Below are 102,605 nucleotides of genomic sequence, written 5' to 3' on the forward strand. Positions count from 1 at the left end.
TTCCCAGCCTCTTTGGTACTTTCATCCCATGAGGACATGTAGGGAGACTCAGTGGAGGAGTGGGCCGGCACCAACATCCAGGAGATAGCTCACAGGAATCCATCCCAATCGACCATCTTCTGGGGATACTAATACATAGTGTGGGCCCAGGATCTGGTGGGAACAGTATGGTGGTAGCTTCTCTCAGGCAGTTGGGCCTGGAAGGAGGCTGGCAGAAGAAGGTCCTTGACTCATCTGAGTTGGCCATGACACCCACAAGAGCTTCCCGGGATCAAGGGAAGAGTAGAGGTGAGGTATTGTTGGTTCAGTTAGGACCTAGCTTGCAGCAGATCCAGGAGAATGGGGACACAGGCGCAAGTGGTTCACCCATGCTGCAGATCTCACTGGAGGAGCTGTGAGAAATACTTGACTACATTAAGGGGGAAGCTGCGAGTTGCAGGTGGGGGGTCAGATGGAAGAGAGCACTGGGAGGGGAGGGGAGCAATGTGTTCTTTCCACAGCTCTGGCAGCAGCGCAGTGAGGGAGCAGCACAGGCTTGCAGGGCTAGGAGAAGACCTTCAGCAGACACCAGGCTTCCATGGCTTGGGTGAGTGTGTTCATCCAACCAGAGAGAGGTCAGACGGGGAGTTGGCGAGGTAAAAAGGAAAAGAAGGATGGAAGTTGTAGGAAGATTGGGAATAAGTCAAAGAGGAAGCAAGCTCACTGGGGTGGGCCATGTGAGGTGTGGAGATCTGAGGGTACCAGTAGGGAGGAGGCATCTTGCTCAGATAGTTCAATCAACTCTTTGTTAAGCTCCAGTACGGACTCGTCAAGCTCAGACGGGAGGATGGCAGCCACCCCTCAACGTGGCTCTACCAAAGGCGTAGCCAGACTCGGTATTTTGGATGGGCACAGAGGTAAATTGGATGGACCCTTCCATGTGGACGTGCTGCCTCTCACCACATCCCACCACACAACAAATATCTTCCCGGCGATATTTTCTAAGAACGTTGATTTTTTTTTCCCGCCTACCCCACATCTCCTCCCTTTCCTCCACGGCATCCCAGCATCTGCACTCCTGTCTCTGAACCCCCGTCCCTTCCTGGTGTACAGTACAGGCGTCCTCGGTGCCTGCAATGATTCATTTTTGCTGCTTGCGCTGGCCCCGCAGGTTACACTGTTTCCTGTCTGGTGGAACGCGGCAGATGGAAGCCTGCGGGGCCAGCGCAAGCAGCGAGAATGAATCACTTCAGGCGCCGAGGGCGCCTGTCCTGACACCAGAGAGGGACGGGGTTCAGAGATGGGAGCACAGATGCCGGGACGCCGTGAAGGAGAGGGGGGAAAGAGAGCAGTGTGGCACTGCCGCTGGGTGGACCCGTGCCCACCCGGGCCCACCCAGAGTGATGCTACTGGGCTTTACGTCACTGAGATCATTCTGTTGTGGCACTATGGTCCCTCTAGTGGTGAAGAAGACAATATGGAAACACAGACATACCGATATTTCTTGTACCTGGAAGGGTTTACAAAGGGCACAGAGAAAAGAAAGACACACACACACAGAAACAAGCAGGAGAAGGTTAAAGGGTCCATCTACAATACCCCAGGTGCCCAGTTCCAGGGAAGCGAGAGACAATTAAAAAATATATTATAAATGCAGACTTTTCCATATTAATTCTCAGAAATTAATAGAGGAGGACAGGAATTGGGTGGAGGTTCACTGTGGGGAGATCCAAAGTGGGAGGGGCAGGCAGGGTGCACTGTGGTTGGGGGGGGGGGTGACATGGCTGGCTCTGCTCTACGCTAACCTTCAGCTATGCGCCTCCTCCCCCCATCAAGTGGTGGCTCCAGGCTTTTCCCTGCCAGGTCTAGCATCTCCCCTTCTCTTCCCAACCTGCCCCCTTCAAGGTATCTAGCATCTCTTTCCTTTCTTACCTCCCCTCCCTGAGGTTGCCCGCATCACTATCCCCTCTCTTCCCCCCCCCCCCCCCCCATCCTCCCTCATCCCATCGAGGTATTCAGCAGCTGCCTTTCCCTAACCTCTCTGGGGCAGCATGTGTAAAATGATTTGCCAGTGCGGGACCTGGAATATCTGCACATGTTCGAGACCTGCTGTGTCCTCCCCACACACACCTCAAAAAAGGAAGGTTACAGAGAGCAGGACCCAGCAGGCAAGGCCCTGTGCCAACAGGAATTAGTTTTTTATAGACTGATTGACTGCCACCCCCCCCCCCCCTCCCCAAATTGTGCCATGTCCTGAATGCCACCTGCCCCTCTCAGGACACATGCAAGTTGAAGCACCTGTGTGCTGTCTGTAGGACAGATGATGCCAGGATGAAATGCAACAAGAAGGCAAGGGACAAAACCTTCACAGCAGTCCAAATGAGGCAGCCCATATGGGGAGACTTCGGGGCTAATCCTGGTTTTGAATTTACACCCCAAAGTAGGGTGGGATTTGAAGTGCCTGATCCTGTCCCAAAATCTCCAGCCTGAAACTGGGTAGCTTGGCATCTCTGTACATTTTTTTTTTTAAACTTAATGTTTAGCGTTGACATTTGTCGGTTTCCATTTACAGCTCAGGGACTTAGAGTTCTCCCCGTGTCCCTTCTTTTATGACTGCTCAGTGAGGGATGTAAAAATGAATCCAGGCGAACATGAGACTTGGATTCTGTTAGTGTCTCTAAGTGAAGTAACGTGGTTACCGAATCTGTTGAAATAAAGGTCAGCAGACAAGTGGTAGGTGAGACCTTTTTATTGAACTAAATACACTCCTGACGTGACGGCTTTACAGGGCTTTGCTCCCTTCATACCCATTAAATTGTAAAACCAGGCACATGGCAGGGAGTCAGGGACAGAGCTGGGGGGGGGGGGGGGGAGGAGGGTTAAAGTGATTCATCCCAAGGTCACACATAAGTACATAAGTAGTGCCATACTGGGAAAGACCAAAGGTCCATCTAGCCCAGCATCCTGTCACCGACAGTGGCCAATCCAGGTCAAGGGCACCTGGCACGCTCCCCAAACGTAAAAACATTCCAGACAAGTTATACCTAAAAATGCGGAATTTTTCCAAGTCCATTTAATAGCGGTCTATGGACTTGTCCTTTAGGAATCTATCTAACCCCTTTTTAAACTCCGTCAAGCTAACCGCCCGTACCACGTTCTCCGGCAACGAATTCCAGAGTCTAATTACACGTTGGGTGAAGAAAAATTTTCTCCGATTCGTTTTAAATTTACCACACTGTAGCTTCAACTCATGCCCTCTAGTCCTAGTATTTTTGGATAGCGTGAACAGTCGCTTCACATCCACCTGATCCATTCCACTCATTATTTTATACACTTCTATCATATCTCCCCTCAGCCGTCTGTGATGGCACCAGGAGATAAAGTGACTCCCCTGAGGACACAGAGAGAGGACCGATGACAGATCCTTTGCTACAATCAATCTCGCGGAGTCAGTGCTGAGAGCACAGAGTCCACACCCGCAGACCTAGTTTCCGAATCCACTACTGCCACCAGTCTCACTCACCATGTGATCCAGAGCTGAGGGCACAGAGCTGGGTCACTTGCGGTCTCCGGTTCCAGTCTTGTGGTTACTTGTGACCTCATTGTGCATCGTGACCTTGGGAAGGTTGTGTCGTTTTCTTCGGCTGGACTTTAAACTGCCTGATCTTTGGAGCTTGGGCACTCTGAGTGTAACTAGCTCGCAAGCAAAGTTGCTCTTTTTGGTGGGGGGGACGGGACGGGACAGGACCATAACGAGCTATAGTTGTGTCTTGTGTAATTCGCCCACTGGTGCCCTCTACCCCATCTGTTTTGCTATTGCCAATGAGAGAAGATAGTGGGCTGGGAGCAATTTTTCTGCACCTCCATTTTCACCTTCTGTGGCCGCACTGCTCACTCAGCCCTTGGTACAGTGCTGGTGGGGGGCAGTGGTGTTCCTTGGTCAGCTGGTAGCTGGGGGGATCGTAGCTGTGCACTCCCCTGATGCAGTGTCATCCCCCCCCCCCCCCGGTGCAGTGTGGTTCCCCCCCGGTGCATCATCTCAAGATACCCCCTGGGTGCATTGCCTCTTACCTCCTGGGGAGCTGTGGGCTCCAGCAGTTCCCTGCTCCCTCTGCTCCGGAACAGGACGTAACATCAGAGGGAACAGGGGACCGACAAAGCCGACTTCCGCACAACTGCTCCCTGCACCCTCCTGCAGCGTGCATCCGAGGCAGACCGCCCCCACCGTCCTGCCCTCGGTACACTGCTGGTGGGGGGGGGGGGGAGCAAGCTAGGCCTTTTCAGGGAGGAAATTATCAACATGGGCTACTGTTAAGATGTGCGAAGAAGTGGGGTGCAGAAATTCAAAGGAGGCGTACCAGATAGGTGGCGAGAGATTGGTAAGCACGGCTCAGGAGAGGAACCTTGGGGTGATAACGTCTGAGGAGCTTATGGTGACAGACCAATGTGACGAGGCAGTAGCCATGGTCAGAAGGATTCTGGGCTGCATAGAGAGGGGTATAACCAGCAGAAGAAAGGAGGTGTTGATGCCCCTGTACAAGTCATTGGTGAGGCCCCACTTGGAGTATTGTGTTCAGCTTTGGAGGCCTCATCTTTCTAAGGAGCACATGAATTTAGATTGCAGAGGGGGGGGGGGGGACTCAGAAATAATGTCAGGAAGTACTTTTTCACGGAGAGTATTGTGTTCAATTCTGGTCGCCGCACCTCAAAAAAGACATAGTGGAATTGGAAAAGGTGCAGAGAAGGGCGACAAAGATGATAGAGGGGATGGGATGACTTCCCTATCAGGATAGGCTGAAGAGGCTGGGGCTCTTCAGCTTGGAGAAAAGGCGGCTGAGGGGAGATAAGATAGAGGTCTATAAAATAATGAGTGGAGTTGAATGGGTAGATGTGAAGCGTCTGTTCACGCTTTCCAAAAATACTAGGACTAGGGGGCATGCGATGAAGCTACAATGTAGTAAATTTAAAATGAATCGGAGGAAATGTTTCTTCACTCAACGCGTAGTTAAACTCTGGAATTCACTGCCGGAAAAGGTGGTTAAGGCGGTTAATTTAGCATTTTAAAAAGGGTTGGACGGCTTCCTGGAGGAAAAAGCCATAGAATCTAGCAATTTACTTACTATTTCAGGAGCCTCTAATGCCTGGTTAAATCATTTTCAACCTCAAGTCCTATATCACTGGTACACACAAACACCATCAGTCATTACCAACACCCCATACCCGTTATCCCCGCCGACCTACACAATCAGCCACACGTACAGATGTGCCTGACTGCAAATGGAGAACAGGGAAAGCATGCCGATTCATGCACTTTTCAACTTTTATTGCATTAAAAGGACGGGATTCAACTAACCAAATGGATCATTGCTCACATCGTGCAATTCTCATTATCATATCTGAGATTCACATTCAAATTAAGTCCATAAAGAGACTGGAAGCAGACATTAGGGCAAGCGACTGTCAAGCCGGAGTTAATAGCCTTATGTTCTCGAACCTAAATCTCGCCCCATTCCTTCGTATATTAGAAGCCTCAGCAAGCTACATAAACGTTGGGGCTCTTTGGACAGCAAAAGCTGTTTCATAAGTTGACAAGAAGATTAACGTCAACGTTGAGGCTGATCAGACACTTGTTGGCCTTACATGGTAAGGAATGAGCGTGAAGAGATCAGGTCTGGAGAAACTGCCTTTACAGTTTATTTCATTTGCTGTCCCGTTTAACAAACTTTTCTTAGTTAAATTATACATTACAATTACATATAACTGAAATATTGGAGATCCCAGTGGAGGGCTTTCCGCCCATAACGAGGACCCAATATTTATCAGGGATAAAGTGTTCCAAAGGTCAAACTCAAGATAAGCCTAATCTTAAGTTAACAGAATTCCCGGAGAACTCTCTCGAGCTCATAACTGAAAGAACAACGTTGATAGTTACCTTTGCTCTAGAACCAGGTAAAAAATAATATATTTCGATCTTATTTTCGTCACTTGAATGATTTTTTTCTAGGGGGTAAGATTCATCTTCTATTGTCCTTTTCTGCTCTGTGTTTCTTTTTTTTTCTTCCTTTTTTTTTTATAAATCTTAGTATCTTGATCCAGATTTTGATATTGAGGACAAAATGAATAGAATATTTCAATAACATATTTACAATATGTAAAATATTTTATTTGTATATTTCTTCATACTTTTTCTGGATTTCCAATGCATTTATGTTTTGTATATATAAATGTAAAATTAATAAATATTAAATTAAAAAACAACAACAATTACATATAACAAACAAGAACATGACAATCATTTCGTTTTTTCATTCTTATATCCCACATTTTCCAAAACTTGTTTGGTTCAACGAGACTTACATCATAACAAAATTATTTACTTTGGATTTTGCTCACACCTTTTTCAGTAGTAGCTCAAGGTGAGTTACATTCAGGTACTCTGGATATTTCTCTGTCCCAGGAGGGCAATGGAGGGTTAAGTGACTTGCCCAAGATCACAAGGAGCAGCAGTGGGATTTGAACCGGCCACCTCTGGATTGCAAGACTGGTGCTCTAACCACTAGGCCACTCCTCCACTCCAGAATCTTGCTATTCTTTGGGGTTCTACATGGAATGTCGCTACTCTTTGAGATTCTGCATGGAATCTTGTCACTCTTTAGGATTCCAGAATCTTGCTGTTCTTTATGGAATATTGCTACTCTTTGAGATTCTGCCTGGAATCTTGTCACTCTTTAAGATTCCAGAATCTTATTTATTTAGATTTTGCTCACACCTTCTTCAGTAGTAGCTCAAGGTGAGTTACATTCAGGTACTCTGGATATTTCTCTGTCCCAGGAGGGCTCACAATCTAAGTTTGTACCTGAGGCAATGGAGGGTTAAGTGACTTCACAAGGAGCAGCAGTGGGATTTGAACTGGCCACCTCTGGATTGCAAGACCGGTGCTATAACCACTAGGCCATTCCACTCCAGAATCTTGCTACTCTTTGAGATTCTGCCTGGAATCTTGTCACTCTCTAAGATTCCAGAATCTTATTTATTTAGATTTTGCTCACACCTTTTTCAGTAGTAGCTCAAGGTGAGTTACATTCAGGTACTCTGGATATTTCTCTGTCCCAGGAGGGCTCACAATCTAAGTTTGTACCTGAGGCAATGACTTCCCCAAGATCGCAAGGAGCAGCAGTTCTGGATATCAAGGCAGTCACTCTAACCACTAGGTGTTACAATGTATCTTACATTGTAACAATAAATTTAGAGTAAACAATAAACAACAGTGACTAGAACGTGTGTATCTCACATTGTAACAATATGCTTACAGTTAACAATACAACAGCAGTAGCCAGTGGTACAACAGTGAACAGCAGTTGTATGTGTGATATACGTTGAGATAAATGAACAAGTCAAGAGATGCTAAACTACTACTACTACTACTATTTAACATTTCTAGAGCGCTACAAAGTGTACGCAGCGCTGTACAAACACAGAAGAAAGACAGTCCCTGCTCAAAGAGCTTACAATCTAATAGACAAAAAGTAAAGCATTTAAATTTAAAATATTTAAGCAGTCAAGCACAAGAGAACAGTCACAGAAGGACAGAAGATGTTGAAGGGTGGTCAGTGTGATTAGGTGTAACTCTGGTTGGAGTAGTGGGAGAAGGTGATAGAAGAATAGAAATGGGTGAGGTAAAGTAATGAGTGGGTTGATAGGGAGGTTATATAAGACATGTCACTCTAGGGGTGGGTGGGTAGAGGGGTAGGGTGGGTAGGATTAAGTCTAAAGCAGGAGAAGGTATTCTCTGCAGCCTATCTGTGAGATGGAAAATGCTCTCTGAAGCTGCTGCTATAAGTTGTTAGTTTTCTCTCCCTGAAAGAGATCCAAGCCACACCCACGAAGTTCAAACTGTCAGTGGGGAGGGTGAGGGGAGGAAATGGCAGTGCTTGATGAAAAAGAGAGCTCAGTTTGATAGGAGATATACTATAGGATGTCATTCTGAGGCCAGGCTAAGTCTAAAGCAGGAGAAGGTATTCTCTGCAGCCTATCTGTGAGATGGAAAATGCTCTCTGAAGCTGCTGCTATAAGTTGTTAGTTTTCTCTCCCTGAAAGAGATCCAAGCCACACCCACATATGCCAACCACCAGCCCCGCCTCCCCCCACCGGCTCTGCCACCCAATCTCGGCTAAGCTCCTTAGGATCCATTCCTTCTGAACAGGATTCCTTTATGTTTATCCCACGCATGTTTTAATTCCGTTACCGTTTTCATCTCCACCACCTCCCACGGGAGAGCATTCCAAGTATCTACCACCCTCTCTGTGAAAAAATACTTCCTGACATCTTTCCTGAGTCTGCCCCCCTTCAATCTCATTTCATGCCCTCTAGTTCTGCCGCCTTCCCATCTTCGGAAAAGGTTTGTTTGCGGATTAATACCTTTCAAATATTTGAACATCTGTATCATATCACCCCTGTTTCTCCTTTCCTCCAGGGTATACATGTTCAGGTCAGCAAGGTCCTCATACATCTTGTAACTCAAATCCCATCCCATTCTCGTAGCTTTTCTTTGCACCGCTTCAATTCTTTTTTACATCCTTAGCAAGATACGACCTCCAAAACTGAACACAATACTCCAGGTGGGGCCTCACCAACGACTTATACATAAAATGTTGTTTCTGTTACTTGCTCTTCAGTGAGAACTGAGCCACTTTTCCTACTTGTGCTTCCCATCGCCACAGCACTACTACTACTACTACTTGACATTTCTAAAGCGCTACTAGGGTTACGCAGCGCTGATGGGCCCAGATGGGCTCAGAGAGCAGAGTCCTAGGCAGAATTCCTAGGCTCGGCTTGTCTTGGGTTCCCGACACAGATGACAGTCCCTTACTGAACACAAGAGAGATCTACTGGGGATAGTTTTTACTCCATTTGATGGTCATAAGCTTTCCGCAAAGCCCCACTGGTACAGATTGCACAGCTGCGATGTCCAAATGTAGAGAGACTCTGTCTGCACTTTTTTCCTCGTGCAGTGCTGTGTGAAGGCACCTGCTGTCTGTAAACTCTGAACATAGTGTTCACGGACAATACAGTGTCTGGTTTGAAGCCTCTGCGCTGTGAAACTGCACATCCCCCATTGGCCACAAGATGGTGATATTACTCCAGAGACAGCTGCTGGGCTGGGATGCCTTGCATGGAGGAGCAGAGGGGACAGTCTTGGGCCTCAGCTCCTCTCCGGGACTTGGAAGATTCCCATGTAACACTACCACTAGGCAAACCAGGCATCTACCTAGGGTAGCAGGCTTCAGGGATGGCTGTGCAGAGCCATCATAGCCAGGAGAGTCCTTTAAAAACAGCTGTCACCAATGGGCCTTTCAGGGCATGCATAATGGGATAGTAACATAGTAGATGACGGCAGAAAAAGACCTGCACGGTCCATCCAGTCTGCCCAAGAAGATAAATACATATGTGCTACTTTTTAATTTGTACTGTCCTCTTCAGGGCACAGACCGTATAAGTCTGGCCAGCCCTATCCCCGCCTCCCAACCACCAACCCTGCCTCCCACCACCGGCTCTGGCACAGACCGTATAAGTCTGCCCAGCACTATCTCCGCCGCCCAACCACCAGCCCCGGCACAGACCGTATAAGTCTGCCCAGCACTAGCCCCACCTCCCAACCACCAGCTCTGCTAATGGGATGCATAATGGGCATGCTTCCCTGCTGCTGTCTTAGGGGACTGTGTGGGTACTATGCTTCTGTCCCCTCCCTCTGAAGCCTGCATCTTGTTTGAGTTCCTGTAGTGGGGGTAAAGGCATTGGTAGAAGCTTCCAATGCCAGAGCCGGTGGTGGGAGGCGGGGCTGGTGGTTGGGAGGCGGGGATAGTGCTGGGCAGACTTCTACGGTCTATGCCCTGAGAATGACAGATACAAATCAAGGTCAGGTATACACAAAAAGTAGCACATATGAGTTTATCTTGTTGGGGAGACTGGATGGACTGTGCAGGTCTTATTCTGCCGTCATCTACTATGTTACTATGTTATGTAACTATGTTACTATGTAGAAGAAGTGAAGGGGAGAGATGCTGGACATGTGGGGGGACATGTCAGGGTATGATCAGGCAGGACAGCTGCTACACTAGCAAGAGAAATGGGAAGGAGAAGAGGGGAGAGCAATAAGCTTGAGGTGCTTCAGGTCTAATCCCAGGCTCTGTCACTGACTGTCTGTGTCTGGCTTTCTGCAAGTCACTTCATCTCTCAGAGCTTCAGTTCAGAACCCTTATTTTATCATCCTCACTTTAATATTCCCTTATCTCTTGTTTGTCCTGTTTGTCTGTCCTAATTAGATTGTAAGCTCTGTCGAGCAGGGACTGTCACTTCATGTTCCAAGTGTTCAGCGCTGCGTACGTCTAGTAGCACTATAGAAATGATAAGTAGTAGTAGTAGTCTTTGGGATTCCAGAATCTTGCTTCTCTTTGGGATTCTGCACAGAATCTTGCTACTCTGGGATTCCGGAATCTTGCTACTCTTTGGGATTCCGCACAGAATCTTGCTACTCTGGGATTCCGGAATCTTGCTACTCTTTGGGATTCCGCACAGAATCTTGCTACTCTTTGTCCTTATCCCTTATTTGTCCTGTTTGTCTGTCCTAATTAGATTGTAAGCTCTGTCGAGCATGGACTGTCTCTTCATGTTCAAGTGTACAGCGCTACGTATGTCTAGTAGCACTATAGAAATGATAAGTAGTAGTAGTAGTCTTGGGATTCCGGAATCTTCCTACTCTTTGGGATTCCGCACAGAATCTTGCTAGTGGGATTCCGGAATCTTCGTACTCTTAGGGATTCTGCACAGAATCTTGCTAGTCTGGGATTCCGGAATCTTGCTACTCTTTGGGATTCCGCACAGAATCTTGCTACTCTTTGTCCTTATCCCTTATTTGTCCTGTTTGTCTGTCCTAATTAGATTGTAAGCTCTGTCAAGCAGGGACTGTCTCTTCATGTCCAGTGTACTGCGCTGCGTACGTCTAGTAGCGCTTTAGAAATGATAAGTAGTAGTAGTAGTTCTCATCCCAATTCTGCTACGTTTTGTGTGTGACCTTAAGGGAATTACTGTTTTCCAGTGCTTCAGTTTCTAACCCCAGTTCTGCAAATGATTTTAGGCAAATCGCTTCATCTCTGTACGTCTCAGTTCATTTTCTCCCCTGCTCACCAACAGCGACAGTGACAGCACGGAGACTAGAACCCAGGAATTCTCAGGCCCTGCAGCACAGACCATCGGCTTCTCAGCCCCCTCAAGGGGGACTGCAGGACTGCCAGAGGTGCGAAGCCTTGCCCATCCCTATTTCGGCCCATTGGTCCTTTAAAGCTTTTTTTGACGCTCCCTCCATGCAACTCCCTGGTGGGCAGATCACGAAGACACATAAATCCCTTTTCCCCTTAGCCCCTGCATGTGACAGCTCTGGAATTCTGCACTAAAAATAGCCAGTGTAGCGTTCTCACACCTCTCTCCACGCAGCTGCCCCATCGCCCTGCCGAAATGTCTCTTTAGAGCCCTGTCTTAAAACGATCTGCTTTCCCCGGGTCCTGGAAGAAAGCTGGGGGTGCTTTGAAATTTGAGGGACCCTTGTAACCAAAGATGCTTATGTAGGGCAGAGTCTGCACAGATCCCCTTTGGCACAATGAGGGAGGGGTACAGTAGCGTAGCCAGAGTTCAATTTTTAGATGGGCCTGGAGGTGGACTGGGTGGGCACGGGCCTCGCATTTCCTCTCCCCCCTCCCCCCACTGAACTGTTTCAAACCCAGGGCATTTGGCAGTGTTCTTCCAGTTGCCGACAGCCCCCTGCACATGGTCAGTTCTGGTCATTTTTACTGCCCTGAAGCGCCGTTCTCCCTCCAGCACCGGCAATTCCCACAATCAGCCTTCTGCCAGCGTGCGTCGTGGGGGCCTCTCCTCAGGCGCACGTCCCACCTTTGCGGAAAACAGGAAGTTGCAGAGTAGGCGGGACGCGCCTGAGTAGAGTCCCCGACGATGCACCCTGGCAGAAGGCTGGCTATGGGAATCGCCGGTGCTGGAGGGAGAACGGCGCTTCAGGGCAGTAAAAGTGAGCAGACCGTGCGGACGGGGAGAGCGGGCAGAAGCAGCAAAAGATTGGAGCCTTGCTTGGGAGAGCTACACCACTGGTTGGGTTGGGGCTAGTTAGGGTGGGCGGGCCTGGAGCAAAAGTGGCTGGGCCTGGGCCCGTCCAGGCCCGCCCGTGGCTACGCCCCTGGAGGGGTATTAAGAAGGGCACTGGCAGCAAGTCTGGAGATGGAGATCCTGTCCGTACTGCGCTTTAAGAGCGAGGGTCATTTGTCATCGTGTGCGCAACACAAACCCACGAAAACACCGATGCCCCCAAGACAGTCCCTTCTCTATTCAGAAACACTTTTCTTAGGTTTCATCCCCAGTTGTGACAGCAATCACAGCTGTAGCTGTGGCCAGAATTTCGCTGACCTCGTGGAATACAAGCCACACCCCTGCTAAGAGATGCCCCCTGCCTGCCTCCCCTTCCTGTAACACGGTAGGGGAAGGGGTAGAAATTGGTCCATTTTTTGAGGGGGGGGCACTCTTTGTTTTCTCAGTGGCCTCCTCACCCTCCAAACGTAGTATTCTCAGTCCGTAGCCCATCTGTGGCTTTAAGTGGCCCCACTGCATTCGCAGTCTATAAGCCGGTCGTACTGTCATCTGTGGAGGATCAGGGAGGTGAGGAAAAAGTGCAGAGGAAAATTTCTTCCTGGCCCCTGTCCCAGAATGAAATACTAAAGCGGAGGCTGAGTGTCCCCCCCCCCAGCCCTCACGCGTGGCACATGAGGTCAGTCTAGGAGCTCCTGATGCTTAGAATAAGAGTCACATGTGCCACCTGAAGGGCACTGGACAGGGGCTGTCTACGCTAAATCTCAGACATGTGTGACAGGCAGTGAGAACTGCGTCACTCCTGCCCCCTCCCTTGGGTGACAGCTGCAGCTCGCTGCCCGGTCAGACTATGAGTCAGCAGCACTCCAACAGCAAGGGGGGGGGGGGCCTGTCGACAGCTTGCTTGAGCTTCCCCTGCCTACAATCTATCTTTATCACCAGTGGAATGAGTTTTGGGGTTCTCAGCTCAGTGCTCTGCATGGGACTGGATGTGGGAAGGGGAATTACTGTATTAGATTAGATTCTTGATATAGTGCCTTTCTGTGTATAACCAAAGGACTTTGCATATTATATACAGGTACTTTCTGTGTCCCTAGTGGGCTCACTGTATGTTTCTGTAGTTGGGGCGAAGGAGGGTTAAGTGACTTTGCTCAGGGTCCCAAGGAGCTGCAGTGGGAATCAAACTCAAAGCCCACTGCGCTAACCATTAAGCTACTCTTCCACTCAACCAAGTCGGAGGCTGGGTGTAGGGTAATCTGCTTGTGCACATAGTAGACTAGCTCTGTACAGCCAGACCGAGCGTGAAAAAGAATATCCAGGGAAATTCAGACACAATTAATTGCAGAGACCCTTCCATTTTTTTTAAATGCTGGGGGAAGTACATAAGTATATAAGCATCGCCATGCCGGGACGAACCAAGGGTCCATCGAGCCCAGCACCCTGTCACCGACAGCGGCCAAAAGAACAAGCAGTTTGTCCCGCCCATCCTAGAAATACTGTATTCCCTTTTTCCTCCAGGAAGCCGTCCAACCCTTTTTTGAAGTCCGCTAAGCTAACCGCCTTTACCACCTTTTCCGGCAGCAAATTCCAGAGTTTAACTATGCGTTGAGTGAAGAAAACTTTCCTCCGATTCGTTTTAAATTTACCACACTGCAGCTTCATCGCATGCCCCCTTGTCCTAGTATTTTTGGAAAGCGTAAACAGACGCTCCACATTGACCCGTTCCATTCCACTCATTATCTTATAAACCTCTATCATATCTCCCCTCAGCCGCCTTTTCTCCAAGCTGAAGAGCCCCAGCCTCTTCAGCCTATTCCGATAGGGAAGCCGTCCCATCCCCTGTATCATCCTTTTCGCCCTTCTCTGCACCTTTCCCAATTCCACTATGTCTTTTTTGAGGTGCGGCGACCAGAATTGAACACAATACTCGAGGTGCGGTCGCACCATGGAGCGATACAATGGCAAAAAAATATCCTTATTTTTGTTTTCAATCCCTTTCCTAATGATACCCAACGTTCTATTTGCTTTCCTAGCCGCAGCAGCACATTGAGCTGAAGTTTTCAACATATCATCAACAACGACACCTAGATCCCTTTCTCGGTCCGTGACTCCCAATGCTGAACCCTGCATGACATAGTTATAGTTTGGGTTCCTCTTTCCCACATGCATCATTTTGCACTTGTTCACATTAAACGTCATCACAAGGAGCAGCAGTGGGATTTGAACCGGCCACCTCTGAATTGCAAGACTAGTGCTCTAACCACTAGGCCACTCCTCTACTCTTTGGCTTTGTAAGCATGGAGGTAAATGTGCATTAAGGGCCCAACGCGATTTAGGAGAAGGGCCCTTCGCCTTGCAAAAGATTCCACAGCTTAATTTTCCAGTGCATGAAAATGAAAACCTTTCTACAAGTTGTTTTCAGTCCGCTGGTCGTTAGTTTTATGGAGTGTCCTTTTGTTTTATTCTTATGCTTACTTCATCAGTGAGAATTCAATATTGAGTTGAATTGGTGATAAATTCACATTAAACTGTCAGCATTAAGAGTTTTTATTTTATTTTTTACGTATTCTGCAGTCTGTACAGAGCAGAACTAGGATGGTTCCTTTAGAGCTGCCGTACAATATCGTTGTCAAAGGATGTGGTAATGGTGGATAGCATATCTGGGTTTTAAAAAGGTTTGGACAAGTTCCTGGAGGAAAAATCCATAGTTTGCTATTGAAATAGACATGGGGAAGCCACCACTTGCCCTGGGATCAGTAGCATGGAATGTTGCTACTGATTGGGATATTGGAGTCTTGCTACTCTTTGGGATTCTGCCAGGTACTTGTTGGAAGCAGGATACTGGGCTTGATGGACCATCAGTCTGACTCAGTATGGCTATTCTTGTGTTCTTATGTTCTTAAATCCCCCCCGTGCCAAATATTTTGTGATGTAACACAAAACCTTCGTTTCAGTAACTATAAGTACATACAGTGGGGGAAATAAGTATTTGATCCCTTGCTGATTTTGTAAGTTTGCCCACTGACAAAGACATGAGCAGCCCATAATTGAAGGGTAGGTTATTGGTAACAGTGAGAGATAGCACATCACAAATTAAATCCGGAAAATCACATTGTGGAAAGTATATGAATTTATTTGCATTCTGCAGAGGGAAATAAGTATTTGATCCCCCACCAACCAGTAAGAGATCTGGCCCCTACAGACCAGGTAGATGCTCCAAATCAACTCGTTACCTGCATGACAGACAGCTGTCGGCAATGGTCACCTGTATGAAAGACACCTGTCCACAGACTCAGTGAATCAGTCAGACTCTAACCTCTACAAAATGGCCAAGAGCAAGGAGCTGTCTAAGGATGTCAGGGACAAGATCATACACCTGCACAAGGCTGGAATGGGCTACAAAACCATCAGTAAGACGCTGGGCGAGAAGGAGACAACTGTTGGTGCCATAGTAAGAAAATGGAAGAAGTACAAAATGACTGTCAATCGACAAAGATCTGGGGCTCCATGCAAAATCTCACCTCGTGGGGTATCCTTGATCATGAGGAAGGTTAGAAATCAGCCTACAACTACAAGGGGGGAACTTGTCAATGATCTCAAGGCAGCTGGGACCACTGTCACCACGAAAACCATTGGTAACACATTACGACATAACGAATTGCAATCCTGCAGTGCCCGCAAGGTCCCCCTGCTCCGGAAGGCACCTGTGACGGCCCGTCTGAAGTTTGCCAGTGAACACCTGGATGATGCCGAGAGTGATTGGGAGAAGGTGCTGTGGTCAGATGAGACAAAAATTGAGCTCTTTGGCATGAACTCAACTCGCCGTGTTTGGAGGAAGAGAAATGCTGCCTATGACCCAAAGAACACCGTCCCCACTGTCAAGCATGGAGGTGGAAATGTTATGTTTTGGGGGTGTTTCTCTGCTAAGGGCACAGGACTACTTCACCGCATCAATGGGAGAATGGATGGGGCCATGTACCGTACAATTCTGAGTGACAACCTCCTTCCCTCCGCCAGGGCCTTAAAAATGGGTCGTGGCTGGGTCTTCCAGCACGACAATGACCCAAAACATACAGCCAAGGCAACAAAGGAGTGGCTCAGGAAGAAGCACATTAGGGTCATGGAGTGGCCTAGCCAGTCACCAGACCTTAATCCCATTGAAAACTTATGGAGGGAGCTGAAGCTGCGAGTTGCCAAGCGACAGCCCAGAACTCTTAATGATTTAGAGATGATCTGCAAAGAGGAGTGGACCAAAATTCCTCCTGACATGTGTGCAAACCTCATCATCAACTACAGAAGACGTCTGACCGCTGTGCTTGCCAACAAGGGTTTTGCCACCAAGTATTAGGTCTTGTTTGCCAGAGGGATTAAATACTTATTTCCCTCTGCAGAATGCAAATAAATTCATATACTTTCCACAATGTGATTTTCCGGATTTAATTTGTGATGTGCTATCTCTCACTGTTACCAATAACCTACCCTTCAATTATGGGCTGCTCATGTCTTTGTCAGTGGGCAAACTTACAAAATCAGCAAGGGATCAAATACTTATTTCCCCCACTGTAAGTATTGCCATACTGGGACAGACCAAAGGTCCATCAAGCCCAACATCCTGTTTCCAACAGTGGCCAATCCAGGTCACAAATACCTGGCAAGATCCCAAAGAGTAGCAACATTCCATGTAGAACTGCAAACAATAGCAAGATTCTAGAATCCTAAAGAGTAACAAGATTCCATGTAGAACCCCAAAGAGTAGTAACATTCCATTCAGAATCCCAAGTACATAAGTAGAAAAGTATTGCCATACTGGAACAGACCAAAGGTCCATCAAGCCCAGCATCCTGTTTCCAACAGTGGCCAATCCAGGTCACAAATACCCGGCAAGATCCCAAAAATGTACAAAACATTTTATACTGCTTATCCCAGAAATAGTGGATTTTCCCCAAGTCCAATTTAATAATGGTCTATGGACTTTTCCTTTAGGAAGCTGTCCAAACCTTTTTTAAAACTCTGCTAAGCTAACCACCTTTACCACATTCTCTGGCAATGAATTACAGAGTTTAATTACACGTTGAGTGAAGAAAACATTTCTCCGATTCGTTTTAAATTTACTACATTGTAGCTTCATCGCATGCCCCCTAGTCCTAGTATTTTTGGAAAGCGTAAACAGACGCATCACATCTACCCAGTCAACTCCACTCATTATTTTATAGATCTCTATCATATCTCCCCTCAGCTGGCTTTTCTCCAAGCTGAAGAGCCCTAGCCGCTTTAGCCTTTCCTCATAGGGAAGTCGTCCCATCCCCTTTATCATTTTCGTCGCCCTTCTCTGCACCTTTTCCAATTCCACTATATCTTTTTGAGGTCCTGCGACCAGAATTGAACACAGTACTCTAGGTGCGGTCGCACCATGGACCGATACAGTGGCATTATAATATCCTCATTTCTGTTTTCCATCCCTTTCCTAATAATACCTAACATTCTATTTGCTTTCTTAGCCGCAGCAGCACACTGAGCAGAAGGTTTCAACGTATCATCAACGACGACACCTAGATCCCTTTCTTGGTCCGTGACTCCTAACGTGGAACCTTGCATGATGTAGCTCTAATTTGGGTTCCTCTTTCCCACATGCTACTCAGGTGCTATGTCGCCAGCCTTCCGTCTCATAATAGCATTAACTTTCAGGATGCAAATGGCATGAAGCGTCTGTTTAAAAAGGCAGCTCCGAAACGCCGAACAAGCCACAAAAAAATAGATCCCCACACAGAAACCACATACGAGAAGAATCCCTCACCTCAGTCACACACACACAGAGAACACAGAGAATCATCACCAATTACAGAAAAAAAAAGACCAAAAATTAGAAATGAGAATGCAGAAAAATTGCTGGCTCCCTGGCCAGTACAACACAGGAGAAAGAAAAATAAAACACATTTCCTCTTATACTGAGCAAACCACAATGACGTAGGACATGCACATTCCCCAAACAGATTTTTTTCCAAATACTAAAAACAGAAAATAGATGTTTTTTTTTTTTTTTTTTTTTACTGTTGTTTTGATATTTTTCTAATTGCTGAGATCCCTGGTCTTTTTCCCGCTCTCCTTTTCTTCTAAATCCGTGTCCAAAGTTTCCTTTATTATTTCTTCTCTGCCTCCCGCCTTCCTTCCCTACATCTGTCTCGGACATTGATTTTTTCCCTTTCATCTCTTTTCTTCTGTGCTGCTCTAGATTTCACCTCTCCTTTCACTCCTCAATCGCTCTTTTTCACTTCATACCTGGCTACTAACTTTTCATCTTCTGCTCTCACCCCTCCCCAGTCAATCCATTTCTTCCTCTGACTCACTTATTCCCAAGCCTTCTGTTCCCTCCCTTCCTTCAGTCCCTGGAACATTTCTAACCTGCTGTACTCAACCACCTCGCCAGCCCTGGCATACCTTCCTCTGCCTCTTGTTCTCTCAACAGCCCTTGCTGCTTTCCTGTCCCCCAACCCTCCTCCCTGGCTTCTTGTCTTTCCTTCAGTCTCTTAGTTTCTGATACCCCCCTTTCACGTCCTCTCCCTCCTCTATTTCTATTATCCCTTCACCAGTGCGTGTTTTCTAGCAAAAAAGGTGCCGGTACTCAAATGCCAGACCACCCTCTTCAGGCCCCCTGCAACCAGTCACAGAATCTATGACAAGGCAGAATTGGTGTGTAGAACCTGAGCTCTTTCATTAAAACTTGGGGACCATGGGTCAATTTTAGCAGAAAATGGAAAAGGTGCCGGTACTCAGTACCCCCAAGTACCCCCTCAAAAAAAGCCCTGCCCTTCACAGATCCATCCCTTTCCTCTCTCTTATCCTTTCCAAAGTGCCTCCACATCCTTCACAGTCTCATATCATCTCTCAGCCCCATCCTACCTTTTTATACTCTGTCTCAAATACCCCAGTCTGATTAACACACCCACATTCCCCTGCTCAATTCTGTTGCCCTCACTGGGGCACAGTTTCTGCTCAGTCTCTCAGTCCCCACTCCTATCATCCCCAAATCCCCATTCGATCGTAAAGGGGTAAGGGTCAAAGGTCATGGATTTGATAATACCGCCTTTCTGTGGTACCACCAAAGCAGTTTGCATATTACATGCCGGTACGTTCTCTGTCCCTAGACGTCCACCCAGTCCCCTGAGCAGTCGCTTAGCAAGGGCAGAGTGGTGGGGGGCGGTCTGCCCCGGGTGCACGCCACTGGGGGGGATGTCGGCTCCACTGGTTCCCTGCTCCCTCTGCCCCAGAACAGGTTGGAACTGACACCCCCCAGCGGCGTGCACACAGCAGGCAAGAATGCACTCGGCGGGGGGCTTGGGTGATGTGTCGGGGGGGGGGGTTGATGCACCAAGGGGGGGTTGATGCACTGAGGGGGGGGTGTCATGCTGCACCCGGGGGGGGGTGCGCAGTGGCGAACCGCCCTGGGTGGCAGCCGCCCTCGCTATGCCACTGCCCCTGAGTCCCTGTTGTCCCCGATCCCCAAGTTCCCTCCTAATTTCTATCCTGAAAGACAAATTTTTTTTGGAGAAGGAAGGAGCCACCTCTGGGTTCTCTTCCTGTAGGAATACTATTTCACCAGGTTGATCTATCTCACTCATGCACCTCAGGCTTATCGCCAGTGGCGTAGCTATGTGGGGCCACGGGGGCCTGGGACCCCCCCAAATTTCCTCTGGACCCTTGGGTTTGCTGGCAGGGGTCCCTTTCAACATCCCTTACCCTACCTTTCAACTCAGCATCGCCACCCAATAATCAGAGTTACTACTACTACTACTACTACTTATCATTTCTATAGCGCTACAAGGCATAAGCAGCGCTGTACACCAATCACAAAAAAGACAGTCCCTGCTCAAAGAGCTCACAATCTAAATATGGAATGTTGCTAGTGGAATAGCAACATTCCATGTAGAATCTCCAATAGTAGCAACATTCCATGTAGAATCTCAAGTAATAGCAACATTCCAGAATCTCAAATAGTAACAACATCCCACCTTCCACTGCACTAACCACTAGGCTACTCCTCCACTAGCAACATTCCATCTAGAAGCCTGCCCTTGCAGATCAGCAACGCGGCCGCGCAGGCTTCTGTTTCTGTGAGTCTGACGTCCTGCACGTACGTGCAGGACGTCAGACTCACAAAAACAGAAGCCTGCGCGGCCGCGTTGCTGATCTGCAAGGGCAGGCTTCTATATTATTACTACTACTACTACTACTTATCACTTCTATAGAGCTACAAGGCATACGCAGTGCTGTACACCATACACAAAATGACAGTCCCTGCTGAAAGAGTTAGTAGGAGAAAGTGAGCGAAAAGAGCAGGAGGCCAGGATGACAGCAACAATCGTGGCCACAGGGAAGGGAGCAGGGGATGCAGCATTTTCCTGGGCTGATGGCAACAGCAATTCAGAGGAAGCACAGGTAGGTTCAGGGTACAGTGATGCTCCTGCTTGCCAGTGGGGAGGGGGAGGGAGGGGGCAGATCCACAATGTTTCCAGCTTGAGACGGTTGCAACAGTGATCCCTGAGGTGGAGAGAAGCAGAATTAGAGAGTGGTTATTATGGGGATTTCAAGGATCTGGTTCTCTGTTTTGTGCCCTCCCCAGCCCACAGGCACACACACACACAGTTGTAAAAAGAAAGCATGGGCTTGTTGTCTGTGTCATAGTTTTGGTGACACACCTCCAAGCTCCTGGTGACACACTGGTTAAGAAGCTCCGAACACTCATGCATGAATACCCCCTTGTTCTGAGAAGGGCAGTGCCCAAAATATAACCCTCCTTCACCTCTTGCTCCCCTGCCTGCTACCAATGGGAGGCCTGCCGGGGAGGGGACTAACAGGATTCTCAGACTCTGCTTGCAGGATCTCTCAAAGGGGCTGAAATCCAGACCTTCTGAGTTCTGACAGCTTTCCTAAGGGCAGCCCCTGTCTGGGACCCACCCCTGCCCTGCCCTGGACACACACACACACACACCCACAGAGCCAGCTCTCTCTCTCTCTCCTTCTTTGGACCCCTCCAAAGTGTGTGCAGGACTCCGACTTAGAGATTTTTCTTCCAGATCTCCAGCCTTTGACTCTTCCTTCGCAGCTCCTAAATTTCACTTTTCCTTTCCCCCGGAGGGGTAGGAGGAGAGCAGCTCCTGGGATTTCCCACCTCCACCTTCTGTTCTTTCTGTCTGTGCCTGGACCGGATTACCAGAGTGCCAGCTTGCCTTGGGTGGCCGGGGAAAGGATGCCAGCCGGATTCCAGCAGATAGGAGGGCAGGTAAGGAGCCGGGCTGCGGGGCTGGGGAGCAGGTCCTCAGGTTTCTGGGGATCCGGGTGGGACAACAAGATTAAGAAGGAGTTTACTAAGGGCTAAAAAAGTGAGAGTGTGGCAGAGAGCCAGACTGAGAGAGAGAGAGGGAGAAAGAGAAAAGCAGAAAACCAGAATGTGAAGGAAAGAGACAAGAGGGAACAGAAGAACAAGGGACTGGAGGAGGAGAGGAGTGGCACCGAGACCTTTTGGTGACATTGGAAGTTTGAGGAAGGTCAGAGACAGGGAGAGAAATGCATTATGCTGGACCTACCTACCTCCTCCCTCTCACCCCACCCCGGTTCTTCATCACACTCACTCTCTCTCACCTCTCCACACTTCCTCCTCTTTCCTCTTCTCCCTCTCCACCACACTCCTTCCACCACACTTCTCCTTATCTCCCTCCCTACACCCCTCAACCCCATCATCACACGCACCCACAGTCCTTCCTCTGCGCTTTCTCTCCCTCCCTCCTCTTCGCTTCCTCCTTCCTCTCTGTCTTTCTCCTATACACGTTCCTGTAGTATTTGGTTCTGTGAAATAAGGACATTTTTTTTTCTGTCTTGCACTTCTGGAAACAATTCGCGTTGACTTGAGTTAAAACCCCATTGATCTTTCTTCTCTGTCTGTCTGTCTCCCTCCCTTCCTCTCTCTCCACCTCCCAAACTCCCAAACTTAGGAAACTTCACTAACCGGTGTTTCCAAAGTGAAGGGATTAAAATGATAATAAGAAACATAATAATAAGAAAATACAAAGTAGAGGAAGAAGAAGAAGGACTCTTCCTGGATTTGGGTGATGTTCTCGCTCCTCATTTCTTCACTCACCTCTCCTCTCTCTCTCTGTTTGTCTCTCCATCCTTTTCTGTCCTTCTCTCGTTCTCTCCCCTTCTATTTCCTTTCTCCTCTCTCCATCCTGTTCTCACCCTCCCTCCCTCCCTCCCTCTCTATCCATCCATTCTTCTCTCTGTCTTCTTATCCTGTTTTCTGTCCCTCTCTCTTTCATCCTACCCTCCGCTTTCTCTTCACCTCCCTCTCTCCCCCTTATGCTCTTTCTTCCCCCTCCCCCTTCATTTCTCTCTCCCGTGAAGAGGTACAACCACAGTATTTAATAAACTACCAGTCCCGAAAAGTTTTAAGGTGCTGTACAGGCCAGGTTACAACATAAAACTGCTTTCAGTCACTTTATTTTGTGTTGATCTGTTGTTAGGGTGACCTTGCCGTGGCATGTGGCAGAACTCATAATGTCTGATGACACGTAATGATAAAGCCGCCTAGAGCTGCCCCTGCATAGTTGAAAGGTAGTTTGTACAGGTGTTTGGGAGTTCCCGTAGACTTCACAGCGCAAGCGAGAGGGACCTTTGATTTTCCTAGGCGTTAGGATGGTAGCACGGAGCGATGCTGATGGAGGTCAATCAATAAAGAGAGCTCAGGGGTAGCAAATCAGTGAAATAAATTAGGAGCCCTTTTACAAAGGTGCGTAAAGTCCTACGCACATGCAGGGTGCGTCAAATCGGCATTACCGCCCAGCTAGCATGCGCCCCTGGCGGTAATTCGGAGTTTGGCACACGCTGAAAACACGCGGTAGAAAATCATTGTCTATTTTCTACCATGGGGGGGGGACGTTCCCAGCGGTAATCAACCGTTGGCACGCGCTGGACAATTACTGCGCGGGTAACGTGTGAGCCCTTACCGCTAAGCCAGTGGGTGGTGTTAAGGGCTCAGGCCGTAAACAGAGGCACGCTGGTTTTCATTTTGCCGCATGTCCATTTCCCAGCCCCAAGAAAACCCCTTTTTTTCCCTGACATGCTGGTCCAGCGCGTGTCCAATACACGTGCCCACACTACCGCAGGCCACTGAGTGACTGGAGTCAGAGGGATGCTGGGGTGCATAGAGAGATACACAACATAAAACAGGATTCAGTCAGAGTCATGAAAATACAGTTTGAAAAAGATGTGCCTTTTAACTCCGGTCCACATACTTTCAGTCTCTGTGCTTCAAACAAAATGGCAGTCACACGTCACACACCGCACCTCGAGTATTGTGTCCAATTCTGGTCGCTGCATCTCAAAAAAGATATAAAGGAATTGGAAAAGGTGCAGAGAAGGGCGACAAAAATGATAAAAGGGAATGGAACGACTTCCCTATGAGGAAAGGCTGAGAAGGTTAGGGCTCTTCAGCTTGGAGAAAAGGCGGCTGAGGGGTGATATGATAGAAGTCTACAAGATAATGAGCGGAGTAGAGTGGACAGATGTGAAGCGTTTGTTTACACTTTCAAATAATAATAGAACCAGGGGACACAAGATGAAACTAGAATATGGTAGATTTAAAACAAATAGGAGAAAGTTTTTCTTTACTCAGCGTGTAGTTGGACTCTGGAACTCGTTACCGGAGAATTTAGTGACAGCAGCTGACCTTATGGAATTTAAAGGGGGTTTGGACAGATTCCTGAGGGAAAAGTCCATTGAACATTATTAATATTTTGGGTGGGGGGGGGGGGGGTTGCCGGGTTCTTGAAGCCTGGATTGGCCACTGTCGGAGACAGGATGCTGGGCTTGACGGACCCTTGGTCTTTTCCCAGTATGGCGGTGCTTATGTACTTATGTACACCGTGTGACCCATATAAATAGATCGCCTAGATCAGCTGACTTACAAAGGCTACGATTAAAGAATCTAAGTGTTTGAACTTACAAACTGTTTAATAGACCATGTGCCAGTCAATTTTGTTATTTAAACCTAGGGGTTCAAGTGTTTTTAATTTGGGAATGTCCTTTTAGCTTCTTTCCTTTGAAGCATTCATTTTCTGTATTTCTTATGTGCTCAATGCTTAGCTTCTGGACATAAGCAAAGCGTTTCTTTCTACCTTATTGGCGCTTTCCTTTAAACCTGTTTGTTTGGATTTAAGTCAAACTTCAATGTTTTGAAGTTTAGCATTGAGCAGATAAAAAAATACAGAAAATGAATGCTTCAAAGTTAAGAAGCTAAATGGACGTTCCCAAATTAAAAACACTTGAACCCCTAGGTTTAAATAACAAAATTGACTGGCACATGGTCTATTAAACAGTTTGTAAGTTCAAACACTTAAGATTCTTTGTCGTAACCGTTTTAAGTCAGCTGATCTAGGCGGCCTATTTATAGGGCTCACACGGCGTGTGACGTGTGACCGCCGTTTCGTTCGGAGCACAGAGACTGAAAGTATGTGGACCGGAGTTAAAAGGCACATCTTTTTCAAACTGTGTTTTCATGATTCGGACCGAATCCTGGTTTTCTAGACAATGGAAAGCTGAACCAGCAACACTAGTCCCCAGTGCCGTAGTGAGGGCAGCTCGCACCCGGGGCGGGTTGCCGCTGCAGTACGGCGCACCCTCCCCACTCCGAAGCGCACCCCCCCCCACACGGAGCGCGTACTTACATAGGAAAGCGGCGAGGGACGGGCGGGAGGGCCGAACCGCCCCGAGTGCATGTCGCTGGGAGCTGCGTCGGCTCCGCTGGTTCCCTGCTCTCTATGCCCCGGAACAGGAAGTAACCTGTTCCGGGGCAGAGAAAGCAGGGAACCAGCGGAGCCGACACCCCCCCAGCGGCATGCACCCGGGGCGGACCGCCCCACCGCCCCCCCTTCCTACGCCACGGCTAGTCCCTGAAGAAGCCACACAGAGGTGAAACGGTGAAAAAAAATAAGGAGAGCATATACGAATCCCTACGATAGAAACTCATCCACGGTTTTTTATACTTTCCGTGCTAAACCTAGGACTAAATGTCCGATTGGTTTCTGAGGGATTTTCTCCTTCTAAAATACATTAGTTTGATAAGCTATATTTTCTAGGGTCAATTATTGGTTTTGTGTAGATTTACCGTATTTGAGGCACTAGACTTACTGCGTTTTCTGTTCAGTGTTGAAGATACTCGACATAACCTACGCGAGAGCGGAGGTGATAACACTCCAATGCAGGTCATTGGTGAGAATTCTGCCTAGCTCTGGAGACGCTGCCTCCAAAAGCGAAGTTCTAGAATACAAGACCAAAACGGCACGCATTTCGTAATGCACGAGGGTCACTGTATGCGTGGTGCTCCAAAAATCACATTTGCCTTCTGTTTGGGGGGGCATCTAGCTATCCAGACCCAAATTGTCCCTTAGTAATATATATTAAAAGAGGAAACCACTTACGACTAATGTGTGCTCCCTTTTATCAAGCCGCCGCGTGGCAATGCCGATAGAGCCCGTTCAAAGTGAATGGGTTTGTCGGCATTATCCCGCTTGGCAGCCACAACTGCAGCTTGATAAAAAGGAGCCTTGGCAATTTTGTTTTGTTGGCTACGGTTCTGTGGGTAAAAGTGCTTATGCAGAAAAATAATTGAAAAGATGGAGAAACACAGAAGCATGGAAAACTGAAGGCAGATGAAGACTATGGGGGGGTCAATATTCAGCCCTCGGTGGCGAGTGTCTTGCTCACCGCCAACAGCGTTATTCCCGGATATTCAAATCTGGGACCCGTGTAGGCTTGAACTTTGAATATCCGGTTATTTTTAAGATGGCTAACACATAGCCGCTTAAGTCAATATCCAGCACTTAAATGGCCACGGGTTACAGCATAAAAATAGAACAGACTTTTATGTGCTAAACCTGGCCTCTTAAGGGTTGAACGTCAACACTTAAGCGTCCAAGTGCTGACTCCGCATTCAGCGGCACTTAGCCGGTTAAGTGCTGCTGGATATTTAGCCCTGACCAAGCGATTTAACCCATCAGTGGCCAGGTAAGTCGCTTTGCGTATCGGGCCCTATGTAGCCCATCCCTTCCTCTCCATTAAAGATCTTATGTGCTTTCTCGGATTCAGATATAGACTTTGTCTCCACCACCTCCAGTGGGAATTTATTCCATGATTTCACCATCCTTTCCTTGAAGAAGTATTTCCTTAGATTGCTCCCGAGTCTGTCCCCTCATTCCAGAGATTCCTTTCAGTTGAAAGAGACTCACCTCCTGTGCATTTATTCCACGGAGATATTTAAATGTCTCTATCATATCTCCCCTCTCCTGTCTTTCTTCCAAAGTATACATTTTGAGATCTTTAAGTCTGTCCCCATACACTTAATGACGAAGACCACTGCCCATTTTAGTAGCCGCCCTCTGGACCGACTCCATCCTGTTTATATCTTTTTGAAGATGTGGTCCAGAGATATTTTAGTTGAACATAAATTTTTAATTCTAGCTTTTAATTCAGTCCTCTTTCAAGAACTGTAGTTCTTATTCCAGTCACAAAGTCGTGACGAACCATTTCAGTTCATGCAAAACGGACTCAATAATTTTAGTTTTTATTCCGTCCTAGCCTAAAAATTCTAGGTCTTATTCGGTTCTTCAGTTCCTGTGTAAAAATTTTCATTTCTCTTAAGCCATTTTTATTAAGGAAGATTATATATAGTTCTTATTCTGTTCAGACCAGCACATTTTCTATTGCATTACGTTGGGATTTGAATTCTGCCATTTCCTATACAGTTCACGGTGGATCATATATCAGTCAAAGGTTATGGAGCCCCATACTCAGTTAAACGAGAATAAAAACTCATCATCGTAACAAATAATCAGTTAAAACCAACTGAACACTGTCATAACTGTAATCCCGGTAGCAAACCCTCAGGGGGTGGTAGGCTCCCTTCAGCAGTCCACAAACAAAGTCCTTCCAGACAACACAGCTTTTAGTTCCAAACAGTTTATTTCCCCTCCTCCACAAATCTCAGTTCAAGGGGGTTTAGGTCCCCTTCAGTTTCAAAACAAAGCAACAAGAAAAAAAACCCTTCCATTTAAATCCAAGTTCTCCCAGTTCAACCGCCTGGGTTTCAGTTTTAAAAGTCTTTCCGCTTGGGTGGTTGCAGAATGGCAGTACACCGCCCACAACACAGCTAATTGACTCCTGTGACCACCCCACTGCCGTCAATCCCCCGCAACCCTGCCCCAAAGTACAATTACAGTCCATGGCAACCGGTTCCTCCAAACCTGGTGTGCTGGGCCCTCCAGACTCTCCTTCCTCCAAGCACTCCATTAACTCTGCTTCTCTGCTAGGCTGTTGGTTGGAGACCTCCTCCCCCTCCCAGGTGGAAGGAATCTTGTACTGATTTCTGACCCAAGGGAATTGAGCTCTGTCATCACGGCTCCCCCTTCTGGCCCTCGTCTGCCATAGCAGCTGCTCTTTCCAGTCCTTTTTCCCCTCCCTTCCCCTTGGTGTTCCTACCGGGTTTTGGGACCTACCCCCCCCCCCCCCCCCCGATTCCTTCTCTCGGGCCTTGTGGGGAATGTAGTCTGGCCCCATACCTCCTCCTGACCTGCTTAGACCCTCCAACCTCCTTACACCACCTAAACTTCCGGAAATCACTAAAAACCAACCTGTTCAAAAAGGCATATCCTATCAACCCAACCTAAACCTTGCAACACAGTGAAACCAAAGCTTGTAACAGACTCTGCATAACTCTTCCTCTTCACGATTCCCCATTCTTGTTTACAAAACATGAACCTTATTCGCCCACAACAATTTTTTGTATTTGTTTCTCTACCGGAGTTGGCGAACGCCTCTACGGTACAATGTACGCCACATTGAGTCTGCAAATAGGTGGGAAAATGTGGGATACAAATGTAACAAATAAATAAATAAAATGTTAACAACAACTGGGATAATATTTATTTGTAGCATTTGTATCCCACATTTTCCCACCTGTTGGCAGGCTCAGTGTGGCTTACATTGTTCCGTAATGGCGATCACCAATTCCGGAAGAAAGAACTACATAGTTAAAAAGGAGATGACAGAGTGGGTTAGGTATTCAGATAAAGAAACATAATATAATTTAGTTGTTGATTTTTTAATTTAATTTAATTTTATATTATATAAATTAAAATATATTAAGTTTTGTTCACACAATGTTTTTATCATTTTGAGATCTAATCCTTTTTAATTGTATTTATGAGACAAATATAAGTGTTTTTGATTATTATATTTATGTTTACTCATAGACCCCTGACACAGGCCTCTACGGCCGAAACATGATATCGTGTCGGGTTGTTTTTATTGATTTGAATAAAAGACCTTGTTTAGGAAACACCATTTGTGAGAGGACTGTTTTGGATCCTACACTAGCGTAGGCCATTTTTCAGCACACCTAAGTAAAAGGACCCCTTCAAATTTTATACGGCTTTGCCTCATTTTGGCCGATTGTTTTCGAACGGATTAGCGACGAAAGCCGAGGTATCACTGTACAATATTGCAGTAATCCACCTGCATTTCAAAATACTTACAGACAGCCTTTAGCTTCCTCAAAAGACGAAAGGAATTTTGAATTACTTTATTAATCTGGAGTTCCAGTGTGAGTTGATTATCTATCTGGACTCGAGGTTGTCGGGGGGGGGGGGGGGGGGGGGGGGGGGGGGAACGGGAGGGCAAGGTTCTCCAGGCCCGGCTTCCGAGGGAGGTCTGGCTCCATAAGTTTCTGCTTCCTCAGTCTGTCTGTTTCCTGCTCCTGTGTTTCGAGACCCGGAGGATTTTGTTAATGCGATAACCCGGGTCCTGGCACACAGGAGCAGGAAAGTGAAAGACCGAGGGAGGAGCAAACGCAGGAAGCTAAGGGAGCAGGTGGTGGCCTGAGTGTGTGTGTGTGTGTGGGGGGGGGGGGGGGCTGTGGTGGTGGCAGCCTGAGTTGAGGGGGGAGCGGCGATAGCGATGACCCTGCCCCGGGCCCGGCTCTGTCTCTCATACACATATATGTCCACAGTGTTCATTCGCTCTTGAGACAGCCATTTTGGCTAAACATGGCCATTTTGGGCATGTTTGTATAAACCTAGGAACTAAAGTAGTGAATAAAAACTGGATCTGCTACACGGTTGGCTCTTTTTGATTACATAGTAATATAGTAACATAGTAGATGACGGCAGAAAAAGACCTGCATGGTCCATCCAGTCTGCCCTACAAGATAAACTCATATGTGCTACTTTTTGTGTGTACCTTACCTTGATTTGTACCTGTCCTTTTCAGGGCACAGACCGTAGAAGTCTGCCCAGCGCTATCCCCGCCTCCCAACCACCAGCCCCGCCTCCCACTACCGGCTCTGGCACAGACCGTATAAGTCTGCCCAGCACTATCCCCGCCTCCCAACCACCAGCCCCGCCTCCCGATCTTGACTAAGCTCCTGAGGATCCATTCCTTCGGCACAGGATTCCTTTATGCTTATCCCACGCATGTTTGGGATAAGCATTTAAGTAAGGTCTGAAAACACATCTCTTTACAGATATCTTAGGTAGAGACTGACTATTCCCTTTGTTTTTGGACTGGGAAGAACGGGTAGCCGAACTGTGTCAGGACTGGAAACAAACAGCCACTTTTTCTTTCTCTCTCTTATATTAAGATTCTTTTTCTTATATTCATCTATGATGTGATTCGTAAACGACCATGATGGTATATCAAGTTCTAAATAAATTGCAATCTGTAAATAGAGTGAAAGTTTGTGCAATGTGATAGAAACATGGAGGAGTGAAACTATCTGAGCTTTGAAAGAGAAATGGAGTAAAAGTATTTGCACTGTGAGACAATCGGCTGGCAGACAGAGAAACGGGGTGAAAGTACTTGTGCTGAGATTGAGAAACGTGGTGAAATCGTGCAATGCCATGACAGAGAAGTGGGATAAAAGCATGCGTGCTGCGATAGAGAAACAAAGTGAAACGTAGTAGATGATGGCAGATAAAGAGCTGAAGGGTCCATCCAGTCCGCCCAATAGTCACACTCACGATCCATTCTTGATTAGACCAACAGTGAACGTGGTATCTTGTGGGACACGGACCGTAGGAGTCTGCCAGGCACTGTCCTTACATTCCAACTGGTAGAGTTGCCCTCGAAGCCCTCTCCAGCCCATCTTGTCATCTACGGGATACAGATTGTAGAAGTTAGTTCTTCATAGTCAGAGTTGCCATTCTAAGCATCACATGGGGGTCACTTAAGTTTTGCACCATCCTCTTTTTAGTTTAGGGATCCTTTATGTTCATCCCACACCTTTTTGAATTCTGTCACCATTCTTTTTCTCGCTCCACTTCCCTTGTGAGGTCATTATAGACATCCACCACCCTTTCTGTGAAAGGAAGGAAGGGGATGGGGATGAGACCATTTTTGTCATCGTCCTCTGAACTGCTTCAGATCTTTTTATGTCCTTAACAAGATCCGGCCTCCAAAACTGAACACAATAATCCAAGCGGTGCCTCACCAGTGACTTGTACAGGGGCATCAACACCTCCTTTCTTCTGCTGGTTATGCCTTTCTCAATGCAGCCTAGCATCCTTCTGGCTATGACCACCATCTTGTCACACTGTGTCGTCGCCTTCAGATCCTCAGACACTATCACCCCAAATAGGAGGAAATATTTTTGTACTCAACGACTAGTTAAGCTCTGGAACTCTTTGCCAGAGGAGGTGGTAACAGCGGTTAGCGTATCTGGGTTTAAAAAAAAGTTTGGACAAATTCCTGGAGGAAAAGTCCATAGTCTGCTATTGAGACAGACCTGGGAAGCAACTGCTTGCCCTGGGATTTGTAGTATGGAACGTTGCTACTATTTGGGGTTCCAGAATGTTGCTACTCATTCAGATTCTGCATGGAATCTTGTCACTCTTTTAGGATTCCAGAATCTTGCTATTCTTTGGGGTTCTACATGGAATGTTGCTACTCTGAGATTCTGCATGGAATCTTGTCATTCTTTAGGATTCCAGAATCTTGATATTCTTTGGGGTTCTACATGGAATTTTGCTAGAGATTCTGCAAGGAATCTTGTCACTCTTTAAGATTCCAGAATCTTTATATTCTTTGGGGTTCCACATGGAATGTTGCTACTCTTTCAGATTCTGCATGGAATCTTCACTCTTTAGGATTCCAGAATCTTGCTATTCTTTGGGGTTCTACATGGAATGTTGCTACTCTTTGAGATTCTGCATGGAATCTTGTCACGCTTTAGGATTTCAGAATCTTGCTATTCTTTGGGGGTTCTACATGGAATGTTGCTACTCTTTCAGATTCTGCATGGGATCTTGTCACTCTTTAGGATTCCAGAATCTTGGTATTCTTTGGGATTCCACATGGAATGTTGCTACTCTTTCAGATTCTGCATGGAATCTTGTCACTCTTTAGGATTCCAGAATCTTGCTGTTCTTTGGGGTTCTACATGGAATGTTGCCACAATTTGGGTTTCTGCCAGGTACTTGTGACCTGGCTTGGCCACTGTTTGGAAAACAGGATACTGGGCTAGATAGAACATTGGTCTGACCCACCAGTATGGCTACTCTTATGTTCCTGACTGTGTATATCACCTCCTAGCACTGTGATAGGGAAATGAGTTGAAAGTAGATATGTTACACTGGGCCCAACAATTAGGCAAGACTAGGCAGTGACCTAGCACAGCTTCTGGGGTCAGCAAAGAGCAGCTGCAGTCATAGCAAAATAATAGATCCTGACAGCCTCACAAACTCAAAGAAGCATCGATGCATATTTTTTCCTGCAGGAAGACTGAACAGTTATCAAATAGCATGTTATTGTTATTATTTTTATTACATTGTTTATATACAGCTTTTCTGTGATACAACCAAACCAGTTTACATATTGCATACAGGTACTTTCTTTGTCCCTAGAGGGCTCAGCCTCATAATCTAGGTTTTTGTACCTGGAGCAATGAAGGGGGAGAGGCAGTTTAGGGGCCTGAAAGTTAATTGACGGAATGTAAGACTACCCAAATGCCCCAACCTAATCTCGCCAACTTCCACCCCAATTCTGTTCTGACTTAAATACCAATCTCCCATCCTTCTCTTTCCATCTCTCCTTAATTTTATCCCTCCTTACCCTTTCTCCCAAATTACACTATCCTATCCTGTCTACCCTCTTTTATCCTATTCATATATTATCTAGCTCAACTTATCATACACTACTAAGCCCAACTTTACATTGTTTTACTACTGTTTTATTAAAATTCTATTAACTTTGTATTTCAAATTACTATGTAATTGAGCCTGCATTATGTGGGAAAGCGCGGGGTACAAATGTAGTAATAATAATAATACAGGTTCGCCTAGGGTGCCCACTACTCTTGCATCGGCCCTGATGCATGCTATAATGGAGAAATGGAGGAAGTGTGTGCACGCTGGATAGAGAAATGGGGTGAATATATGCGCCCTGTGATAGAGGAATGAGTGAATGGATGTCCGCAAGGGATGTGAGTTCTTTCGAAATGACAGGGAAACCTCCATGTTGTTGCAAGTCATTTTGAAATGGACACGAAAAATATAAAATTGTATAGTTCTTTCCTGTCCTGTTTCGTTAATAGCGTACACCGTTTTGAAAGAGCGCAGCCTATTCGTGAAGCGTGCGTGTGCGGTTTTCAAAGAGGGCACATTATTTTGGAGACAGTGTGCAGCGTGTCACAAAAAAAGCGCACCCTCTTTGCAAAGAGAGCGCCATTGCATAGCCTTCTGGAAGAGTGAAACAGCACACGCTCAATGACCTTGCTCCCCTAACCAAAAAAAAAAAAAATGCCAAAAAGACCCGCATAAGGTGGTCACCACTGAAAACAACACAACATAAACATTTTTGAGCGGGAGCACACTATGATAATAATAATAATATAACTTTATTTATAACCTGCTATATCCGCAAGAGTCTAAGCGGAGAACAAGCCACATACAAAGTATAAAAGGACAAAACAATAAAAATTATTTCTTTACTCAACAAACTATAAAAAATTACTATATTACTCTAACAATAAAACATACAACAGTTTAGACTTGAGTAGTATAAAATAATAATCATACGTCAAGTGAACCAAAGGCCTGAAAAAATAAATGAGTTTTTAAAGCTTTTTGAAACTGGTCCATATTCTGTATTGAATGAAGTTCAATGGGCAGCGCATTCCATAATTTCGGACCTTTGATGTTCAAAAAATAGATGATCTCCATTCTTCCAAATAAACCTGATGAAATGAAGGCACATCAAGTAGCTGTTTCTGAGATGATCTTAGAGAACGAGCAGGTTGATAGCATCTTAAAGTGGCACTAAGAGTTGGTGGTAGAGGAATGGGGTAATTGTACACACACTGAGAGGCAGGAACAGGGTAAAACATATGCTTTTGTACCTGCGCTTTTTGGATTTGGTTGGGAAAAAGGGTAAAAGTCTGTTCACTGTTGGCATCGGAAGTTCTATCATTTTTGGAACAGCCTTAGAATCCTTAGCGGAAGAGGCATGATGAGGGGTAAAGTTTTGGCTAGGTACCAAAGATCCTTGTTAGAAAGGGAGTGAGCGGCAAAGCCTGGGACTGGTACAGAGGATCCTCAGCAGTGGGGGAGTGAGGCAGGGGTGGACTGAGGGTGGTCTGGGGCCCTGCTGGGCCACGTCCAACAACCCCTCCCCCTGCTGCCTCTGCCACCGCCCCCAGTGACCCAGGCCTACCTATGAGGGTCCTGCTAGTCTGGTGGCCTCTGGGGAGGCATATTCTTTCTTGCCCACTGCGTTGCTGCTATTCCCCCGCCTGCCAGCGCTGCCGTGTTTTCAAAATGGCGGCCGAGACTTCCTGCAGTAGTCTCGCGGGTCTCGACAGTCATTTTTAATGACAGTCTCGTCTGCCATTTTTAAAATACGGTGGTGCCGGGCCGGGCAGAAAAGAACATGTTTCCCCCCACTGAGACCACTAGATCACCAGCGGCACGCTGGGCATCCGGGCAGAGCCTCTGAGCCCCCTAGAGCCTCTGGGCCCTCGGGCACTGCCCGGTTGCCCCAATGGCCAGTCCGCCCCTGGAGTGAGGGGTATGTTTATGGTTATGGTTTATTTAAATTTACAAACACTACAGGGAGGGCAGTTTACAAACTCGAATTAAAAACAACTAAGAAAAGAAAGGCACACCAGTGAAAACAGGAAAGATAATATTCATACAGGATAGAAAGTAAGCCAAGGAAATATGAGAGGTAATTAAATGGAGGAGATGGGTCAGGTAAAGCCTGGGAAGAAGCACAGAGGATGTTCAGCAGCGGGAGACTGAGGTAAAGCATGGGATGTGCACAGAGGATCCTCAGCGGTGAAAGACTGAGGGCGAAAGCAAAAGATGAGGTGGGTCCTGCAGTATTAGAAAGGAAGAACAGGGCAGAGAATGGAGGGGGGGGGGGGGGGGGGGGGGTCTGACATTTTGTAACCGGTCTGCCTGCGTTCCTTGTAATATAATGCAGCAGAGAGAGAGCTGGGTCTGTAATTAAAACAAACATTGACACTACAGGATCGGGCCAGTTGTGACAGGGTGAATCATGCAAGAGAGCTGGGGTGTAGCTAAGTGCAAGAATGCACCTGGACTCTGCTAGGAGGGGAAAGGGAGGGGAGGACAGTCCTAGGGTCTCTTTTTTTTTTACTCCTGATTCTGCCACTGGCTTGTGGATAGAGCTCTACCATGTCCTTAGTTCTAGTGGGGATTCCCTTCTAATGATTCTCCTAACTCATCAGTAACTGTCATTAATGCTGCCTCCCCTGCAAACTGCAGCTCAGTTCTGAGCACTGCCCCCAGCCTCAATTAACCACTGAGAGGCGTAGCTGTGATAGCTGCAGACTCAGGTTCCAAACCCACCTCTGCCACCAACTTCCCCCCCTCATGTGACCCACTGCTGAAAGCACAGAGCTGTGACACCTGCAGACCCAGGTTCCAATCCCACCGCTGCCACCAACACCCCACCATGTGAGCCAGTGCTGAAAGCACAGAGCTGTGACACCTCCAGACCCAGGTTCCAATCCCACCGCTGCCACCAACACCCCACCATGTGAGCCAGTGCTGAAAGCACAGAGCTGTGACACCTGCAGACCCAGGTTCCAATCCCACCTCTGCCACAAACCCCCTCGCCTGTGTAACCCAGTGCTGAAAGCACAGAGCTGTGACACCTGCAGACCCAGGTTCCAATCCCACCGCTGCCACCAACTCCCCCCTCTCCTCATGTGACTCAGTGCTGAAAACACCTCTGGCACCAACCCCCCTATGTTATCCAGTGCTGAAAACACAGAGCTATGACACCTACAGACCCAGGTTCCAATCCCACCGCTGCCACCAACACCCCATCACATGAGCCAATGCTGAAAACACAGAGCTGTGACACCTGCAGACCCAGGTTCCAATCCCACCATTGTCACAAGTCATTGACTGATATGAACCCCCCCCCCCCCCCCCAGATTCTGCTCTGTGTGACTTTCCCAGCTCGGTGCAGTCACACAGTTGGATTATGCTGCGCTGGCTTTGTTTTAGCTCAGAGAGGAGAATGTCTGTGCCAAGCTCTCAGCCCGCATGATTTGGTTTTATTTTGCAGCAGGAGGCAGGGAACAGGCTTACTGGCTCCCTGGTATTGGCGGTGTTCACAGCGGTATTGGGGTCCTTCGAATTTGGTTATAATATTGGTGTCATCAATGCACCCCAAGAGGTAAGGAGCACTTCTCGTCATTCTTCATGGAGGGTGGATGGGTGCATGGGAGGGAATCAGGGGATACATGGTGGCTCTGGGTGCATGAGGATGGGCAGGGCCAGTTCTGCGTTTAATCCCATTGCATGCTGGCACTTGTAGTTCCTGCATTTCGAAGCTACACTGGGTTGCGGGTTAAAGCAGGTCTGGCTCAGCCCATCCCTATTGACCTGGAGCCCCAAGATACAAATAACTGAGGGGAGGGATGGGGACAACACTGGCACGGGGGCTCATCTGCATCATGATGCACCATGGGTGGGGGCATGTCACAGTTAGGGGGAGTTGTGCATATGCTATTTGTCTCCCTCTGGGGGGAGAGAGGTCCTACATTTTACCCATGCGTTTGTTTTTCTCTGCCCCTACCCAGATCATAGAACAGAGTTACAATGCCACCTGGATGCGGCGGCAGGGGACAGAGACCCCCACCCCCATTGCACCAGGGACCCTCACAATGCTCTGGTCTCTGTCTGTCTCCATCTTCTCCATCGGGGGGATGATCGCAGCCTTTCTGGTGGGGCATATCTCCGAGTGGCTGGGCAGGTATAAACTCATCTCTTACCTTTCAGTAGAGCGTTAAGCAAAAGGCCAGTTACTAAAACCTCCTCCTCCTCTCCCCATCCTTTGTCATTGCCCTTCCCTTCAATCTTTTCTTCTCCTCCTCTCATTTCCATCTCTCTCTTTCTTTACGTTTTTCCTGCCGTTCTGTTTCTCACTCGCTGTTCATCCTGTTCTGTACCGCCTTGTCTCTTTCCCTCTCTTCTGTCTCCCCCTCTAGTCCTTCTATCTTTCTCCTCTTTTTCATGGTTTCTCTTTTCATCTTCTTTTCCTTATCTCTCCTCTCTCTGTCTTTTAAAGTCACCTTCCTCCTGCATCTTCCTCTTTATCTATCCTCTGTCTTTCTTTATGTCACATTCCTCCTCTCTTCTCCATCTGCCTCTCTTTCTCACCCCTTTCCCTGTCTTTCTTTATGTCACATTCCTCCTCTCTTCTCCATCTGCCTCTCTTTCTCACCCCTTTCCCTGTCTTTCTTTATGTCACATTCCTCCTCTCTTCTCCATCTGCTTCTCTTTCTCACCCCTTTCCCTGTCTTTCTTTATGTCACATTCCTCCTCTCTTCTCCATCTGCTTCTCTTTCTCACCCCTTTCCCTGTCTTTTTATGTCACATTCCTCCTCTATTCATATCTCCTTCTCTTTGTATCCCCTCTCTCTGTCTCTTTATGTGACATTTGTTCTCTCTTCTTCATCTGCCTCTCTGTATCAGTGGCGTAGCCAAGGGTGGGCCCAGGCCCACCCAGTAGCAGCACACCTATGATGTGGCTGGCAGGGATTCCCAAGCCCCACCAGCCAAAAACTTCCAACAACTGCCCCTCCTGCATACTACTACTACTACTACTTAACATTTCTAGAGCGCTACTAGGGTTACGCAGCGCTGTACAATTTAACAAAGAGAGACAGTCCCTGCTCAAAGAGCTTACAATCTAATAGACAAGTGAACGGTCGGTCCGATCGGGGCAGTCAAATTGGGGCAGTCTGGATTCACTGAACTTTACCTTGTAAATAGCAGATCTTCACCTGCAGAGAGCAGCGACTGATACATACGGCTCGCACTGGCCCCACAGCCTTCTCTTTGATGTATTCCCGCCTATGCGGAAACAGGAAGTTGCATCAGAGGGAAGGCTTAAAAGGAATGTGGGGGAGGGGAGATGTTTGAGAGACCATATGGCATGCAGACGAGAGAGGAAGAAACCAAATCACTTGTGGGACAGGGTGGAGTTCTGCCCACCCATCTTGAGCCCAGGCCCACCCAAAATTGGGTGTCTGGCTACGCCCCTGCCTGTATCTTCCGTCACTCTCTTTACGTTTCACTCCTCTCTCTCATACAGTAACATAGTAAATGCCAGCACAGTCCACCCAGTCTGCCCAACGAGATAAACTCATTTTACAAGGCATCTCCTTTTCCATGAGTATCTTTTTCTTCCCTCCCTCCCTCCCTCCCTTTTGCCCTCACCCCACTTCTCTGTCTGTTTCCCCATTCCCTCTCTCTTCTCCACCCCCTCCGGTGCCTTTGTCTCCTTCCCTTATGTGTCTCTAGGAAGAAGGCCATGCTTCTGAATAACGGGCTGGCTTTTATCGGCGGAGGTATGATGGCCCTGTCCAAAGTTGGCCAGTCCTACGAAATGATGATTCTGGGTAGATTTATCATTGGTGCTTACTCAGGTAATAGCAGTAGCAGCATGCCATTAAATCTCCTTGCCAGCCATTCAGCAGTCAGGAGGCCTGCCCTTATCTGTGCTGGCCTCCTACTCCCAGATCAAAATCATACTAACCTTTGGCCTTCTTTGGGTGTTTCTCATTTTCTTTTTTTTTTTTGCTATTGAGAAAGACACAGCGAAGCAACTGCTTGCCCTGGAATTGGTAACATGGAATGTTGCCACAATTTGGGTTTCTGCCAGGCAGGGGCGTAGCCAGACTTCGGCGGAAGGGGGGTCCAGAGCCTGAGGTGAGGGGGCACACTTTAGCCCCCCTCCCCGGCGCCGCTGACCCCCCCCCCCGCCACTGCTACCAACAACTTTGACCCCTCCCTGAGGACGACCCTCTCGACCCCCCTTCCCGCCACCAACCCTCCCCCGCCATCGCCTACCTTTGATGGCGGGGGACCTCAACCCTCGCCAGCCGAGGTCCTCTTCTTCCGGCACAAGGCTTTGTTCTGTTTCTGTGAGTCTGACGTCCTGCACGTTGTATTCCCACTGCAGCTCCTTGTGACTCTGGGCAAGTCACTTAACCCTCCATTGCCCCTGGTACAAAATAAGTACCTGAATATATGTAAACCGCTTTGAATGTAGTTGCAAAATCCTCAGAAAGGCGGTATATCAAGTCCCCTTTCACTTTCAAAGCATATATATTGCCCATAGCTTCCTTGAGGCCACTTTACGGCTTCTGCTTTTCCCAGGATGCCAGAACGGTAAAAATCCATTACTAAGTGCTATCATTCAGAATAGTGTCAATAAATCCATGAACCCAGGACATTCTGTACTAGAGAGAGTAAATTTCCAATATAGAAGCTCTCTGAGATTGTAATAAAGTATATGTTCAAATTAATAACAGACTAGTCTCTTTCATAAGAAAATAATTGTGTATTCAAACCTGGGCAATTAAAATTCCATTAGTAATTCAGTGTTTACTGACCTGTGTAGGAAAGTCACAGAGAGGGCTTAATCTCAAAGGTACAGTTGCTGAAGACCAGTGACATATCCATTCAAGGTGTGTATGTCAGTCCCTCCCATCTCCCTTCTGCTGCATCTCGAGATCTTGCAATTCCATCCCTCCCCCACCCCCACTTCCCCTCCCCTGTGCCTTAAATCACTTTGCCCAGGCAGTGGCACTCATAGGCTGCCTGCGGCCCACACCGGGGTTTTCTCTCTGAATTGTCCCAGCCCTTCTGATGCAACTTAATGTTTTCCGATGGGCGGGATGGTTCCAAGGGAAAGCCCCAGTGCAGGCCGCAGGTAGCCCATAAGTTCCGCTGGCACTGCCCAGGCGAAGACTGGCGGTGATTTTAAGGTACTGGGAGGGAGTGGCTGGAGGGAGATGCAGTGTGAGCAGGGCTGGCCCAAGGCAATTCACTGCCTGAGGCAAAGCTGACATGCCACCCCCCCTGTGCCGAGATACTGTCCCCCCCTTTGTGGTGTTTTACCTCACGGTGATGTTCCTAACCCGGCAGTTTCAGCGATTCGCATATGCTGCCCTGCTGCCGGCAGCACCCGCCTCTTCCCTTTACTGTGGCTGCCTGAGCCGCTGATGAAACAGGAAGTTACATCAGAGAGGAGGCCGCAGTAAAGGGAAGAGGCGGGTGCCAACAGCAGCAGGGCAGTGTATGGGAATCACTGCTGCTGGGTTTGAAACGTCACCGTGAGGTAAAATGCCGTGAAGGATGAATTGCTGCCCCTCCAAGATGCAGCGCCTGATGACTGCCGCCTGAGGCCCCCGCCTCAGGTGGCCTAATGGTCATAGTAACATAGTAGGTGACGGCAGAAAAAGACCTGCACGGTCCATCCAGTCTGCCCAACAAGATAATCTCCCTGTTTGGGCCGTGCCTGAGCATGAGAGGCACCCCCTGTTGAAAATTCCTGGCTACGCCACTGCTGAAGGCACCTTGACTTGTTCAGAAACAGAGTGGGGGATTAGAATTGATGAACAGGGAGATTAAGTGGTGCCAACCCAATCTGTGACAGAGCTGGGAGATTAGAAAAGAGTCCTAGGTAGGTAAAATCACTCTGCTAAAGTCACACAGAGACTGAGAGTCATTGACAGAGCTGGGGAATAGAACTGAAGCTCAAGGAGACAAAGTGACCTTTTGAGGTGATATAGTCAGTGACAGAATTAGGCATTAGAACTAAGACACAGAGAGATTAAATTCACACACACAGAGTAAGTGACAGCGCTGAGGCACAGGCAGATAAAATGACTCCCCTGAGGTCACACAGAGAGTTGGTGTTTACATACAGAAAGCCAGAGACAGAACTGGGGATTAGAACTCAAGATATCATGTTAATCAGGGTTCTATCGCTGGCAGGTCTGGCCTCAGGACTGGTTCCCATGTACGTTGGAGAGATTTCCCCTACCAACCTGCGGGGGGCGCTGGGGACACTGCATCAGCTTGGCATCGTCATTGGTATCCTGGTGGCACAGGTATGGACAGCACTCCCTTCACTCACTTTCCCACTCAAGCCAAGGCGCAGCTTTACATTGAGCTGGGCAACGAGGGAGCTATTTCTCCAAAACTGTCACTTGCAATTCCCAAAAGTCCTTTTTGTACAGAGCGATTGCTGTTAATATTTCATCTGTGCTCTTGATAATCTCCACTGTGTGGGGCAGTTACTGGACAGTTAATGCTCCATCTGAGTGTGTAATAATCTTCCCTGCACAGGGTAGTTACTGGTAATTAATGCTGTCTGTATAAACTCCTTATAATTTGCTCTGCATATTACTGGCAGTAAATAGCCCATCTAAACTCATTATAACTACTACTACTACTTATAATTTCTATAGTGCTACAAGGCGTACGCAGCGCTGCACAAACATGAAGAGACAGTCCCTGCTCGACAGAGCTTACAATCTAATTAGGACAGACAAACAGGACAAGTAAGGGATAAGGACAAAGAGTAGCAAGATTCCAAGCAGAATCCCAAAGAGTAGCAAGATTCCGGAATCCCACAGTAGCAAGATTCTGTGTGAAATCCCAAACAGTATGAAGATTCCGGAATCCCACAATAGCAAGATTCTGTGCAGAATCCCAAAGACTACTACTACTACTTATAATTTCTATAGTGCTACTAGACGTATGCAGCGCTGTACACTTGAACATGAAGAGACAGTCCCTGCTCGACAGAGCTTACAATCTAATTAGGACAGACAAACAGGACAAACACGCGATAAGGGAATTACTAAGGTGGGGATGATAAAATAAGGGTACTGAACAAGTGAGTAAGGGTTAGAAACTTCCGTGCAGGCCCCCCGTAGATTTGGCCCTGGACCCCCCTGCCGCCGACCCACCCGACCCCCCCTCCCGCTGCCAACCCGCCGTCACCGTCGCCTGCCTTTGCTGGTGGGGGACCCCAACCCCTGCCAGCCGAGGTCCTCTTCTGCTCGCAAAAAGTTTCCTTCTGTTTCTGACGTCTTGCACGTACAATGTGTAGGACGTCAGAAACAGAAGGAAGCCTTTTGCGAGCAGAAGAGGACCTCGGCTGGCGGGGGTTGGGGTCCCCCGCCAGTAAAGGTAGGCGACGGTGGGTGGGCGGCAGGGGGGGGGTCGAGAGGGTTGTCGGCAGTGGGGGGCACAGTTGGTGGTGGAAGCAGTGGCGGGGTTGGCGGCACCGGGGGGGGGGGGCTAAAATGTGCCCCCTCACCTCGGGCTCTCGACCCCCCTCCCGCTGAAGTCTGGCTATGCCCCTGGCATGGAGGTGTATTTTCAAAGCACTGAGGTTGCTATGGAACTTTGTATATCCAAGTGCTTTGAAAATGAGCCCCTATGCCGGTCAGAATTTCAGGATATCCACAATGAATCTGCATGAGATAAATTTGCACTCATTGTAGATATCCTGAAAACCTGACTGGCTGGAGGTGTCTCAAGGTCTGGGTCGAGAACTTGGGGAACTGGGTTCAATTCCCGCTGAAGCTCCTTCCGACTCTGAGCAAGTCACTTAACTCTCCATTGACCCACGGGGCTTGATAAAAGGGGGCCTAAGATCGTGAGCCACTAGAGACAGAGAAAGTACCTGAGTATAATATGTAAACTCTTTGGTTGTACCACTAGAAGGTGGTATATCAAATCCAAGAAGTTTCACTTGTTTTTTTTTTTTTTTATCTCCCTGTAACACTGATAATCAATACCTGCCCTATTTAAATGGAGAATACATCTGATTTGATCCACATCTGGATTCTAACAGGAATCAAAAATAGAATTTATAAGTACATAAGTACATAAGTAGTGCCATACTGGGAAAGACCAAAGGTCCTTCTAGCCCAGCATCCTGTCACCGACAGTGGCCAATCCAGGTCAAGGGCACCTGGCACGCTCCCCAAACGTAAAAACATTCCAGACAAGTTATACCTAAAAATGCGGAATTTTTCCAAGTCCATTTAATAGCGGTCTATGGACTTGTCCTTTAGGAATCTATCTAACCCCTTTTTAAACTCCGTCAAGCTAACCGCCCGTACCACGTTCTCCGGCAACGAATTCCAGAGTCTAATTACACGTTGGGTGAAGAAAAATTTTCTCCGATTCGTTTTAAATTTACCACACTGTAGCTTCAACTCATGCCCTCTAGTCCTAGTATTTTTGGATAGCGTGAACAGTCGCTTCACATCCACCCGATCCATTCCACTCATTATTTTATACACTTCTATCATATCTCCCCTCAGCCGTCTCTTCTCCAAGCTGAAAAGCCCTAGCCTTCTCAGCCTCTCTTCATAGGAAAGTCGTCCCATCCCCACTATCATTTTCGTCGCCCTTCGCTGTACCTTTTCCAATTCTACTATATCTTTTTTGAGATACGGAGACCAGTACTGAACACAATACTCCAGGTGCGGTCGCACCATGGAGCGATACAACGGCATTATAACATCCGCACACCTGGACTCCATACCCTTCCTAATAACACCCAACATTCTATTCGCTTTCCTAGCCGCAGCAGCACACTGAGCAGAAGGTTTCAGCGTATCATCGACGACGATCATTGAAAAACTTCAGGCACAACAGAGTTGCAAAAGACTACAACAATTTCCAAAAAGAATCTAAACTTTAGCAAATAATAGTTTTAAAAAAATGTAGAAAATTGCTCCAGAGGAAAAGGGTTCAAACCCTGAGTCGTGTATTCTGCTCCTTGAGCTGGTTGGGGCCGGGGATACCGGGGAGGCTGCATTTCCAGTCCTTGACAGGAAGGGATTCCCAGTCATTGTGAATAGTGACACCTAGTGGCCAGACACAGACTCCATGTTTATTGGACCCTAGCCAATAATTGGATTATAAAAAAAAAAACTGGGGGAAAAACCCCGGGAAATGATGGATGAAGGCTCATGGCACCATCATCCAACAAAAAAAGCTAGTTCCAACTGAGCTGGAGGCCCAAAGCAAGAGGAAGCTACCAGGCCAAAATAGTAACAAAAATAATCATAGTAGGAACATTTCAAAATGTATTTAAAAGTTCCTAATAACGCAGATAAGAGGGGAAGAATCCCTCTGCTTCGATTGATTGTTGATCTCCTGCCGCTTTCCCACCATCACCTAGTCCTTCCCTTTCTTTATCTGCAGGTTTTCGGTCTGGACGTGATCCTGGGGACTGCAGAGCACTGGCCGGTGCTCCTGGGGCTGACAGTGATTCCATCCATTCTGCAGATTATCCTACTGCCACTGTGTCCAGAAAGCCCGCGTTACCTGTACATAATCTGCAATGAGGAGGGCCAAGCCAAAAAAAGTAATTCCTGCTCTCTTCCCCCCTCAATCCCCAGAGTACATGTGTCCATTGGTATTGTTTTGGCTAGACTCTCAACTGAAATGTCTCTGCTGATGATGGACTCGAAGAAGGTCTCAATTTAGGGCTAAGGGAGGGAAGGTATTTTTTTGGGGGTGTGGGGTAGAAGTTGCACTGGTAAAGCAGCAGAGAAAAGAGGAAGTGTACGTGGGAGGGGTTGACAACAGGCTCTCAGTAGGTAGTCTCCAAACTTCAAACTCAAAAAAGATATAGTGGAATTAGAAAAGGTGCAGAGAAGGGCAACGAAAATGATAAAGGGGATGGGACGGCATCGCTATGAGGAAAGATTGAAGCGGCTGGGGCTCTTCAGCTTGGAGAAAAGATGGCTGAGGGGAGATATGATAGAGGTCTATAAAATAATGAGTGGAGTTGAACGGGTAGATGTGAATTGCTTGTTTACTCTTTCCAAAAATACTAGGACCAGGGGGCACACAATGAAGCTGCAAAGTAGTAAATTTAAAACGAATTGGAGGAAATGTTTCTTCACTCAACGTTGAATTAAACTCTGGAATTTGTTGCCAGAGAATGTAGTAAAGGCAGTTAGCAGGGTTTAAAAAAGGTTTGGACGACTTCCTAAAGGACTTGGGGAAAATTCACTGCTTATTTCTGGGATAAGCAGCATAAAATTTATTGAACTTTTTTGAGATCTAGCCAGTTATTTGTGACCTGGATTGGCCACTGTTGGAAACAGGACGCTGGGCTTGATGGACCTTTGGTCTGTCCCAGTGTGGCAATACTTATGTAAGGTTTAGATCATCTGCATGAATCAGCAGAGAATCAGAAATTACTTGGTCCTCTGTTGATGAATTCGATAATCCCCTGAAGGTCAGAGACTGGATAGAGCCCTGTGAGCCACAATCCCATACAGTTAAGACGTTGGATGGTCCCTTCAATGTCAGGGGTTAGTCAGTCCCCTGAAGGTCACAGATTAGTGGGCTGGTCCTCTGAAAGTCAGAGGTTAGGCAATCACTCAGAATCATTCTTTGGCTTCTGGAAACTTTGTTGTTTCTTGATAGAAGACAGACACTGACCTTGCTTTTCTCTTTGCACATACATTCAGGTCTGAAGTATTTCACGGGAAAGCAGGATGTGACCGAAGAGCTGACCGAGATGAAGGAGGAAAAGAGGCGCATGGACATGGAGAGAAAAGTCTCCATTCTGCAGCTCTTCCGTTCCAAAGTGTATCGGCAACCCATCCTCATGGCCATTGTCCTACAGCTCTCCCAACAGCTTTCTGGCATAAACGCTGTACGTAAGAAGCATAGAGTGGTTGGGGAGACAAAGGGGAGAGAGAGAAAATGAAAGGAAAAGGGAAGGAAAGGAAAGGAAAAGAGGCAGTGAGGAAAGAGAAGCAGTGCTGAATTTAGAATTATGATGCTCTTCATTAAGACTGGAGAGAGGGTGAGAGGCCTCTCAGACATCAGAGAGAGGCAGGGCGTGGAACCAGAGTGCCACACTGGTACCGCTTGGACTTAATCTTGCTTTTAGACCAAGTGGACATAGGTTCCTCTTTGGCCTGGTTATTTGGCACTTTCAAAATGTGATACTCTAGTCAAGTGGCCTATGTTACTATCCCTAAGCAGGGCCGCCGAGAGACTGGGCCGGGCCCGGGGCCCCCTGAATTCAAATCATAGCGCCTCACCTCGACCTCGCTCCGTGTGAAAGAAACGCAGCGGCGGCAGCCTGCAGATCGCCTCCCTTCGGGCCTTCCCTCCCTGTGTCCCGCCCTCACGCAAGTTACGTCAGACGAGGGCGGGACACAGGGAGGGAAGGCCCGAAGGGAGGCGATCTGCAGACTGCCGCCGCTGCGTTTCTTTCACACGGAGCGAGGTCGAGGTGAGGCGCTATGATTTGAATTCAGGGGAGCCCGGTGGTGGACGGGTGAAGGGGACTGCCGTGCCGGGCCCCCCTTGGAGGCCCGGGCCTGGGGAATTTTGTCCCCCCTGCCCCCCCCCCCTCTCAGTGGCCCTGTCCCTAAGTCTAGGCCTGGAGAGAAGGGAGACAAAAGTATGATCCCCTCCTTCCCTTTCTCCCCCTGCCGCTGAGATCCTTCAAGCATTCTTTAACTGTGTCACCTCCACTGGAAATTGCATGAATCCACAGTGCAGAAAGTACATTCTCACATTCCTTTTGAGTCTCTCCCCTTTCCCCACCGTCAAAAGATAGAAAGAGGAGAGAGAGAGAGGTAAGAAGGTTGTTCCAGGGGAGGAGACATCGACAGATACTTCTCTGCATTATCAGCCATAATTTCACCTGTGTTATTCCTGTTTCCTTCCAGATCTTCTATTACTCGACCAGTATCTTCCAGAACGCTGGGGTGGAGAAGCCAGTGTATGCCACCATTGGAGCTGGGGTTGTTAACATGGTCTTCACCATCATTTCGGTAGGTCATTGGAGGTTATGAGTAATGGGAAAGGGGAGTCTACCAGTGCAGTATCAGAACTGGGAATTATGTTACAGGCAGGGCCGCTGAGAGCCGGGGCCGGGACAAGACCGCCCCCGGGCCTCCCCACCCGAGGTCGCGTCGCACCCCGCCCCCCCCCCACCCGAAGTCGCCGGGCCCCCCCTCCACCCGCTGGCGGGCCCTCCGAACTAACCTGAAGTGCCTTTACGTTCGCATCGCAGCAAGCAGCAGCAGCATCAGCAGCAGGGCAGACCTCTCCTTCCTTCCGTGCCCCGCCCTCGCGGACGTTACATCAGGCGAGGGCAGGACACGGAAGGAAGGAGTGGCCTGCCCTGCTGTTGCTGCTTGCTGCGATGCAAACGTGAAGGCGCTTCAGGTTAGTTCCGGGAGCTACGGAGGGCGGGCCGGACTGCAGCGGCGCCGCCCCCCCCCCCCCAGAGGCCCAGGCCCGGGGACTTTTGTCCCCCCTGTCCCCCCCCTCTCTGCGGCCCTGGTTACAGGAAACAATGATAGTAGCAAGTGAGAAAACTAGCACACAATTCTCTTTCCTTTTTCTTTTCCTCACCCTTCTGTCCACTTGTTATTTCCCCTGTATGGTTCCCAGATGTGTCACCTAGAACTGGCTGATGAGAACCTGGTTCTCTCCTCCACCTATTACCTACAGGGTTCTGATTTTTCATGAAAACAATTCCCATACCATGCAATAGGGGTAAAAGCAGAACTGATTAGTACATAAGTATTGCCATACTGGGACACACCAAAGGTCCATCAAGCCCAGCATACTGTTTCCAACAGTGGCCAGTCCAGGTCACAAATACCTGGCAAGATCCCAAAGAGTAGCAACATTCCATGTAGATCTGCAAACAATAGCAAGATTCTGGAATCCTAAAGAGTAACAAGATTCCATGTAGAACCCCAAAGAGTAGTAACATTCCATTCAGAATCCCAAGTACATAAGTACAAAAGTATTGCCATACTGGGACAGACCAAAGCTCCATCAAGCCCAGCATCCTGTTTCCAACAGTGGCCAATCCAGGTCACAAATACCCAGCAAGATCCCCAAAATGTACAAAACATTTTATACTGCTTATCCCAGAAATAGTGGATTTTCCCCAAGTCCATTTAATAATGGTCTATGGACTTTTCCTTTAGGAAGCCATCCAAACTTTTTTAAAACTCCGCTAAGCTAACCACCTTTACTACATTCTTTGGCAACGAATTCCAGAGTTTAATTACACGTTGAGTGAAGAAACATTTTCTCAGATTTGCCCCCCTAGTCCTAGTATTTAGTGTTTCCTTCTTAGATGGTAATGAAATGTATTTAAAACTCTGTAAGAGCACTCCTTGCTTGTTACCCTAATTACAATAACTGATTATAAATGAAGAGTTGTCCTAGGGGTGGGCATGAAGACTAAACGAGATCCTGCAGTGCCTGCTAGATTCTATCTGTTAATGCTGCGGTACAAAGTTTTTAAAACTAAGTGGAAAAGACTATGGAGATTAGTTGATAAAATTTGCTTTTTATATTTTTACTAGCCGTTAAGCCCGTTAAAACGGGCGCGTATTGGAATGTTTTTTTTCCCAAGGCCCCCCTCCCGTTGCAGCTGCAAGGCCCCCTGCCATCCTCCTTCCCTGCCAGCTCCAAGGCCCCCTCTGTCCCTCCCTCCCAGCTCCAAGGCTCCAGTCCTCCCCCCTTCCCAGCTGCAAGGTCCCCTGCCCTCCCTCCCTCCCTCCCAGTTCCAAGGCCCTCCCCCCAGCTCCCAAGGCCCCCTTCCCTCCCTCCCGCCCAGTTCCAAGGCCCCCTGCTCTCCCTCACAACTGTAAGGGGCCCCATTCCCTCACAACTGTAAGGGCCCCCCTGCCCTCCCTCCCAGCTCCAAGGCTCCAGTCCTCCCCACTTCCCAGCTGCAAGGCCCCCCGCCCTCCCAGTTCCAAGGCCCCAGGCCCTCCCCCCCAGCTCCCAAGGCCCCCTTCCCTCCCTCCCTCCCAGTTCCAAGGCCCCAGGCCCTCCCCCCAGCTCCCAAGGCCCCCTTCCCTCCCTCCCTCCAAGGCCCCAGGCCCTCCCCCCCAGCTCCCAAGGCCCCCTTCCCTCCCTCCCGCCCAGTTCCAAGGCCCCCTGCTCTCCCTCACAACTGTAAGGGCCCCCCTGCCCTCCCTCCCAGCTCCAAGGCTCCAGTCCTCCCCCCTTCCCAGCTGCAAGGCCCCCTGCCCTCCCTCCCAGTTCCAAGGCCCCAGGCCCTCCCCAGCTCCCAAGGCCCCCCTCCCTCCCTCCCTCCCTCCCAGTTCCAAGGCCCCCTGCTCTCCCTCACAACTGTAAGGGCCCCCCTGCCCTCCCTCCCAGCTCCAAGGCTCCAGTCCTCCCCCTTCCCAGCTGCAAGGCCCCCTGCCCGCCCTATCTCCCTCCCAGTTCCAAGGCCCCAGGCCCTCCCCCCAGCTCCCAAGGCCCCCTTCCCTCCCTCCCTCCCTCCCAGTTCCAAGGCCCCAGGCCCTCCCCCCCAGCTCCCAAGGCCCCCGGCCCTCCCTCCCTCCAAGGCCCCCTGCTCTCCCTCACAACTGTAAGGGCCCCCCTGCTCTCCCTCACAACTGTAAGGGCCCCCTGCCCTCCCTCCCAGCTCCAAGGCTCCAGTCCTCCCCCCTTCCCAGCTGCAAGGCCCCCACCCTCCCTCCCAGTTCCAAGGCCCCAGGCCCCCCCCCAACTCCCAAGGCCCCCAGGCCCCCCAGCTCCCAAGGCCCCCTTCCCTCCCAGTTCCAAGGCCCCCCCCGTGCCTTCTTCCCAGCCAGCTGGAAGGCCCCCTTCAGTCCAGCCCTCCCAGCTCCAAGGCCCCCCTCCTTCTGAGACCTCCCATGTCCCCCCCCCCCCCCAAGGTAGCCGCTACCGCCCCCCCCCCACCCCGGAGTCGCCACCACCCCCCCCCCTTCACCCGGCCCGGGCCCTCTCTTCATTATTCAACTCACAGCAGCGCCAAAACAGCAGCAAGCAGCAGCTCCCGTTGGCCTTCCTTCACTGCCTATGCCTCGCCCTCGTGTGACGTCACGTCGGCGAGGGCGGGGCACAGGCAGGGAAGGAAGGCCGACGGGAGCTGAAGCTGAGCTGCTTGCTGCTGTTTCGGCGCTGCTGTAAGTTGAATAACGAAGAGAGGGCCCGGGCCGGGTGAAGGGGGGGTGGTGGCGACTCCGGGGGGGGGGGGGGGCGGTAGCGGCTACCTTGGGGGGGAGCGGTAGCGACGTCAGCGGTTCCCTCCCTCCCCTTCCGCGCAGTTTCCCTCTCTGTCCCGCCCCCCTCCCCCCATCATCACGTCTTGACGCGGGGGCGGGACAGAGAGGGAAGTCTCTACTGCGCATTTGCAGGTGAGTCGGTCACTTGCCATTTATAGGTTTGATTTTGCCTGTCACTAACCTAAATTCCTCCTTTAAACCCCAATCTTTAAATTCCCAAAGCAAAATAGTGTTCACTTACCAGAGACATGTCCTCTTCTCTTGGAACTTCTGATCTTTCTTGAAAACAATCCCCATACCATGCAACAGGGGTAAAAGCAGAACTGATTCAGGGTGTATAACTAATACAGGTGTCATCTTAAGACCCTTTCCTCTGATCTTAATGTCTAAACCACTCCTCTGTCATTCCTCTCATTCACCTCCCCCTTAGCACAGGATTGGAGAATTGCAGTGCCCAGGTCAGGACTCCCTTCACGCTCTCTCTCATCCTCCCATGCACTCTTCTCATTCCTTTTCCCTTGTATTTCCCTGGCAGCTCTTCCTGGTAGAGCGGGCAGGACGTCGGACACTACATTTGCTAGGATTGGCCGGAATGAGTAGCTGTGCTATACTGATGACCATTGCCCTGGTGTTACTGGTGAGTGGCTTGTACTGTAATTGCCCTAGCTAGCCCTGATACAAATGAGCAACAGCACGCACCAAACGATGGCGCGTGAACCATGATATGTGTGATATACAACGGTATGTGTACTCTCTACACCCTGGATGTGATTAACATTGAGAAACCTGTGTCACATAGTGAAGGCAGGGGCGTATCTGCGTGGGGCCACAGGGGCCTGGGCCCCCGCAGATTTCGCCCTGGACCCCCCTACCATTGACCCTCTCCACCTCCCCCTCCCTCCCTCCCGCACGCCCACCACCAACCCGTCGCCGATCTTTGCTGGCGGGGGACCCCAAGCCCCCGCCAACCGAAGTCCTCTCTTCCGTGCAGGATGCAAGTTGCAACGCTTCCTGTTCTTCTGAGTCTGATGTCCTGCACGTACAACGTGCAGGACGTCAGACTCAGAATTTGGAACTCAGTCTGACGTCCTGCGCGTTGTACGTGCAGGACGTCAGACTCAGAAGAACAGGAAGCATTGCAACTTGCAGCCTGCATGGAAGAGAGGACCTCGGCTGGCGGGGGGTTGGGGTCCCCCGCCAGCAAAGGTAAGTGACAGCAGCGGGGGAGGGTTGGCGGCGGCGGGAGGGGGTGGAGAGTGTCATTGGTGGCGAGGGGGGGTCCGGAAATGGCGGGGGGGGGGATCGGTGGCGCCGGGGGGGGGGGGGGGCTAAAATGTGTCCCCTCCCTCTGGCTCTGGCCCCCCCTACCGCCAGAGTCCAGATATGCCCCTGAGTGAATGATTATTCCACTTTAAAGATAGGCTAAGGGCTGGTGGCTCAGCTCACATTTTTTGAAAATTATTTCTAAAAATGAACAATTGTCTCAAGGTAATTAGAATCTAATTGGCGCTGCCTCATATCCTGTTTTTATTGATTCCAAGGGATGTCTTTTTATTGCGTTTTATTTAGGAAAAGGGCAAGAGGCAGTCTGGAGCCAGAGAAGGGAATAAAAGAGACCTCAAGGGGTCATTTACAAGGAATCATAGAATGACAAGGCTAGAAAGGGTCTCAGAAAGTCAATGTAGAATTATGAGACAATGGGACTGGAAGGGACCGCAAAAAGTCATATAGAAAATAGGGATACACGTTTGGTTTGTTTTCAGAAAATATGGCTTCTCTCCCTATTTTCATTGATTATTTTGGTTCATTTAATACATTTGTTTTATTAAATGTTGCATTCTCGGGGTAATTTGCTCCTGCATTTTCCATCTGATAAGAAGATTAGATTTAAGAGGATTTTCAAGGGCTCTATTGACTATTTGGCCGCAGAAGAATAGAACCATTTACCTGTATCACTGGAGTCGTTATTAAATGATGGTGTTTTTCCAAAAGAGATGAAAACTTACCTCTTTAGGAAATAGTATAGTCTATTGAAGACTTTCTATTTATCAACAGCTTGAAAGATATACTGGTTTTGTTATTTTATTTTTGTTGATTTTTGATCCTAGCTGTCATCCACTTTGATCTCACAAGAGGGTATGGCGGAATATAAAACTCAGATATAACATAATATGCAAATTTATTGCTCATGCTTTAGTTCAGTGCTTCTCAACCTAGTCCTTGGTCCATCAGGTTTTCGGGATATCCACAGTGATTATGCTTGAGATAGATTTCTCATGCATATTCACTGTGGATATCCTGAAAACCCGATGGGGATTAGGTGTGCCTCGAGGACTGGGTTGAGAAGCACTGCTTTAGTTCATAGGCTAACAAGTGTTAAATTGATTTTGCATGGTAACGAATTAAATGTGTTCTAAGAAATGCACATCCCTACTAGAAAGACAAGGCTGGAAAGGAAATCAAAACGTCTTCTAGAGTCATAGAAAAATAAAGAGGTGGAAGAGACCTCCCAGTCCTTCCCCTGCCTCCAATCAGAGTCCCCTCTAACTAAACCAGAGCAGACAGGTGAGCCTCTTACCTACTTTTAAAATCCTCCAGAGATGGGTACCACTACTTCCTTGGGGAACTCATTCTAGTGCTCAATTCTCCTTAGTTACTTGGCAACCCGAATTTTTCAAAGCTTAGATCCTAACAACTAGTTATCTGATTGAATCAGTTATTCTCCTTTGAATGAGTCCCGACTTCTTGACATCTAAGGTTCAAAACATAATAACAGTATTTCAATAAAGACCTTACCACTGTTGACGAGTAGAGTCATGTTTTGTTTTATCTGGTTTCTCCCATTATTGGCATCTCTTGGAGCCAATGAGTGGTCCCAGTTCTTCCTCCCTGTCACATTTACTCTTGATCTGATACCGTGGACCCTGGTTAAGTTCTGCTATTTCAGCTCACTCTTCCTTCTCCTTCCAGGACAGAGTCCCTGCCATGAGCTACATCAGTATGATTGCCATTTTTGGCTTTGTGGCATTCTTTGAGATTGGGCCAGGACCCATCCCATGGTTCATTGTGGCTGAGCTGTTCAGCCAGGGTCCACGGCCTGCAGCTATGGCAGTGGCTGGATTCTCCAACTGGACGTGCAATTTCATCATCGGGATGGGCTTCCAGTCAGTGGAGGTAAGTGGGGAAGAGAAGAAAAGATTCCTAAATACCTGATTCACCGCTGGAGGGACAAAACACAGAGTTTCATCCAGTGGAGGAAACCACAGGGCCATAGCGCTCATTGTAGCTTTCCATGGGAACATATTGGGACAGATCATTAACCGATTACAGGTCCATCTGATATACAAAAGCAAGGAGTCCTAGAGATAGTGTGACCTTGCAGAATGTTTCAGCAACTGAGAATGCTGGGGATAGTGTGAGCTCACATAATCAGCGAGCTGCAGAAAGCATGACATAAAAAAACTTGTGAGCAGCAAGGAATCTTGGGGATGGTGTGATCTTATGCAACTTCTGAAGAACAGGGAAGCTTGGGGATGGTGTGGACTCAGATGACCTATGAGCAGCTGGAAATCTTGGATATATTGTGATCTCAAAGAGCCTCTTCATGGTAGAAATAATGTCACCGCAGGCAACCTGTGAGCAGTAGGGAATCCTGGGGATAGTATGACCTCATATAGCCCATAAGCAGCAGGGACTATGAGGAATAGTATGACCTCGGCAAGGAAATCTAACTTTCTTCATTTCTCGTTCTCCACCCAGAGACTCTGTGGCCCCTACGTCTTCATCATTTTTGCCATCCTCCTACTGGTCTTCTTCCTTTTCACCTACTTCAAGGTGCCTGAAACCAAGGGCAAGACTTTCGATGAGATTTCAGCCACATTCCGCCAACGGACCCTCTCATTGCTGGACCAGGAGATGAAGCCCAGCACTGAGCTGGAATACTTGGGCTCAGAACCGGATGCCTGACCTCTTGGAGAGAGCAGATGGTGCCCAGCAGGGAAGCAGATGTTCACCAGCACTTTAACTCCAAAGCAGGGTCACGACACACTGCATCCATGCATAAGGCTACGGATAGTGTGCATGGGGGTAGGGTGGTTTTAAAATGTATTTTCTTGATAGGGAGAGAGGAAGGAGTACAGTAGTAGTATGAAGTTTCATTCTCCTCTCCTCTAAACAGGACATATTCACAAACAATGGGAACTACAGTAGAGGGTGGGGGTGGGGTGGGGTGGAAGGTCTTTTCAAGACAGAGATAGTGCTGGGGGGGAGGGGGAAGACATCGGGCCCAGGTATACTGTATTTATCAGCCTAACTCAGCCAGTCCTTGGCCTCCTGTGTTCTTCACTTCCTCTCCGCTTTTCTCACAAGGGGCAAAATGCAAAAATGCCCTAACATGCTGTCCACGACATGGAGTTAGGTTGTGAACACCAACTAAAAGCTTTTCTGTAATTCTAGGTAAGGGTTTCCCTCTCCAAAGCCTAGGCCCCATTATGTTCCATAGATACCAACGTCCTTAATTTATTGACACGATGGTCAGTTTATTGTATACAGAGTTCCATAGACAATCACTGTGTTTTTGCTTGGACTTTGTTACTCTGTTAGAACAGCACTATGCTAAGTGTGTTAAGTGTAGAGTTACCGCATTAATGAAATGATTACTATATGCATGAGCTAGCCCAACAACAGGTGAGAGAAATGGGCATTTTGGGGTGGCAGTGGGGCCTTTTATCAGCTATTAGTGACAAGAGTCAAGCAAGGGAGAAGGTTAAGGTCTCTAAGTCTTGGAAGACAATGCTTTTTAAAAGCTAGACTCTAAGAAGTTCTGATGTGGGCCAGTGGTTATAACATTAAATGGGGAGAAGAAGACGGAGTGCTCCAGGCTACAGTTTTGACCAATATACAACAGTGACACCTAGTGGGGAGACTCATGGCACACATGATACCAGATTCCCAAAGGAGCTAGCATTTGTGGCCCTGGCCCAGGACTGTACGGTGGGGGAAGAATCACAGTTAGATGCATGTGAGAGCTCATGGCCCTATACTGGCTTGGTCTGACTGAACTAGAAGCTCAAAAGGAGAAAAGGGAAATTGCTAGGACAAATCAAACAGAACTACTCCCTTCTGCAATACAAATTCGAATCCTCAGCTCTGTCACTGACCCTGTGCGTGGCTTCAGATGAACCCCTCACTAACTCCAAGTGTGACCTTGGGAGGAGGAAGCGATAACTCAGTCGCACTGTTCCTTCTCCCTCTAGTCCACAACTAGTCAACAATTTTATAATGCAGTTTTTTTTTAAACTGTAAACACTGCTAGAGAGATTAGAGGCAGGACTCATATCCCAGTGAAGGAGGGCCCAGAGCATGAACAGTAAAAGTTGGAAATGCAAAGTATGAGTGGAAAGTGTCAAGCCATCTAAAGGCATCTTGTCAGGGATATACCATCTCCCTTACACCAGCAGAACGATGGGAATAAGGAAGAAAGGACATGCATGAGCACACAAGACAGGTAAGGCCACATGAGAGGTTACCAGCAACCATTAGAATGTAACTCACCTTGAGTTTAGATTTAGAAAAGCTGAGTAATAAAATCTAAAACCCCAATTTAAATGGGCAGGTAGTACCCAGTACAAAAAGGTTCTGAAAGAAGATCTGGGCACATAGACCATTAGTTCTGGAAGATGAATCTAAAATAGTAATGCTTTGCAAAGGTGTGAACAGGTATCTATGTAGTGACTTTGCAGAAGTCCAACAAGGGCAAGGGATATTGGGTTTGGTGATAATCTATTTTCCAAGTTGAACAATGCATGCTTGCTGACTGAGGAGTCAAGGTGGACTGCATCAAAGATGAAGAGCTGAGAGTATTTTTGGTAGCGCTTGATACAATGAAGGTACTAAAGCATAGCTCTTCTATAGCCCACCCCATGGTGCCTCTCCCAGATATGAATGCGGTTTCGTAAGTACATAAGTATTGCCACACTGGGACAGACTAAAGGTCCATCAAGCCTAGTATCCTGTTTCCAACAGTGGCCAATCCAGGTCACAAATACCTGGCAAGATCCAAAAAAAGTTCAGTACATTTTATGCTGCTTATCCCAGAAATAAGCAGTGGCTTTTCCCCAAGTCATTTTAATAATGGTCTATGGACTTTTCCTTTAGGAAGCCATCCAAATCTTTTTTTTAAATACTGTAAAGCTAACCGCCTTTACCACATTCTGTGGCAACAAATTCCAGAGTTTAATTACACGTTGAAGAAAAATTTTCTCCGATTCATTTCCTACTTCATAAAGAAGGTGGGTAAAACGATGTCCCAAGTGAGATGAAAGGCCAACATCATCACCTTTGAGAGAAATTTGAGAGAAGTGTAAAAGGGCAATGGGCTGTGTAAAACTGTGTTTGAGGAATAGAATACAATTGTCTGCAGCTCACTGACTCTTCTGGTGGAAGTGATTGCAGTTAGAAACAAACTCTTCCATATGAAGAATTTTAGAGGTGTTTGACCCATAGGCTGAAAGGGTCCATACTGCTTCTTGGCCTAGCTTTTAGGAACCAGACCCACCTTGCTTAGTGATGTAAAACATACATAACCATCTGGTTGTCAATTTGGATGAGAAAGCTGTTCCCTGTGATTCATTCTTTGAATGGTTGTAGCGTGAATAAATGGCCCTTAGCGCCAAGAGATTTATATGGAGTTGGCATTCCAAGTGTCGTAAACCTTGAGTGCATAAATGAAGAAGATAATCTCCTCAGCCTGGAGTGGACGCATCAGTCTCTGTATGAAACCATCCTGACTACTGATGCGTCCACTCCAGGCTGAGGAGATTATCTTCTTCATTTAGGTTTGACGGTACTGACCAACAAACTGGGGCATTTAAATTTTTTTTTTTTTTTTTTGGGGGGGGGGGGGGGGGCTGTTATTTGGACTATCTTCAAGAGTGGCTGCTGGTGCTAATTCCAATGAAAATTAAAGTGGTTTCATGCAGAGCTTTGCTGGACAAACCACCAGCGTCACGGTGGCCATGTTTCCCAGTACCCTGAAGATGATCCTTGCCGAGATGGACTGGGCCAAAGTGAGGCGGTTGCTTAATATGATGATTGCCTTCGCTTGGAGGGTCAGAACAGAAGCTTCAATCCCAATGAATTCCAAAGATTAAAGTGAAACTTCTTCTTGTTGATGAGGAAGCCTAATTTCTGCAAGTCCTGAATTGGGCTTCTGATAGAGAGACTCATTTATGGTTGGGATCCACCCAAGATGCCCAGTCATCCCTAATCAATGGTGATGAACACAACTGAGTGAAGACCCAAGCTGCCAATGACAAGCCAAAGGGAAGAGCATGATACCAATAATGAGGCATAGGAGCCAACTTTTCAGAATTATTCAGGGTGCTAAGGGGAATAGAGATAACCCCTCCCTGGACACATACAAGGAATTCTCTCACTATTGGGGTTGCTCAAACACCCACATAGCCAGCTCCTATGTAACGAGGACCATGAAAGGCAAACTGAAGAAACTGCTAATGGGAAAAATGTATAGGAATGAATGTGTCGGCATCTTTGAGGTCCAAGAAACCCAGCCAATTGTTTTGGCAAAGAATGGATATAAATGTTTCTTTCTTTATGCACTCATTTAGATCTCACAAATCTAGAATGGGATCTGAGGCCTCCAGCCCTTTTGGAGATTAGGGAAATATCTGGAGTAAAACTTCTGCCCCTCATCATGCACTGTTTCTGTTTTATAGCAAATAATCTTAGAAGGTTTTGTATCTCCACTGCAAGTACAAACAATTGACTTAGGGGATGGTATTAAGTAATAAGCTTGGATGGTGATAGGCATAGGTGAAGACTGAAGCAAAGAAGTCATTTAGTTTCTCCACTAGAGGGACCATCGGTCTGACCCAGTATGGCTATTCTTATATACCTTAGTGAGGGGTATAAGACCAAGTCTTCCACACAATTCTCAAACTTAAAATAGATTACACAATGGAGAAAGCACAAGCTAGGCCATTACTATTATTGCCACTATTCCCAGTTTACAGCAACAAAACTGACCTTTTGGAAGGGTAGAAGAACAGGCAAAGAACCTGAATCTTTGATGTTACAAAGATACGCTAGAGCTTCACGTCTCTCAGAGATGGACAGGCAGTAGACTCTTTGCATATGGCTGTTGTAGCCCTGTTCTGGTGGCAGCCATACAGGTTATACTAGAGATCCTTCTAGATTAAGGAATAGTGAAACTGCTTCCAGAATCATCTGCAGGACCAGAATATAATCCAGTTGTTTCAGAATTGAAACTTTGGTCAGTCACAGCAGCCTTGCAACTCAAGAGAATTGAAACTTTTGGTCAGTCATAGCAGCCTTGCAACTCAAGAGGCTTCTCAACTTGTTTTTCAGTCACCAGGTTTCTTTTAAACAGTTGACCAGCATAGTCCCTTTGGGCTTGAGCAACTGCTCCCAAAGCATTCTCTTATTGGTTGCACTTTTTATTTCACAGAGGTGGTTTCAGAGTACATCCATTTTGGGATGGCTCATGCTTTTTAAGATAGTAACGAGATACACTTCTTCCAATCTCACTCTTAGCTGCATGGCCAATCTTTCCTTGGGAAGGCTAGTTTATTGAGGCCTACATTTCTTAGGGGAGAGCTATACCATGAACTAAATGTTCTATCAAGTTTAGGGACTATTCCAATTCCACAGCAGTTGTTTCTACATCTTAAGGAGTCTCACTGACAGGGCTAGATGCAGGAACTGGACTCAAACAGAAGAATCCATAAAATTAGTCTTATGACCTCATGCTCACCTGACGTCCATACAGAGTTCTATGGTCTCTTACTGGTCAGTACATTGCTAGAGCTCTACCCTGCTGTTCCGAACATAATGGCTTTGATTCAGCATTCTTTTCCAAGATGTCAGCCTTTTGAACTCGCATTTATATATCAGATACCAACCCGTTGGCTAGGATGCTCACAATCAGGAAGCACAAAGAAATTGATCTGTCCATAGTATCTTGGTCCTTCAATGTTCCAGAGCTTTCTACAGTTTGACAATTGCTACAGGCCACCCACCTTCCTCCTTCATGGACGAACACTAAGCACTTAAACTGTAGTGGTACCAGTGACTGTCATACTCCAAGGGGTGCTCCTCCTGCTGGTGGTGGTACCTTTATACAGTTCAAACATGGCTTGATTTGACTTCAAGAGGTGCAGGGATGCCTATGGGACCCTTTTGATTACTACACTCACTACTAATTCAGTAGGGTCCTTTGCGTCAAAGGACTTGGCTTTGTCTTCCATGCTTATTACACTTTACTGCTCTGTTCCTTACCCCCCCCCCCCCCCCAAAAAAAAAAGGCAGAAAGTGAAGGGGGGGTATCTACATACAAACTGTGGAATGAATAAGTTGGGCTTGAGTGGGAAAAGAAGCAGGCTAGAAAGGATACCCAGTAAATGCACCTGGATGCAATATCCTCTCTACAGCCAAGGGTCAATGGCCCACTGCAACAACAGAGATGATGGCTATGTTAAGAGGGGGGGGGGGGGGGGGGAGAAGAGAAGCTATCAAACTTCACAGCAGCATAGGTCCACAAGCCACCCAGGTTGTGTTTTTTTCCTGGTACCATCAGCACTGCAGCCAAACCACGTAAATCATCCAAGAGCTACAGAATCAGGGTCATTTTGGTGAAAACCAATGACCTGAACTTAGTATTAGCATTATAGCAAGCTGAGGCCTAACCTAACACCCCTCCCCTCAGCATTCAAGAGGTAATCATAGCACTTAGGCTAGCTGCTAAAGGTAATACACCCTCCTCCCTTCATTACGCAGCAGGGGTATCCATAGCCAAAATCACCTTCATCCTGTTTAGACAGCATCCATGCTAGGGAAGGACAGGGCCAGTATAATGTATCTTCTCTGAAAGGTAAAATGTAAAGATGGTAGCCGATACTTAGGATCAGCCCGATTTAGGGCTAGTTATTTAGAGCACTAAGTTAAAATATTGAATGCTTTGTGTTGTACACAGTGGAATGTCCAGAAGCAATGGCTCATACGATGGACGCAGAAGCCTTTAACTTATCTTTTTTTCTATGTGTTACAAAGTGCAATATATAAAAAGGTCACACTTCAAACTACAATGCCTCCGTTGCTTAACTTAAACATGAGCCTAAGGGTACCAGCTGGGCTGTACAAAGCTTGAACACATTTTAACACGCAACTGAGTTTATTACAAGCCTATCAGTACCTGTTTGTATGTTCATACGGGATACGGCTTGTCTTTAAGAGCACACTAACCAAGCAAAGGCTCCCTGTTAATTCCTTTTCTTAGGAATTCAGCCACCAGAAGCCCAACCAACATGGCCCATAATAGATGTTGGGCTTTTCAATATGTGGCCAAGGCATTTTGATGCACAGCTTCAGAGCTAGCCTTGTCTGAGATCATTCGAACATCACTCCTGACCCTCCCCAGAGAACAACCAGCCTCTGCCACCCACCCTTCTGCGAAGCACAGAGACCAGAACAGCAGTTATGCACCACACTGCACTGGCAGTACCAAGCAAAAAAAACAACACAAAAAAACAAAACTTGTTACAGAGAGGCGACAACAAAAGCATCAGTGCAAAGTCTGTATTTGGTATTTTAGTCGTCTTTTTTTTTTTTTTTTTTTACTGAAGCCCAAACTGCACGACTGTCACAAAGTGCTCTTAAAAGAAAACAAAAATCACAAAATAAAGTTCCTGTAGAGGTTAATGACCAGTCTTCTTCTCCAAACTGGACAAGGCTCTGTGTTTCAAGTATCTCTCCAAAGTCTTCAAAATTAAAGCGATAATAGTGCGTTCAAGTCCCATCCTGCACCCCCCACCTCTATTGGGAGAGAGTTGGTCAAAGTGGTAACAAAAGGGTAGAGGGGAAGATAGTTTGTGCAGCTGGGCAAGACGTGACATTCTTGGGACTCTCGGGCACCTAGAAGGATATTTAAGAGAGAAAAAAAAAAAAAAGATCAGACAGTGGGACATTACCAGCAATTACACGCAGTGATAAATTCCTCAGAGGTAGTGCAAGTGTGTCCTCCCCCCTGTCCCCTCCCTCCCAAGAAGTTTTATAATTTATGGTAAAGCAAAGCTTTCTCTCTACTCCCCTCATCTAAGAGCATAATTTATTTTTTTTTATTTTTGTTACATTTGTACCCTGTGCTTTCCCACTCATGGCAGGCTCAATGCGGCAATGGAGGGTTAAGTGACTTGTCCAGAGTCACAAGGAGCTGCCTGTGCCGGGAATCGAACTCAGTTCCTCAGTTCCCCAGGACCAAAGTCCACCACCCTTACCACTAGGCCACTCCTCCACTGTTGCTACTATTTGAGATTCTACATGGAATGTTGCTATTCCACTAGAAGTCGGCCCTTGCAGATCACCAATGTGGCCGCGCAGGCTTCTGCTTCTGTGAGTCTGACGTCCTGCACGTATGTGCAGGACGTCAGACTCACAGAAACAGAAGCCTGCGCAGCCTTCTACATGGAATGTTGCTAGTGGAATAGCAACATTCCATGTAGAATCTCCAACAGTAGCAACATTCCATGTAGAATCTGCAATATTCCATGTAGAATGTCCAATAGTAGCAACATTCCATGTAGAATCTCCAATAGTATCTATTTTATTTTTGTTACATTTGTACTCCGTGCTTTCCCACTCATGGCAGGCTCAATGCGGCTTACATGGGGCAATGGAGGGTTAAGTGACTTGCCCAGAGTCACAAGGAGCTGCCTGTGCCTGAAGTGGGAATCGAACTCAGTTCCTCAGGACCAAAGTCCACCCCCCTAACCACTAGGCCACTCCTCTAATCCATGATCACCTCAGTTTTTACCTCAGTGATGTCTGTGCCCTCCTTTGTCTGCAACTCATTCTTCAAGAGGGGGGGTGGTGGTAGCAGGGTCCCCTCCAGGCTCAGGAGTTGAAGTCTGCAAGAGGAAGAAGACACTGGAATGTGGTCTGTACCTATAGATCAGTTCCCCTCCAGCCTCAAAGGCTCACCGGAGCCACGAGAGCTTCAAAAATAAAACTGGCCCCAGCACGGCTGACCCAGCCAATGCTGGGAGCACAAGCTTAGGTGGCTCCCAACACCTACTTCCTTAGCTCAGAACCAGCTAAAAACACTGGAGGAAATGTAGCCCAAGTTAAAAAAAAAAAATACAGCCACTGTTTTACTAGCATGCTAGCCATAGGTTAGCGAGAGTCTGCAGGCTCAAGCCAATTAGGGAAATCATACCACACAATGTTGGCTGCCCCAGTATCTCTGCTGCATCAGGGCAAAAAGAACCAGCTACTGTAATCATGTTTCTGGACCAAGATGCTTCCACCCTCTGCTGGGAGAGAATGCCTCAACTACAGCCTCAAAAACCCTGGACTGCTGCTACCTCTACTGTCCCTCATGTCTTCCTCCTCCCACTTCCCCAACACACACCTAAAGCAAGCTTGATTTAGCAAGCCATAGACCCTAGCAGCCCAAGGAAATTGGGGGGAGGGGGGAAGGCAGGGCTTAATTCTCAAAGCAGGTTCCTACATACCTTTCACTTCCCTGACCTGGTTAAGAGTTCCAAGCAACAGCTGCCAGGTCAGGCTTCACCTAAGAGGTGACTTGCAAACAAGTTAGGGAAAGTCTGCAGAGAGCTCCTACTGATAAGCCTGCTCAACCCCACCCAGACCTTAAGACAGAACTGAAAGTCCAGGGCTGCACCAATCACACTAGTGATGCCACTAGAGAAAACTGTGTTCTGTCTCCATCTGCTGGCAGGGTTGCAAACTATCTGGACTGGTCTGGCAGGATAAAGAATATGGCTTTCAAAACCCTGTGCTGTTCATAAGGGTGGTTACATTTAAAGTGGACTTGAGAAGTATTAGTCCTGTCACCAAGACCTTTATAAGGCTGTCACAATCTATTCAATTTAAATTGTTTCAGCATTACAGCAATTCCTGTAGGTTTTCCCTCAGAGTGCACCTTCACTATCATCTGCAGGCTTCTTTTCACAAGGATGAAGGCAAGAGACCATCTCCAGCAAGAACCTGGTACCTGCCCTACTCCCTCCCTTTTTACTGCCTAATCAAAGGCTTTTAAACATGTGCCTTCCAGGGCCATCTTATGTCTAGAAACTAATCCAAGCAGATGCTACCAGCACGTGGGCCGTTACTAACCAAGCCTTTGGAATAGTACTACTACTTATTTCTAAAGTGCTACTAGACATACGCAGTGCTCATAGGAGTGGAGGAGGGGGAATTGGACTAATACAGTGTCCACTGGGCCCTTAAAGCCATACTACACTATACCATCAAGGCCAAGCACTTAACCATGATAAATTTATGAAGATTGCTCATCCTGCCTGCTCTGCTGAGATTCATCCACACTGGCTAGACTAGCAGAATATACTTTTAAAATAAGAAACCCTTCATAGAGAAACTGCAGAAAATCCCTCCCCCAATCCAGCCCCAAAGAACCATCCTTGCCCTCCAAGCACCTAGATCACGCCCCACCACTCCTAAGTAGGAAACGGTAAACAAGCTTTCAATGGCAAAATCAACTTCCCAAAGGCAGCAAATTCTCCAGGTTAGGGCCAACTACTGAGAGCAAAGGCTTCTAGGTAACCCCTTGCCCAACCATCCTCGTTAACATATATATAGTAACATAGTAGATGACGGCAGAAAAAGACCTGCACGGTCCATCCAGTCTGCCCAAGAAGATAAATTCATATGTGCTACTTTTTAATTTGTACTGTCCTCTTCAGGGCACAGACTGTATAAGTCTGGCCAGCCCTAGCCCCACCTCCCAACTACCAACCCCGCCTCCCACCACCGGCTCTGGCACAGACCGTATAAGTCTGCCCAGCACTATCCCCGCCTCCCACCACCGGCTCTGGCACAGACCGTATAAGTCTGCCCAGCACTAGCCCCGCCTCCCAACCACCAGCTCTGCCACCCATTCTAGGCTAAGCTCCTGAGGATCCCTTTCTTCTGCACAGGATTCCTTTATGTTTATCCCACGCATGTTTGAATTCCGTTACCGTTTTCATCTCCACCACCTCCCGCGGGAGGGCATTCCAAGCATCCACCTATAGGGATAGAAACATTTTGTCTGCCAACTACTATGACTTGTCTGCAAAAGGAACATAGCATTTGCAGCCAACCACTGGGCTACCACCTTCAAGTGTCCAGCTAATTGGAGTAGAGGGGTTGACAGGCTTCAAATACCACTGCTGCTCCTTGTGATCTTCAGCAATACTTAACCCTCTGTTGCCTCATGTACAAAGACTAAGCCCTCTGGGAACAGGGAAGATTAACTGCTGTAGCCAAAATGTTAAAGGTGCCTTAAACTATTATTGAAAAGATGTGAGCTAAATGAAAAACAGAGTCAGAAATGATTCAGCCATTGGGACTGAAATCTCTGGTCTCCACTCTGGCTACAGTTGTGTAGACTGAACGTACAAAACGTTACTCATTTGTATTTTGAGATCTCAACTGTCTGACACACAACCATTTAATTTTACTGAAGATGGTCAGTGTGGAATAGGAGGGAGTGTGTTTGTCAGAGCCATCAACAGGTGTGTATGGGTACCAAGTATCCTGACCCCAGGTTTGTATCTCGATCATCTGATATGCTGAGGATTTGGGAGTGTATTTTAGGAGCTATGCAAACAATATCCTTTCAGTAAAAACATGTACATTTTGATTTTTCCCTTCAATGACTAAATTGCCCACAAAGGGCTGGGGTCCAATCAACTAGAGAAGATGAACACCAATTTCCACTCTTCCATCTGTCACCTGACCCAAGCTCTTACCAGTTGTCTCTCCAGCTGGGGCTCTGAGGGAGGTTCAGGGGTTGGTGGCTTGAGGGTGCTGGCCTCTAGTGGTGGGTCCTGGGGAGGAGCCACAACTGTGCCGATTGTGTCCTCTGTGTCCAGAGTCAGCTGCTCCTTGGTAACACTCTGTGGAAAAGAATTATAGCTGCCTTCAACTATCATTTGTATTATGCAGTGTCATGACAGCATTGCAAGAGAACAAATTAGAAAAGAAAAAAAGTATCCATATTCTCAGAAGAGCCCTCTTGCTCCATGTTTTCACATTTAAACCCCTTAAAAGTTCAGGCTGGTCCAAATCTAACCATGAAATGAAACAACACTGCAACCCAGATATAATGAAAGCATGCACAGAACCACAGAAAACTGACAGTGTCATGTTTAACACATTTTGAAAATGCAAGACTAACCTTGTAATGTAAGGTGTATCTTACAACTTCAACTGAAGATCAATAAACTGTTGATGCTTCAACAGAGTAAGGAGAAAACAGCAGAACAAAACCCTAATGGATTGACTAAAAAGAAAATGGATTTTCATACTTGGGAGTGTAATGCAAGTGTATGAACTCCAGAACCAGGTCTTAAGAAACCACCAGAATTCTAAAAAAATGTAGGCTCTTATCTATAGTCTGCCTATTCAAAGTAGAACTGATAGTCTTTAATCCCATCCTGCGATAGTAGCCTTAGACGCCAGTCCTTTTGGGACAGCCACCCAGAACAAAAAGATGGTCTGAGTGCTGAAACTGTCTGTCCTACAAATATACTCCAACACTCTTGAATATCCAGCTTGCGTAACTGATGAGCCTAAACCCTTCGATGAGCCTAAAAGGTAGGTCCTACCACTGACTGGTTCAAATGAAAGGTCTTCAGCACCTTGGGAAGGAAGTAATCAGACAAAACAATGTGCAGATATGCCTCAAGCCCAGCGCGGTCAGAAACCCTCCCAAATGGACTGCCCCGATGGAACGAAGCCATCTCCATGCAAAAATCAGATACCCTGTGTGCTTGATTCACACCTTTGAGATATAAAGATGGGGTGGAAGGTAACTTTTTTTTTGGCACCATAAAATAAGATGGAAAAAACAACCCGTCTCCAGTTCTGAACAGGGCACACAGCTCTCAGCTGAAGAAGCCTTTCAAGGGTATCTGACTGCCCTTTTTCACAAAGGAAAGACATGGAGACACCAGAAAGGCATGTAGCAAATTGCAAGGTGTAGCACCGAGGACTCACTGGTCCAAGGTGATCTGGGCCCACCTCCAATAGAAGTCTCTCAATCGAGCTCCTACTGCTATCAGAAGATGGGCCTCCACCACCTTAGTGAAGCCCCCCCCCCCCCCCCCGAGACAGGGCTGTCACACCAACACCCCTACCTCCCTGTCTGGCTTCACAAAAACTGAGAACGCTGAGAAAAACTAGATACTGTCACAGCCACTTCCAGCCTAAAAACCATCAGAAATCACATGCATGGTCCCTATCAGCCGAAAAACTACAGCCTGCAGCCCTAGGCAATCCTCTGGGAGACATGGCACTTAAATTAGTCTAGCTCCTCACCAAATAAGGAGCCACGGAAAGGAAAATTTACTCAGTTTTGATTTCGATGCGGCATCTGCCAACCAACCGCGAAAACGAAGAGACCTCTTGGCCGCCACTCAGTCAGACTGGGCTGATGCACTTTGATTTGACCTGAGCTTCCGCCAGGAAGGCTGACCCCATCTCAATCTTAGCAATCTTTTTCTTTGGTCCACTAGAAAAAAAACAAATCATCAGCTGATCTATCCAATAGTTTCTCAGCCCATCTGAAAACATGCCCTGGCCACTAAGCCCCCACCATATGACAGCCCTGAGACCTCAAACTGCTTCAGAAGGGTCTCCATATTGCAGTCCTGATTCTTCAGAGCTGTTATCACCATCTGCAAGCACTGTAGTTTCTTGGTGACGGCAGAAACAATTGCATTCACCACAGGAGGCTTTAGCAATTCCCTATCATGATCGGGTACAGGGTAAAGCCTTATCATGGACCTAGCCAGCCCAAAGGGAGCAACAGAAACTTCCAACTGGGCTTGAACTACATTTCAAATGTCCTGATGCCTTTCACCAACAGGTCCACTTTCCTCATCAAAATTCAGAGTAGAAGATACCAAAGAAATGCAAATGCTCCTTATGAAACACCGACAGAGCAATCCTCACCCATGGCAAGTCGTCCAAAGAAGGGAAGGCATCTCCAGGACCCTCCCTGTCTGCCAAAGGCTCATCCATCTCATTTTCCTCCCATAGGGACTCAAATCTAAATCCATGGAGCCTCAAACTACCCTCTGATGTTTAGAGAGAACCCCCCCTTCCTCCCACAAGGACCTGGGTCTGCTTTAACAAAAAACAGCCTGTACATGGCCAGAACTCTTGAGGGAAACCCCCTCCACATCCCCAGGGAGTAGTGAGTGGTACAGGCTGCTCAGACAGCGCATGAGGATCCAAAATGGGAACTGCCAGCCTATGGGAAACTGGCTCTGTACATGCACTTATGGACAATTTCACCCTGGGGGTCCAGTAAGTCACAGCTTCCCCTGATGCCGAGCCCTCACTGCCTCTGAAGCTACACAAAAGTTGCAGACTCCGATAGCAGTAAGACCCCAACAATGACAAGCAGCGCACTTAATGAGCTCATGGTGCCAACTACTGGGCCGAACACACACACAAATCCCCCCCCCCCAGAAAGAAACCAGACACTGCAGGAAGACAGCCAGAATACCATGCCTGCAACAGAGCACAAATGCAGAGTAAAAGAAAGGTAAAGAAAAATCCTTTTATCTTTTTTAAATATAGCTCAAAGCAAAGAGGAGAAAATTAGAAATCCCGAGACTGAAAGGATCATATCCACCATCTGCTGTAGACAGATTCTAACAGACTGTAAAAGGCTTATTGCTTCACTCAAGAATCAGAATGGTCAGTCATCTACTGGTAGGGGAGGATAACCCATCCGTCTTCTCAGCAAGTCTAGAGGGACGTTAAGAACAAGTAATTATCGGAGGAACAAGATGGCGATGTGAAGAGAATGCAGTCAAGCTGGTCTGATCCTTACCTTTACTCTTTGGAATTAGACACATTTTCCTCTTTCCTTAAGCCTAAAAGGAGAGGTAAGCAGCGTGTTGGCCCCGCCTCGCCTCTGATACCTGTGGTGGGACCTATGGACCGCTTCGCTGCCTTTGGACTCGCTCCGGGACTGGATCCTTTGCTACTGGAGGGAGCGGTGGGAGGTGACCCACTCCCCCAACTTGAGGCTGAGACATCACCGAGTCCCGATAATCTGAGGCCGCTGCTCATGCCGGCGGCTGAGCTGAGACGTGAGCAGGAAAACTCCTTTCCCTGACGTGATGGGAGTGCTTCCTGCAGCGGGGTCAGGTCACAGCAACAAACCGTCGGATATTTCCACACAGATGAGCATGGCACAGAATGGAGTCGGCGGTTTTGCTGATTCCATAGCTGCAAAGGAGAAATAGCCTTTGGGAGACTGTGTGACTAAAAATTTCTTTGAGAGTCTTTTTTTTTTACCTCTTAAACCATCAACAATTACTTTAGATACCATTTGGTAAGCACCTTTGGGCTTGGACATCATTCTCTCAAAAATTAATATCTCTAATTCAGCATACTCAAATTCCTTCAGAAAAAGTCTATGTTGGAAACAAAATTTCAACAATGGATAAAAAATATTGAATCTAATGTTAAGTGTAATTCATTCCCTTCAACAAACTCAAGTAAATTTGATTAAAGAAAATACTATGTTGCAATACAAGATTGAAAATTTAGAAAACCAGAGGTCTAAAACGTTGTTTGATAAACGTTCCTAAAATGCCCTCTAATGCTCCTCTTATAACCTTTAAAAAATATTTATTGGAAATATTGAAGATTCCTGAGCAAGCATATCCTCCGGTCTCTAAAATATATTATCTATCCTATATAATAATTCTCACCTCACAACGTTCTATGCTTGGGACCGTGGATCCCTGGCTGCGAGTTGTCTGCGAGGCAGACACGCACGGACGTCACTGACGTCAACACAGCTGATTCCAAGGCAAGGGGAGGAGTACTCCCTACTCCTCCTACTGCCTTGGAATCAGCTGTCACACCCCCTGTGCTATGGCCCCCTTGAAAACCACCCCCTCCCGCGAACCTGTCGATCCCCCCCGGAATGCCGAAAACTGCCGCCACCGCCACTGTTGTGCACTACCTTCAGGTGGGTTCCTCAATCATCTTCTTAGAAAGTTTAACTCCGTTCGTCTGACGTCAGACGCACGGAGTTAAACTTTCTAAGAAGATGATTGAGGAACCCACCTGAAGGTAGTGCACAACAGTGGCGGGAGGGGGGGTGCGGTTTTCGGCGTTCCGGAGGGGGGGGGGGGGGGGGGGGGAATTGCCTGCCTAAGGCCAGTTTCCTTCCCTACAGAAACGGGCCTTTTTTACTAGTTACCTTATAATAAGAATACTCATCAACCTATTTCTGAAGGAGCTGGAGTTTTTGACACTTTAAATCTCACACAAATGCTTGAAGATGATACTTTGGGTTTTAAACCTGAAACTTTGATTGTGACTTTTGTACTACAACCTGATAGAGACTGGATACTGAAACAATTTTTTCGTCATAGAGAGGAACACTATGAATTGCAAGGTTAGAATATTTCCCGATGTATTTAGAGCAGTGATGGCGAACCTTTCAGAGACCGAGTGCCCAAACAGCAACCCAAAATCTAATTATATATTGCAAAGTGCTGGTACTCATTATGGGTGGGGTCACCACATGACTCCACCCCTATGATAGCCACACCCCTTACACCAGCCATGGCGCATATAAACAGACATCATTGAAAATATTATAGTATAGGAGAAAAAAAATAACATGATTTTCATTATAAATCATTTCTGTAAGCTGTTACAGCTCCAGTATACCCAGTGCAAAATAAGACAGCAGATGTAAATTCTCAAATTGGACATATTCCAAACACTAAAATGAAAATAAAATGATTTTTTCTACCTTTGTTGTCTGGTGATTTTGTTTTTCTATCCATATTGGTCCTAGTCGCTGATTCTGCTGCTCTCTATCTGTTCTCTTCTCCGTTTCCAGGGCTTCTTTTCCATTTATTTCTTTACTTTCCTCCTTTCTTCTTCATTTCTTGCCCTCCATCCATGTCCAGCAACCCTCCTCTCCCCTCCAGCCACAAATGTCCAGCCACCCTCCTCTCCCCCCTGCCCTCCCCTCCAGCCACTCTCCTCTCCCCCTGCCCTCCCCTCAAGCCACCCATGTCCAGCCACCCTCCTCTCCCCCCTGCCCTCCCTCTCTCCCACCGAGCATCAGCCCTCTCTCCCACCCAGCACGCAGCAGCACCCATCAGGCCTCCCTCTCTCCCACCCAGCACACAGCAGCACCCTATGAGGGCGGGACCAGAGCTTGAGAGACAGAAGGGAAGGACGAAGGCGCTCCGAGCAAAGAACACGCTTTTTACTGCCGACGCCGCCTTAACCCCAAGGTACGCCTTTTAAATTTCGGAGGGGGTCCCTGGTGCTGGGAGGGAGGGCGGGCGGGCGGCCTGATGCTTGTTTGGTTGGTTTAAATGTTAAAAAGCAGCAGTCCCAGCACAGACCCCTGGGAAACCCCACTATCTACCCTTCTCCATTGACAACACCAACCATTTAACCCTTCTCTTGTTTTCTCTCTTTTAACCAGTTTTTAATCCACAATAGGACACTACCTCCTATCCCATGACTCTCCCAATTTCCTCTGGAGTCTTTCATGAGGTGCTTTGTCAAACGCCTTTTGAAAATCCAGATACACAGCTCACTTTTACCCACATGTTTGTTCACCCCTTCAAAGAAATGTAGTAGACTGGTGAGGCAAGATTTCCCTTCACGAAATCCATGTTGACTGTCATTAATCCATGCTTTTGAATTTGCTCTTAGGTTTTCTTTTTTATAACACTCTCTACCATTTTGCCCAGCACCAACATCAGGCTCACCAGTCTATAATTTCCCAAATCACCTCTGGAACCTTTTCTGAAAAAAATCGGCGTTAGATTGGCCACCCGCCAATCTTCCAGTACCATGCTTAATTTTAAAGATAAATTACATATTACTAACATTAGTTCTGCAAGTTCATTTTTTCAATTCTGTCAGTACTCTGGTATGAATACCATCTGGTCCAGGAGATTTGCTACTCTTCAATTTATCACTGTGCTATTACATCTTCCAGGTTTATACCCTGTACACACATTATTAGCACTATTCTATAACCTGCGTGTGCAGATGTGCACACTGTGAAAATGTATGCACAAGATCATAGAATGAGGTTGTAATGTTTCATTTTTCCATAAAGAGGCTCCAATATACCTTTGGGATGCACTGGGCAAGTCATGTCCCTGCTACTCTTAGTTAAACCAGGATATCTAATACCTAATCCAATTTATGTCCATATAGTTCAAAGTATTAACACAATATAGGCCGAACATTTAATCTAGATACACGATGAGGCATTGAGGAGATAGCACGAAAGAATATACAGATAAGTGCTTATTGATTTTTTGATAGTACTGCCATTGAAGGACACTGTTGGTTTATACAGGGCTGTATACAGGGCTGGTTAGGAAGGTATATTACTGAAATATACCAGTCTGTTAGCTCTCACTTGGTGTTTCATTACACATTAAATGAGCAACCCAATGAAAAGTGCTACACCACTAGGCAACAGAAGTATACTGTGTGCCTTATTTAGTGGGAATATCTGAGGGTGCTCTAATCACCTACGCCTATTATAGGAATAGGGAGCAATCCTCTTCCCTCCAAAAAAACCTCCTAGATGAGGAGGCGGTAGCAGAAGGCGCCCGGCAGGAGAGAGAATCCATAGCATCATGGTGCTTTTTGATCTGAATGACCATGTCCTCTACTTTTTCGCCAGAAAGATTATCCCCCCCCCCCCCCCCCAAGGAACATCTACCATTCGCTGCTGGGTCTTATGATCCAGGTCAGAGACACGCAGCCATGACAGTCTGTGCATCACTATACCTTGAGCAGCTACTCAGGATGCTACATCAAAAGTGTTGTAAGTACCCCTGGCCAGGAATTTGCGACACGCCTTCTGCTGCCTGACCACTTGGTGAAAAGGTTTGGCGAGCTCCGGAGGAAGGGCTTCGACCAAACTGGACAGTTGCCTCACCGAGTTCCGCAAGTGGATGCTCGTGTAGAGCTGGTAAGTTTGGATCTTGGCGGCGAGCATTGCGGCCTGATACGTTTTCCTCCCAAATGAATCGAAGGTCCTAGACTCTCTGGCTAGGGGCACTGAGGCATAGTCTCTGGTACTCTTGGCTCTTCTGAGAGCAGAGTCCACCACCATGGAATCGTGAGGCAGTTGAGACTTCACCATTACAGGCTCTCCATGGACTCTGTATTGGAACTCAGACTTCTTGGGGACCAATGGATTAGAAAGAGGGAATGACCAGTTTCGCATAGGAACTTCCCTGAGTGTGTTATGCAAGGGAGCCGTTGCAACCTCTGTAGGTGGAGAAGGATAATCCAAGACCTCTAGCATCTCGGCCCCGGGCTCATCCACAACCTCCATAGGGAAGGGAATGTCCTTAAACATTTCCCGAACAAAAGAGGAAAAAGAAAGACTCTCAGGTGGAGACAACCTTCTTTCAATTGGTGGAGTAGGATCAGAGGGGACCCCATATGACTCGTCCTGCGAAAAGTATCTGGGATCTTCTTCCTCCCATGAGCGCTCATCATCGGTGTCGGACAAAAGCTAAGAGCAGCCCGAAACCTGAGCCTGCCTGTCTCGACGTCGAGGATAGACATCCTCGAGGGGGATGTCAAGAAGTCGACCCCTGCCTGGACTGCGGCGAAGCTTCCTCCGCCGACAGAGAATTGACCCGGGTGGCGGCCAATGCCGCAAGCGGCACCGACAGGGACCTCACCACAGGCAAAGGACCAGATGCCGCTTCCACAGTCGATGCAGAAGGCGCAAGCACCCCTGGCAGCAAAGTACACTGACGCAGCAGTCCCTCCAGAAGCTCTGGAAGAAGGGCCCTGATGCGCTCGTTGAGAGCTTCCATCGGAAAGGCTGCGGAGCCGGTGGCAGAATCTGAAGGGGCTCGAGAGCCGGTACCAAGCTGCCAGAAGACCAACGCATCGGCACCTCCTGTATAGAGGGTTAGCGGTCCTCTCGGCGCCGACGCTTCTCGGGTGCCGAATCCTCCCCAGAGCTCTCGGTACCGCGCACGGAAGGAGATCGATGACTGCTTCTTAGCCTTTGCTCGACGCCCATCATTGAAACTCCTCGGTACCGAAGAGGACGATGTGGAATCCTCACGCCTCCTCGGGGCCGTGTCCAAAGGTCGGTCCCGGGGGGCCTGCATAGCAGTAGGCCTCGAGATGGGAGGAGACCCACTCGATACCTCACTGCTCCCAGCGCGATGTGGTCGTTTGGCAGACATTACTCGCACTCTCGAAGTTGATGCTTCCCTCGACGTCGACGACCTTGGTACTGATGTTGATGCTGACGTCGAAGGACCGGACCGATCCGCAAAAAGTTTTCCACATTGAGCATCCCAAGACACTTGGGTTCGTTTTTTCATTAAAAGGCACAGCTTAAAAGCAGCTGGAAGATGATCGGGCCCAAGGCACTAACCATGCGTGGGGGTCGGTACCCGAGATGATCTGGTTGCACCAAGTCCAAATTGGAAGCCGCTGGGTGTCCTCAATGACACTGACGGAAAAATGGCGACTGCGAAATTAAAAGACGCGATTATGCCAATAAAAAAGGCACAAAAAGAGAAAGGGAAAATTAACCCTGACCACGCGGCCAAAAGTGGGCCGCAACGAAAAGAAAAAGAAAAACAGTGAGAAAAACTCCGAAAATAAGGAACTAAAGTACAATTTAAAGTATTTAGAAAAGCTAAACAAAGAAAAAGTAACAAAAAGAAAAAACACGATCTCCTGGGCCGAAGGCAACACAGAACAAGAAAAAAAATCCGTGTTACCACCGTCACGGAAAAAAAAAAAGCAACCGAGAGCACGCTCGCGTCGCAGGCGGGAAGCCGCGCATGCACGGAGTGTTCTACCCACGCGACAGAGCGTTCTGGAAAGTTCTTTGTTTTGATCTGCAAATTTTTCCCCCGGTCTGCTGGGCTGTCGCGGACGATGACCCAATCGTGAGAACAAGCAGCCTGCTTGTCCTCGGAGAAAAGCAAAGACCAAAACAAACCAGCTAATCCCCAAGAGCAACATCAAAAGCAGCTAATCATAATTAGCTTTTAAGAGCCACTTAAAACACAGCGACGACTGCACAGCCTGCAAAGATTGCGGGAGCTAACTCCACAAACAGGTGCCGCATAAAGAAGCGCCTTGGTGATGGTGGTACTTTTCCATGTTTTATTTTGATTTCTATTGATTACCCTTAAAATTAAAAAAAAAATTATGTTTAAACTTTTTATTGATGTCACAATTTACAACATGTAAAGATCAATAAACATGTACTTAATACAGATCTCTGTCTTCTTTAACATAACCTTAAACTGAAGTGTCATCAAACTTTGCTGTAATTTCCCCCCATCCCCATTGCACTCTTGCTTTAATGTTTAAGCATTCTTATTAATGCCCTCACATGTTGTAAAACAAACAATATCAGCTATCAACTGATTCCCAGGCACATCAACACAATTCAAAAGACGTACAGAACATTTTTTTTTAACTTTCCAACCCTCCCCCCTCCTCCTCATAATTCCACTTTTTAACAACTCAATCCCCTGAACGCTAAACATCATAACCTCCTACCCTTCAACCCTCCCCCCTCCGGTGATGGTGGTACTTTAATAATGCCCCTGCCAAAGGCAAACTACATACGGTGATAATACAGCCAGGAAGGAAGGATAAATCTGGTGCGTAAGAACCATCAATTTAGAAAATGCCCCACCTGTAACCAATGACAATGCAAATAAAAGGTGTAACTGTGGGATAGGGAAGGGGGGGAAAAGGGTTATACATGCTCGCAATCTAATGTTAATACAAGGAATATGGGTCTTATGGGATTTGACTTATATGGACTTCATGGGGTCTTATGATGCACGGTAAGGTACCATTAACACCCTGAGAAGGGGTGATGGGTACATATAATATAGTTGAATGATGGTTTATACTGTTGGGCCTTGATAGCCAACGTTCCTGTTAGGGTATGATACATACCTGTAGCAGTTGTTCTCCGAGGACAGCAGGCTGATTGTTCTCACGACTGGGTTGACGTCCGCGGCAGCCCCCACCAACCGGAAAAAGCTTCGCGGGACGGTCGGCACGCAGGGCACGCCCACCGCGCATGCGCGGCCGTCTTCCCGCCCGTGCGCGACCGCTCCCGCCAGTTGAATGACAAGCAATAAAGTATAAAACACAACTCCAAAGGGGAGGAGGGAGGGTAGGTGAGAACAATCAGCCTGCTGTCCTCGGAGAACAACTGCTACAGGTATGTATCATACCCTTTCTCCGAGGACAAGCAGGCTGCTTGTTCTCACGACTGGGGTATCCCTAGCTCTCAGGCTCACTCAAAACAAGAACCCAGGTCAATGGAACCTCGCAACGGCGAGGAAACAACAGAAATTGACCTACGAAGAACAACTAACTGAGAGTGCAGCCTGACCAGAATAAATTCGGGTCCTGGAGGGTGGAGTTGGATTACACCCCAAACAGATTCTGCAGCACCGACTGCCCGAACCGACTATCGCGTCGGGTATCCTGCTGGAGGCAGTAATGAGATGTGAATGTGTGGACAGATGACCACGTCGCAGCCTTGCAGATCTCTTCAATAGTGGCTGACTTCAAGTGGGCCACCGACGCTGCCATGGCTCTGACACTATGAGCCGTGACATGACCCTCAAGAGTCAGCCCAGCCTGGGCGTAAGTGAAGGAAATGCAATCTGCTAGCCAATTAGAGATGGTGCGTTTCCCGACAGCGACCCCTAGCCTGTTAGGGTCGAAAGAAATAAACAATTGGGCGGACTGTCTGTTGGGCTGTGTCCGCTCCAAGTAGAAGGCCAATGCTCTCTTGCAGTCCAATGTGTGCAACTGACGTTCAGCAGGGCGGGTATGCGGCCTGGGGAAGAATGTTGGCAAGACAATTGACTGGTTAAGATGGAACTCCGACACCACCTTCGGCAGGAACTTTGGGTGAGTGCGGAGCACTACTCTGTTGTGATGAAATTTAGTATATGGAGCATGAGCTACTAGGGCTTGAAGCTCACTGACCCTACGAGCTGAAGTAACTGCCACCAAGAAAATGACCTTCCAGGTCAAGTACTTCAGATGGCAGGTATTCAGTGGCTCAAAAGGAGGTTTCATCAGCTGGGTGAGGACGACGTTGAGATCCCATGACACAGTAGGAGGCTTGATAGGGGGCTTTGACAAAAGCAAGCCTCTCATGAATCGAACGACTAAAGGCTCTCCAGAGATGGCTTTACCTTCCACACGATAATGGTAAGCACTAATCGCACTAAGGTGATTCCTTACTGAGTTGGTCTTGAGGCCAGACTCTGATAAGTGCAGAAGGTATTCAAGCAGGTTCTGTGCAGGGCAAGAACGAGGTTCTAGGGCCATGCTCTCACACCACACGACAAACCTCCTCCACTTGAAAAAGTAACTCTTTTTAGTGGAATCCTTCCTAGAGGCAAGCAAGACCCGGGAGACACCCTCAGACAGACCCAACGCAGTGAAGTCTACGCCCTCAACATCCAGGCCGTGAGAGCCAGAGACTGAAGGTTGGGGTGCAGCAACGCTCCGTCGTTCTGCGAAATGAGAGTCGGAAAACACTCCAATCTCCACGGTTCTTCGGAGGACAACTCCAGAAGAAGAGGGAACCAGATCTGACGGGGCCAAAAGGGCGCTATCAGAATCATGGTGCCGCGGTCTTGCTTGAGCTTCAGTAAGGTCTTCCCCACCAAAGGTATGGGAGGATAAGCATACAGGAGGCCGGTCCCCCAATGGAGGAGAAAGGCATCCGACGCTAGCCTGCCGTGTGCCTGAAGTCTGGAACAGAACAGAGGCAGCTTGTGGTTGGTCTGAGAGGCGAAAAGGTCCACCGAGGGGGTGCCCCACGCTCGGAAGATCTTGCGTACCACTCTGGCATGGAGCGACCACTCGTGCGGTTGCATGACTCTGCTCAGTCTGTCGGCCAGACTGTTGTTTACGCCTGCCAGGTATGTGGCTTGGAGGAGCATGCCGAACCGACACGCCCAACGCCACATCCCGACGGCCTCCTGGCACAGGGGGCGAGATCCGGTGCCCCCCTGCTTGTTGACGTAATACATTGCAACCTGATTGTCTGTCCGAATTTGGATAATTTGACAGGACAGCCGATCTCTGAAAGCCTTCAGTGCGTTCCAGATCGCTCGGAGCTCCAGGAGGTTGATCTGCAGATCCTTTTCCTGGAGGGACCACAGACCCTGAGTGTGGAGCCCATCGACATGGGCTCCCCACCCCAGGCGAGATGCATCCGTCGTCAGCACTTTCGTGGGCTGCGGAATTTGGAATGGACGTCCCAGGGTCAAATTGGTCCGGATGGTCCACCAGAGCAGTGAAGTGCGACAACTGGTGGAGAGGCGGATGACATCTTCTAGATTCCCGGTGGCTTGGAACCACTGGGAAGCTAGGGTCCATTGAGCAGATCTCATGTGAAGACGAGCCATGGGAGTCACATGAACTGTGGAGGCCATATGACCCAGAAGTCTCAACATCTGCCGAGCTGTGATCTGCTGAGACGCTCTGGTCTGCGAAGCCAGGGCCAAGAGATTGGTGGCCCTCGCTTCGGGAAGGTAGGCCTGAGCTGTCTGGGAATTCAGCAGCGCTCCTATGAATTCCAGAGATTGAGTTGGCTGGAGATGGGACTTTGGGTAATTTATCACAAACCCCAGCAGCTCCAGAAGTTGAATAGTGCACTGCATGGACCGGAGGGCTCCTGCCTCCGAGGTGTTCTTGACCAGCCAATCGTCGAGATATGGGAACACGTGCACTCCCAGCTTGCGTAGGTAGGCCGCTACCACCACGAGGCACTTTGTAAACACTCGTGGGGCAGAGGCGAGCCCAAAGGGCAGCACACAATACTGAAAGTGCCGTGCGCCCAGGCGGAATCTGAGATACTGTCTGTGAGCTGGCAGTATCGGGATGTGAGTGTATGCGTCCTTTAAATCCAGGGAACATAGCCAATCGTTTTTCTGAATCATTGGCAGAAGGGTGCCCAAGGAAAGCATCCTGAACTTTTCTTTGACCAGGAATTTGTTCAGGCCTCTCAGGTCTAGGATGGGACGCATCCCCCCTGTTTTCTTTTCCACAAGGAAGTACCTGGAATAGAATCCCTGCCCTTCCTGCCCGGGTGGTACGGGCTCGACCGCATTGGCGCTGAGAAGGGCGGAGAGTTCCTCTGCAAGTACCTGCTTGTGATGGGAGCTGAAAGACTGAGCTCCTGGAGGACAATTTGGAGGCAGGGAGGCCAAATTCAGGGCGTATCCGCACCGCACTATTTGGAGAACCCACTGGTCGGAGGTTATGAGAGGCCACCTTTGGTGAAAAAATTTTAACCTCCCTCCGACCGGCAGATCGTCCGGTACGGACACTTGTAGGGCGGCTATGTTCCCGTGGATCCAGTCAAAAGCCCGTCCCCGGCTTTTGCTGTGGAGGCGCAGGGGGCTGCTTAGGCGCACGCTGTTGACGAGAACGAGCGCGCTGGGGCTGTCCCTGTGCCTGACGAGGCCTTCGGGCCGGCTGGTTGTACCTACGCTTTGCAAAAGAATAGGGTGCAGCCTGCCGTGCCCGGGAAAAACGCCCACCCGTGGGGGCGGGTGCTGAAGGCGCCCGGTGGGAGAGCTTGTCGAGAGCGGTTTCCCGCTGATGCAGTTGGTCCACCATCTGCTCGACCTTCTCACCGAAAATGTTATCCCCCCGGCAAGGGACGTCAGCCAGTCTCTGCTGGGTGCGGTTGTCCAGGTCAGAGGCACGCAGCCATGAGAGCCTGCGCATCACTATACCTTGGGCCGCAGCACGAGATGCCACGTCACAGGTGTCAAAAATCCCCCTGGACAGGAACTTTCTGCACGCCTTCAGCTGCCTGACCACCTCCTGATAAGGCCTGGACTGCTCCGGCGGGAGCTTATCGACCAGGTCCGCCAGTTGTTGCACATTGGTCCGCATGTGGATGCTCATATAGAGCAGGTAAGATTGGATGCGGGTCACGAGCATGGAGGACTGGTAGGCCTTCCTCCCAAATGAGTCCAGAGTGCGAGACTCCCGCCCCGGGGGCGCCGAGGCGGTATCCCTCGAACTCCGTGCCCTCTTGAGAGCAGAATCCACGACCGCTGAGTCATGGGGCAACTGGGGCCGCATGAGCTCTGGGTCAGAGTGGATCCTGTACTGGGACTCTGCTTTCTTGGGAATGGTGGGATTAGTTAATGGTCGCACCCAGTTCCGGAGCAGCGTCTCCTTCAGGACATTGTGCAGCGGTACCGTGGAGGACTCTCTAGGTGGTGATGGATAGTCGAGGACCTCGAGCATCTCGGCCCTCGGCTCTTCCACAGAGACCACGGGAAAGGGAATGCTTATAGACATATCCCGCACAAAGGAGGCAAAGGAGAGACTCTCAGGAGGTGAGAGCTTCCTCTCCGGTGACGGCGTGGGGTCCGAGGGAAGGCCCGTAGACTCCTCTGAGGAGAAATATCTCGGGTCCTCCTCTTCCCCCCACGAGTCCTCATCCTCGGTATCGGACATTAGCTCATGTAGCTGAGTCCGGTACCGGGCCCGGCTCGACGTCGAGGCACCGAGGCCTCGGTGTCGTCGAGCGGTGGACTCCCGCGCCGGCGGGGACGGAGCTCCCTCCATCGACGTCGACGGGGACTCCACCTGCGTGGCTGTCGAGACCGGCACCGCAAGCGGCGGCGGTGTCGACTGCCCCGGCGCCGGGCTAGAGCTCGCCGGCGCCACAGTCATCGGCGCCGAGGGCGCAAGCACCCCCGGCGCCGGCACAGCCTGGCGCATCAGCCCTTCCAGGAGCCCCGGAAGGATGGCTCTGAGGCACTCGTCCAGGCCCGCTGCCGAGAAAGGCGGTGGGGCCGGTAAGGGTGTCGGTGCCAGAAGCTGCTGGGGGCCAGGAGACGGCACCGAGGTGCCGGAACCCCGACGCGTCGGTACCTCCACCACCGACGGAGATCTCTCCTCTCTGTGATGACGCTTCGGCGTCGACTCCTCTTCAGGCACCGAGGGCTCCCGGTGACGGCGCTTCTTGTCCTTCTTCCGGTGCACGTCACCGGTGCCGGAGGGCATGGAGGAGGAGGAGGTCGATCCCCCCCGGTCTCGAGGTACCGGGTCCGACAGGGTTCGGTCCCGTGGCTCACGAGTTGAGGGAGTGACCGGGGCCGACTGCCCACGCGGTCTCTCTACCCCACTCTCGCCGGCGGACCGGCGGGCCGACGGGACCTGTTCTCCTGGGGTCGCTGCCATCGGTGCCGATGTCTCGGGCATCGATACCGGTACCGAAGAACCGGCCTTCGATACCGATGCCGTCGAGGTCGACGTCGAGGGGCCGGCGCAAGTTCCAAAAAGACGGTCCCGCAGAACTTGCCTCGCAACCTGAGTCCGTTTCCGGAGACCGAGACACAAAGCACACGACTTGAGATTGTGCTCCGGCCCGAGGCACTGGAGGCACCAAGCGTGGGTGTCGGTCTGCGAGATCGGCCGGCCGCAGCGACCACACTTTTTAAATCCACTCGGGACCTTCGAGGACATCGACGGAAAAATCGCGTCGGCGAAGTCAAAGTCGGCAATGGTGGCTAAAATCACACCACGAAAATTGAAACCGACCGAGCGGCCACTAGGCCGCAACGAGGCGTCCCCGCTAGAAAGCGAGGGAAAAGGGAGGAGCGCGTGCTCCACACGCGCAAAATTCTTTTTTTTTTTTTTTTTTTTTTTGGATAACAAAACGAAACGAAAGAAGAAGAGGCCGAAAAGGCCAAGAGCGACGACCCGCGTAAACGCGGTCGAGAATTCCGGCGGCTGAAACGAGAGAGTTGCAAAAACACGACTCTCTCAGTCGCGGAAAAAAAGTAACTGGCGGGAGCGGTCGCGCACGGGCGGGAAGACGGCCGCGCATGCGCGGTGGGCGTGCCCTGCGTGCCGACCGTCCCGCGAAGCTTTTTCCGGTTGGTGGGGGCTGCCGCGGACGTCAACCCAGTCGTGAGAACAAGCAGCCTGCTTGTCCTCGGAGAATGATTCGTTATCATCTAGGGGTGGCGATGACAGATTTGTTTAATGAAAATAAACTCTTGACACTGTATACTCTGTGGGGAGGGAGGGAGAAAAATGTTATAAACTTAATGACGAAAAGTTTACCCAGAAGGTTCTGTTGTGGACGTTTAGCTTTGTATGAATATTAATGCTGATATTTGGTCCATCTGTATCATTGGTGATGTCATTAATAAAAAATTGTTGACTACTAAAAGGTGCAACTGTCAGACCTATGAGCCCTCCCCACAATCTTTAATGCCGTGTTCCGCAAAGTCTGCATTTCTTTCAACTGTACACCCATTATTCCCACCAATATTGCATTTGCATAATCCAGCTGCTACATAAGTAAAAAAAAAAAAAGCCTTATTAAAATTTCTAAATGCTCTCAACTAGTGTAATGTAGACCCCGCCCCCCAATGACCCACAGCAGCAACACGAGCAGAAAACTTCAAACAGGCATCAAGATTCCCAAATACTTAAAAGGTTTCAACTATTGGTACAGAGTCACCCAGTGTCACAGCAACCCCCAGAGGGCCCCGCCCCCCAAGGTAACCCAACATGCCAGTCTCCACTGCCTCCAAACATTGCAAACGTTATTTCAAATGCATCTCCTGCAAAGTCCAAGGCAACAGTAATCTCCCAGCATTACTCTATTGCCTATAAGGCGTTCAGACAACACTGCCTCATTACCCATTGTTACTAGTAGCTCTTCAGAAAGATTTGCTCAAGGAAGAAATCTGTTTCTCACCCAGAAGAAATCTGCCCATAGCTCCAAATGATACTTCAGCCAAAGCAGAAAATAAAGATTTCCAGGACTGAAAGCTGGAACCACAGCTACCAGATACTAACAAAAGCTATTTCACCCCTTCTCACTAAAGAGCCCACCTTAGTCAAAAGGAAACCATGCACATCTGATTTGTCTGCCGCTGGGACTAGTCTAAGGGTTAGCACAGAGGGCCGACAGCCAGGAAAGCCAGGGTACAAACACCATACTTGAATTGTAGCTCACCTTGAGCTACTGAAAAGGTATAAGCTAAAACCAAAATACCTATCCTTTTCCTTTCACTATGATCTCAGTGAGTTGAGAGCAAAGGCTTGTCCTGCCATTAAACCATCATCTTGATAAATACAGGCAGGAGGAAAGCCACATTGACAGAAGTTCTGAGAAACTGGGTGTAGGGGAGGGGGGGGGGGGGGTCCCAGTCTACCTCACCTCTGCAGCAGCCTGTGCCATTTCTGCTGACTGCTGTCGCCTGCGTTGGAAGTAAGGCCGATTGCGTTGTCGCTGGGGCTCTGGGCGTGGCCCACCATTCTGGCCCTGTTTGGTTTCACCATCACCACCTTCAGTCTGCTGCTGTAGGGGCCGTGGTCGGAAAGGCCTGTTTGAACAGAACACATGAGTGAAAAAGCAAGAGCAATGAGCTTTCACAGCCATTTCTTGTACATACCATAAAATAGGCCAAGCTGAAATGCTGGCAATATCCCTTTCCCAGAAAGCTGTCTAGATGTGAGCACAAGAAAAGGGTATGATACATACCTGTAGCAGTTGTTCTCCGAGGACAGCAGGCTGATTGTTCTCACGACTGGGTGACGTCCGCGGCAGCCCCCACCAACCGGAAAAAAGCTTCGCGGGACGGTCGGCACGCAGGGCACGCCCACCGCGCATGCGCGGCCGTCTTCCCGCCCGTGCGCGACCGCTCCCGCCAGTTGAATAACTAGCAAAAGATGAAACACACAACTCCAAAGGGGAGGAGGGAGGGTAGGTGAGAACAATCAGCCTGCTGTCCTCGGAGAACAACTGCTACAGGTATGTATCATACCCTTTCTCCGAGGACAAGCAGGCTGCTTGTTCTCACGACTGGGGTATCCCTAGCTCTCAGGCTCACTCAAAACAAGAACCCAGGTCAATTGAACCTCGCAACGGCGAGGGTACAACAGAAATTGACCTACGAAGAACAACTAACTGAGAGTGCAGCCTGACCAGAATAAATTCGGGTCCTGGAGGGTGGAGTTGGATTTACACCCCAAACAGATTCTGCAACACCGACTGCCCGAACCGACTGTCGCGTCGGGTATCCTGCTGGAGGCAGTAATGAGATGTGAATGTGTGGACAGATGACCACGTCGCAGCCTTGCAGATCTCTTCAATAGTGGCTGACTTCAAGTGGGCCACCGACGCTGCCATGGCTCTGACACTATGAGCCGTGACATGACCCTCAAGAGTCAGCCCAGCCTGGGCGTAAGTGAAGGAAATGCAATCTGCTAGCCAATTGGAGATGGTGCGTTTCCCGACAGCGACCCCTAGCCTGTTAGGGTCGAAAGAAATAAACAATTGGGCGGACTGTCTGTTGGGCTGTGTCCGCTCCAAGTAGAAGGCCAATGCTCTCTTGCAGTCCAATGTGTGCAACTGACGTTCAGCAGGGCGGGTATGCGGCCTGGGGAAGAATGTTGGCAAGACAATTGACTGGTTAAGATGGAACTCCGACACCACCTTCGGCAGGAACTTTGGGTGAGTGCGGAGCACTACTCTGTTGTGATGAAATTTAGTATATGGAGCATGAGCTACTAGGGCTTGAAGCTCACTGACCCTACGAGCTGAAGTAACTGCCACCAAGAAAATGACCTTCCAGGTCAAGTACTTCAGATGGCAGGTATTCAGTGGCTCAAAAGGAGGTTTCATCAGCTGGGTGAGGACGACGTTGAGATCCCATGACACAGTAGGAGGCTTGATAGGGGGCTTTGACAAAAGCAAACCTCTCATGAATCGAACGACTAAAGGCTCTCCAGAGATGGCTTTACCTTCCACACGATAATGGTAAGCACTAATCGCACTAAGGTGATTCCTTACTGAGTTGGTCTTGAGGCCAGACTCCGATAAGTGCAGAAGGTATTCAAGCAGGTTTTGTGCAGGACAAGAACGAGGTTCTAGGGCCTTGCTCTCACACCAAACGACAAACCTCCTCCACTTGAAAAAGTAACTCTTCTTAGTGGAATCCTTCCTAGAGGCAAGCAAGACCCGGGAGACACCCTCAGACAGACCCAACGCAGCGAAGTCTACGCCCTCAACATCCAGGCCGTGAGAGCCAGGGATTGAAGGTTGGAGTGCAGCAACGCTCCGTCGTTCTGCGAAATGAGAGTCGGAAAACACTCCAATCTCCACGGTTCTTCGGAGGACAACTCCAGAAGAAGAGGGAACCAGATCTGACGGGGCCAAAAGGGCGCTATCAGAATCATGGTGCCGCGGTCTTGCTTGAGCTTCAGTAAGGTCTTCCCCACCAAAGGTATGGGAGGATAAGCATACAGGAGGCCGGTCCCCCAATGAAGGAGAAAGGCATCTGACGCCAGCCTGCCGTGTGTCTGAAGTCTGGAACAGAACAGAGGCAGCTTGTGGTTGGTCTGAGAGGCGAAAAGATCCACCGAGGGGGTGCCCCACTCTCGGAAGATCTTGCGTACCACTCTGGAATGGAGCGACCACTCGTGCGGTTGCATGACTCTGCTCAGTCTGTCGGCCAGACTGTTGTTTACGCCTGCCAGGTATGTGGCTTGGAGAAGCATGCTGTGCTGGCATGCCCAGCGCCACATCCCGACGGCTTCCTGACACAGGGGGCGAGATCCGGTGCCCCCCTGCTTGTTGACGTAAAACATTGCAACCTGATTGTCTGTCCGAATTTGGATAATTTGGTAGGACAGCCGATCTCTGAAAGCCTTCAGTGCGTTCCAGATCGCTCGGAGCTCCAGGAGGTTGATCTGCAGATCCTTTTCCTGGAGGGACCACATACCCTGGGTGTGCAGCCCATCGACATGAGCTCCCCACCCCAGGCGAGAGGCATCCGTCGTCAGCACTTTCGTGGGCTGTGGAATTTGAAATGGACGTCCCAGTGTCACATTGGTCCGAATGGTCCACCAGCGCAGTGAAGTGCGGCAGCTGGTGGAGAGGCGGATGACATCTTCTAGATTCCCGGTGGCTTGGAACCACTGGGAAGCTAGGGTCCATTGAGCAGATCTCATGTGAAGACGAGCCATGGGAGTCACATGAACTGTGGAGGCCATATGACCCAGAAGTCTCAACGTCTGCCGAGCTGTGATCTGCTGGGACGCTCTGGTCTGCGAAGCCAGGGCCAGGAGATTGGCGGCCCTCGCTTCGGGAAGATAGGCCTGAGCCGTCTGGGTATTCAGCAGCGCTCCTATGAATTCCAGAGACTGGGACGGTTGGAGATGGGACTTTGGGTAATTTATCACAAACCCCAGCAGCTCCAGAAGTTGAATAGTGCACTGCATGGACCGGAGGGCTCCTGCCTCCGAGGTGTTCTTGACCAGCCAATCGTCGAGATATGGGAACACGTGCACTCCCAGCTTGCGTAGGTAGGCCGCTACCACCACGAGGCACTTGGTAAACACTCGTGGGGCAGAGGCGAGCCCAAATGGCAGCACACAATACTGAAAGTGGCGTGCGCCCAGGCGGAATCTGAGATACTGTCTGTGAGCTGGCAGTATCGGTATGTGAGTATATGCGTCCTTTAAATCCAGGGAACATATCCAATCGTTTTTCTGAATCATTGGCAGAAGGGTGCCCAAGGAAAGCATCCTGAACTTTTCTTTGACCAGGAATTTGTTCAGGCCTCTCAGGTCTAGGATGGGACGCATCCCCCCTGTTTTCTTTTCCACAAGGAAGTACCTGGAATAGAATCCCTGCCCTTCCTGCCCGGGTGGTACGGGCTCGACCGCATTGGCGCTGAGAAGGGCGGAGAGTTCCTCTGCAAGTACCTGCTTGTGATGGGAGCTGAAAGACTGAGCTCCCGGAGGACAATTTGGAGGCAGGGAGGCCAAATTCAGGGCGTATCCGCACCGCACTATTTGGAGAACCCACTGGTCGGAGGTTATGAGAGGCCACCTTTGGTGAAAAAATTTTAACCTCCCTCCGACCGGCAGATCGTCCGGTACGGACACTTGTAGGGCGGCTATGTTCCCGCGGATCCAGTCAAAAGCCCGTCCCCGGCTTTTGCTGTGGAGGCGCAGGGGGCTGCTTAGGCGCACGCTGTTGACGAGAACGAGCGCGCTGGGGCTGTCCCTGTGCCTGACGAGGCCTTCGGGCCGGCTGGTTGTACCTACGCTTTGCAAAAGAATAGGGTGCAGCCTGCCGTGCCCGGGAAAAACGCCCACCAGTGGGGGCGGATGCTGAAGGCGCCCGGTGGGAGAGCTTGTCGAGAGCGGTTTCCCGCTGATGCAGTTGGTCCACCATCTGCTCGACCTTCTCACCGAAAATGTTATCCCCCCGGCAAGGGACGTCGGCCAGTCTCTGCTGGGTGCGGTTGTCCAGGTCAGAGGCGCGCAGCCATGAGAGCCTGCGCATCACTATACCTTGGGCCGCAGCACGAGATGCCACGTCACAGGTGTCAAAAATACCCCTGGACAGGAACTTTCTGCATGCCTTCAGCTGCCTGACCACCTCCTGATAAGGCCTGGACTGCTCCGGCGGGAGCTTCTCGACCAGGTCCGCCAGCTGTTGCACATTGGTCCGCATGTGGATGCTCATATAGAGCAGGTATGACTGGATGCGGGTCACGAGCATGGAGGATTGGTAGGCCTTCCTCCCAAACGAGTCCAGAGTGCGAGACTCCCGCCCCGGGGGCGCCGAGGCGGTATCCCTCGAACTCCGTGCCCTCTTGAGAGCAGAATCCACGACCGCTGAGACATGGGGCAATTGGGGCCGCATGAGCTCTGGGTCGGAGTGGATCCTGTACTGGGACTCTGCTTTCTTGGGAATGGTGGGGTTAGTTAACGGTCTCACCCAGTTCCGGAGCAGCGTCTCCTTCAGGACATTGTGCAGCGGCACCGTGGAGGACTCTCTAGGTGGTGATGGATAGTCGAGGACCTCGAGCATCTCGGCCCTTCCACAGAGACCACGGGGAAGGGAATGGTGATCGACATATCCCGCACAAAGGAGGCAAAGGAGAGGCTCTCAGGAGGTGAGAGCTTCCTCTCCGGTGAAGGCGTGGGGTCCGAGGGAAGGCCCGTAGACTCCTCTGAGGAGAAATATCTAGGGTCCTCCTCTTCCCCCACGAGTCCTCATCCTCGGTATCGGACATTAGCTCATGTAGCTGAGTCCTGTACCGGGCCCGGCTCGACGTCGAGGCACCGAGGTCTCGGTGTCGTCGAGCGGTGGACTCCCGCGCCGGCGGGGACGGAGCTCCCTCCATCGACGTCGACGGGGACTCCACCTGCGTAGCAGTCGAGACCGGCACCGCAAGCGGCGGCGGTGTCGACAGCTCCGGCGCCGGGCTAGAGCTCGCCGGCGCCACAGTCATCGGCGCCGAGGGCGCAAGCACCCCCGGCGCCGGCACAGCCTGGCGCATCAGCCCTTCCAGGATCCCCGGAAGGATGGCTCTGAGGCACTCGTCCAGGCCCGCTGCCGGGAAAGGCGGTGGGGCCGGTAAGGGTGTCGGTGCCGGAAGCTGCTGGGAGCCAGGAGACGGCACCGAGGTGCCGGAACCCCGACGCGTCGGTACCTCCACAACCGACGGGGACCTCTCCTCTCGACGATGACGCTTCGGCGTCGACTCCTCTTCAGGATGCACCGAGGGCGTCCGGTGACGACGCTTTTTGTCCTTCTTTCGATGCACGTCACCGGCGCCGGAGGGCATGGAGGAGGAGGAGGTCGATCCCCCTCGGTCTCGAGGCACCGGGTCAGACAGGGTTCGGTCCCGTGGCTCACGAGCTGAGGGAGTGACCGGGGCCGACTGCCCATGCGGCCTCTCAACCCCACTCTCACCGGCGGACCGGCAGGCCGACGGGACCTGTTCTCCTGGGGTCGCTGCCATCGGTGCCGATGTCTCGGGCATCGATACCGGTACCGAAGAACCGGCCTTCGATACCGATGCCGTCGAGGTCGACGTCGAGGGGCCGGCGCAAGTTCCAAAAAGACGGTCCCGCAGAACTTGCCTCGCAACCTGAGTCCGTTTCCGGAGACCGAGACACAAAGCACACGACTTGAGATTGTGCTCCGGCCCGAGGCACTGGAGGCACCAAGCGTGGGTGTCGGTCTGCGAGATCGGCCGGCCGCAGCGACCACACTTTTTAAATCCACTCGGGACCTTCGAGGACATCGACGGAAAAATCGCGTCGGCGAAGTCAAAGTCGTCAATGGTGGCTAAAATCACACCACGAAAAAATAAACGACCGAGCGACCACTAGGCCGCAATGTAGCGTCCCCGCTGGAAGCGAGGGAAAAGGGGAGCGCGTGCTCCACACGCGCAGTCTTTTTTTTTTTTTTTGTAAAAAGAAAAGATAAAAGGAAATTAAATTAAATTAACGAAGCGCGATCCGCGTATACGCGATCGCAAGAATCCGGCGGCTGAAGTAGAGAGAGCGGCAAGGCACGACTCTCTCCAGGCGCGGAAAAAAAGGAACTGGCGGGAGCGGTCGCACACGGGCGGGAAGACGGCCGCGCATGCGCGGTGGGCGTGCCCTGCGTGCCGACCGTCCCGCGAAGCTTTTTTCCGGTTGGTGGGGGCTGCCGCGGACGTCACCCAGTCGTGAGAACAAGCAGCCTGCTTGTCCTCGGAGAAATATGAGCTACCCCACAGAAGACTGCAGAGCCAAAATAGGTTACTTCATGCACATTGTTTGCATGCAATAACTTATGAATGCACATACAATTTATTGCATGCATTCTAACTGCATGCACATACAATTTACATGCACTTTAAATGTTTTTAGTTGCCAAAACTGTACTCAAATACACGCTATCCAAAAAAAGCAGAAAAAAAACAGCGTTAGTAGGGCTGGATCCTGGGTACAAGACTAATGGAAAAGCCACATATCCCTTAAACCTGGACTTCCTAGTCCATAACTTACACTCCTATTTTCCATCTTCCTATACTCTGCTTTATGAAATCTGGCCACTAGATGCTACTTTCTGACTGGGACCTCCCCCTCCAAGACAGAGCACTGGAGCATCAACCTTAGACTTTGTACAGAGTACACAGTACTGCCACTAAGCTGGCCCAGATTTTTAAGCAGGATCGGACTGAGTCCAACTGATGCCCTAAGCAGAGCCCAACAACGGTGCCCCTCGGCCCTTCCCTTGCTTAACTGAAGAGACATTAAGACTCAGTAAGTACAAGACAAAATATTTAAAAATTAGAAAAACAAAACCATGTTGGATAAGCAGTGAACGTGTTAAGGGCATGCTAGCTGGTGCCCTCTTTTCCCTTGGTGCCTTAAGCATGTGCTTATTTGGCTTAATGATTAATCCAGGGCTGTCTTTTTATTCACATTTCATTAGTGTCGCTAACCACATTACCTGCGGAATCTAGGTCTGAAGCGACGGCCCTGGGGTCTCTCCTGCCCCTGTCCTGGCTGCTCCTGTACTGGTTGCGTGGTATCTTTTGGCTCTATCTCTGTACCCTGAACATGTTAAAAGCATGCTGGTTAGAACACTACACACAAGGGGCCTGGCCTATTCCAATCTAGTATCCAAGAACCTTATCTGAAGAACTCGTACCTCTGGTGGTTTTGCCTGCTGCTGGGCAGGTGCCCGGGGCCCGCCGCGAATGAACCTTCGCCGGTAAAAGAATGGAGGTGGACGCCTCCGCTGTGGTTGTGGCGGCTGCTGCTGTTGGGGAGAGCCATCTCCAGGCTTCTCACCTTCACTTGTAGGCTCTGCTCCAGCACCTTCTCCTGCAGGCTCCCCTCCCGGCCGGGGTCTATTGAAAAATCTTCGCCGGAAGCGGCGGCGGTTAGGTGCATAGCGGCTGCCTTTCACTGGCACGCCTCCAGGGCCAGTGACATTGGCAGCCTCAGCTCCCTGCAGCCAAAACCAACGAACGTGCAGTGAGCACACATAGAAAGTAATTCTCCCAAGCTCTCCCTCCCCTTTCCAACTTCTTACCTTCTCTCCTTCAACAACGTCAAATTCCACAGTTTCACCATCCCCCACACTACGCAGAAACTTGCGAGGGTTGTTTCTCTTAATCGCTGTCTAGAGAAATGGGAACAAAAATTTGTAGTTGGTGAACTGTCGACTTACAGCCAACCCTTAAAACCCCATCTTAATTTTGTAAGAATGGAATTTTCTACTGTCCCTTAGCTTCCAGAACATAGCATCTGAGCAGGAGAAACCCATTTCAGTCTTGGCTTTTGAAAATCTAATGGCCATCAACCTCATAGGCTACTCCCCCCTCCCCACATTAAGAACATAGATCATACAATTACCTCACAAGTGCAGACTCCAAGGTGAGAAGCAAGAAAATGAAAGGAAGAGATTACTGGTCACAGAAAGGTTTTCAAGAGCACCTCAAGGGGACAAGCTAAGAGGGCACTCACCTGATGCACAAACACATCTTCTTTGGTGTCATTTCTGTAGATTGAGAGAAGGAGGCAAGCAGACCATATAACTAAGGTCAAAGCTCAGATGATAAACCATGCAACATATCCTTGAAATTAATTGGGATTATATCACACACAAGTGTTAGGCCATGGCCAACCCTCAATCCTTGTGGCCATGACAAGTGTCAAATCAAGTTTTATGACTCCCTGGGAGGTGCAGAATGACACCTATAGGGCCCACCCAGGTTGAGATTCCAACCCATTTTGGGAAGCTCTGTGTTAGGCCAATATAAAGGCCTTGTTAACCCCTTCACGCGTTACAAAAAAGGCTTATCCACAAAAATCTGATATCAAAATTACCAAACAAAAATGCTGATTACTCCGATGCTAAATGAAAAAAAATACTCTATGTAAAAGGAGAGGCAAAGGCCTGAAGTCTGTGGTTTGCAAAACTGATTTCAGCACCCTACAGACAAAATTTCTATCACTGGCCAGAAAACCTCTCCCCCCTTCGGAGTAGCCTAGTGGTTAGTGCAGCGGACTTTGATCCTGGGGAACTGAGTTCGATTCCCACTGCAGCTCCTTGTGATTCTGGGCAAGTCACTTAACCCTCCATTGCCCCTGGAACAAAATAAGTACCTGAATATATGTAAACCGCTTTGAATGTAGTTGCAAAAACCTCAGAAAGGCGGTATATCAAGTCCCATTTCCCTTTCCCTTATGACATCACAATATCAGAAGTGAGCCAAGTATGGGGCATTCAAGCCATTTTGACATCACTGATGAGGTTGGCTCTTATTGGTGGAATGAGTGGAGGAGTAGCCTAGTGGCTAGTGCAGTGGACTTTGATCCTGGGGAACTGAGTTCGATTCCCACTGCAGCTCCTTGTGACTCTGGGCAAGTCACTTAACCCTCCATTGCCCCTGGTACAAAATAAGTACCTGAATATATATAAACCGCTTTGAATGTAGTTGCAAAAACCTCAGAACGGCAATATATCAAGTCCCATTTCCCTTTCCCTATTTGAGATTCTACATGGAATGTTGAAACTATTTGTGGATTCTACACGGAATGCTGCTACTATTGGAGATTCTGTCACTACTATTTGAGATTCTACAGGGAATGTTGCTACTATTTGAGATTCTACAAGGAAAGTTGCTAGTGGAGGAGTAGCCTAGTGGTTAGTGCAGTGGGCTTTGATCCTGGGGAACTGAGTTCGATTCCCACTGCAGCTCCTTGTGACTCTGGGCAAGTCACTTAACCCTCCATTGCCCCAGGTACAAAATAAGTACCTGAATATACGTAAACCGCTTTGAATGTAGTTGCAAAAACCTCAGAAAGGCGGTATATCAAGTCCCATTTCCCTTTCCCCCTTTCCCTTATGACATCACAATATCAGAAGTGAGCCAAGTGTCGGGCAATCAAGCCACTGTGACATCACTGATGAGGTTGGCTCTTATTGGTGGAATGAGTGGAGGAGTAGCCTAGGACTTTGATCCTGGGGAACTGAGTTCAATTCCCACTGCAGCTCCTTGTGACTCTGGGCAAGTCAGTTAACCTTCCATTGCCCCTGGTACAAAATAAGTACCTGAATATATGTAAACCGCTTTGAATGTAGTTGCAAAAACTCAGTATATCAAGTCCCATTCCCCCTTCCCTTCCTATCATCAAAAAAAAAAGCTCTATTTCCTACTTTTTCATCATGTACTTTAAAGCACTGTAATAAAACCAGCACACTTATCGTAATGCTTTTTGCACTTCCCGATGGGGACCCATTTCACATGTGCTCTTCAATCTAACTAGCATAAGCCACTTTTAAAATGAACAGTTGTTTATGCTAGTAAGATTGAAAGAGCACATGTTGCCACTGATGAAGCCACGTTGTGAAACGGGTCCCCAACAGGAAGTGCAAAAAGAACATTTGAGATAAATGTGCTTGTTGTTAATACAGTGCTTTAAAGGACATTATTATTTTTTTTGTTACATTTGTACCCTGCGCTTTCCCACTCATGGCAGGCTCAATGCGGCTTACATGGGGCAATGGAGGGTTAAGTGACTTGCCCAGAGTCACAAGGAGCTGCCTGTGCCGGGAATCGAACTCAGTTCCCCAGGACCAAAGTCCACCTCTCTAACCACTAGACCACTCCTCCACTGTTGCTATTTGAGATTCTACATGGAATGTTGCTATTCCACTAGAAGTCGGCCCTTGCAGATCACCAATGTGGCAGCGCAGGCTTCTGCTTCTGTGAGTCTGACGTCCTGCACGTACGTGCAGGACGTCAGACTCACAGAAACAGAAGCCTGCGCAGCCTTCTACATGGAATGTTGCTAGTGGAATAGCAACATTCCATGTAGAATCTCCAATAGTAGGAACATTCCATGTAGAATCTCCAATATTCCATGTAGAATCTCCAATAGTAGCAACATTCCATGTAGAATCTCCAATATTCCATGTAGAATCTCCAATAGTAGCAACATTCCACGTAGAATCTCCAATAGTATCTAATTTATTTTTGTTACATTTGTACCCCGCGCTTTCCCACTCATGGCAGGCTCAATGCGGCTTACATGGGGCAATGCAGGGTTAAGTGACTTGCCCAGAGTCACAAGGAGCTGCCTGTGCCTGAAGTGGGAATCGAACTCAGTTCCTCAGTACCAAAGTCCACTCCTCCACTCTGACAAAATAGAAAATAGAAAGATACAAAATAGAAAAACTGATTTTTAAAGGAAGGGTGGAGGGGCTTTCTGGCAGGTGATAGAAGTTTTGTCTGTAGGGTGCTGTATGCAGTTTTGCGAACTACAGATTTGAGGCCTTTTCCTCCTTTTAAATAATTTTAGTATTGTTTTTCCACTTAGTATCTATCACTAATCCATGTTTTTGTTCAAGTATTTCAGTATTCACTTGTTACCCATAATTGCCTACAGCTGGCATCCACAACTTTTCTGAAGCCATTTTATAGGCTCTCTTCTAAAAGCCACATAAGTAAAATAATTTTCTCTCATTTCACCATTGCCATCTGTGTCTCAGCTCCCATTTAAGGCCTCTCCCTCTTGTACCTCTCTCTTTCTCCCTTACTTCTGCAGGCAAAGGCCTCCTCCCACAGGCAGGCTATAGCCAGCCAAAGCCACTACCTTCTAACCTTTGGTCAGGACTGCCCGCAGTCTCCTTCAACTGAGGCTTATATGGGCCACCGCCTGCAGCTGAAAGCAACACCTCTCAGCCGAGGCCACATATGCTGACAAGTACTACTCTTAAACCTCCCAACTGAAACTACCTCTTATCTGGACCCTCCTGCAGTTGATAGAAACGATATTCAGCTACTGAAACTGCACGAGTTTTGGAAATTGTGGGTAGGTGACTGCTGGCCTGCAACAAGGCCTTTAACCTACCCACATACCTGTTGATGAAGCCGTAGCCATTGCGAACATTGAACCACTTCACAGTTCCCAGCACCTGTGTGGCTGACAAGAGTACAAGAACAGCAGAAAAGAAGTAGTTAGAAAACTGTTTAAAAGCAATATACTAAATGGCTTTGAACCATGAAGCTGCTTTGCTATTACGTACACTCTTTAAACCACTTAAGGGAAAGGAGTACAGCAGGTACCTTGCTTCTTAAGGTTTAACCATCCCTCTTCTGTTACAGTAGAAACATCCATAGCTACTATAGTACTTAATATAAAAGCCAAAGTCATACCCATTGTACTTTTAAGCCCAGCATTTCACCAATAGTAGCCAGTTTAGTTTACTAGAAGTGAGTATCATACCAAACACATACCCTTTTTGTTACACCTTCACAGGAGCTGAAATAGTAAGTTCTATAACTTAGAAAAAGTACGCCACTTACAGAGCGTAAATGATGTTCACCTGTCATTCTGTCTCAAGCCTTAACTGCAAACCTTCAGGGCACCCTTTTACTTCCTTAGAAGCAAGTTAGCTCCTTAAACCTTAATCAGGAGGTCACCCCACACCTCAAAGCTTCCAAGCCAGGCCAATCTACATTACAGAACTTCTATTGAATTTCCCCCAAACTCCTTTTTTTTCCCCTTAGGTCAGAAATCACTCAGGGTGGTTAGACTAAGCCTGAAAATGGACAGGATGCAACAAATACAGAAAATGAAAAAACGAAGGAGAAGGGCAAGGGTCCGACTCCCCTCCCTCCTTTTTTGGGAGGGTTAGGAGGGCGCAGCAGCAGGAACAGAATAATGTAGAAGAGAAAGAGAAAAGGAGAACAGGCTGAAGAGGGAAAATAGGATTTTACAGAACAGAGAGAAGGAAAAAATGGGAAGAGAAAATATGGCAGAGATAAAGAAGAAAAAAAAAATATGAAAGGCTAACCTGAAATGAGGGGAAGGATTTGCAGAGACGAGGCGACAGGACCAGAATGTTTTTTTCTAGCAAAAAAGGTGCCGGTACTCAAATGCCAGGCTACCCTTTAGGGCTGGGGTGATCACTGAGGGACCCACCCCACAATAGCCAGGCCCCCTGCAACCAGTCACAGAACCTATGACAGGGGAAAGGGAACGGGACTTATATACCGCCTCTCTGTGGTTTTTCCAACTACATTCAAAGCGGTTTACAGGTACTTATTTTGTACCAGGGGCAATGGAGGGTTAAGTAACTTGCCCAGAGTCACAAGGAGCTGCAGTGGGAATCGAACCCAGTTCCCCAGGCTCAGAGTCCACTGCACTAACCACTAGACTACTCCTCCACTCCACAAGGCAGAACTGGTGTGTTGAGCCTGAGCTCTTTCATTAAAACGTGGGTCCATGGGTCAATTTTAGCAATGGAAAAGGTGCCGGTACTCAAATGCCAAGCCACCCTTCAGGGGTAGGGTGATCACTAAGGGACCCACCCCACAATAGCCAGCCCCCCTGCAACCACTCACACAGAATCTATGACAAGGCAGAATTGGTGTGTAGAGCCTGAGCTCTTTCATTAAAACTTGGGGACCATGGGTCAATTTTAGCAATGGAAAAGGCCAGGTAACCCTCTTCAGGGGTGGGGTGATCACTGAGGGACCCACCCCACAATGGCCAGGCCCCCTGCAACCACTCGCACAGAATCTATGACAAGGCAGAATTGGTGTGTAGAGCTTGAGCTCTTTCATTAAAACTTGGGGACCATGGGTCAATTTTAGCAATGGAAAAGGCCAGGTAACCCTCTTCAGGGGTAGGGTGATCACTAAGGGACCCACCCCACAATAGCCAGGCCCCCTGCAACCACTCACAGAACCTATGCCAAGGCAGAATTGGGGTGTAGAGGTCTGGCTATGCCCCTGGTGTAGAGCCTGAGCTCTCTCACTAAAACTTGGGGACCATGGGTCAATTTTAGCAATGGAAAAGGCCAGGTAACCCTCTTCAGGGGTGGGGTGATCACTGAGGAACCCACCCCACAATGGCCAGGCCCCCTGCAACCGCTCACACAGAATCTATGACAAGGCAGAATTGGTGTGTAGAGCCTGATCTCTTTCACTAAAACTTGGGGTCCATGGGTCAATTTTAGCAATGGAAATGGTACCAGTACTCAAATGCCAGGTCACCCTCTTCAGGAGTGGGATGATCACTGAGGGACCCACCCCACAATAGCCAGGCCCCCTGCAACCACTCACAGAACCTATGACAAGGCCAAATTGGGGTGTAGAGGTCTGGCTATGCCCCTGGTGTAGAGCCTGAGCTCTTTCACTAAAACTTGGGGGCCACGGGTCAATTTTAGCAATGGAAAAGGCCAGGTCACCCTCTTCAGGGGTGGGGTGATCACTGAGGGACCCACCCCACAATAGCCAAGCCCCCTACAACCACTAACACAGAATCTATGACAAGGCAGAATTGGGGTGTAGAGCCAGAGCTCTTTCACTAAAACTTGGGGTCCCTGGGTCAATTTTAGCAATGGAAAAGGTACTCAAATGCCAGGTCACCCTCTTCAGGGGTGGGATAATCACTGAGGGACCCACCCCACAATAGCCAGGCCCCCTGCAACCACTTACAGAACCTATGACAAGGCAGAATTGGGGTGTAGAGGTCTGGCTATGCCCCTGGTGTAGAGCCTGAGCTCTTTCACTAAAACTTGGGGGCCACGGGTCAATTTTAGCAATGGAAAAGGCCAGGTCACCCTCTTCAGGGGTGGGGTGATCACTGAGGGACCCACCCCACAATAGCCAAGCCCCCTACAACCACTAACACAGAATCTATGACAAGGCAGAATTGGGGTGTAGAGCCAGAGCTCTTTCACTAAAACTTGGGGTCCCTGGGTCAATTTTAGCAATGGAAAAGGCCAGGTAACCCTCTTCAGGGGTGGGGTGATCACTGAGGGACCCACCCCACAATGGCCAGGCCCCCTGCAACCACTCACACAGAATCTATGACAAGGCAGAATTGGTGTGTAGAGCTTGAGCTCTTTCATTAAAACTTGGGGTCCCTGGGTCAATTTTAGCAGATAACGGACAAGGTGCCGGTACTCAGTACCGCCGAGTACCCCCTCCAAAAAATCCCCGGACAGGACAACCTTATCAGCTAAGGAAGACGTGGAAGCCAGTGGGCGGGGGTTGGAGACTCCCCCCTCTTACCCAGCACCTTCTTATCGGCCTGGCTGCGGAGCGGCGCTTTCTGCGGCGCCGGAGCCGGCGGGGTCTGTGGCCGCGGCGACGGCGGCTGCTGTTGCTGCGGCGGCTGTTGGGTGTCGGGCGGGGGCCCGGCCGTGTCTGCCTCGCTCATGTCCCGGTACCCTTCCGCCTCCTCCTCCTCTGACTGCTGCTCTCGCTCTCTCCGGCCCGGGGGGGGCTCCTCTTCCGTGGCGCCGGTGTCGCTGCCGGTCCGGTGGTGGTGGTGGTGGTGGTTGCTGCGTCTGCCCCTCCCCCTTCTGCTCCTGCCGGCGCGTGCGCGCGGACAACTCTTCTACTACTACTACAGCCGCACTGAGAGACTGACCAACTACTCCCCCCCGCGGCGCGAGCCCCGCCCCACAGCACGCCCGCGCCCAGCCATTTATCGGCGACGCCCTCCTCCATTGGCCGGCGAGGCGGAAGAGCCGGCGCTCCGGGAACTAGGCTTCGCATTGGCTGGCGCCCGAAAGCGTGGGTGGGGCGGGAGGCGGAGCAGGCGAATAGGGATCGATAGAGGGCAGACAGGCACAGAATGGGAGGGGGGCGGGGGAAGAAAGCCAGGCACGCGCTTGGAAGCTGCTCCACCCACCTTGGATCAGCAATTCATAAAATGCACAGACGTGAAGCCCCGCCCACGGCTGTGTTCATTCTAAGACGCATGCCTGGCCGCGTCTTATGATGACTCATAGAATACAAAACAATGCATGACATATATATCGGGTGCTTTATCATACAATTTTTATTACTGCCTGGGATCTTCGGCTGCGTAAGGTGAAATAATATATTTATGCGATCTCCAGGCTTACTACATTCATGTACCTCACAGAAAGGGTGGTGTGGGCTGTGGACACACTGAACAGTCTCCCGGTTAGAATGGTGAACTCAAGTGAACCTCAGACTAGGAATGGCTCCCCTTGGAAAACTCTATCAAACATTTAAAAGGCCGCCCCCTTTTTTCTACCTCCCTTTCTCCCTGGCAGATCAGTAATGCAGGCTACTACTACTATTTAGCATTTCTATAGCGCTACAAGGCGTACGCAGCGCTGCACAAACATAGAGGAAAGACAGTCCCAGCTCAAAGAGCTTACAATCTAATAGACAAAAAATAAAGTAAGCAAATCAATTCATGTGTAGAGGAGAGGAGGGTAGGTGGAGGCGAGAGGATACAAGTGGTTACGAGTCAAAAGCAATGTTTAAGAGGTGGGCTTTCAATCTAGATTTAAAGATGGTCAAGGATGGGGCAAGACGTAGGGGCTCAGGAAGTCTATTCCAGGCGTAGGGTGCAGCGAGACAGAAGGAGCGAAGTCTGGGTGTCGTTGTAGATAATACGCTGAAATCTTCTGCTCAGTGTGTGGCGGCGGGCAAAAAAGCAAACAGGATGCTAGGAATTATTAGGAAAGGGATGGTGGTTAAGACTGAAAATACTACAATGCCTGTGTATGGCTCCATGGTGCAACTGCACCTTGAATACTGTGTTCAGTTCTGGTCTCTGTACCTCAAAAAAAGATATAGCGGAATTAGAAAAGGTTAAAAGAAGAGCGGCCAAAATGATAAAGGGGATGGAGCTCCTCTTGTACGAGGAAAGGCTAAAAAGATTAGGGCACTTTAGCTTAGAAAAGGGACGGATGAGGGGAGATAAGATTGAGGTCTACAAAATCCTGAGTGGTGCAGAAAGAGTAGAAGTAAATCGATTTTTTTTTGCTCGTTCTAAAAGTACACAGACTAGGGGACACTCGAGGAAGTTACATGGAAATACTTTTAAAACAAATAGGAGGAAATATTTTTTCACTCAACGAATAGTTAAGCTCTGGAACTCTTTGCTGGAGGATGTGGTAACTGCGGTTAACGTATCTGGGTTTCAAAGAGGTTTGGACAAATTCCTGGAGGAAAAAGTCCGTAGTCTGCTATTGAGAAAGACATGGGGAGGCAACTGCTTGCCCCCGGGATTGGTAGCATGGAATGTTGCTACTAATTGGGTTTCTGCTAGGTACTTGTGACTTGGCTTGGTCACTGTTTGGAAAACAGTATACTGGGCTAGATGGACCATTGGGCTGACCCAGTATGACTACTCTTATGTTCTTATCTGCTTTTTTCCAATCCTCCGGGACCACTACAGACTCTAGAAAAGCACTGAAAAGGTCAGCAAGGGGACCTACTAGAACTTCCCTAAGTTCCATCAGTATCCTCAGATGTATGCCATCTCTTTGTCCACCTTTAGTTTAGCCAGCTCCTCATGAGCACAGTCCTCTGAAAATTTGTGCTTGTCTTCTGTGCCCTTCAGCTGTGAACAAAGAACAGAAATATTTGTTAAGCAATTTTGCCTTATCTTTATCAGCTCCTACATATTTCTCCCCTTCACCTTTGAGTCTCACAATGCCATTTTTGCACTTCCTTCTATCACTAACATATCTAAAAAAATGTCTTGTTCCCCCCCCCCCCCATCCCCCATTTTACCATATTGGCTATTTTTTTTTTCTTCCATTTGCATCTTTGCTTTCTTAACAACTCTGCCAGCTTCTCTTACCTTTTCCAGATATTGTCGCCTTTCTTCCTCTTTCTGTGATCTCTTTTAGCTCTTTTTACTACTCTTGAGAACAAAAGTGGTTTCTTTTTCCTCTTACCTTTTATTTACTTTCCTTACAAAATGGTTTGTTACCCTTACAACAACTCCTTTCAGTTTTGCCCATCGCTTTCCAGCTTCTTCCAGATGTTCCCATCCAGATAACAATTCCTTGAAATCCTCCACCTGACTAAAGTTAGTCTAGAACCTTCACTTTTGATTAAACCCTCTCCACATACCTGCTTCTTCCAGGTCTGTTCTCTCCTGCTCCTGCCAGGACCCGGATGATTGCATTAATGCAATCATCTGGGTCCCAACTCTTGGCACGAGCAGGAGAGGATAGACCAAGGAGGTTGGATGAAAAAAGGAGACAGGTTGATGTCAAAAAGTTGAAGCCAATTAGGTTAGTCTGTCTTTCGCCTTCCCCGTGCAGCAGTCATTTCACAACAAAGCAAACAAACCTATGAGCTGCTGCAACCAATGTTGTGATTCTTTATTGCTCGGTAGCATTTTTATTTGATCCCACTTATATTTTCACACATGCTGGCTTGTAGAGCAGCAGGAGCGGCGGCATGAGTGGGGTTGGCAGCATGGGTAGGGGGCGGGGGCGTGGTGGTCCCGTTCTGCCCCGGGTCCGGCTCTGTCTCTCGGCAACCCTGCCTGTTCCAGTCCTCCAGCCCTTCTTGTTCCTGTTTCCAGCCTTGCTGTTCCAGCTACTCTCTGGCCTTGACTCTGTCACGGCAGCCCCCAAGGGCTTTTTTAAGAGCCAACTCCAAGGGCTCTCTTGAGCCAACCTCTAGACAAACCCTGTTGTGTTCCAGCCAGTCTGCTAGGCTCTGGCTAGTCCTAAGCTTCTGCATGTCCGAGTGAGGTCCTGCCTTCTCCAGCTCCCGGACTCTGCCAGGCGGTCATGTCAACAACCATCGACGAGGGCCTGTGCAGCGCTTATGCCACACAGGTAGAGCCAACTTTGTCACAGTCCAAGGGCTCATCTTCCCTAACCGTGATAAAGAGTCTAAATATAGTGGCAAAAGACCCAATACGTAGTCTCGGACTTTGGTTAGATGCTGGATTAACTTTTGATAACCATATTTCTCAGTTGGTCCCTTCTTCATTTTACTGTTCGCCAATTATGCAGGATTCAACGTTCTGTTCAGTTGCTTTATGCTTATTTTATTTTGATTATTGCAATGCATTGTTTGTGGGGTTACCTGATAAAGAGTTTAAAAAGACTCCACCGTGTTCAAAATGCAGCTGTTTTGATTTTTGAATAATTTAGGTTTACAAATTTATTCTTCGCATTGGCTTCCAATTAAAAAAACTTTGCATTTTCAAAACACTGGTGTTGGCGTTTAAAGTGTTTCATGGAATGGCACCAAGATATGTTTCCAATAAGCTGCCAATATATACACCTAAGCAATCGTCACATTCTCAGAGTGTTTTCTTTTACCGCCTGCAAGATCCTTTCATTTAGAGTATGCTCACTCTCAAGCTTACTCTTATTTTATGACTTGGTTGTTGAACAAGGTTCCCCAGCACCTTTTTTGCTAGAAAAAACGCACTGCATCTTGTCCCCATCTATATATCTGCATTTGGCCCCTCAGCTATATAGTAAGCTGTATTGTAGAAAAGCATTAGTATCATAGTAATGTTATCTGAATGTTCTAATTGTGTGTTTATTAAATATCACATCACTATTATGCTTGCATCGTATTATCTCTCAGTTATTTGAATTTCAGTGCTGTTAAATGTGTATATTTTGATCTTGTTTCATTGTAGTCTTATTATTAGGTTTCAATTTGCTGTTTTCATGTTTTCCTCTTTCATTGTATTTATGTTTATACTTGTACATTTTATTATTGTTATGCTATTAACAAAATTGTAAGTTTGATGTTAAACTATACCTACTGTACACTGCCTTGGGTGAATCTCTTCATAAAGGTGGTTAATAAATCTCAATAAATAAATAAGTAAGATACATTTAAAAAATGTAAGGAACAGAATTTCTGCATCAATTTACCGGTTTTCATTCTTTTTTAGGTAATCAATAGAAATAAAACATGGAAAAAATAAGATGATACCTTTTTTATTGGACATAACTTAATACATTTCTTGATTAGCTTTCGAAGGTTGCCCTTCTTCGTCAGATCGGAAATAAGCAAATGTTGGTAGATGACAGTATATATTTGCTTATTTCCGATCTGACGAAGAAGGGCAACCTTCGAAAGCTAATCAAGAAATGTATTATGTCCAGTAAAAAAGGTATCATCTTATTTTCTTTTCCATGTTTTATTTCTATTGATTACCTTTAAAAGTGGACTAACACGGTTACCACACCATTCTTTTTTAAAACCTGCTGCCATACAGATGACTTCTATGAGCAATGTTAATGTCCAAATACATTAAATTTTAGCTATAAATACTAAAATTAATAAATATGTGTAAAACAAATTACATAGTAACATAGTAAATGACGGCAGAAAAAGGCCTGCATGGTCCATCCAGTCTGCCATACAAGATAAACTCATATGTGCTACTTTTTGTGTATACCTTACCTTGATTTGTACCTGTCCTTTTCAGGGCACAGACCGTAGAAGTCTGCCCAGCACTATCCCCGCCTCCCAACCACCAGCCCCGCCTCCCACCACTGGCTCTGGCACAAACTGTATAAGTCTGGCCAGCACTATCCCCGCCTCCCAACCACCAGCCCCGCCTCCCACCACCGGCTCTGGCACAGACCGTATAAGTCTGCCCAGCACTATCGCCACCGGCTCTGCCACCCAATCTCGGTTAAAAAAATCCTACTTTCATTCATACTGAAGAGAGCTCCAGAGGGTCCGAATATGGAAGAAAGTACAGAATGCAAGGAGGTACTGAAAATGCACCCCCCCCCCCCAAAAAAAAAAAAAAACCCAGAGCATGAAAATGCAAACTTGGATATAAGTCCTTACATTTGCACACTTTCTACAGGTTTCCCGCCCCTCTCTTCATCTGTTGCATTACTGCAATGCATGCATGCTGACTTAGAAACACGTGGCTACCCCACAACATCACAGCAGCAGTAGAGAAAAATCAGAGTGTAGGGCGCATGCGCAGCCAGCCTACGACTGGGGGGAGACCACCAAATCTGCTAAGGGGAAGCAAGCCGCATAGAGAGCGCAAGCGCCGGCCTTGGGCCCGGTAGAGTCGTAGGGCGCATGCGCATACTCCAAGAGGAGGCAGGAGGGGGAAGCAAACGCTGAGGGGAGAGAAAGGGAAAAGGAGGTGTGTATCCTAGCCGAAATTTGATGCGCAGGCGCAAGTGCTCTGGGAGGACAAGCAGTCGCGGAGGATGGGGCTGCGCGGCGCCGCGCCGCGCCTGCGCACTTTGTTCCGTGTGCTGCTGCAGCAGCCTGCCTGAGCCTGGGGAGCGGCAGCAGCGGCTTTCGGTCTTCAGTCA

General features: G+C 48.6%; 3 protein-coding genes across 6 annotated transcripts in view; 2 read left to right on the forward strand and 1 right to left on the reverse strand.

Moving 5' to 3' along the window:
• The first annotated feature begins 21,095 nt into the window (after positions 1-21,095).
• SLC2A4 (solute carrier family 2 member 4) lies at positions 21,096-53,767 on the forward strand. The gene is made up of 11 exons (XM_030187139.1): positions 21,096-21,403; positions 35,764-35,874; positions 36,281-36,453; positions 38,007-38,131; positions 40,488-40,603; positions 43,725-43,887; positions 45,005-45,192; positions 46,223-46,327; positions 50,100-50,201; positions 52,535-52,738; positions 53,324-53,767. The coding sequence occupies exons 1-11, from the start codon at positions 21,371-21,373 to the stop codon at positions 53,528-53,530; spliced, it is 1,527 nt and encodes a 508-aa protein (XP_030042999.1). The 5' UTR covers positions 21,096-21,370; the 3' UTR covers positions 53,531-53,767.
• A 6,397-nt stretch (positions 53,768-60,164) lies between these two features.
• YBX2 (Y-box binding protein 2) lies at positions 60,165-96,951 on the reverse strand. Its single transcript, XM_030187321.1, has 10 exons — positions 96,571-96,951; positions 93,406-93,469; positions 90,005-90,038; positions 89,571-89,660; positions 89,184-89,486; positions 88,983-89,086; positions 81,894-82,059; positions 64,375-64,521; positions 61,413-61,506; positions 60,165-60,514 (listed from the first exon to the last, which is right to left on the reverse strand). The coding sequence occupies exons 1-9, from the start codon at positions 96,716-96,718 to the stop codon at positions 61,447-61,449; spliced, it is 1,116 nt and encodes a 371-aa protein (XP_030043181.1). The 5' UTR covers positions 96,719-96,951; the 3' UTR covers positions 60,165-60,514; positions 61,413-61,446.
• Positions 96,952-102,456: 5,505 nt separating this feature from the next.
• EIF5A (eukaryotic translation initiation factor 5A) overlaps positions 102,457-102,605 on the forward strand; it is a 7,321-nt gene continuing 7,172 nt past the window's right edge. For all 4 annotated transcript variants that reach the window (XM_030187599.1, XM_030187598.1, XM_030187603.1 and 1 more), the window contains exon 1: positions 102,457-102,605. This exon is cut by the window's right edge. The gene's annotated coding sequence lies outside the window, so the exon portion shown is untranslated.

The sequence above is a fragment of the Microcaecilia unicolor genome, chromosome 14 (genome assembly GCF_901765095.1).
Source record: "Microcaecilia unicolor chromosome 14, aMicUni1.1, whole genome shotgun sequence".
NCBI classification, from domain to species: Eukaryota; Metazoa; Chordata; class Amphibia; order Gymnophiona; family Siphonopidae; genus Microcaecilia; species Microcaecilia unicolor.

Coding starts and splice junctions, on each gene's coding strand:
- SLC2A4 (XM_030187139.1), top strand. CDS start 21,371: ATGCCAGCCGGATTCCAGCAGATAGGAGGGCAG. Junction 38,132..40,487: donor TATCATTGGTGCTTACTCAG/GTAATAGCAGTA, acceptor TATCGCTGGCAG/GTCTGGCCTCAGGACTGGTT. Junction 46,328..50,099: donor TGGTCTTCACCATCATTTCG/GTAGGTCATTGG, acceptor TTTCCCTGGCAG/CTCTTCCTGGTAGAGCGGGC.
- YBX2 (XM_030187321.1), bottom strand. CDS start 96,718: ATGAGCGAGGCAGACACGGCCGGGCCCCCGCCCGACACCCAACAGCCG. Junction 89,661..90,004: donor AAGATGTGTTTGTGCATCAG/GTGAGTGCCCTC, acceptor CCATTTCTCTAG/ACAGCGATTAAGAGAAACAA. Junction 89,087..89,183: donor AGCAGGCAAAACCACCAGAG/GTACGAGTTCTT, acceptor TAACATGTTCAG/GGTACAGAGATAGAGCCAAA.